The following is a 130,848-nucleotide window of genomic DNA, read 5'->3' on the forward strand; positions in this document are numbered from 1 at the left end:
ATCATTGGTGAGACCGACGTGATCTGGTACACTTAATCGCAACTGTGAGTCTGTTCCTTTTTGGGATTTTTTATATATCATTGCCTTATTTTTTTTATTTTTTTTAAACATTGTGATTTTTTTCGTGTTTCTTCTTGGATATATATATATTTTCCCCTCGTTCACACGTGCACAATTCCTCGCAGTAGTCAAGGCACTACCGCGCGAATTCAACAGGTACGTAACACCTAGTATGTTTACTAGTGATGTTTCCGATCCTTACGAAATCTTAAAACGCTCGATTCTTAAACGAGGAGATCTAACCGATCGACAAAGGTTAGATCAACTCTTCAATAACATCGACCTGCAACACGGTTCTGCGACAGACATGTTGCAACGGATGAGAGAGGTTATAGGCCCAAGAACTTTCGACGAAGGTCTATTCAAACAACTCTTCTTGTCAAAACTTCCCCAACAGGTGCAAGCAGTTCTGGTCTCGTTCCAGAACAACGGCTTAGACGAGCTAGCTGCATCTGCCGACCGCATTTTAGAAATTACGAAACCTTCTACTACCGAGGTATTTTCAGTCAAAGAAAAACCTCACACGACTCAGAATGACATAACCGAGTTATGTCATACACTCACGCGTTGTCTTAATCTTCGTAGCGACCACAAGAGATCGCGCACTCCACGTAGAAGCATTTCTCGTAAGCGATCTGTCTCTAGACCACGAGAGACAGATAACCCCGACTGGTGCTGGTATCATAACCAGTATGGAAAGTTTTCCAGAAATTGCAGAAAACCCTGCAATTTTCCCAACACGAAACCGACTGATTCGAAAAACAATTCGGGAAACTTCCAAGCCGGCATGCGTTAACGGCAACCGTAGCCGGCGAACAAAGCCGTCTGTTATTCGTCACGGATGTGACAACGAGAGTTCGCTACCTCGTCGACACTGGCGCAGAAGTTAGCGTTCTCCCAGCAAATCCTAACGACCGACTCCAGGAATCGACCCTAAACTTACAGGCGGCAAACGGAAAACCGATCGCTACGTATGGCAAAAGGTGCGTTTACCTTAACGTGGGTTTACGCAAACCTATTCACTGGATTTTCGTTGTTGCAGATGTTTCTATACCAATCATTGGTATGGACCTTCTACAACACCACAATCTGATCATCGATACGCGCAAACGGAGGCTAGTAGACGGAAACACTAATTTATCCGTTTGCGTAACTTCTTTTACTGGTTGTAGAGTATCCCCAGTCACAGTTAAACATATGATAGACCCACTCTATCAACCACTACTCGATAAGTACCCTGAGATACAACAAACTCAACCGAAACTACCGTGTGTAACCAGCAACGTTACACATCACATCACGACTACAGGACCACCTGTATTCTCTAAAGCACGACGACTAGCTCCTGAAAAGCTAAGGTTAGCGAAAAACGAATTCGATCACATGAATCATACGACCGTCAAGTAGCCCATATGCATCTCCGTTGCACATGGTCCCTAAAAAGGACAGCAACGATTGGCGTCCAACTGGTGACTATCGGCGATTGAACGCGAAAACCATTCCCGATCGTTACCCGTTGCCTCACATTCACGATTTGACAGCTACCTTGAAAGGTACAACTGTCTTTTCGAAAATCGACTTGGTTAAAGCGTATAACCAAATCCCTATGGCTACTGACAACATACCGAAAACAGCTATCATAACTCCCTTCGGACTCTATGAATTTTTGCGAATGCCTTTCGGTCTAAGAAATGCTGCTCAAACATTCCAAAGATTCATAGACGACGTTTTTCGAGGTCTCAACTTCGTACACGCGTATGTTGATGACTGTCTAATCGCAAGTCCGGACAGAGAAACACATCTCAAGCATCTGGATCTTGTTTTCGAACGACTACAAAAACATGGCATTACTGTAAACGTTCAGTAATGCCAATTCGGAACCGACTCGTTAGACTTTCTGGGACACACTATCGATGCTCAAGGTATCCGACCCCTTAGAACCAAAGTGGCGGCCATTCTGGATTACCCAGAACCGACCACCATTAAGCAATTACGCACGTTTAACGGCCTCGTAAGTTTCTATAGACGTTTCATACCGAAATGCGCATTACTTATGAAACCTCTTGCCGACCAGCTTCGTGGAAATGCGAACTCGATTAATTTGGACGACCCCGCACGAAAAGCATAACTCCGCCTGTAGCTCTTCTAGAGTTACTGCCGGTCCCAAGCCCGGGTAAAGGAGGAGGGTTGGGCATGGGGTTAGCGTCCCCATCCCGTAGAAAACTAACTCGCTAAAAAAACGCTTACCAGAAAAAATAATTCAAACCATTTTAACTCTGCCCTGAGAGTTAGAAGGTCTTCATTTAGAAGAATTATGACGCTTCATGGTGAAAGCCGAATTCCTTCGGAAGCCACGAGGCCGATGCCCCTTCTAACAACCAGAGCAAAAATTTTTATAGGTACATGGAACGTTAGAACAATGTGGGAAACCGGGAAGACCAGCCAAATAGCAACGGAAATGAGGAGATACAACTTGGCAGTACTGGGAATCAGCGAAACCCACTGGACCCAAGCTGGACAGAAAAGGCTAGCTACGGGAGAGATGCTGCTATACTCCGGTCACGAAGAGGAAAATGCTCCACACACACAGGGAGTTGCTCTAATGCTGTCCAAAGTAGCACGAAATGCACTTGTAGGATGGGAATCCCACGGATCCAGAATCATCAAAGCATCATTCAAAACAAAGAAGGAGGGGATCTTAATGAATATTATCCAATGTTATGCACCCACCAATGATAGCAACGACGACATTAAAGATCAATTCTACGAGCGGCTGCAGTCAATCATTGAGAAATGCTCAAGAAAGGACCTCACCATTCTGATGGGAGATCTAAATGCCAAGGTCGGAATAGACAACACTGGATATGAAGATATTATGGGACGACATGGACTGGGAGAGAGGAACGAAAATGGAGAAAGATTTGCAAATTTGTGTGCATTCAACAAATTAGTCATAGGAGGCACAATATTTCCACACAAACGTATACACAAGGCTACATGGATCTCACCGGACCACACTACAGAGAACCAAATAGACCATATTTGCATCAAAAAAAAATTCCGAAGGACAATGGAAGATGTGAGAACCAGGAGAGGAGCTGACGTAGCTTCAGATCACCACCTAGTTGTAGCCAATTTAAAACTGAAGCTAAAAAAGAACTGGACAAGTGGACAAACAGCAATACAAAGGTTCAATACAGCCTTCCTTCGAGATACTGACAAACTCAATGAATTCAAGATAGCTCTCAACAACAGATTCCAAGCCTTTCAAGATCTACTGAAGGAAGAAGAAACTACCATGGAGGACAACTGGAAAGGCATCAAAGAAACATTGACTTCAACGTGTCAAGAGGTTCTGGGCCTAAAGAAACACCATCATAAGGAATGGATCTCTATAGAAACACTGGACAAGATCAAAGAAAGGAAGAACAAGCAGACAACAATTAACAACAGCCGAACACGAGCAGAGAAAGTCCAAGCACAAGCTGAATACATAGAAGCAAACAAGCAAGTGAAGAGGAGCATTAGAGCCGACAGGAAGAAATACGTGGAAGAATTAGCAACGACGGCAGAAAAAGCTGCTAGAGAAGGAAATATGAGACAGCTCTACGATACAACGAAGAAACTATCAGGGAAATACAGTAAACCAGAGAGGCCGGTCAAAGACAAGGAAGGCAAGCCAATCACTGAAATTCAACAACAGCGAAACAGATAGGTAGAATACTTCGAGGAACTCCTGAATAGGCCGGCTCCAATGAATCCACCGAACATCGAAGTAGCACACACAGATCTTCCTATAGATGTCAACCCACCAACGACGGAAGAAATTAGAATGGCCGTCAGACAAATCAAGAACGGGAAAGCAGCAGGACCCGACAACATACCAGCTGAAGCACTGAAATCAGACGTCGAAGTAACCACAAGCATGCTTTACCCTCTATTCAAAAAGATTTGGGAGGAGGAACAAGTGCCAATGGACTGGAAAGAAGGACACCTCATCAAGATTCCAAAGAAAGGAGATCTGAGCAAATGTGAAAACTACAGAGGCATTACACTACTGTCAATACCAGGGAAAGTCTTCAACAGGGTGTTGCTGAACCGGATGAAGGATGCAGTAGATGCCCAACTTCGAGATCAACAAGCTGGATTCCGAAAGGATCGGTCGTGCACAGACCAAATTGCAACACTACGGATCATCGTCGAACAATCAGTTGAGTGGAACTCGTCACTATACATCAACTTCATTGATTATGAAAAGGCATTCGACAGTGTAGATAGGAGGACATTATGGAAACTTCTTCGACACTACGGAGTTCCTGAGAAGATTGTCAATATTATCCGGAACTCATACGACGGACTACAGTGCAAAGTGGTGCATGGAGGACAGCTGACAGATGCATTCCAAGTAAGGACCGGAGTCAGACAAGGCTGTTTACTCTCTCCCTTCCTCTTTCTTCTGGTGGTCGACTGGATTATGAAGACCTCGACATCTGAAGGAAAACACGGCATACAATGGACAGCTCAGAACCAATTAGACGATCTGGACTTCGCAGATGACCTAGCCCTCCTATCACGTACACGTGAACAGATTCAGATAAAGACAGCCAATGTAGCAGCAGTCTCTGCATCAGTAGGCCTCAGCATACACAAAGGGAAAACCAAGGTCCTCAAATTCAAAGCGGAGAACAGCAATCCAATCACCCTTGATGGCGAAACTCTGGAAGATGTAGAATCCTTCACATATCTGGGAAGCATCGTCGATAGACATGGAGGTTCAGATGCAGACGTAAAGGCGAGGATTGGCAAAGCAAGGGCCGCATTCCTACAATTGAAGAACATATGGAACTCAAAACAACTTTCAACCAATATCAAAGTGAGAATCTTCAATACGAACGTCAAGGCAATTCTACTGTATGGAGCTGAAACTTGGAGAACTACAACAACCACAATCAAGAAAGTACAAGTATTTATAAATAGCTGTCTACGCAAGATACTCAACATCCATTGGCCGGATACCATCAGCAATAGCCTTCTGTGGGAGAGAACAAACCAACTTCCAGCTGAAGAGGAAGTTAGGAAAAGACAATGGAAATGGATAGGACATACATTACGCAAATCGTCAAACTGCATCACGAGGCAAGCTCTAACTTGGAATCCTGAAGGGAAGCGGAAAAGAGGAAGGCCAAAGAACACATTGCGTCGGATAATAGAAGCAGATATGAAAAGGATGAATTACAACTGGAAGCAGCTGGAAAGGATTGCCCAGGACAGGGTTGGATGGAGAATGCTGGTGAGCGACCTATGCTCCTTCACGAGGAGTAACAGGTGTAAGTAAGTAAGTAAGTAAGCACGAAAAGCATTCTCCACAGTTAAGGAACTGATCGCTAAAGCAACAATGCTTGCACACCAGGACACCCGAGCACCCATTAGCATCGCAGTAGACGCATCCGACTCGGCAATCGGAGGAGTCTTACAACAATGGGTTAACAACTCCTGGCAACCCTTGGCATTTTTCTCTAGAAGGTTGCTAGACACCGAATCGAGGTACAGCACATTCGGTAGGGAACTCCTAGCTATGTATTGTGCTGTACGGCATTTCCAACACTACATCGAAGGTCGTGAATTCACTCTTTTCACGGACCATAAACCACTCACCTTCTCTCTAAGCTCTCGTTCAGACAAGTACTCTCCATGTGAGTCTCAACAACTGGACTACATTTCGCAGTTTACTTCAGATATTCAACATATTTCTGAAACAAACAATGTAGTTGCAGACGCCTTATCTCGCATAACTTCCTTGAACAGTTTCCAAGGAATCGACCATCTTAAACTCGCCCAGCTTCAAAAAGAAGACACTGATCTTCAGCACGAGTTATCGTCCTTAACCCTTAAATTACGCATCAAACAGATGGGAACAGGTAAGGAAACCTTACTTTGTGACACATCTACAGGTAGGGATCGCCCAATCGTTCCGAAACATTATCGATGCAAAGTCTTCAATACATTGCGCAAACTTTCTCATCCAGGTGTCCGTGCAACCATCAAGCTCATAGCAGAACAGTTTTGCTGGCCCGGTATGAATAAAGACGTGAGGGAGTGGGCACGCTCCTGTGTAAGCTGCCAAAAATCTAAGGTTATCAGACACAATAAATGCCCCTTAGGCTCATTTAAAACTCCCGATGCTCGTTTCGACCATGTTCATCTGGATTTGGTAGGACCCTTACCAGATTCAAATGGATACTCTTATCTCTTAACCTGCGTTGACCGTTTCACTCGATGGCCAGAAGCAGTACCTATCAAGGACATCACTGCTGAAACAGTGGCTCGCACCTTCGTCGAACGATGGGTAGCAAACTTTGGCTGCCCTTCAACCATCACTACAGACCGCGGACGTCAGTTTGAATCCGATCTTTTCCGTCGTCTGGCCACACTTTTAGGAATCACTCGCTTCCGAACGACCGCCTACCATCCACAAGCAAACGGGTTGGTAGAACGTTTTCACCGACAACTAAAAGCTTCACCATCAGCTGCAAACGTTTTACAGTGGACGGACGCTCTTCCACTCGTCCTACTAGGTATCCGCAATGCAGTGAAAGCTGACATTGGATACACTGCGGCTCAACTCGTTTATGGAACGACACTTCGACTTCCGGGAGAATTCGTGGATCCTTCATCCTCTTCAATGAACATGGATCTAACCTCCTACACGAACAGGCTTACAAACGCAATGCGTTCAGTTAAACCTGCTTCCACTCGACCTCGATCAACTGATGTTTTCGTTCAACCTGACTTACGATATAGTACACACGTTCTCGTCCGTCGAGACTCGAATCGACGACCATTCAAATCAGCATACGAAGGACCCTTCAAAGTTCTTCAACGTGAATCTAAGTACTATATAGTCGATAAGAACGAAACAAACGATAGCATCAGCATCGTTCGCTTAAAAGCAGCGTATTTAGAAGGAAATCCTATCTACGTGGATTTTCCTTCGGTACAATCGCACAACACGACTCCTACACTCATAATTCCTCAACCGACAACCAACACTAGCGATGATACACCGAATGTGTCTGAAAATAAACCTAAAACGACGCGTTCTGGAAGAAGAGTAAGATTTCCAGAACATTTAAACGACTACTGCACGTAAGGCACTACTCGACATTTTATATTTTGGTGGAGTTTTGTTCTCTGAGCTGGATGGTTTGGTCGTGGAGCTTTCATCGTTCTTCTGAACGACATCATCAGCACAAACTTCAGATAGAAGTGAAGTGTTCGAATTTCTCCATATGTGTTTCACAGCTTGTTCTGTGCACCCCGATGTTGATTGGTTTTTGTTGACCTTAAATTTATCATTGTTTACTTCTTTGTTTTGGTTATGTCTCCCATTGGTTTCATTTTTGTTCCTATATTTATGCATGATTTTCCTGATTGGTTGATAAATTGGATTGATTTCAATATGTTTGTTGATTGCTGATTGACCTGAGTGCCAAGCTTCTAAAAATTCTCTGGTGTTTTTTTGAGTTTCCTCTGTCTAAGATTTCTACATTTTCCCAATCGAATGAATGTCCGTAGTTATCCACGTGTATTGATATAAGTGAAGAGATATCATGGCGTTTGACTGCTAATTGATGTTCATGTAGGCGTAGGTGGAGGGGGCGTCCGCTTTGTCCGATGTAGTGTTTGTCGCAGTTGGTACAATTTATTTTGTAGATGATGTTTGATTTGTTTTCCTTTGTTATTTCATCTTTTGGTTTGCATAGGATTGATTGTAATGATTTTGTTGGTTTGTGTGCCACACCTATCCCGAAGGTTTTCAGCAGTCTCGTTGTGGTTTCTGATATTCCTTGTATGTACGGTAGGGTGATCCTTTTGTTGATTTTTGTGCTTGATTTGGGTTCTGATGCTGTGTGCCGTTGGTGCTTTTTGATGAAGTTGATTGGGTAGCCGTTCTTTTGAAATATGTCCTTCAGGTATTTCTCTTCATTTTTTCGTGCTGCCAGTGTGCTGCAGTATGTCCTCGCCCTCTTGAACAATGTGTGTACGCAGTTGATTTTGTGAGCTCTTGGGTTGTTGCTGTTGTAATTGAGGATTTGATCTGTATGGGTCGGTTTCTTATATACTTGAGTTTCCAGTTTTCCTGTATCGGTTCTAGTGATCAATATATCCAAGAATGCTAGTTGGTTGTTTGACTCCTGTTCCATTGTAAACTTGATGTCGTTGAAAACGTTGTTGATCAGTTTGTATGTGTTTTCCAGTTCATCCTTTTTGACGATGACAAAGGTGTCGTCTACGTAGCGAATCCAAATTTTTGGCTTGATCACTGGTAATATCGTGGCTTCTAGTCTTTGCATCACTGCTTCTGCGATCAGTCCTGATATTGGTGATCCCATTGGTGTCCCTTTTGTTTGTTCGTAGATTTTGTTGTTGAATTGAAAATATGTTGTTAGGCATAAATCGATGAGTTCCAGTAGACTTTTAATTTGAAGTGTCGTGTATTTGGTGAGATTTGTGTCGGTGTTGAGTAGCAGGGATATAGTTTCTTTTGCTAGCTGTGGTTCAATTGAGGTGAACAGTGCTGTTACGTCGAAGGATATCATGAGTTCGTCGTTGTTGATTTGAATATCCTTAATTTGGTCCAGGAATTGTGTTGGGGATTTGATGGAGCGTTTGGCTGAATCTACTAGATGTCTCAGTATTCGTGAAATTTCTTTTGATAAATTGTATGTTGGCGTTCCGGGGAGTGCTACAATTGGACGTAGTGGAATGTTTGGTTTGTGTATTTTGGGTCTACCGTAGAATCGAGGGAGTACTGGTCCACTGGATTTCATTCTCCATTGGTCTTGTTTTGTTATTTCTCCTGCTTTGACTAGCTTGTTTAAAGTCTTTGAGATTTGATTGTCTAATTTTTTGACGGGATTTGTGTCCATCAGTTTGTATGTGCTCTTATCTTCGAGTAGTTCTTCGGCTTTGTTGATGTATTCTTCTTTGTCCATGATTACTGTGGTGCGTCCCTTGTCCGCTGGTATTATGATAATATCTTTTCTATTTCTGAGTTCTTTCAAGGCCTTTTGTTCTTGTGGAGTCAGTTGGTTGTTTTCTTTCACCTGTTGAGTTATCGGTACTATAGTTTGCCTTATTTCCTGTTGTGTTTCTTCACTGATTCCGGAAGTTTTGAGTGATGACTCTAGTGCTGCGAAGAACTGTAGTTTTGAGGCGTCGCTTGTATTGTAGTTTAATCCTTTTTGGAGTAGGTGTTCTTCCGTATTTGTCAGTGGTTGTTTTGACAGATTGATCACGCAGTTGTTTGTGTTTTCTTCCATGGGTGGTTTTGAGATCTTGATTAGTTTTTTCTTTAAGGTGTTTCTTCTTTGTTCTGAGTAGCAACCCACGGAGTACATGTAAGCCTACCCACAATAACCAGCCCGACGATGTAGATCCTGACTACTCACCCAGACATATACTCCATCCCCCAACTAAGTATGCACAAAGTGACCACCCGGCAGACACTTGCAACAGGTCTGTATGTAACCATATCGACCTTAAAAACTTTGATATAAATTCCAATAATATCACCACTGGTAGATTTAAAAGCAGCCAAACAAAACTTAGCCCCACCCAAACAATCCAAGGCTTATTACCGTACAAATATTTAATCAATGTTCCAGAAAATCCCACTCTTGAAATCATAAAAAACACTGAAAAAGTAATTGACCATATATCATCTGAAGTGCTGAAAAGACATCAGTGTATGCAGAATGTCATTGTATATAATATACCTGATAGAGATTGCTAAAAACACTCTAATACAAGAATGTGGATTGTCGCAATCTTGGTGTGTAACAAGAAGATTACATCAAGCACACACTAAAGCCTCCTGTCACATTCTATTTCAGTTTGGTAGTAACTTTGAAGCTAATCACCTTCTCAATAGTCAGTCATTGCTGAGGCGTATACCAACATTTAAAAAGATTAGAGTCATCCATGACAGGACTGCTATCCAGCGTTCAATCTACAATGGAACACAAAATAATTAACCCAGCAGTTAGTTACAGCGTTTGTCACTGCACAAATCCTAAAACACCATACACTATCCCTCTCAAAAAAACGGAGGCACGTCGGATGCTGCTATTAGTCCTCAGAAGAAGACCCCAAATAAAGCAGCTGCAACCACTTATCCTCAGCCCAAACACTCAGCTAACACAAAATGTCAATCCATTTATGCCCCAACAGTGCCCCAGTATTGCCCTAGCTGCCCCGATATAAAACCTAAAAATGATCCTCCCAGGAATTGCACTGACAGCTACAGACGCTCAGGCACCGCTGTACGAAATAATACTAAACTTTCTGTAAAAACCCATCAGTACTCCAGCACTCTTAAACCAAAACATGCACCTTTTCATGGCATTAGAATGCCCTACAACAAACACAGTGAACTGGCAGTACCCACTCATCCTAATGTGAAACGACACTCGACAAGAACCACACCCATACGTGATGCCCGTAAGTCGCATAGTGTGAATCTTGTATGCTCCATGAATCAGCGCACAACTACACACAGCAGAAACACTTCTCTTGGCAACTATAACAGGCAATCCTTCATTCCTTACCAGAAACATACAACCTCCCCAACTACCCATAATAGGACTAAAATTGCCCACCACACACAAGGAGGCCATAACGTTGGCCTACTTGGGAAACCCACCTACTGATTCTAGATACTATCTAGGTCAAGCCACCTTATGGGACTCTTTAATCCCCCCTAATCCGACATATACACCATCTCATCCTTTTCTATCTCTCCCCCTTTCAACGGCGCTACTGTGGAGTCCCCGAATGTTGAGGGCGACAATCCCACTATTTCGAGACCGTCTATATACTCCGACCTAATGGGGAGTGGCACATCTTTCTCAACGTCGATAACTGTCTCTAGTCTTAAAATCTCCTTAACTGAACCTCCTGATCACTCTCTGAAGACATTACCTAACCATCCAACTTTACCTACCACTCTTAAACATACTTCTTTCACCAAATTAACCTCTAACTACCTTTCTCGCATCAACCCTATTGATAATAAACGAAGCGCTCATCAGTATGGAGTCTACACTACCAATTCTTCCTTTTCGCATGGCAAAACAGACAATCCACTGGCTTTACATCATACCCTTCTACTGGACAAACACTCAACGTACCTGACACTTATGTTAATCAACGCTCGATCTGTACAAAGTAAGATGACTCACCTGCTCACCCTATTACTTTTAAACAACACCTCCTTGTTTTGATAACGGAAAGTCGGCTGTCCTCCGATACCACGGGCACACATCTACGAATAGACATCTATGAGCTCTTCCGCTGCGATCGAGGCACCAAGAAGGGTGGTGGTCGTCTTGCTCATGTATCAAAAAAATTGAGAGCGGAAATCTATAGCGATCACGTCTTCAGCAAACTTCCTGACTCGATATAGCTTACTGCGCACACTCATGAATGTAAAATGATAGTCGGATGCATATATCGAGCTCCTAACACTCCTAGTTCAACTGACACTATTATAAGTGAGTCATTTGTTCAAGCTGCCTCGCTTGACTTCACTTACAAAATTGTATGTGGTGATTTCAACCTTCCCACCATAAACTATCGATAGGAAACGATCGTTTCTATGTTTGTAAACTACAGCATTCGTGAAAAACCTTACACTTCAAGACTGACCAGTTTTCATCTGGTTGGTCACTGTTCTGTAAGTGCATATCAAAAAGGTCCGTTGGACAGAGACAAAGTTCCCTACCAATAATCCAGTGTTTGTCTGCAGTCACAAGCTGTTTCATGCTTGGCGAGTCTATAATGACGTATTGTTTGTTAGAGGGCTTAATATTACATAAGAGGTAATGAAATGGTTTATGGTCATAACTTCAACACAAATGCAAGAAAATACATTCACATAAAAGTATGTAACGATTGAACAATAACTAAATAGTGAACACAAATAATGGCAATACATTTACAGTCAATATCTGCAACCGAAACTCATATGTGTTCGTGACTAACTACGGAGCACTTAAATATTCCTATATTACCAGAAAGGAAGGCATCTTCGAACCAATTGCGTAGGTTTGTGAAAGACCTAAATTTCATTAGTCCATTCTCCCCTACATCAGTGACTAAATCAAGCTTTCCATGTACTACGACAACATTATCCGGCTTAAATGAAGGTATTTTACTATTCATATGCATAATTACTTGTTTATGTGAGTCCGCCTTACCGGTTATTGGATTACTATTGGTCGGAATGCTCACCTGAAGCCTATCCCAGAAAGACATTTTCTCAGCATAGTTCTGAGATGCTTGTTTTGCAACAGCATACCTGCTATTATCTTATGTAAGGAAATACTACCTTTGTGACTGATAATTACTTTTGCAGTATACGCATACTAAGTACGTTATTTCAGTATGTAAAAACGACAGTGATGACCCAACTGTAAAGTATGTTTTCGTCAAATATGTCTGAAATTATGGACTCAAATGCAGCCCGTCAGAATCAGATGCTTGTCTTCAGGATGTAGGTGATGATAGTAATCAGCATTCTTCCGAAGAGCATACTACTTCTAGCTCACCACCGTAACCCAGACAACGAAAACGACGTCGGTCATCTACGTATGCCTTATTTCGAATAAATTTGTCCTTCAGGTCGAAATATTTCCGTTGACAATCTGGTCCGTGCAGTAGATGGTAAACAACCACACAAACAATCGTGTCGAAAGTGCTCATAAAAACTTAAAAGAATGTCTCCGAAAAGATGATTCTCTTATATTGACGTTCTGGAAAATTTAGAGTAGAACAGACACTAACCTACTTTTGCGTCCACATGACGCTGTAAAGGATCTTCAACGTTTTCCAATGCTTGAGGTAGGAAATAAGGATACATTTATCATTAGTTCCAAGTTCCGATGTCATACCAAATACTTCAATTCTAAACATGGTGTACCATATTACTAGATCAAATTCCGGTCTGTCACGATAGATAAGCATTGCCGTACTTAAAAGACTAGTGCGTTATAAATGAAAGCGTTTATTGAAGTTCGAAACAGGCATGTTTTCCTTAATTTTGCACAATTTGTACAATTAATATGATTGGTTGCACAGTTGTTGTTTAAATGAACTTGACCTTGATTCTCCGTTTTTTGTACTCTCAGGGCATGAAACATCAGTTATTGTTCACAAATAAACTCCCACAAACATATCTCGTCCTAATCTATCAGCTGTCATGATGATAGGTCTCTGCTGTGCTTGCTGTCTATATGTATAAACCACACTGATATCATAATTGCGCAGTTAATTTGTATACAGACCTTGGGTTAAATCACTCATATTTTGAATCGCTGACTAGAAGGGGAACTCAAACACGCCTCGTTCCGGAAAGTTAATTAACGCCACGTATTTTTCTTTATGCACAATTAAGATTTCCGTATATCAACAACTAACCAATTTTGTAATACATTTATCATTATATTGAAATAAATATATTGAGTTCATCACGATATTAGCGGTTGCTGAGTAACACTTCAGATTGGAATTTTGAGGATATGTTGACAGCCTATGACAGTCCCGTTCTAGTAAGCTTCAGTAAGTATCTAATCTAAATTTCATTTGCGATGTTTGCTCTATCGGTGTTCTCTAGGTTGTCAGTAATATTTGAATCCAAAGTTGAATCCAACGGAGTACATGTAAGCCTACCTACAATAGCCAGCCCGATGATGTAGGTATTGACTACTCACTCAAACATATATTCCATCCCCCAACTAAGTATGCACAAGGTGGCCAGTGTTGAATCCAAAGTTACACCCAGTGAAGACGATTTACTTTTCGCTGTGTTTTTGCCCTTAAACATGAGAAGTAACTTGGCTAAAGTAATGGTCTTTCCCAGCACTGTACAGTATTTTTTCCACTGTCTTTTATCAAAGGATGCCCTCTTTTCTAATAAGCTTTTCTTCGATACTAGTGTAGTGTCATAGAGCCATAACCACATAATCCTCAGAGCTGAACACGAGACAACTGGGAAAATAGATATTCAACATTTAAAGCGGAAAAAACCCGACAAAGGATAACAGGGGAAAAGCTAATTCAACTCAATTAGTCGGACGACATGGCTCGACCTTGCAATCGTGGTTATTCTCGCTTAACTTATCTCCTTTATTCGTATTAAATATATTGTTCTATCTCCAGCTTAAATGTGTTATCCACAATATATTAGACATGATTACGATAAGACGAGGCAGTGTCGACAATGATGTGACTTCCAATTAATATCTTATAGATTAATTAGTCACATCATGACAAATCTACAATTTCGCGATTAAGTATATTATTAGAGCAATACTTATAACGAATTAAACCACAATTTTACACTAAAACGTTAGATAAAGTCATGGGGTTTTGCCCTATTCATCTTCCATTTTTTTAGCATTATGGGGGATTTGCTTGGTCACTTTATTTTCCAATGCTGATCCATTGCTTTTTGTCGTTAACAAATAATAGGGTATTGGGAAGAGTTGGTAATTTCATTGGTGTATGGAATTGAGTTGTGGCTCCAAATGTCGTGAGTTTGGCTGAACTTGTGTTCGATGAATTTGGTGTACTGACAGAGAGGGATGAAGTTACATTCGATGGGGTCACATGTTAGCATTTTTCTGTTCGGTAGTAAAATTTCTTCTACACAATGCAGAAATGTACGTTAATATTTGTGCTTAACCACACGATCTTCGAAGCTAAACACATAATTACTGAGATTTCCATTCAACATGTAATACTCAGAGAAGTTCAAGAAAAATAGTGAACACGGAAATTTTCGATCGCTATGGCATGTCTCAGGATTTCAAGCATGGCCATTCTTTGTAATTAAATCCTACTTATATTAAGCATATTATTTTATCCTCAGACCCAATGTTTTTCTCAGAAGAGCTAAACATCAAATTACTGACTGTCAAAAAAGAATAAGTCATCATAGACAATGTTGTGACTTCCACGTAGCATCTTGTAAATTATGTAATCACACCATGAAAAATCTACAACTTTTGAATTAGGTCTACTAATATGGTAGTTAAGGTTCATATGTCAATAACTACCTGGACTATAATGCCACACACATGCCAGAACCATTGACCGTGGTGACTACTGCTTAGGTAAGGCTTTATCACTGAGACAGTTTTCTCAAGCACTAGAGAAATTACGTTCAATGGTTTTAAAGAGCAACGAATATGCGGTACAGTTGTCGTGGTTGTTTTGTTTCTGCTTAATGGTTGTCAATAGGAGCAGCTTATAATGCCCCCTTCCATTTTTTCTCGCTTTCTTGTCTTGCCAAGTGCTATGATTCTTGTTATATTCCTTGTACAAGCTTTGGAGAAAAGCAACTTGTTTATTAAAAGTAGTAGTTGCGGAGTGGCGCTTCAGATTTGAGTATTAGGGACAGGTTTGTAACAGCTCAGGTTGGTTGGTTAAGAGTTGACCCCAAACAACCAAGCTTATGCCAAAACAGTATTGTTCAAGTATTCATTCACTTCCTTATTTTTTATAAGCGTTATATTCCCTATTATCTTGAATGTTGAGAGCCTTTGTTTGTCTGAACAGATAATCCCACGCTCCACTGTGACTGCGCGAAGATCGAAATAAAGACCTATTAACTACTTGCCTGGTTTCTTCTATCAATAGCACGAGGGTTACTTCAAGGCCCGAAATTGGTGAGCCCTTTTTGAACACAAATTTAACCTCATTTCTGTTATTAACATTTTTGTTTACTTAATCGTAAAAGTAGACCTGATTATCCGTAAACTAATTTGAGTATATAACTAGTTTATTCCGTATTATCTTAAGTTATTCGTGTTATAGTAACCACTTTTTGTGCTAATTTTATTGCTATATTTGCCACATACCTCATGTCAGACTCAATAGAAACCCATAATCTGGAGGATTTGTCACCAGTGGAGATAGACACTGTTATGACTACGAAATCCCGACTTCCAGAATTTGATCGTAGTGATCCTGAGTTGTGGTTTGCTCAACTAGAGCATTATTTCACGAGACACAATATCAAATCTGAAGGGATTCGCTATAGAAACCTGTGTTCTATCCTTCCTCCTTCAGTCGCCAAAGAAGTCCGTGACTTGATTTTAAGTCCACCATCACCACAACCATACACCATCTTAAGACGAGAGATAATGAACCGTTTATCATTACCAGATAGTCAAAGAATCCAAAGACTTTTTCAAGGTGAAACACTAGGTGATCGGTCGCCGTCACAGTGTTTACGTCACCTCCAAGTCTTAGTGGGTGATAACACAGTGGGTGAAGCAGTCCTAAAACAAGGATGGATACAAGCTCTCCCATGCTACGTCCAACACTGTTTGGATGCACAAGATCCTGAAACCTCATTATCTCATTTAGCGCGTATAGCCGATAGAATAATGGAAAGAGGTCCTCCAACTGGATCAGGCACAATAAATCACACACAAAAAGTAGAATCAGCAAAAGACCCCGTCATAGAAGGACTCATTGCGAGTGTTAAGAGTCTCACTGAGGCTGTCACCAGAATGCAAATGGGTCATAGAAACAGGAGCAGGTCACCACAACGACCACGATCCAAGTCACAAAACAGGTCACAAATGTCCAGACAATCTGGGCAGTTTTGTTGGTACCACTGGAAGTTTGGTGTCAACTCAACCAAGTGCATGCAACCATGCGCCTGGCCTAAGCATAATTCTAAGACAGCGGGAAACGAGTAACCCCTCCCCAGGTCGCGACGACTGAGGAGGGGCGCCTAAACAGTCGCTTGTTTTATGTTAGAGACAGAAACTCTGGCTTGAATTTCTTGGTGGATACTGGCGCTGCTCTTAGCATCATCCCTCAACATAAAACTGAGATTAGTCGAGAAACATCATCGGTTACACTTCAAGCTGCAAATAAAACTAAAATCGCGACATTTGGGCAGAAAACATTAACCCTAGATTTGGGGTTCAGGAGGCAATTCCCTTGGGTTTTCACGGTAGCCGACTTAGATCTGGCAATACTGGGGATGGACTTTCTAGAGAGATACGAATTTCTAGTTGACACCAAGAAACGGCGATTAACACTAAAAGAAACTTCGTATTACACAAAAGGCAAAGGAAGTCACATCAGCTCTCTTAACTTGATTCAAACTCCCCCAGTAACAACAGCAAAATTCCAAGATATACTCGCGGAATTTCCAAACTTAACTAAACCAAACCCACAGCCTTCTAAAGACAAACTAAAAGTGAGTCACACTATCAAAACCGAAGGTGCACCGGTGTTTGCAAAACCCAGGAGACTAGCACCAGATAAGCTCAAAATCGCTAGGGCCGAGTTTGATTATATGCTACAATTGGGTATTATCCGTCCCTCTGATAGTCAATGGGCATCCCCTTTGCATATGGTCCCAAAGAAGAATGAAGGTGACTGGCGACCGTGCGGGGATTACAGAGCCCTAAACCGTCAAACCGTACCTGATAGGTACCCAATACCTCATATCCAAGATTTCACCAACGGTTTACATGGTATGAACATATTCACTAAAATTGACTTAGTCAGGGCATATCACAATATCCCGGTGGCTGATGAAGATATTCCCGAAACAGCTATTACTACACTCTTTGGCTTATTCGAGTTTGTACGCATGCCATTCGGCCTGAGAAATGCGGCACAGACATTTCAAAGATTCATAGATAACCTACTTCGAGATATGCCATTTGCGCAGGGGTATATAGACGACTTGTTAATTGCCAGCCCCGATTTGCAATCACACGAACAGCATGTACAAGCAGTGTTGAAAAGACTGGATGAACATGGAATAAACATACATCAAAGTGTGTTTTCGGTGTCCAAACTTTAGAATTTCTCGGTCACACAATAAGCCCAGAAGGGATTAAACCTATAAAAAAAGAAGTGGATACTATCAAACAATACCCCGTACCTAGTTCTCTAACACAACTGAGAAGTTTTCTAGGTCTAATTAACTTTTATCGCAGATTCATACCAGGTTGTGCACAATTAATGCAACCTTTGACAGATTCACTTAAAGGAAAACCAAAAGAATTCAAACTGTCTTCTGACGCCATCGAAGCTATTAAACAGCTTAAAGATAAACTGGCTCAAGCAACTACGTTGATATATCCGAATTCTCTTTCCCCACTTGCTTTGATGGTGGATGCTTCAGATAAAGCAGTAGGCGGTACCCTTAACCAACTGGTTAAAAACGCCTGGAAACCAATTGCTTTCTTCTCGAAAAGACTCGCTCCAGCCGAAACAAGGTATTCTACCTTCGGGCGAGAACTTCTTGCAATCTACCTGACCATTAAACACTTCCGACACATGTTAGAAGGTAGGGAATTTATAGTCTTTACGGATCACAAACCACTGACGAATGCATTAAAAGCGAGAGCCGATAAATACTCACCTCGAGAAGTCCGACACCTTGACTATATATCACAGTTCACAAGCGATATCCGACATGTCAAAGGTCAGGACAATCAGGCGGCAGATGCTTTATCCAGACTAGAAATGAACGTGCTACAGCAGTCTACAGTAAACTTCGAGACGTTGGGACACGAACAAGAGCAGGACCTAGAATTACAAAACCTACTTAAAACAAACAATTCAAGTCTTAATTTAAAACAATTCCCATCACCTATCGATGGTATTCTAATTTATTGTGACACGACCAAGGCAATGCCGCGACCTTTCGTTCCCAAAAATATGCGAAAGTTGATATATAATAACTTTCATTCTTTGTCTCATCCTGGCGCGAAAGCTTCAACAAAACTAATCAATGCCAGATATATATGGCTGAATTTACAGAAGGATGTACACAAATGGGTTAGAGAGTGTTCAGCATGTCAACAATCAAGGATTAATCGTCACACAAATTCACCCATAGGTGTTTTCTCGCAACCAGATGCACGTTTTGCCCATGTGCATATCGACTTGGTAGGTCCTTTACCTCGTTCAAACGGTTTTAATTATCTGTTTACATGCATAGATCGATTTACCAGATTCCCTATAGCCATCCCGATAGCGGACATCACAGCGGAAACAGTAGCCAAAGTTTTCATGCAGAACTGGGTAACCATTTTTGGTACACCCATAACAATAACGACGGATAGAGGAGCGCAATTCGAATCCGAACTATTTAATAACTTGGCTAAACTTCTAGGCTCCAATAGGATACGCTGCACTGCATATCATCCTCAGGCTAATGGGATGGTAGAACGTTTTCACCGTCAGCTAAAAACCGCCCTTATATCTCACTCAAACCCCAATCAGTGGACAGAATTCCTACCATTAGTTATGTTGGGAATACGAACATCTGTCAAAACTGACGCACAGTGTTCAGCTGCGGAACTGGTTTTCGGAACAACTCTGAGACTACCAGGTGAATTTATTAACCCCAATACTAACAGTCAAAAACTTAATTTAGGAAACTACGTAGATCAACTACGGGACCATATGTCCAAACTTAAGCCAATTAATACTCGCGAACAATCGCGTGCCGTATATGTACCTAAAGACCTAAGCGATTGCACGCACGTCTGGATAAGATGTGACAAAATAAAAGCACCACTCAGTCCTCCATTTGAAGGTCCTTTCAAAGTCGTCTCAAGAAAATCTAAATATTTCGTGATAGAAAAACATGGAAACATCGACACAGTAAGTATTGATAGGCTAAAGCCGGCTTATCTAGATCATGAACCACCATACGTGTTGTTAGATCGTTTAACTGACAAATCCATTACGGAATCGAAATGTAAAGATGACAAGTCTTTACAAATGACTAAAACGGTTCGCTGGGCACATCCGATTAGCCAATCAAGGATGTTGACAGTTTCAGCTGCAGGATAAAATCTAACCACGTAGCTAATCAGACCCTGCATCTACTTAAAAATAACTTTTCTCCTCATTCCGCCTCACCTACAACTCCCCAGACCTTTTGCCTTTGATATATAAGTGTTATGTTAAATATTTTTTTTAAAATACTGGACACATAAGCTAGGTATTCCGAAACGATGGCTGCGGATTTTAATCAAACTCATACAACTAACACTGGCAAATACAACGAATTCAAAAAGCAACCCAGGCGAGTTTTATAATTTCTTTTTCTGGTTAATTAACTATGTTGGCTGTACTTCTTATATATCTATATACATTTTTCACGTAGACTGGCTATACATATATACCATATGAACTAATTCTAAAAGTTTTCGGTCGAAGATGTGTTTAGTAGCTTGATACGCTTAATACTACTATTAATAAGTGGTTTTCTAGACAAAACATTTTGGATTAAACCATGGTCAAATACTTATTAAAGTTCTCATCATTTTTTTTCATGTTTAGGAAACTTACATAATGACTTAACCAGTTTTCCTACAGCATGCTTTTTAGTGTGATCATATAACCCATCTTTATTGGCAATATTCAAATTTTCTTTTTAAATTTCTGACACTTAAGAATCAATAACCGTGAAGATATAGTACAGTGCGTTACTGTAAGGTTACTATGTTAGCCGCATTGATTCCACATACCTAATTTTAAACACAACTTATAAGGGAACTGTTAAGTAATCACAACATTGAACTAATATGAATATCACAGCTATGCTAACGTTAAACCAATTATTATTAGTGGTCCATACAAAATCCTGGAACTTAACACTAGCGTTATAAAAAAAAAACATGTTATGTCAATAACTTATATATATATATATATATATATATATATATATATATACCTTTTCTTTCTCGTTGGTTTAATTATAACGTAAAATGGAAATCTACCACACTTGTAGTTTTTTTCTATAGCATTATTATTAATAAAAACAAAGAACTTGTACTATTCCAATATAGCACTTTGACATATCAATCCGTCCTCCTGTTATCTTTCTCTCATATCTGAGCAACATATGGCCAACAAACATCGTATTTAAGGGGGTTTTGGTGAACGAAAACGCTAGCCCCACACGCACTCGAACCTCTGCCCTCCTGGATGCTAGACCGTGTGCCTAGCCATTAGACCACATCAAACCACGGGCGAATGACTGCAATCTTTCCTTTTACCGATTAATCATATATAATACTAATGAGTAATAGGACTTACACATTTCTAAGGTGCAGACAAATTCGTTACTTGGATGAATTGACGAAATATTGCTTCAATATATCATACATACTTAGATCAAACCAGAAAAGAGTATTTGACACAATTGTACTTAATCCTCATAATCTACACAGTTTTTTCTCCTCCTTAACCGCATATTCTTTTCCGTTTTGTGGAGTACAACTATGCACCCTTGGTTACGTACCTGGTTATAAAAGGCGGTCGTCATAGGCCCAAGGTCATACATTTGATCGGGTTTGACAATGAGTCCAACTTCTAGCAAGTTTACACTTTTACATATATGCATTATAAAAAAGTATTTTTTTGTTTTCATACCTTTTCGTACATAAGATGGCTACACTATGTCTATTTTCTTCCAGAATACCAATCCTTTCTGGAGGCCAATCACTTAAGTGGAACCGAACAATTATAAATTATATTTTTGTATTTCCATTTTGTATCTTATTATTTTTATGCAGGCAGTGGAGCAGTTCTTCAGGTGTGATTGGTTTTCACCATTACCTTTGAAGTAGATTCTTCTTTACTTTTTACTTGAGGGCGACTCAAGAGGCAGGTGAGTAAACACCTGATAGCCGGTCTGAGCATGGAAAAATCGTACCTCACCAACATGGTGTTGGGTAGCCCGCTCGCGGCACTTCCTCAGATATTCTTATTCCACATTCTCACACTCTTTCTCTTGAAAGCACGCAGTAAACCGTCAGCGATAGTTGTAGAATAGATCACATGCTACAAAATAAGATGACAAGCTAGTAAATGAGGAGACATCCATGGACTATCGTTGACAGCGTTAGTCGTCACTGATTGTAAGTCAAATAGTGGGCGAGTTGATAATTTTCCCTTGGGATGAGAAATAGAACTAAGGTGTTTTCGATAGATAGGTTAATCGAACCGACGTTCCTACGGAAGTCGATTCTAGGGGGAAGCTAATGTAACAGCTCAGGTTGGTTGGTTAAGAGTTGGCCCCAAACAACCAAGCTTATGCCAAAACAGTATTGTTCAAGTATTCATTCACTTCCTTATTTTTTATAAGCGTTATATTCCCTATTATCTTGAATGTTGAGAGCCTTTGTTTGTCTGAACAGATAATCCCACGCTCCACTGTGACTGCGCGAAGATCGAAATAAAGACCTATTAACTACTTGCCTGGTTTCTTCTATCAATAGCACAAGGGTTACTTCAAGGCACGAAAGGTTAAAGGCCTGTGTTATTCCTATTCTAGGAAGCTTTTGTAGGTATCTAAGCTCCTTTAAATGAGTGATTGAAGATTCGGACACTTCTTTGTATAGCAGGTTCTAATAATTGATTATTTGGTGTGAGAGAATGTATACCACTGATATTTTTATCGTTCTTGGCTTTTGTAGCCACCTGCCATGTTATTTGATGTATCCTGATTACGTAATAATTAATAGAGAGTATTTTCTTCCTGTAGGTAAACCTCGTCCTATTGATGGAGGAAACCAAACTAGTAGTGAATGAGTCTCTATTTGGATAGCGTGGCGATCACAATGTAGCGTAGAATTACCTGTTCAAATACAAAGACTTTCAACCTTCAATATAATATAATCGGAAATATAATGCCTTTGCAAAATAAGGAAGTGAATGTATAACTGAGCTCTATTGTTTTCACATATACTTCGTTGTTTGGGGTCAACTCTTAACGAATCAACTTAAGCTGTTACCAGTATACATAAAGTCCAGTATCATTTCTTAGTATTCTATACATCGAAGTCAGATCATGTGTTTCCAGTACTATTATACAATTGCATAGTTGATCTTAACCTTTGAAAAGACATTAATAGCTCAAAAAGTATGTGACATAGTGTCTTTTTTAGCTTCATGATAACTCCACTGTTTTTATATGGAATTATGACCTTCAGCACAAACACGTGTATTAGTTTCATGACTTCGTGTTTCTGCGCTTATGCACCTTGTGTGTATTTGTACGTGTTTGTCTATCACTCATTATTTTATCCAATGTCTGTCTCTCTATCATATTATCCAATGTCTATTTTCAGTTACATTTACGCTTGTAACGAGTAGTATAGCAAGTTTACATATTCGCTCTGTCCGGTTCGCTTCTCTGCTTCGATTCACTTATTGTCTGTCTGCAGGAACGAGTGTACGAGATTTACGTAAACGAAATACAGTCTCGTATTAGAATTACTTTTTCCTGGTGTTCTCTTATGCGAATCAGGTCGACATAAACATGTTATATTTTTAAGGACTTGGCGTAGTGCCTCAAATCCTTTTTAAATAAACGGAATATACCCACTGAGACATAAAATAAGATTGCTTCAGCGAAGTGTCCTCTCATCTGCGACCTTATTTTCAAAGCTGTACAATTGCAAACATATATACCTATTTTTCCAGGTTCATAAATAATTGCAATGGTAGTGATAATAAAATTGTGTTAAACATGGTAACATTGAGGTATAATAAACAAAATTATTGATCAGTAATTTTTTTATTATTTAGCGCTTAAGTATTCTTCATGAAGGTAAATAGGAAAATAATAACTAGGAATGAGTTGCTCTGCATGACAAGATAAAATGTTGAAAATGCGGTGAGATGTAATCAGGAGCATCTTAGAGAGAGAGAGAGAAATGAACCAATTGGGGTAGAAGGTCTATGGAGAAGATGGAAGGAGAAGCAGATGGCAGTAAAGGAGAAAAAGAGTGACGAAGAAAGAATATTCCGAGACAATAAGACCATGATAGAAAAAGGGAATTTGCACATTTCTTCCGGACACACAATTCTGGTTTCCCCAGATGTATAGCTATTACCTCGGCATTGTTGATATTGTGCAATGTAACTGCTTTTGGCAGCTTTCTGCTTACTTTGTAGATGATATACAGCGCGGAGTCTTCTTTGGTCGAGTGAACTGTGTTCGCAATGTTTTCGAGCATTCTGTTTCTTATTGAGCCATTTTCGCCTCCTTTTAGGCACGTCGGGTGCTGTTCTTAAATTCTTTTGTGTAAAGGAGGCATCAGACGACCTATATACCCGGCTACATATAAGCAGGTTAATTAACACGTACATATAGTTGTTCAGATGAAATAATTTATTCTTAAAATTATTGGTCAACAAAACTCGACTGAAGAACACTAGTCACAACGTTAATGAGAAGAAAGATCTCTGAAAAGAGGGAAATTCTCATCTTCAGGTTGTTTGAAGCTCTATCATCCGTTCAATTGGTGTTCATTTAAGACATTTCCTTTTCAACTAAGGTTATGAATGCTTTAGGCAGTTTTCGCTTTTTATTATTGTCAACAAATATAGAAAAATACTACAAAAAGACTACAAATCCTTTGTATTCACTTAAGAAATGATATTTTTAGGCTTTGCTCTAAAAGGAACGCTCTTCGGAGCGACGTTACGAACAGTGTTCTTCAGCCGATCTTTGTTCATCAGTAATCTTCAGAACAAATTGTCTCATCTGACATATCAGGAATTAGAACGAAATGGCCGAAGCCGTTTGGAATAGGTGTAACACACAAACTAACGAAGCCACTTTATACAGTCACACGCAAACCGAAGGACGAAATAAAATAAAAAATTCATAATCGCTTAAGCGAACATCAAGTAGCGGTTAAACGCCATGACGTATATCCGCTTTTATATCAATCCATAAAGAAAACTATGGACACATTGTACTGGGAAAATGTTAAGATCTCGAATAGAGGGAGTTCTAAAAGCATTAGGGGATTTTAAGATGCTTGGTGCTCAGATCATTCAGCAATCAACAATCACATTGAAATCGATTTAGTCTGTCAATCAATCAGACAAATCATGGACAGATGTAGGACCACAAATAAAATCAACGGGAGATACAGTGAAAATGAAGAAGTAAACAATGGTAGGTTAAAGGTTAACGATAACCAATCAACATCGAGGTCTACAGGACAAGTTGTGAGCCATATGTGGAAAAATTCGAACACTTCACTTCAACCTGAAGTTTGTGATGATTATGTCGTTCAGAATAAAGATGGAAGCTCCGCGACCGGATCACCTAGTCCATAGAACAAAACTCCACTAAACTCATCGACCTGAGCTACAAATCTTCACCAACTGTTTCCTATCTTTTTCAGATACCTTGGTCCCTGTTCAAAAGCATCGGTATTCCATTGCTAATAAACACAGAAGTTCGTCACGTTTAAACCTGTTTAGTTCTATTCATAATCACTTACACTATTTGTTCTAGGTGTACAACCGATCCCTTGGGTTAGTCTTGTATAACCAACCTGCTGACTGCGATGGACAGATGGACAATCATCCTCGATCGCAAGGGGAATTTCGATATCATTTACCTTGATTTCTCAAAAGCTTTTGATTAGGTTAACCATATATGTCTTATCAATAAGCTCAAAAGGTCGGGTATCAGACCACCTCCAATTGATTGGCTCATTTCATATATGAAAAATCGACATTTTAAGGTCAGGGTTAACTTCAATTTATCTCAGGCTACGGAATGTCCTAGTGGGGTCCCTCAGGGCTCAGTACTGGGACCTCTTCTCTTCTTGATTTATATAAATAATCTTCCTCAACAGGTAACTTCGGGCCTATTAGTTTTTGCAGATGACGTAAAACTTTGGAGAGAGGTACGAAACCAGGACGATATACAGGCAGTTCAGGAGGATCTAACTCGACTTCAAAGTCGGGCAGACGATAACAGACTTATTTTTAACACTTCAAAGTGTAAAGTAGTCCATCTGCGACATGTTGCAGACGACAGTTACAACTTAGGAAACTCCTCTCTAGTAGTATCCCGAGTCGAAAATGATTTAGGAGTCCTGGTGCCCTACGATTTGAAGTCTTACGCTTACTGTGACCAAAATGCCTTTCGAGCAATCTTTGCATTGCTAACATTGAAGCGCGTTTTTGGCCAGTTTGACGGAAGAACTTTCCGTATAATCTTCAACAGTTTCGTTCGTCCTCATTTAGAGTACGGAAATATAGTATTTCCTCCCTCACTCCAAAAGGATAAGGACACTGGAGCGTATCCAACAGCAACCCACGAAATCAGTTCGTGGATTCAAGTTCAAACCTTACGAAGAGCACCTCCAACCACTTAACTTTTACCCATTAGAGTATAGACGTCTTAGAGGTGACCTTCTGATGGCTTACAGTATCCTTAACACTTCCGGACATCCTCTTAAACACCTACTTAAGCTTAGTTCCAATACCAACCTAAGGGGTAACACCCAGAAATTGGAGACACAACATGGCAGAATGGACTGTAGACACAACTTCTACTCCTTAAGAGTTGTCAAATGCTGGAATTCGCTGCTGACTGAACTGGTCCAAGCGACTTCTCGGGAGTCCTTTAAGTGGCAACTTGATATGTTCTTAAGGTCCAAGGATAGAATCATACTATGATTTACCAATTTCTTTTCCTATTTTATTGTTAGCATACCTAGGTTCCTACCTGGAGGTTTTGGTGATCCTCTGCTACTAGACACGGAAGCCTGTTAAGCGAAAGCTTCTTCCATTCCGTCCACAACAATTTGAACCTTTGTACATTTTGGCGCACACACCCCATAGCGCTACATTCCGCAATCTGGTAGCTCATACTTTTAGGCCTGTTATTTTCACAAGTGATTCTATGTGCTTTTAATCCCTATTTTATCTGCTTGGACATAGGAATTAGTCATTTGTGATGTTTGGTGGGATTGGGTAATTGTTGTTGAAAAATAGTCCACAACCATTTGAACCATTTGAACGTGCTGTTTAATCAGTACGTTGCTTTATGTTTTATTATCTACCATATTCAGTAGGATACTTTGTTACTATCCCAATAACAAAGCCATTTTGTCCCACAACTCAATACATGCACTGGATGATTATTTGCGAAACGTAACTGACAGCAATAGTGGATTATTACACGCTTCTATTGGTTGGTTGCGGAGTATCAGGTTGGATTTAATCTACAATTATAATTGTAGATTAAATAATTATAATTATTTGTCGTAACATACTGGAAATGTGAACCCCTCAATTTTCATCCTATAACTTGATTAGTATTCTACCTTCTAATGTCCACTGATCGACTTAGAATACGCAGATGACATAGTCCTGCTTGGTGAAGACGCTGACAAAATGCAGAGTCTTTTGGTAGCACTAAGCAACAATGCCAGAATGTTTGGAATGCGCTTCTCTCCCTCGAAATGCAAGTTATTGCTTCAGGACTGGTCTGCGTCAACACCTGAACTAAGGATAGGGAGTGAAGTAGTCGAACGCGTCGACAACTTCACTTATCTTGGAAGTCTGATCAACCCTAATGGGCTGGTATCGGACGAAATCTCATCACGGATTCGAAAAGCTCGTTTGGCTTTTGCCAACTTACGTCACCTTTGGCGAAGGCGAGATATCCGTCTATCAATAAAAGGACGAGTATACTGCGCGGCAGTCCGTTCTGTTTTACTTTACGGCAGCGAAACATGACCTTTAAGAGTAGAAGACACTCGTAAGCTACTAGTATTTGACCACAGATGCCTTAGAAATATTGCTGGCGTCTGTTGGGATCACCGGGTAAGTAATAGTGAGGTTAGACGCAGGGTATTAGGAATGATGGTAAATCAGTTGATGAGGTTGTGAATCTTCATCAACTGAGATGGTTGGGTCACGTGTTACGTATGCCCGAACGCAAATTACCACGACGTGCAATGCTAACCGGTGTTCGGGATGGTTGGGAGAAAGTTAAGGGCGGCCAATTCAAAACGTGGTATCAGTGCTTGAAGTCACTAACTTCTGGTCTGAGCCATGTTGGTAGATGCAGACTACTTAGTTGGGGTCCACGTAACTATCGTAACCAATGATTGGAGACTCTAGGTGGCATGGCTCAGAATCGATCAGAATGGCGTCGGTGTATACACTCTCTGTCTTCCATTAAACTAAGAGATTAAAATCGCTTCATACCTTTCTTTCTACGAACCAATTCTTTCTTCTTGTACTATATCTCTATATGCAATCTTTCTCTTATATATTACTACTTTTGACATAACCACTGCTATGAATCCGGTGTTCATCTTGTTGTGTTAATGAGGTATGGCAACTTGGACCGATACATATATGTGCCTGGTCCTACGTTGTAGCTGACTAACTTATAAAAAGTTAGACTGTTAATAAAATTAGTAATTTCACTTCAGAGAATTTATTTTCAAGAAGGCCTCAAACAGCAAAACATACCTATCGGAATACATATATATTCCTTTACAAGTTAACATTTATAGGTAGAGATTGAAATAGTGACACCTCTTAGTATAACTGTAAAGTGTCTACCGATGTTTGCACCGTATCTCAGGAACCTTTATTCAAAAATTGAAGTTGGCGTTGTGGATTCATTCCCAGTATGTTTATTCGAAATTTTTGTTTTATGTCCTCATACCTGGAGAGCATGTGACATTGCGTTCCATCCTCGCACTAAGTATTGGAGCGTAAAAAAGTTGAAATTAATCCCTTCCTTACATTTTAGGTGCTTTCAATTTGCAAGGTTTAAACAGATATTGAAGTGCTAGCTATGGACTTAGCTGCTCAACCACTGATATTGTCGAATTTATCGTCAAAAGCAGCGACTTTCATCCAGTATATTTTTTAAGAAGACAATGATTTATCCATTATTGATTCTGTAGAAACTGAGAATTTTAATACCTATCAAAATGCTGACAGTTTGTAACCAAATAATCATTCCTTAAAAATTCGTGCTCATCAATTATTAATAAACAGTGTCTAACCAGCAAAAATGACCTTTATCTGATAAGCTACCCACTTTTACACACGAATTATTCGACTTTTAGACGCATAATACTAGTTTTACTACCAAAATAGATGATGATCACTCATCCATCAGTTAACTAACTTCTCCTCTTAAGACCTATTCCTGGTCCATTTATCTGATGCAAAATTAACGTACATTTAAGTGTATTTGCTAAGTTTATGTACGACTATTTTTTCCTAAGTTTTCAGATCACGGTTACTAAATGGCGTGAAAAGAACTATGGACGCCATTGTTGTTTTGTGTCATTTCTGTGAACAACATGGCCCATCAGTAATAATGTGTACCCAGTCATTTAAACAATCACAATCAAATTTATCTGTAAATAATGTACCCGATGTTACTACTGCCAACGCTAATAATAGTAACAAAGATGTAAACACATATCAAAGAAAATTATCTAATCATGCTCTACAAAGTAGCGATGATGCAATTCTTACTGGGATAGATGTTTCGCCTATCCCTTTACCATCTTCATGTATGTAGTTTTGTTGCTTATGTGTTTTTGTTTTTTTCTGCCTGTAATGGGAGGTTTTAAACCTGATATAATTAGTTTGTCACTTCAGGTTGAAGAGTATTAATAAATTTAAATACAATTTTTGATATGATTACTTGTTTATTTACTAGTGGTTTACTATTTTAGTCTATCTCGTCAGTCATGTGTTACGCGTGTCTAATCACCGACTACCTGGACATTCAATGCTGGTTGAGATAGGAATAAGTCCAACGAGAAGTAGGAGTGGGCGAACTAAGACGTAGTAACAATCCATGAATTCATTGGCTGCTGAACTGTACTTTATAAGTACATCCAGACTATCCGGTTGAGGTCTGCACGATGTGGTTTCAGATATTACATGATGTGTATGAAAAGCGGTTACAGTAAGGAAGATGCATCTGTTCTTTCTCTGCCCTTAATTCTCGAGCTTCAATATTAGTCCGTATTTTTTATTCTTTGAATTTTCCCCTTTCTGAACTTGACGAGTTCTCGTTTGGTTGATGTTCTAACACTTCACGTCAGTACATTGATGGATTACAAGCAAAGCGAGAAACATAGGATGGGACTTATTGTCAACGACTGTTCGAATGTAAACGTGAAAAGCACATTTCGAAAGAGACCAATGTCATGGAATGAGGGAAAGTAGAAAATTATACCTAAGTCAATTATGGAAACTAAATGCAACTGCGCCACTGACCAGTTCCGAGTCATATCGCAACGTTGGTGGTTATGATTGTGTAAAACATATTCTTATAACTTTGGTCGTTAAATGTTTATAGTCATCAGCGAAATTGCTCTTTCTACCGAGCAACTTATTGTGGTATACCTCGGGATTACTCACTGATGGTCCAGATGTTAGAACAGTGCATCGAAGGTGCCTGTGATCAAATACTTACAGCTTGTGTCTTCTACTTTCATAGGTCATGTTTCATACCCATACAGTAAGACAGTGGTAGTTATTTGTCGTCTAAAGTATTTTTATTCTTCTTGATAACCATATCCCCTTAGTTGACTGTCTTCGTGTGCGTCGTTTACACCCAATGTGCAATCGTATCCAACACTACATTGGATTAGAAATGTTTTGGAGGCTGTTGAGCGATGTATTGCCAAACTATGAAGTCACTGACTTTCATATTAACTTGTGTCGGTGGGTGCAGACGTTCTGGTTGAGGTCCGCACAATAATCATAATCAAAGGGTAGTTACCTTAGGTAATGGCATGGCTGAAAACCTTGTTAAATTAGCCTTGATCAATCTTTAGTTTTAATGTTACTTCACTTTTTATGTTCGGTTGTCTACTAATGCTTTCATTTTGACTGATCACCTAGCTGATATCAGTTCGTGTTGCAAATCACTTTCGAACTACCCAACTATTTGTTACATATTATTTTATTTTCTGAACAATAGCATCGAGATTCTCAGTGATGTCATCAAACATTACTCAACAGCAACAACAATCACATCCAGCTTGTAAAGCATGCTCATCTATCTTGTTACGTGATGAACTAGGAATAATTAGCTATGATCATTCTGCCAATCTTTCATATATTTCTACGCAGTTTCCAAAAGACACGGATTTAAGTACACATGTTCGAAATGCATGCTTGCGAAGTCTTTCTAGTGAGGTATTCAATCTGTGATTATCTTAATATGATTCTTTTTATGATATTTTATTGTTAATTACTTATTTTTTGTATATTGGAACTGACACCACTTATTAGCTTTAATATTTAAACGATCTGTTCGTATGTTTTCATTATTTTCTTCTTTACGGTAAAAATGCACATGGAATTAAGTAGTCATATAAATTTCTGTATACTAGGTTATAGGTACACACATGTGATTGTGCATTATACTTCTCTCTAGTTCAAAACTGATTTTTATAATCAATTTTTCAAATGATTAAATTACAACAATACAGTATTCACTAGCATAGAGCAACAAAATTTGTCATAATGTCTTTGGCCTATGTAGTTCATCAAACATTCTGAGTAACTGGATATCGGTTTAACCAATGAAATAAATATTAACACGGAAAATGAAACGGATCTAAAATAAAGGTGATAAGTATTAATCAAGATATGAGAATTAATTTTTCTTTCGTTGTCTTCTAGATATAAGACATCCTTTAGTTTGCAGGGTTTTATCATTAAGCTTTCGTTGTCTGTTTAGACTGCATCTTCACTGCAAATGTCGAAACAGTGGTTTGTGAGAATTTCAAGTAAGAAAATTTGTATATTTCATTCTAGATCCTAAGGACACGCTTTTATGTGTGGGAAAATTCATATAGCCTATCGTTTTTGCGGATTGTCCTAGTCATGTTGCTTACAAAGTTATTGAAAGGTTTATGATTAGGCTACTCCTACGGGGCGCTATGATGAGACGTCCACGTAATAAATAATTTAGGACTTTAACTGCCTAAACTATCAAGAACACACCATAAGTATGATCAAATATGTTTTACTCAATACCACAGACTTACAGGAAACGCAGAATGATTATGACTCTAACAAAATGCAATTGCATTATAATACCTCTTACATACGTGGTAAGGATGTTAAGCATACAGATTAATGTAAATATAATCTGACCAATGAGAGTCTATCTGAGCCGCCGTTTATCACTAAAAATTTTCCACTTACTACAAGTCTACCAACACCAAAAATATTCATAAATATCGTCCAACTTTACTTCGGACGTTTTTACTAGTGGAGTAGTAGATTGATCCAACCATGATCGTATCCCTAGATTCACAAGTAAACGCACATAAATTACAATTCATTTCTAGGTTATAGACACTCCTTAGTTAAGAGTACGCTGTGATTTCCCTGTCGCTTAGTTCGTAAACTGAATAACTTTTTTTGGGGGGGGGTAAATATTGATTGCCACTAAAATCCGAAGTATAGTTTTACAATTATTACCCGGCAGCCGGTCTGACCTAAAAACGCTCAACAATAGGTAGTTGAAAAAGCGGTGAGATTGTTTTTTTTTATGGACTTTTGTCCTCGTAGCCAAATGGTTTGGCTGTGGAGCTTTCGTCGTTATTCTGAACGCCATCGTCCGCACAAACTTCAGATTGAAATGAAGTGTTCGAATTTCTCTACACATGGCTCACAACTTGTCCCGTAGACCTCGATGTTGATTGGTTCCTGTTAACTCTTAACCTATCATTGTCTACTTCGTTTTGACTGTATCTTCTATTGATTTAATATTTGATCCTATATTTGTCCATACTTTATCAACCAATCAGAAAAAAATCATGGACAAATATAGGACCACAAATAAAATCAACGGGAGATACAGTGAAAATGAAGAAGTAAACAATGGTAGGGTAAAGGTTAACAATAACCAATCAACATAGAGGTCTACGGGACAAGTTGTGAGCCATATGTGGAGAAATTCGAACGCTTCACTTCAACCTGAAGTTTGTGATGATTATGTAGTTCAGAATAAAGATGGAAGCTCCGCGACCGGATCACCTAGTCCATAGAACAAAACTCCACTAAACTCATCCACCTGAGCTTCAAATCTCCACTTGTTTTCTTTCCAAGCCATAAATTTTGGTATTGTAGGACACCCAAAAACAGTAGAGAAGATGGTTGTCTAATCAATAAATACATAAACTAAGATGTATGTTGTAGGCCATAAATTAGTTAAGCACACAACCAAGATACTTATATGGGAAACACTATAAATTGCAATGAAGTCTCCTTTGTCTTAGGTTCCGAATCATCTGAAAACTCGAACTTTTAGGTTATATAATCTAAAAGACCCCAACAAAGCAGTCATCATGGACTGGCAGATTCGTCTTTACATAGCTATCCTTCATCCCTCGATACTTTTTCATAATCCGACCACCTTTTTTCACACAGTCCCAGCTTTAGCAGATAATTTTCACCCTAGGAGCCATTGATAACAATTGTAAAGTGTATTCAGGCTGCTAAAGCTGAGGTTTGAAGTTGGTGACACTAGTTGAATGTGTTCACCATGGATTCCATCGATTAGCAAAAAGATCATAAACAGGATAGTATGCAGTTCTGCATTTAAAGTCATCTTACTGATCTCACTGGTCAAATGTATGGCACTTTCAAATGTGTTATAAAGAAGTTTTGTTGGGTTTATATTTAAAAACGCCACAATTTTTACGTTTTATCATTACCTACAGTCGAACATCGTAGTAAAATCTAAACTCCCATTGTTCCATAATCAATGAACCTATCTGTTCAGTATCCGTTCTTAATAATTTTGGATATGTGAAACATTTTCGTCTTGAACTTATAGTACTATTAATATCAAACTGTATAATAATGTAATTTTTTGTAGGTTTGCCCAGGTCAAGTCGGTGCATTTTACTTTGGTGATGAAATAAATGGTCATGTTTTAAGTTATAATTTCCCTTTGAATGATTCACGTGCGCGTGGTAATCAAAGTCGTTTCAGTATTTTGGTGTTATCATGGGATAAGATATACCTACTAAATATATGGTCATTTTTGGTAAGCCCGATAGTTATTTTGTTTCTCAATGAATTTCCTCTTTCTAATTATCAAATTGTAACATTTAATAAGGTTGGATAGTGACTAGCATTAGAATCGAGAACATGCCTTTCTCTCTATTTGCTACTCGTCATATGGATATACCTGAATCCCAATGTTATTCATAGTGAGACTTGAACTCAGTACATTTCGCCTCAAACGTCAATGCGTTTCCCACTGAGCTACTTACTAAGTCATTCATGTAATTATGATTGGCTAGTTAATTTGATTTTCTGACTTTTGATACTATCAAATATCTTAATTGATATTTTTCAGAGTCAAACTTAATAGTGCTGCATTTTGCTGGACAACTTATATTATTAATGGAAAAAGATTTAAATTATCATATGACAAATTATATCAAGGCTATCTTCATAGGATGCAAATATGGCGATTACGACTGATAAAAATTAAACCGTTTATATCAATAACTGGATAGACTGTGAGGCGGCCAAACCAAAACATGTCACAAGTCCATGAAGTCACTGACAAGTGGACTGAGTCATGTTGGTAGGTGTAGACTACCTGGTTGGGGACCACGAGATGATAGCAACCAATGGTTAGAGACCCTGAATGACATGGCTCAAAATCGTTTGCAATGGCGCAGGTGCATCCACTCTTTGTGTTCTCCCAAATTCTAATCTTCTGAATTCTTCATGTCCCTTTTTTCCTCTTTCCAAATTTATTTCACTGGATTATACTCTTTAAATAACATCTCCAAACCCTAAATTTCCCGATTACTGCTTATACTCTTGCTACCTCTACCACTACGGGATTTGAATCGACAACTGCATCTCTGTGCTAATGTGGTGTGGCAACTCGAACTGATGTACGTACGTACGAAGTTCTACGTTGTTACTGACTGACTGACTGACTGACTGACTGGATATTCCACATGTTCCACATGTTTATCTTCCCTATACAATTGATGTGACTTCCCTACCTTAACTAACCATCGCGATAATTTCTTTCCCTAGTGTTGTAATGTGAGTTGTTGAAACTTGGTTTATGATGTACATTTGTTCCAGGTTCTCACTGTCTACAACTAACCTACTAAGATTCACAGCTCTGTTGACTGACTTGCTTTTATTCCCTAAAGTTCTACTTATAATTTCAACGTATCCGGTCCTGTATCTCAATGATTATTATTGATTAGTACTTGTAATCCACCACCAGCAATCATGTCTCATAGATACAGTATTTTACTTACCATTCGAACACATATTTCCGTGTGAAGTGACTCATTCAACAAACAAATTATTTTTGAAGAGAGAACAAAAAACGAAGATTGATGTAAAGTAATGATCATGATCTCAATCAAAAACTTAATAATCTCCACAACCCCTATACTAGTAATGTGAATTTATTTTATTTCTCTCGGTTCTCATCATCTGCTCACAGCCTCTAAAATTTTAAGATCAAAGTTATCACAGAAATTGACATACAGATGAATGTGTATCATGATGTAACGAAGATTCCGATTGAGTTAATAAGATCTTAAAAATATTTTTGTTTCAGGGACAAAAGGAATTTTTGTTTTTTCTTTCTTTAAGATAATAGACGCTCCCGAATGCCTTGGTACGGCTGAGAGCGGGGAGAATCAGCTCTCCCTCTCGAAATGTTTTCACATGACCACGTGCATACAACCACTGCCAGGGAAATCCTACTCACTGCCTTCTCGCGACGCGGGTGTTACCTACGAAGTTGAGAGGACGAAAAGCGAATGTCCGTCGCCTTTACCGGGTTGATGGACACGGAGAGTTCACTTAAGCGAGTCGAAAAATCCTGATTCCAAACCATTTCTTCATATGGGCTCCGGGATCCTGAGAGGAAAAATGCCGTATGAACCTATTATTGGTCATCGGCTACCATTGGACTGCATCTTCTTACGTCGTTCCATTGCCTTGTGGATCAGACCTTTAGGTCAAAGGCTTGGGTTGTGACCTTCTAAGAAAACCACCTGTTTCAGTTTGGGCACACGAGCAGTATCCTAGCCCTCACACAAATCGAATTATTTATGTGGCGCATATATATCTGGTGCCTTCTTGTACTTATGTTAATGTGCTTAGATAAATAAAATAAGATAATAAACAGAACTATGTAGGAAATAAATTTCTTTCTTGAGTTCATTTTCAACAGTGTACAAGTGCATATATATATGATAAATTATGGGTAAATGAATACTTATACACATTGATCAAAAGGAATATACGAAAATCATTTAAAAGTCTCTTCTTCACAGTCATCTAACTCTCATCTCCAGATCACTTTAACATCAGGCTCTAAACATCATAGGTACAATGCAATCATTTATGAATGAACTGAAACATTCCACGAAGATCTCATGCCATTTTTAGGTGTCTCTATCGATTTGAAAATGTATTTCAAAGAGTATATCCTTAATATGATTAAATCTAGGTCTCAAAATGATATGATTAAACTTAAATATATTCTACAATCAGCTATCATTCAGAGAAAATTTCCAGGTAAACCTTAAAAGTATATGTACAATCGTTCATCGCTACAACTCACACCCATATAAACTCAAACGCTGTTTTCAGGTCCAAAATATTCTAATTATTCTGACAAGCATAGTCAAATTTGGAAATCTTATCAATTAAACAGATGATCTTGTTCCAACTTCTTTGGAATCACAACATTTTAACTCAACAATACTTAACTGTCCCTATCAGTTCATGAAAGCATGACCAACAAATCAATGCTATTTAATTAAGTGACATATTCAATAGATAGAACTTAGTAAAGAGAACCGAGATATTTTATTAGTCCGTCCAGTTTGGGGAACGTGTATGGTTCTACTCGATCGGCATAAATGCACAAATAAAATGGAAGATTTGTTATTTGATTTTAGTAACTTTTCGAAGCCAGGTAAAAAAAGATAAAGCAGAAATGATCAAAAAGCATATTACAGCGAAGTAACAGTGTTTGTTAATTGCTAATCATTTTTAAATACCTTCTTTAATTCCACATTGTCTCTGCTATCCATTAAATGTATAGTGATCGGAATTGTGAATACTTTATTCCTTTTTGATGGAACTTTCTCTGAACTGAATGGGTTGATCATGGAGACTTCATCGTTATTCTGAACGATATCATCAGCACAAACAATCCATTTCTACCTGAATTTTGTGTTGATGATGTCGTCCAGAATAACGACGAAAGATCCACGACCAAACCATCCAGCTCAGAGAACGAAACTCCATCAAAATCCTAAACTTTCTCGAGTAACTTTACTATCAAGTTTTTTTTTTGTGTTTTATTTTGATTGGTTGGATCACAGATATCGAATATATCACGTATGGTTTCTCGTCTACGTCTAGCAGCCAATCGTGTATACAATGATGAGACTTCAGATAATACAACTGCTGCTGTTGTCAATACAATGACTCATTCAAATCCACAGAAGCCGATAGCTCCATTGAGAAGATGTGCTACACCTCCAGCTTCGTTAGCTCCTAATCTTTACAAACAGGCTATTGCAGCAGGTAATGCTGTTACGGCAGGATACGGTTTATACAGTAATGCAACATTAGGAAGAGAAACAAAACAGAAAAGAGCTACCGACTCAGATATGCGTTCACTGGCTGATTTAACAAAAGATGATCAAGTGTGTGTGTACATATATGTCATGTTTAAGTTTTTTTAATGTCATGGTGGTTGCACAGCTTTATTAGTTACAAATAGAAAAACGAAAGAGAAATGGTCTTCATCATGAACTACCCAAAAATTGTTGGGTCCCTGTCTGAAAAAAATAATATTTTAGAAGTTTTAGTGATTTCCATGGCAATAGATTGGAGATGTCAGATGTTATTACTGAGAATCGGCCGTAAAGGCGCAGATGTATTTACTTCCTATCTGTACTTGAACCTTGAGCTTCAAAATGATCTTATACTTTTTATTTCGCGCATGCATTCATTCTTCTCAAATAATATTCCCCATGAGTAATGCTTTTTTTAGTTACCACTACCACTGATATTACTATTTATGGTAATTTATTATTCACGTTGATAATTTCTTGTTTGTGTTGATGTCGCATGATAACTCGATCTGATATACATATTTTTCAAGTTCTATGCTCCTTACTCTTGAGGAGATCCAGAACATTCCTCGAAAAAAGCCCAGAGGGGTCCTGAAATGCTCGGAAACATTTCACCTTATCAGTATTGAATAGAAGTTTCTCAGAAACATCTAGACAGTGAAGAGCCGCGCGTTACATTTCTGACCCTGCTACTGCGTTTAGTAGAGTTCCAGCATCTTCCAGAAGCCGAATGCCGTCTGTTCATACACTCACCTTCGAGTAAAGCGTCCTTTTCATATTTTGCGTCTTTTCTATCGTGTAGAATTAACCTGGTGTTGTTAGAAGAGCTTAGGAAAACGATTCAGGCGTTCAATCATATTTGTCTTAATTACGTCTGTTACTCCTCTTGGAGGAGCATAGACCGCCCACCAGCACTCTCCATCCAACCCTGACAACTTAACCAACCGTATATTCCTGTATTGCTTATTATTATTATTTTCCAAAATTAAGTTGAATCATACAAACAAAAGTTCCGTTGTCTATGTTAATAATAGTTCTGGCACACAAAATGACTAACTTTCAGGGTTGAGGTACATGAATCTGAAATCAGTTACTATTGTACTGATTAGTTACCTTCATTAATACTGAATGTGAAAATCTGAAGATTTTTCAAAATGTTGTAAAGTGCTACTTAATACAGTCTATTCTCAGAACAAAATACATGTATGTACATTTACGTATCTTCGTTTGTGTAACAACTAAATTTAATCAAATTCATTCGTAGATATTCTATCGTCTGCATGCTTGGTTCACATGGTTACTTCGTGCCGGTGGTCGTCGATGGAGTATAGTTCCTCCTGCTATTGCGCCTCCAGTTGATGAAGATTCAATTGTATCTCAGGAAGAATATGAAGCTTATATTTCAGCTGGTCTTGAATGTTTAACAACATCTAGTTCAAGAAATGCTGCTGCCGCTGCCAATGCTAACACTTTTAATTTGCCTGGTCATAAACTTGGTCATAGTATGAGTTGTATTAGTCAATCAAGTGGTTCTACAATATTATCAAAATCAATAAATCATTCAACAACCAATGGTACAAGAGATTCGATTGAAACAGATAATAAAAAATTATCGCTATATTTAAACAATATGTCAGTAGAAATGGCGAATTCCACGTGAGCATTCTCACTTTCTTGATATTTGTAAAAACACGTACTCCAGTAACAGTTTGTACATATAGCGACGTTGAGCGAAAATTGCAGTTTTGTGGTTAAAGTAGAGAGAAAGAGACAGAGGGAGTGGGCTAGTGATGAATATACCACCAAGTAGTCATCGATTCTTTTACTTGCCTTCAAGCCACACTTTTTCATTATATTGGTATATTTGTTGCCCAAACCGGAATAGATGAAACAGGGCTTTATATTTAGAATTCGGTAGCTTTGTGATTAGAGTTGTAATTGCGTATATACAAATTTGTCAGTTTACCGTTCTGTTAACTGAGCAACAATTTATAAACTGATTAGTAATATGGTGTTAGTTTTGTTGTGATCATAAATTGCTCACTTCTGAATTCGCTTTATTCTCCCGTTCAGATTTTGTTGACCTAGTGTAGATCGATGAGAATAACAAGGTTGTCTATAGTAATTACATATTGATCGACTACCTTTGATTCGATTTTTTAACATCGTAGTTTATTATGCCCTCCTTTTTTAATAGCTTAGTAACAATTAACCAAGATAACGGTCGTTCTATATCTCGAATAGACTGAAGTAGTAGATGTGAACTATTAAATTTGAACTCTGGGTAAAAAGCAATGTGCTTACTGTGAAACGTGTACTTGATATTTAACCCGTGTGTTGTGACTTTAAACCCACCTAATTATCACGTGATTTATTCGCCAATCGAAATACAACTTATACAATTTAAGCACTATGCCAAACCAATGACGTTCGACCGGTATGAACACCCGTGTCTTTATCGATCCTTCTCGTCTAGCAATGCCTGTTGAGTCTAGAACACCAATAACAGCTTCTACTATACAAATCATTTATTTCAAACATACTCGGTTTATATACCAGCCAAAAAGACCATATCATACCATAAATAATATAATAACAATTGTACAAGATCAAGCCAAAAAGTGGCTGTGGTTGTGAGAGACTTTAATTGATAACCTGGGTATAAATCAAGAATAGTAGATCGTATAACAATAGTCGATAGGTCAAAATAAAGCTTATAATAAGAGAAATATGAATATATACATTAGTTCATTAATAGCCCTCATAAATTACCCATAATTTAATCTTCCGAATACTTCATATCCCTTTTTTTTCTCCAAATTTATTTCACCCTAATCTTTTCGATTACTGCTTATACTTTTACTACCTCCACTACTATGGGATTTGAATCGACAATTGTATCTGTGTGCTAATGTGGTATGACAACTTGAACTGATGTACGTACGTACATACGAAGTTCTACGTTGTTACTGACTGGCATAATTTAATCTTCGCTAGGATATAACCGTGATTGTAGGTGGACACTACTAAAGAGCCCGGAACAGGATGAAAGAGCTGTTTAATGCTCGGTCTTTTTCAATGGTTTCTTAATTGATATTAATTCTTAATGAAAGCTAACTTCACATTGAACTAATCCGCGTAGTTTACTCACTTAAATCCTTGAGTTTGACCCATATGCTTTTTGAGAACTTATAATGAAGGAAATTTGATGTCGACTAATTGAAATTATACTATCTAATGCTTTATTAATATTCGTTACTCAAAATCTGACTTACAACCTAATCAGTGTAATGAAGTAAACTGTGCTAACACATTAGTTGCAAATAACCGATACTGGGGTCAGTATGTGCACATGTGTTTAGATGAGAATTACATTGGGTTGTTCTGGAAAAATGAAAGCCTGAAAGCGTTATATGCGGACGAAACATAAATTAATAATAACCTCTAAAATCTATTTATGGACTAATATTATACATATTATTCTTATTGTATAACTATTGAGTAACTAGAATATGTATATTCATATTTCTCTTATTATAAGCTTTATTTTGACCTATCGACTATTGTTATACGATCTACTATTCTTGATTTATACCCAGGTTATCAATTAAAGTCTCTCACAACCACAGCCACTTTTTGGCTTGATCTTGTACAATTGTTATTATATTATTTATGGTATGATATGGTCTTTTTGGCTGGTATATAAACCGAGTATGTTTGAAATAAATGATTTGTATAGTAGAAGCTGTTATTGGTGTTCTAGACTCAACAGGCATTGCTAGACGAGAAGGATCGATAAAGACACGGGTGTTCATACCGGTCGAACGTCATTGGTTTGGCATAGTGCTTAAATTGTATAAGGCGTGTTCTGATTGGCGATCTTACTACGTGATATTTAATAGGCTACAAGACACGTCAATTAGCGACGGGGATTTTGCGAAAAAAAGAAAAAGTCATGACAAATAGTATCCATCTGAACTGTAGATTTTATCCTTCATATTGACATCATTTAGTTGAAAAACGGAAACACGAAATATCCATCAACAAATATTTATTTATTCCAGTAGTTATGGGGTTGGATTATTCTTGATTTCGTAACCTGTCTAAAAGATATAGTATATTACTAAGAGTTGCATCCGTATTTGTGCACTTAAATATTGACTTCTATACTTACACATTTCTTCTTCTCGTTTTCGACACTAGGTCTTTCATGATCTTGTCCAGACTATTTACTGTACTTGGTGTCAACCCATTTAGTCGATTAGTTCAGCATATAGCTGTTGGGAATCAATTGGTTGTACAATCATTAACCGAAGATATGCACTCTACACTGACATTGTCTGCATTAGCTAAACTATTACCTAAAGGATGTATCAGACAGGTTTGTTCTGTGTATAGTCTGTTTTTGTTTTGTATGCGTTTCTATTCAATTTCGCATAAGGATATAATGTAACTCACCTACCAACCAAGTATATGTTTATGTATGCGGAACCTTGAACCAAGGTGGTGTGTGTGTTGTTAACATGCATTACATTTGCCTAACCACGGCAAGGTTGAAACCTGAAACTCATTTTATAAAAAGTGTTTCAACCATTCAACCATTGTATTCACATTCTGATATTTATTAATAGGTTGGATGATTAGTTAAAGAATATCCATTAGTGGACCGAGAATTCAAAACAAAACTTCACATAACAATTGAAATACTTTCCCATTTTATCTCTGTAGTGTAATTATTAACTCAATATGTATGTTTATGTGAAGTGGAGTGAATGAGTCCAACTTTGCATTATACAGTGAAGTTCACTCTTGAAAGGGAAATAAATCTTCTAAACTCCTAACTAACTAAACTTGAACGTATTCTGAGTACCAGACATCGGTTTAACAACTGTCAATAAAAATACAGCAAAACAGACAAAAGTCGTTTTTTACTATACTTGACAGCTGTACTATCTATTTTACTGCATATTTTAGTATCCAGTAGACATCGGTGTCTCTATAATAGTATTGATTACTATTTTCAATATACATGTTGCGTTCTATAGTTGAACATCGTCTATGAGATTGAATCAATAAATCAAAGTTTGAATTATCAGTTCCTTACTAAGTATTCCGTTAAAATTCAAGATATTATCCATCTCATGTCTATGTTCAACTGACATTTTCAGTCTCCCCAAATGCCCTGGTCTAACCGATAGTGGGGAGAGTTAGCTCTCCCTTTCGAAATGCTCTCACATGGCCACGCGTATATAGCCATGGTCAGGAAAGTCTTACTCACTGCCTTCTAGCGGCATTACTGTTGTTTACGAAATTGAGAGGACAAAAACAGAATATCCGGCGCTTTAACCGGGTTGGTAGACACGGAGAGTTCTCCTTGGGGATTTGGAAAACCCTGATTCCAAACTAATGGTGCACATGGACTCCAGTATTCTGAGGGAACAAATGGCATAGGGATCCACTGTTGGTCACCGGCTACCATGTTACTGCATCTCCTTACGATGCTCCACTGCATTGCGGATCAGATCTTTAGGTCAAAGGCTCAGGTTGTGGCCCTTTAAGAAAACCACCTACTCCGGTCTGGGCACCCAGGCAGTATCACAGCCCACATACAAATCAAGTAACTTGTGTGGCACATTTGTGTTCGATGCGCCTTTGTACCAATATTTATGTGCTTAAATAAATAAATAAATAAATAAATAAATTTTCAGTATCTTTTCAACTGTCATTCGTATGTATTTATTTCTGGAAGTTTAACATAAATAAGTGTATTTATTAGCTACGTGAGGATAACAGGTTATGTCACTTTTATTATCTGAAACTTTTACACTTGCTACATCCGCGTATGATGCATGAATGAAATAAACGGATTCTAAAACGAAAGTGATCACTGAATAAAATAGTAACCTGTTCACTTCTTTCAATCTTTATTCTTTTAGAAAAGAATATCAATGGTGGGTCAGGCGTCAATATAAAGTTTCACGGACTAACTGGGCCGTTGTTTTATCCTTGTTTAAATGGTTATAGGAGCTTTGTACACGCAACTTTACCAGTGCTCTTACCTATGACTTTCAAGCCTCTTGATGATTTATAATGTTTTTAAACCTTTCTGAATTATAACGGAATAATTCATACTTTCAACTACATTCTATTAATTCATGATTTATCATCACAATGATCTGATGCCATAGATGTTGTTATCCGTGTCATTCTAGATATGATAATGTGCTAATCGGGTATGGCAAATAGGATCAACTCATGTCTGTGCTAGTATCTCTATATTGACGTTTGTCTTTCTCTCTGTCTGTTTGAACCTCTCTTCAGTCATAAAACAACTAACCAGTGCTCCTTAGTTTTCAATTATTCTCCAGGTTTTTGCCAGTTTAGCGGTAATATCTCACTTTAGAAAATTTAATAAAAGGTTGAAATTCTCATTTTCACTCGTCAATGATAATAATAGTAATGATTTTAATTGTAATAGTAATACTTCTCTTTTAAATGTTTTCTTTACTTTTCAAGGTAATAGCAAGTCATGAATATGTGGCACCATTTCGTTGTAATCTTTTAAGTTTAACAAGTAATTTATTAATGTTAGAAGATGTAAATATGGCTAAAGATGTTCTTTATTTAGCTGTTTATCGTTGTGAATGTAAATCATCATCGTCATCATCATCATCTTCATTAAATGAAACAACAATAATCTCTAATGAAAGTAGTGAAGTATCTTTTCTACAATCATATGTCAATTCTGTAAGTATTCCTATCTTGAACATGCATGCTTGAAATTAACCAAATGTTAAAGGGTTTTTTTGTTACTCAACTTTTAGCCACACTCTTCATATGAAATGAAATATTTCTTCGCCTTACTTGCTTTTACATGTATCAAAGTGTGTATGTGCATGTGTGTGTGTGAGAGAGAGAGAGTTAATAAGATAATTACCTAGCTACCTAAACAGTACCAGATAGAGTTGTATTCGAACTGAAGACTACTTGTTGGTTAAAAACCGAGTAATTTAACCACTAAACCATTACTTATTAAGCGTAGGTATAAATAAAAAACTTTTTTTCTATATTCGTATTAAACAGTCTAAACATAAATATGATATTCCCCTATTCATGACTAACCCATCGTGCTGCATTATATGTATGTATGTATGACAGTAAGCTTAATTGTAGTTGAGTTGGTAAGCTTTCCTCAATATATAAGGCTACAATGTGTCAATGAATATTAAAACTGTTTATTATTGACTTCTATCATAATGTGGGACTTCAATAGAAGTAAATATATATAACTCAGTAACTATGTAAAGTTTCATTTAATTAATTTCAATATGTTTTCAATATACTGACGTTGATGTTATAAACGCCTAGCTGAACAATCTACAAGAAGTTAAATGAATGATATTGAGATGATTGAGAAGATTTATAGCTCAGATGGATGATTTTGATGGAGTTTTGTTCTCTGAGCTAGATGGTTTGGTCGTAGAGCTTTCATCGTTATTGCGAACGACATCATTAACACAAACTTCATGTTGAAGTGAAGAGTTCGAATTTCTCCAATATATGACTCACATCTTATCCTGTAGACCTTGATGTTAATTGGTTCTTGTTAACTCAACCTATCTTCTTTTACTTCTTTATTTTTGATCCTATATTTGTCCATAATTTTTCTGATTGGCTTTTAAATTGGATCGATTTTAAATGTACTTGTTAATTGCTGATTGACCTTAGTATCAAGCTTCTGAAAATTCCTAGAATTCCCTCTATCCAAGATGTCAACATTTTTCCAGTTGAATATGTGTCCACAGTGGATGGTATTTAAAAATTACCATATTTAACTTGGTTACACTGAACCTAGTTACGGCTGTTACTTCCAATGGAGCATAGGCTGCCGAACAACATTCTCCAACTCACTCTGTCCTGAACCTTCCTATCTACTTCTATCCAATTGCTGTTCATTCCTCTCATGTCCGTCTCCATTTCTTGGCGTAATGTGCTCTTTGATCCCCCTCTCCTCCTTTGGCCCTGAGGATTCCAAATAAGGGCTTTCCTCAATGTGTGTCCTATCCACTTCTAGCGCTTTCTCCAGATTTCTACTTCCGCTGGGATTTGGTTTGTTCTCCCCCACAGTAGGTTGTTTCTGATAGTGTCTGGCCAACCGATTTTGCGTAGACAACTGTTAATAAACACTTGTATCTTTTTGATGATGGCTTTCGTAGTTCTCCAGGTTTCCGCCCCATACAGTAGAATTGTCTTGACATTTGTATTGAAAATTCTGACTTTGGTGTTGGTTGACAGTTGTTTTGAGTTCCAGATGTTCTTTAATTTTTAGATATATTGCTCTTATTTTACCGATCCGCTCCTTCACGTCCTCTGCCAAGATCCCCTCTGGGCTACTGCCAATCCCAAGCTTGGATAAAGGAGTAGGGTTGGGCATGGGGTTAGTGATCCCATCCCGTAGAAAACTAACTCTCTAAAAAAACACTAACGGTTACACTGAAACGACGCATTAATTCTTTTTTATAAGATAATTGAATGTGAGAAAATGATTATTAATATTATTATTATTATTATTATTACTATTATTGGAAACTCTATTATTTTACTTACCTAATTAGTAATTCCATAAATATTTAGGTAAATAAACGGTTTTTCTAACGTTTAATAGATATGAATATATCATGTAGTAAATATTTGATAAATCTTGCAGATTGAACGCTATATTCGTTTCCTAAGTTATTCTGTAACCCCCAACCTAGAACTATACAGCGACCTGAACACGAGAGAGAAAACGCAAAGTATGCGAGAAATACTTTACTCCAAGGTTCATTTTTGTACAGAAAATCACGGGTATTTATAGATGTTAACATTTGTTAAATCAACATCATATTTTGGCCAATCCGCTAAAAAAATATTATGCTACTGACCAATAGTAGCACGCCACGTTGACATTCCAGAAAGCTTCATCATGCTCTGACTGGCTAGGACTCTTCAGCTCCTTTAAGGCCTCTGGAGGATCCGTTGCAGTTCTCGGAAAGCCGACTCAACAATATTGATCTCTTATTTAAAGGAAAGTGTTATCTAGTAACCAATTATAAGTTTATTTTATAAGTTGATAAGCTTTAAGTTGATATATTTTGTGTAAAGCGTTAATATTATTATTATGTAACTAGTTACATCGATTTAAGTAAATTAGTGCAATGTAATCCTTGTCCATTGTTTGAATTATTATATAACGTTTTATGTTTACAACAAGTGTAGTATATGTACAACTTTAATTTTTTAATTATATTTAACCTCCCCTCCACACTTATTTTCGTCACAGAACAACATATTAATTAGAAAGTTTCAATTAAGACTAGGTAATAATAGTATCAAACTGGATAATTGTACCGTAGTAGATTTGTGGACTGGTCAACAATGAACACCAAATACTGATATTTCAATATTGAATGAGTCAGAAAATCAATCAACATACTAGAATTCAGAATTCATGAAATGATCTTAGTTAGACGACTTGGAAAAACTGGGAAACATTGTATAGTTGTGTTATAAATGCTCTCGTATGGTTGAGGGTAAGGAGACCTCCTCCCGCGTAGAAAGTCATATGGCTGCTACCAGGAGTATTGTTAATGAGAGTAAGAGGATGGAAGGCGGATTTCTGGTGCCTAAGCCGGGTCGTAGTTTGCAGAGGATCTACTCAGGGGAGTTAGAAAGCCCTGACATCAAACTAATGGTGGGCGTCTTCCTAAGTCCTAAAGGTTACCTGTTACCAAGGGATTATATTTCCTGACTCTGCTCTAACGCCTTATGGATTAGACCCTTTGGTGAAAGGTTCGTGGAATGGCTCTTTAAAATAATCACTTCATGGAAGTAAACGTTCCTGCTACTTCTTTCTATTGATGAAGACAATATTCACAATTATTTTATCACAGCCACCTATTATACATTGTATCACTTATCTGTTCGTTCTAGTATAGACTGCTTTTTTGTAGTGCACGTCTACGACTCTACAACTATGAGTGAAACTCAAAACAATCAAATCTCACCGTAATGTTCTCCAATTGAAATGATTCAGAATAATCAATCAATTCATTCATTAATTATCGTCACAGAATGGTACTGTATCTGTGTTAGTTTTTTATTTCAATTCTATATCCTTTTTTTTTAATTCGTTTAATTTATTATTGTTTGTTTTACTGTTTTGTTTTTATTTTCATTTGAATTAAAGTTAAATTTTAAATTCTGTTCAACAATTCCATCATTTGATTCAGAATTAATTTTATATAAAAAATCATTACCTTGTCGTTATTTGTCTACTACTACTACTACTACTACTACTACTACTACTACTACTACTACTACTACTACTACTACTACTACTACTACTACTACTAATCATCATCCATCTATTACTACAATTCCTCGTCAATTTTTAACTAATAATAATGGACGTATTACAATATCAAATTATGTACAACAAATTATTAAATTATTTCATATGAATCCACCATTATCAATGGATGTTTATACAATTGCTTTATCTACAATACAACATGAATGGATACATCGTGCACGTTTATTATATTCATTTAAACGTTGTCAAGTAAGTTGATTCCGTTTTGATGATCAATGAAATCTAGGTTTTACCCTAATTGATTAAATTTGTTCAAATAAAATACATGTACTAAGATTATTGAAACTCTATTTTATCATGTTTATTGGTGGTGGTGGTGGTGGTTGTGGTTGTGGGGCGGACTTACTTACTTACGCCTGTTGCTTCTCGTAAAGGAGCATAGGCCGCTCACTACTAGCATTCTCCATCCAACCCTATCTTGAGCAATCCTTTCCAGTTCCTTCCAGTTGTTATTCATCCTTTTCATATCTGATTCTATCTACCGACGTAATGTGTTCTTTGACCTTCCTCTTTTCCACTTCCCTTCAGGATTCCAAGTTAGGGCTTGCCTCGTGATGTAGTTTGACGATTTGCGTAATGTAAGTTCTATCCATTTCCATCGTCTTTTCTTAATTTCCTCTTCAGCTGGAAGCTGGTTTGTTCTCTCCCACAGAAAGCTGTTGCTGATGGTATCTGGCGGAAGGTCTCCATTTTTCTTCCGTTTAAAATGAATCCTCTTTATTTATACGAATGTATTTGTTTTTTTCTTCGTTTTTTTTTCTTTATTATTCAAAATTGCCTTAACGATTGTTAGTAGTTAGTGTTGATAGTTGCATCGTCGTTTTACTTCTCTGTTGCTAGAATCAAATACATAGACAGTTTTCTTAAGTCTACCTTAACAGTAGTCATTCCGATAATGGATCGATGATTCCTGAGTAACGAAAGCGCTGGACATATATGCGATAATATGCTCAGTAAATTAACATATTCATTATCATGAATATCCTGTTATAGGATGTTCAATGATAATAATTCTGTGTTTATATCGAATCTAGTCTTGTTACTTGATATTATAATGTACTTGTTCATTGCTAGATTCATGTTTATGTATGATCAATTAACTATGTAAAGTCCATAATCATTTAACTATTTAAGTCATGAATATAAAACCAAACATTTTTGTGTAGGTTTAGTTGTCGTTTCTAAGACTGTTATTATCTCGGATTATTTTTACTGGTCTACACTTGCCATCGCTTCTTGGCCCCCAAATGCTATGGTTCGGCCGAGAGTCAGGAGAGTCCGCTCACCCTCTCGGAATGTTCTCACATGGCCGCGCGTATATAGCCTCTGACAAGGAAGTCTTACTCACTGCCTTCTCGTGGTGGGGGTGTTGTTGAGGACGGAAAGCGAATGTCCAGTGCTTTGACCGGGTTGGTGGACATGGAGAGTTCACCTAGGGGAGTTGGAAAACCCTGGTTCCAAACCAATGGTGTACATGGGCTTCAGGATCCTGAGGGAGCAAATGGCGTATGAACTAATCGTTGGTCACCGGCTACCATGTTACTGTATCTTCTTACGATGCTCCACTGCATTGTGGATCAGACCTTCAGGTCGAAGGCTCCGGGTGCGGCCTCATAAGAAACCACCTACTTCGGTTTGGGCACCCGGGCAGTATCACAGCTCTCGCACAAACCAAATGAGATCTGTGTGGCGCATATATATTTGATGCCTTCTTGTACCAATATCTATGTGTTCGAATAATAATAGTGCCTCCCCTTTCCATCAATAAAGTGAATCACATTGTTCAATTTCGTCTTTCTAAATTAAAAAATATTGTATTGTTTGGACGAATGATGACTACAGAACCATATTGTAGGTACCGATTCAATCATGGTATTGTAACCAGCATGTTAGTAGTTTATGGTTTTTATGGAGCTTGTCAAATTTCATAAATCACATCAACAATTTCCCCGAGTCGTTTTATATTAACAAGTCATGCACTCTTTAGTGGCTAATTCCGAGAAGTAACTCCCGGGGTTCTTATGAGAAACTTGAACCGGTGAATTTCAATTATATCGAGTGTAAGTAAGATTGTTGCATAGTATAGCAAATCGAATAAATTTGAAAATGTGAATCACTGGATGTAGACTCAGTAATCCAAATGTTAAATGTTTACTGTAAAACCTAAAGGTCCTAGGTTAGACCTTCGGTGAATTTGCGAATGTACATTTTTGAGGAGTTCTTGTCTTTAGTTTACTGGTTTTCCCTGATTGTCTAATTCAGGTCAGTTCGTGGTTTAATGTATTAACGTTTTGGTGCTCATGTTGTTGTTACCTTACTTTTCCATTAAATAACCATCTCTTCCTCCTTTCAATCTTAACTACAGGGATCATCTTTGAGTGGTGAGGAAGCAACTCGTCGTTGGACTAATGTACTCGCTTCAATCAATTGTCAATCAGCGGAAAATGCAGCTGTGGCAAGATTTTGGCAAGGTGCTTTAAGTCAATACTCTCGTAATAATATATGTCACTTACGTAAATGTCCAACCGCTACCAATTCAACGAATACATCAAGACGTGGTTCATTTAGCTCGAGTAATGCCGATTTAAATGCTGCTGTTTTAGCAGCTGCGACAAATTATCAATCGGTTCCATTAAATGATTAATTATCTGTATTGTTTTCATTTTTCTTTCATTTTTTTCTTATCTTTGTTCTTTTATATTTTGTAAATTTTTGTCTACTTGTGTTTTTGTTTCTTTTGTTGTGATTGTTAATTCGTCTCACTTTCTCTCCGATATCATCATAATTCAAACGTGAAATTGTAGGTCAGATTCTCTTGTTCCTTTACATCATCACCATCATCATCACAATTATTACGCTGTAAATAAGTTATCTATCTAGTTTTCTTACTCCGGTATAATCCATAATAATAATAGTCATGATGATGATGGTGCTGTTGCTTATTCGCTTAATGAGATCAAATGTTTATTTACTGTTGCTTCACTGAACCAACTAATTGTACCGGTGTATATATATCTTTATATATCGCGCTTTAAGAAGTGAAAATATCAATCTGTCATTGTACTAAAAATATTCCCCATATAACTTACATATGATCAATCTGACTAATAGTGATCGCTTATATTTGTCTTATCAATATTACTGTATATAATTCACTATGTTATTGATTGATCAGTTGTGATCATCATTTTGATGATCATTATAAAAAGCAAATGTTACACTTAATCTTGTTTTATTTGGCTTCATATATATATATATATATATATATATATATGAGTTATTATTGATTCATGTATTTTTGTTTGATAACAACAACCTTACGAGTGTATATTTCATTCTTCTATAGGTACCATGATGAGATAGATGTGTGATTTCAATATATTTCAATATATAAAACATCATCATTTTTATCTTATTTTAGAAGCCTTCAAATATAATTTCAAGATTATGCGGTTTTGATTGTTCGTCAGATTTGAATCATTATTACTATATGTACCTTATTTTTCTATCGATAAACTTGGAACGTTTTATTAAATTGAATGTTTGCCATATTTATCACACTTACACCTAGATAATTGCTACTCTAATCTAGATATTATGTTGTATAATAACAGTAGATTGAAAAAATGTATGCAGTCGACAAGACTAGAAAAATTCATAATCTCATTTTAGGCCGGGTGATTTAGAGGACCTAATTTAGTTTGCGAGATCTTGCTATTAGAGGTATGAGGGCGGTTGACCACATCGTGGAAGGGTTCTTCTAGAGGTACCTGAAAAAGAAATAGGGTTAGAGGTGGTCTTAGTAACCTGAGAGCGTGACTGCAGTGCTCAAGGAACAGCTGCTTGAGGTCGGTCACACATGACCTTTTTATGAGTAATTTTTGTGTTAGCTTGTCGAGACCTTACCGCCATTGGCGGATGTCCGTGGGATAAGGTGAGGTGTGCATTTTTAGGGCCGACTTTTTCTAACCCCACTCTTTTGTGGGAAGGCAGCATCGCTGTTATGCTAGTTGTCTGAAGGAAACACCTTCCTGCTGTCACACCTCTGTACAGTCAGCAGTACAACTTCGCCCTCGAACCTTGGGTTTGCTACTTCTAGCCTTACCGCTCTTCAACCGACCTGTATGTCATGGCAGTACCATGAGCAACGATTGTTCCAGCCAGTATAGCTCGATTGGTTTTTAAGCTATTCTCGTAACCCCCAAGCTAGAACTACACAGCGACCTGAACACGAGAGAAAAGGCGCAAAATATGCGAGAAGCACTTTATTCCAAAGGTTCGTTTTAGCACAGAAAATATAGGGTTTTCATAGTATTTTAGATGTCCTTGAGTTTACCGAAAATTCTGGAATGCTACTAAACATAGTAGCAGTATAGTAATCAGCCAATCAGAAACTGTATATGTGAATTTTCACTTTCCTAACGTTTCTGGCTAAACTTCAAGTGGAGGCTGATTGAATAAAATGCTTCTTAGTGTTTCTTGAACCTTTCTTGTCTTTTGCGAGAAGTTTTCTGGATTACCCCAACAGCAAGCTCGACCACTGTGTCAAGGTAGCAGCAACGATCAGGCGTTTGAGTGATAGTTGTATTGATGATTAGCTCAGGAGACAACAAAAGTAATGTTCAATTGAATGTTTAAGGTCAAGTTCAATTGAGAGGCGATATTTTTCCCTCCACGTAGGCTGTAACATACAACAAACTAGAATTTGATTGATTTACTTGCTCTAGTTGACCAATTTCAACTTGTCAACACTACTAGGAACTGGTTTAAACGTAACTAACGTGACATCATTAGCAGGTCTAAGAATTTGTTTAGTCATCAATGTAAGTGATTAGTTATATAATTAAGTTGAAGTCACGGTATTTATTAAATAACTTTATTTTCTGGATAAACATACAGAATCGTATTATATAACATGATCATAATCAAGGTCGAGAGAATATCATGTGATTAGTCTAAGTATTGATGAAGCTGTAAATCCATGTGATTAATTTTCGAAAGAGATATTTTTTAGATTAGTGTTAAGGAAGATGCTAATGAGTTCAAGTTCGTAAAATTCGATTCAAACGTAACAGTTGGATTGACTCCGATCATTTTCTCAAATCTACGACAATTAATGAACTTATTTTGAATTCTCATGGTTTAATATGTTGATCCTGTAATTGTCCATTCCAGTTTTACAGTGGTAGCTTAATACATCCAGTTTTCTATCAATAGATCACTGTTTCCAAACTTAGTTCACCAGTTCGAGCATGTGTTGCGAGGTAGTAACACTTATCTTCACATTTACAGTGCCTCATACCTCAGTATATAAATCCCTGGTTTGGTAAGTAATGGTTCTTCTTTTACAGAGCCGACTTGCTCTTGTCACATTATGTGGGACAAGGTCTCTAACACACTCAGTCCTGGGCCCTCCTCTTCAGTTGTTCCTAAGCGCTTTTCATTCTTTTGATATCAACTTCGAATTACTGGCGCAATGTATCCTTCGGTCTTTCTCTCTTCCTTTCACCATTACGGAATTAATCATGTCCGAACACCTCGATTCCATTATCACTGGCCAAGTAGAACGCTGCAGCGAATTTTGCAATCATTTTTAAACTCCATTTATTTATTCCTTATGGTGATACATATTCACTTCTAACCAAATTCATCATTGTTGAATTGTATCCAATTAGTATCGTTGGTCCATATTATTAAGAAGTCTCAAATTACTGTGAATATATTTGCACTTCTTCATGTAGTTTTATGGTTCCCTGATTGGCGTCAGTTTCTAAGGAAATCCTCACAATCTATCCACGTAACTGCAAAAGTTCCTTCTCACTAGTAACCATCCTTATGTTGATTATCTCAAAGCTTCAGTAGAAATACCAGATCTGTCGTGTAAACCAAATAGGTATCAAAACATTTGGTGAGAGTCACGCTATACCATGGAATTATTGCTAATGAAATGAGTAATACGGTATTCTTACTCAATGATTTGAAGACTTTTGTTTGATATGAGATTTAAAGATCGTGAGCTATATACTGTATAGGGTTGTAAGTGTACACCACTGCTAAAACAAACTAGGACAGGATGACTCCCCAATGCTCTATGACAGGTATCAAGGAAGCTATCACCATGCAAACTATTTATTTACATTCACCACATATTGTAATTGGTCTTTTTTTAGGAGTTAGTATTAAAAAAGTGTTTGAGGAAATAAAAATCAAACGCTCGACAGTTTATTTTTTGATGAGTTCGAGTAGTTCCGAGTCCGAATCCCGGTCGAATTGGAGGCTTCGCTGAATTTCTTCCGATGACACATTACATTACCTTAGATACTTTGATTTATTTTATATAGCTTATTATCCCCTTGCATTTTGTGTTTTTGTAATTGCCCTAGTTTTTTTTATAATTTTAACTTATACAAGTGATTCAAGGTATCTGGATAGTCTTTCCGGTGTTCTGATTGCTAATTTGATGTATGAATTCCACATATATAATCAATTATTGCTGCAAACATTAATTACGTCAGTAAATTCATCATCATTCGCGTAGGCAGTTTCACAATAGACAAACAAACAAAAAATATATTCTTTAAAAGTTGTATGTCCATTAACTAGGATTAATGAGACTGAGCCAAGTAAGTAGTTCTTTACAAAATTCAATTGACTAATTCATTATCATACTGTGTAGTATATAATTTCATTCATTCATCATTTACATAGACTATATATATATATTAATCATATTTCGATTACTTTCGTCGCGGATGCCAATTTATAAATGGATAATGTCATTATAATCTCAACCAATCAGATTCCAAGAAAATTTTTACTGATTTATGATTGGTTAAATGTGTTGTGATTTGATTGGTTAATATAATAATATATTAAGAATAAATTTGAATGAAATTCAAACTTTAAAAAGTAAAATGAATTATTCATCATATCAAATATGTTTATGCTCATTTCATATAATAAATATTTTAATGGAATATTTTATAAAATATAAATTTAAAATTGAATGTATCATTCATGATATTACTGATTATAAACAACATATTTATTCTATTGATAGTGAATTACATGAAAGGTAAACGAAATATCGATTTTATATTGATTTAATGATTATTGATAAGAGTAATCAAATTTCAGAAGGCTTTTTTTGTGTAGATATTATAGCCATTTCAATAGTTGAGGTCATGAGTCGAATGAAGTTAGACCACCATGGAAAATCTGGAACTACTGGATGGCTGTTTCGTCCTAGTATGCGACTATTCAGCAGTGTACATCCATGATCCCGCGCTCGCAAGATCTGAACCCAGGACCTATCGGTCTCACGCGCAGATACTTAACCTCTAGACCACTAAGGTATGCAACGGTGTTAATGTCTAACTTCAACCAATCCACAAAATTGAGCGACACATCCAACATTGTCATCAGTGAGTTACTATCTCACAACAGACCTGGTTGAACTTCACTGATCATTGCTTCTCACTAGAACTCCAGGAAATAACTATTGAAGTCATTCACTAGTAAACACATGATGATTATTATCAGAAGGGGGGTTTTGTGGAGATCTTAGTAATTTTGTAGTGGAATTCATGAGTCAATTGATTTTAGATCACCATGGAAAACCTGGAAGCACTGGACTACCGATTCGTCCTAGTATGGCACTATTCAGCAGTGCATATCCACGACCCCTCACACGGAACTTAGATCTAGGATCTACCGGTCAGTGGTGCAGTTTCGTGGATTGTTTGAATCTAGATATTAACACCGTTGGATGCCGAATTACTGGTCTAGATATTTAGCGCGAGCCTGATAGGTCCTGGGAGTGGTGATGGGTGAGTGCTGCTGCGGAGTCCCGTACTAGGACGAAAGGGCCGTCCAGTGCTTCCAGGTTTTCCATGGTGGTTTAGCTTTAATTGACTCATGAATTCGACTATAAAGTTACAAACACGTCAATTCAGGCATCCAGCTAGTAAACAGCGCTTTGTAGTCTCGAAAACTAGTTCATCATGAATAATAATGTTTCTCTTACAGTATGTTCTTCAGTGCTTAGGCTATGGTGTGAAATAAAAATTAAAAAAGGAGTTTCTGCGACATGTTTTTCTTTATGATTTTGTTTCCGTTGGTTTTAAGGAAAGTTTCCTGATGAACACTTTAATTTGTTTATTCGGTTGTTGATTAAATCTGTTGAGATTCAGTTTATTTCGTCAGATCAACTCTATGAATATCTGCTAGGTGAATTCTATTCTGTTATAGCCTTACAATACTTGAAATGAATGGGTAATCATCGTGGTTTTTATTTGATCCCCTCCTTTGAGTAGCCAGGTTTTCAAGAAATTTTTAATAAGCATTGGATTCTAAACGGATTTACTTGTTAAGCAATCACTTTTATATGCATGTACGAAATTATTAAACCAATGAAGACAGTTTATGAATAATGTGATGACAGGTGTACTAGTTGCGATAAAGAAAACTAATAGGAACACGTTAAATAACATTAAGTGACTTATTTCTGTTTACTATATGACCGCTATCGATCAATATGAAAGACCCGAGCTTCGTATTGTCTTGACAGTACCTTTTCCTAACCACGAAGGGAGGTGTTCACTAACTTTTTGGATCAGTTGTCTGGTAGTGCGCCCAACATAGCTTTCTCCACAGGACCAGTTCAATTCGTAAATAAACATAGAAGTGGCATAACCAGGTAATTTATCCTTTAGTTAGGAAATCACCATAGATCGTGTCGAGTACGATAGACCGAGGTTTGCTGCATTAAACGTCCTCTTCACTGCTCTAGCCAATCTGTCACGTAGTACATCACCAGCTATATCTCTATTGAATTATAGCTTCATGAAGAGAGGTTTCTTACTAGCAGTTAATGTCACTATTTTCTTGTTTGTTACCCTCAACTGTTACTTGAAGAAACCATGTGGATAACCGAATTCAATCAACATATTGTGTATGAACTCTAATTCCTTATCAATTGTATCGACTGAACATATCTTAATAGCTCTATTTATCAGACATTTGACTAAGTTTCTCTTATAATGAAGAGGTACGAAGCTTGAGAAATGTGTATATTGTCTTGATGAACAACGTTTTCTATATTACTGTATATTAGAGTAAAGGTTGATGAGGATCTAATCGAAAACAATATTGTTCGCTTATATCTATGTTGTTCTATATTCATAACTGTATCGTTATATAATGAATTATTCATTCACATCAGCGAATAATGTAATTCATGTATTACATTGATTTCCTCTTTGATAAATATAAATAGAGACGGACTAATAAATGTATGACAATAACGCTAAATTCATCAAATGAATTTTCTTATTCTGATGTGTTTATTCTTCTACCTTTTTTCTGAATGATTTGATTACATACATCAACAGATCAAGTAACCAGGTAATACAAATGAACGTCAATGAAAAGTTCATAGACAACTGACATGATATTTTAAAACAAAGATGGATAGTGGCTAGCAGTGGAATCCAGGATGTGGCTTTAGTCCTATATGCAACTCGTCAGCTGGATGTACCTGCATCACAGAGTTGATGTTCACTTTGGGGCTCGAACCGACCACCGTTCACTTCAAATGCCATAGCGTTATTCATCTAGCTACTGAGTCCTGATAGCCACCTGCTTGTGGGAAAATACAAGTAAAATGACACCAAATGAATTTGATATGATATTTGTTGCAGAGTGAAATTTTTTTTATTTGAGGTGGTTTTGTGTGTGTGGGGGTGCGACTATTAAGTAGGTGTTAGTTATCATAAACTGGTTATATTTAGGGTGCCATTAAAAATTATGACACTCTGGACTACTGTTTCATGATGTAATCCATGATGTTCTTAAACTTCAATTGAATAATCTTAAAGTACAAATGTACTGGGATTAAAATATCTGTTATTATTAGTTTTGATCATCATTCTGTTTGTCGAATTCATTCAAGTTGAAGTTGTATCAATAGATACATGCTCAATATTACTAAAGATTAAACATTTTCTACGAAACCTGAAGACCCTGAGTTCAATTTCTGATGGTGTTGAAGATGAACATTGCCGAGGGATCCAATGTTAGGATAAAAAACCTTTGACCTGGTTACCTTCATGTCGGTACAAAACTACAATGAATTAACCGTACAACACTTACCTCTGTCTCTCTTGTAATGATTTATCAGATAAAATTGCTTATCTCATATTGTAAAATACCTCGTCTAAGTAATCCTTTATTATTATTATTATTATTTATGGTAGACTTCATATATTATGGTTGGGATATTTTTATGAATTATATGTACAACCAGATTCTTTATATGGAATAATGTGGATATTTAGTCCATTGAATGATAATTCACAAATTATAAAAACTAATCTTATATGGTCAAAGAAAATTCCAGCAAAATTTCGATTTCATTGTTCTGTAAGTTATTTTATACTCATACTACTTATATTATGCTTATGTAAGAGGATAATGATATTACGTAATGATCAATGAATGATGGGACTATAATTTATGGACGACCTTTGAGTGACGCTAAAGTGACCTTGAGGGTGTTCACCTAGTAACTAGAACTAAATGAAGGTTATAAAACAGTGTGAGGAATAAGAATCATGATTCATAGTTGATGATTAAGGTTAGAAATTAGATTTCGGGTTTTTATCACAAACTGACATTAGCCATAATACCAAAACTCTATTTAGCCAAATGGATGAGTGAATCTTGAGCCAAAATCTGAGATCTGTTATCTTATACAAGATTGATTCGTCCATAAATTATAGTCTCGCCCAATTACTTGTGAATATATCTCAGTATTTTAACAGGTTCATTGAGGTCAGAATATCTCAATGTTAACAACTTAGACTATGAAGGTGATTGAGACAGGTTTGAATTGGATTCCACACAACGATGTAATTATACCTCACTAATAAATACTAACTAATGAAATCTCAGTCTTGGGTTTCTTTTGCCGACAACCACAAACTACTTAAAATCTCGGACTATTGAGAATATACATTGGATAGATCTAGATAATTTTGCATTGACATCACCGTAATCTAATTAGCTGATTCTTATACATCTCATTACATAATAGATTAGGGAGACATTTTATAAGAACTATGTTGTATTTATGGGCAAAACATTGTAAATTAAACATTGACAAAATATTACATTTACGCTGAATACTGTATCATAGTAACTAATTGTTCTAAACATTATCGAAATCGAAAATCGTCTTATTTCGAAATATTTCTTTATATATAACATAGACATAGTCATATTGCAGTGAACGAGAACACACAAATGAGATCAACCGGATGTATGTGAATATAAAGTTATAGGAAGTCAGTCGCGTCGCGCATAGCTCAGTGTTAACGTCTTTGACTGTGAAGCTGTGTGACACGGATTTGAATTTGTCTGGAAGCATCAGTTCCCTCATGATTACAGATACAACTTACTGATGAGTGCCTAGTAGCACGAAATCTAGGTCCAGGATTACCCGTTGGCTAGCTCCAACCACTATCTTGTCTCAACATAGTACACGCAGTGTTGACTCGCTTAGACTACTGGTCACATTAAAATTTGGTCGATAGGATCTGACCTACATTACATTGATCACCACCCGGTGATTAATCAGTTATAAATTACAAAATCCCTTGGTAAAATCTGATAACTATACAGTGAATACTTCATTTGCAAAATGTCAATCAATTGTCTCAAACGTGACTGCTCCTTTATTTACACACTAACCAATCTCTCTATCTTCGTTCTCTCTCTCTCTCTCTCTTCCGATCTTCTTAACCTTCTGCCGCCAGACATATCACTTTTAATTGATGATACATACTACTAATATCTATCGATATCAATAGCACATATCACAACAATATTAATATCTAAATGAATAATGCCAAATTTTCATTATAAAAACATCATTTATCATTTATAAAGTACATTATTAGATAAGATTGTTTAAGTAATCTATACTGATACCTTAGTGATTTTAATTCTTTTCATTAAAATAGTACATTATTATTATTATTATTATTATTATTATTCAATGTACTGTTAAATAAGATTCATATTGAATACTTTTACATTCAATGAATCATAATTATTAAGTTATTAGTCTATTTAGAAGAAAATGTGATCCTCATTTTTGTGATAAGGAAGTGATAATTGATGTACTTTTAACAAGAATGAGTCTCAGAAGAAGAAGAAGAGGAAGAAAAGGGGGAGAAAAGAAGAAGAGGAAGAGGAAGAAGAGGAGGAGGAAGAAGAAAAAGAAAAGGAAAAGAAGATAATGAGGATTAAATTATAGCTACAAGATTTAAAATTATACAAAATCAATAACACTATTTATAGTAATCAGTAGTTTGTTACTCAATGTAATGGAATTCAGCTAATGAGTAAATTTTGAGTGAGTAGATGATAGCTTAATGTCATGATAGTGATAACTCTCTTATAATCAATGTTGATTATAATTAAGCTCTTTTATTAACTTACTTAACAGACAATGGTATTCGAACAGTAGCAGGTCGTCTATTACTATGTGCTATTATGATCACACTATCATAATTGTATAAACGTGTATGCTTGATTAGTTGTGATGTCCTACGCACATATCTCTCTCTAGCTTAAATGTTAATCGCTTAATTATTGCTTCATGAATCATTATCTTTCCCATGTATATTATATGTATTCCTATCCTATTATTAGATTTCACCTAGCTGCCTAGCTGCATCTTATTCGATCTGACTATTAATTTGCCTTTGTATTTACTCACGTACACATACACAGACATTCGCCTACCTGCTTCAAATTCGCTTGATGTATTTGTAGCTTTGTGATACGTGCTATCCGTTAATAAACTGTATTCGCCGCTTGTTAATGCATTCTAATTTCAAATTTATATAATAACGGTTATCAAAGGTGGTTGATTGACGAAGTTAAGCCACTATATCTTATCATAACAGATCAACAGTAGGATATATGTGTATTAAACTAATACGTTCTAAGTAAAATGCAATATGCATTCCACTTTCTACTCCTCATCATCATAGGGAAGATCTGTTTATGTAAATTTAAAGTGACATAAAATCCATACATTACTAAACAATGTTAAACAATTATTATGGTCTATACACTGATGGATTTCTTAAAAACATCTCAACATTGTAATTATTAGTAATTGAGATATTCATAAACCAGTCGACCATCCGAAGAAAGAAAAAGGGGAGAGAAAGCAGTCTTCTCTGTCTCCGGTCCTCATTTGGAATACAGCTGTCCATGCACGACCTTTCAGTTTAGTCCGTCATATGAATTCGGTACGATGTTGACGATTTTCTCGGCTACTCACTTCATAGTGTTGAATAAGTTCCCACAATGTTCTCTTATCCACACTGTCAAATGGTTTCTCATAATCAAGGAAGTTAATGTTTAATGAGGATTTCGATTGTTCAACGATGATCCGCAGTGTCACGATTTGATCTGTGCACAACTGAACCTTATAGAATACAACCTGGTGATCACGAAGTTGAGCATCTACTGAGTCTTTCATCTGGTTCATCATCACTGTTGAAAACTTTTCCTGTTACTTATAGTAGTGTGATTTCTCTATAATTTTCACATTCTCTCAGATCTCCTTTCTTTGCTATCTTGATGAAGTTTGCCTGTGGCACTTAACCCTCCTTCCAAATCTTCCCGAATAAAACGTGGCGTATCTTTGCAATTACTTCTACGTGTGACTTCATTACTTCACCTGGTATGTTATCAAGTCCTACTGCCTTCCCACTCTTGATTTGTCTAATGTCCATCCTGATTTCTTTGGTTCTTATCAGAGTGACATCCACAGGATGATCTGTAAGTGCTGCTTCAGTGTGCAGTGGATTCAGTATAGTTGGTCTATTCAAGAGTTCCTCGAAGCATACTACCCATTTTTCCTTGAATCTCAATGATTGACTTGGCTTCTTTCTTTTCCTTGATCGGTTCCTCTGGTTTAATATATTTCCCTACCAGTTTCTTCATTATATCGTACAGTTGTCTGATAAATATCCATTCAACTGATCGCCGCTCGCTGAATAGAATAGCTTATGAAACTAAAAGGAGCATAGATTATCCAAATACAAAGTTTAAAAAATGAAGTATACTTCAAACATTATACACGTAATTCAAGTGAATAACAACTAACATTTCAGTCTACTAAAATGTTCGGGAGATATAGGTTAGCAGTTTCCTTATTACTTACTTATTTACTTAATTTCTTACTTGCTTACGCCTGTTACTCCTCATGAAGGAGCATAGGTCACTCACCATCATTCTTCAACCAACCCTGTTCTGGGTAATCCTTCCCAGCTCTTTCCAGTTGTTATTCATCCTCTTCATATCTGCTTCCGATTGCCGACGTTATGTGTTCTTTGGCCTTCCTCTCTCCCGCTTCCCTTCAGGATTCCAAGTTATGGTTTACCCCGTGATGTGGTTTGATGATTTGCGTAATGTATGTTCTATCCATTTCCATTGTCTTTTGCTAATTTCTTCTTCAGTTGGAAGCTGGTTTGTTCTCTCCCACAGAAGGCTATTGCTGATGGTATCCGGCCAATGGATGTTGAGTATCTTGCGTAGACAGCTATTTATAAATACTTGTACCTTCTTGATGATGGTTGTTGTAGTTCTCCAAGTTTCAGCTCCGTACAGTAAAACTGCCTTGACATTCGTATTGAAGATTGTGGCTTTGATATTGATTGAAAGTTGTTTTAAGTTCCATTTGTTCTTCAATTGTAGGAAGTTTCCTTATTAACACAAACTGTTTATCATAATTTGTATTACAAGTTTTTATCTTTTCGTTACTCCATCTATTCTATTTCTTCTTTGTTCTTACCTTATTACGTATTTAATAATGTGAATTATCTTTAAATCGCCCATCAAATTCACTTGGTATTGTTTACTTGTATCTTCCTGTTGTTGTCTAGGATTGTAATTGATCAGTCTCTTGTTGACATATGTGAATTCCATACAGACTGTATCGTTATTGCCTTCAGTCACTTACATCTTGGAAATCTCTTGTTTCATCTGTTTATAAAGTTTTACAGTTAATCTATAAGTGCAATGATCTACTTTTTGTTTTTTTAATTAAATAATTTATACTACTTAAATTCTGTTTTAGTATTGCAATCATATATGGACATCGAAAAAAGGATATATTAATATATTTATTGGTCATCGTCCATTAAACAGAATAATTGATCAATCCGGTTATATAATTAATATTTATGAATTTCTATTCTCTTTAGATCAACAGAAATGTACTCAATGTAATTCGAATAAATTAATTTCAGGATCAACATATCCACATGAAGTGATAAAAGTAAGTGAAATAATATGGAAATAACTTTTATGATTTCTATGATTATAAAATGTTAATAAAACGTTCTATGGAAATTGTTGAATATGAAGTACCACATCAAAGACTAATGTCACTTAGAACAAATGTTGAAAACCAAGAGGAACTGAGTAACCATTCCATCCTAGTATGGAGCCCCTTACCAGTGGACAACCACGACCCTGGTGAGGACTTTCAGCAATCATTGTGGACACTTAACTTATTGACCACCAAGTTGTCATCTGATGGTTCACATTTCCAAATTAAGTTGTTTTGCAATATTTCATGATGATTACCTATTAACACCAGTAATATTTATCTCAAATCCAACATGACTGAACCCCACTGTACACTGCGTCTTACTATAACACTTGGAATTTATTGAGTCAATCGTTAACATACACAAGGTAATTGTTATCGTAGGGTGTTTTGAAGACTGATGATATTGAAGTTTCACGACAAGGACTGACGTTATTACACACACATCAATGAAAGCATGTTATATGAAAAGACTGTTTCAAGGAAGAAAATTTTTAAAGTGTAATTTACTTATCTCACTTCATTAATTAATGATCAACCAGTATTTGTGTTATATCCGAGCCAAGATTAAATCACGAGTATTAATTGACTAATATTATCTATACATTCTTATAGTGTTGGTGTTCTGGACTCAAGTGGACGGGCTAGGCGTATTGGGACCAATAAGGACGCTAGGCTGCCCATACCGGTCGAAAGTCACTGGTTTGGCACAGTGCTAAGATTGTATAAGTCATATTTTGATTGATAGATAAATCACGTAAGAAAAAGCCGGACATAAAGTCACAACAGTTTGCTCATACTTCTCCCAAATTAGAATTATTCAGTAGGTAATTTTTTAAGTAGAGTTTCTTTCTGTTCAAAATGAGTTTTTCAACGGTTAAGGATTAACTAGTTGGAGACCTGCTTGATAATATCGATTTCAATTAGAGTTTTTACAATGTATTCTACTAATGCAAAACTTGAAATTCAAAATTGTTTTCGTTATATGAAACAGTCTTAATCCTTGTAGTCTTTATTGGTCAACTTTTAGTAGTTGAAGGTGATTAACAAGAAGTTCTGAATACCTTAAGTTTTTTACTCTTGAAAGATTTTCAGCAAGAAAGAAACTAGTGCATTCTGTCTCGTTTCATTGAAACAGTTAGAACTGTATCACGTATGGTTATTCAGAACGCATGTTAGTACAGTGTGCAACTGTTTCATTGATCATTGATGACCAAGAACTATACAATCAACGTTTAATATCCATAACTTAAATGTACGTACGGTGGGACTATAATTTATGTACGACATTTGAGTGACGATAAAGTGACCTTGATAATGTTCACCTGCTAACTAGGACCAAATGAGGGTTATAAATCAGTGTGAGAAATTAGAGTTATGATTTACAGCTGATGGTCAAGGTTAGGGATTAGATATAAAGTTTTAATCACGAACTGACATGAGCTAAAATCGTAAAACGCTCTATAATCAAATGGATGAATGAATTTCGTGCCAAAATCGAAGACATGTTATTTTATACCTTATTAGTTCGTTCATAAATTTTTGTTAAAACTTGATCACAATATCGTTGAAGTTGCAAATGTAAATCATCGGATACCAACTCAGTGGTCTAAGATTTATTATCGTTTACCACGAGGATTGAAGGTTCTGAGTTTTATCCTTGGTGAGTTCATGTGTCTGAGAACTGTAGAAATGTCTCGTGATAAGATGGAACAGATGTCCAGTGCATCTTACTTTGCAATCGTCGTCTAACTAAAGTCAGCTAGTAACATAAAATCACACTATTCTCATCAAACTGGAAGATCAGTTGATATACTTTGAGACATTCACATGTAAACCACTTCCTTACAACTTATGATTTCATTGCTAAAACAATTCTTTTTCAAATATACACCCGTTTTTTAGGTTTTAGCATACATTCGAAATTATATTACTATTAAACCGATATATTTCAGTACAACTCAATATGGATTCCAAATTGAATTTTTTAAAAATTCATTTACTTTTAATCAACAAAAGTCCATAAACAAAGAAACTATTAATTCTCAGATCGTATCCAATAGTAACGGTGAGACATTCAAAGAAATCTGCTCAACGAAAAACGATCAATCCTTTGATTCTTTGAAAAAGTCCAGTGAAATTTCAAAGTTCATTAAAAATTCAAAAAATTACCCATTCAATGAAGAAAGTATCAAATGTAATCATCGTACTTTATCTATTACTGAAGGGAAATCAACAGTACAATTACTAAAAGACAACAATCGAGAAGTTATTATGACTAAAAATAAATTAAATAACATCAATAAGAATGATACAGATCTTTATTTAAACAAAGAACCGGTCAGTTTGAAGTGCATTCCTAAACCTACCGAACTTGAATCTACAACAGTTGATGATTTAAAACAAACTGGAAATCAGATCAATAAGATGTCAATTCGCGGATCGTGTTATGTTTGATATGAATTCACTGACTGTTAATATTTTACATTCTCAGTATATTCTTTTTTGTTGACCATTTATCATATTCCCATATGAAGTTCTTTTACTTTAAGCGCCATTCAAATATGGGATCAAAATTATTTTAAAGTGTAATAATTAGACATAAAGAAGAATTGATAAACTTTTAGTCAAATGTTCTCATTTCTCTAGTCATTGTCTATGTAGATAATAGTGTTATATCCTAGTGAAGATTACATTACGAGTAACCTCTGAGACCTAGTAGTGAACTAATATTATCTATACATTCTTATGGTATAAATATTCAATAATTAGATCATGTATATTTATATTCCTCTTGTTATAAGCTTCATTTTGACCTATAATTTATTATTGTACGCTTTACGGTTCTTAAGCTATGTTCAGTTTATTGACTACTGCCTCCCACGTTCACAGTCACTTTTTGGCTTTATTGTGTACAAATGTTATTTCCTATTTTATGGTGCGTTGCGGTTTGTTTGTTTGTTTGATATATAAACCCAGTATGTCTGAAATAAATGATTCGATTCGATTCATATTACAGAAGCTGCTATTGTGTTCTGGACTCAAGTGGACGGGCTAGGCGGACATAGGACCAATAAGGACGCTAGGCTGCTCATGCCGCTCGAACGTCATTGGTTTGGCACTGTGTGAAGGTTGTATAAGTCATATTTTGATCAGTGAATAAATCACGTGATAAAAGCCGGACATAAAATCATAACGAAGAGATGGTTAATTATTATCATATTCTGTTTTACTAATAGTTATGTTTCTCATAATGAACTGTTGATTGATCTTGTATTTCTTCTGTTATATTACTGCTTAATTTCAATTGAATCTTTACACTTTAAATTTTTCGTTTGCTTTACTGATTTCTCACAGGTTAAATGTTAAATGATGACTTTTTATGATTAACATTATTTGGTATCTGGTTTACATAGTTGCGGAAAGTATCAGTCAGTAATAGATATCAGCTTTCGAAACGCTGAAATCTATTTTTGTGTCTTGAAAATTGAAATAAAGCATAAAAGTACTTGTGAAGATGCCACAGGTATTCGGAGTTTGACAACGCTTTAACCGGTAACACCTGATATGAATCGTACCCACCAAGTGAAATCAAAAGACAGAAGCGAAGTGGTCCGAAGATATATTTGATAGGCTATCGATATGTCAAGGATTGTCTGATGTAATCTGGCTAGCGATTGCATGGGTTGTTGAGCACGGCGTTACAACTCGTGATTTGGTGCGGATGCATGACCGAGCGCCTTCAGCTAGGTGAGTCCATTAAAACTAATGTGGTCAGCATCCAATGTTGAAGACTTTCAGAGCTATTTATTTTGGGGATTAATTTACCGCTACATTTGAGCTACATGTTCCTATCATCTGGATATTTTCAACAAGTTATCTGTTTTCTTATTTGTTTTAACACATCGTTATGATCATTAGTCGCCTAACCTATAGAGGAGCGTTTGTGAAACGTTTAAGACATTTTGTTGCATAAGTTACAGAAAGGCGAATCAGGGATATCGCGATTGCAGCAATATGCATAGAAAACAATGTATATTATTCAAATGACAATTCCTGAAATGCTAACATTTAGTTGGCGATCACTCAATATTTATCGTCAGTGTAGATCAAGAAATAAGGAAAGGAAACTTGTTGAAATACTTTGTGCTGAGAATTCTGCATTATACCAAAAATGTATTGAATAAAGACAATAATAATATTTAATGCATGAACTAGTTTACTTCATGGGTTTTTTAATCACTTCAACGTTGAATGTAATTGTACCCTTCCATAATATTCTTAAGTTGTTGACCTTTTACAATTTCATTACATTTATTAAGACTCTTGGCCAAATATATATTAGCGAAACATTCTCGCCTGTAGCTTCAATATATAACCGTTTATTTATTGAGGAATACCACAAACTAGATCGTAAAACTTGGGCAAGTAGTTTTCATTTCTTATATTTTGAAGATATCACGAATATTCAGTACTTGATATCGTTTTTGTTATTAACACTGGTTATCGATGATCCTAAAGCCAATCAAACTAGAGCTCAGCAATAAAATGTTTTGGAGCTATATTCTGAGGATGGTCGATGTGTCGAGAAGTATATGACCTGAACTGTAACTCCTGAGAATGCACTGTCAAAGCATATGTAATAATTTATATATATATATATATATATATATATATATATATATATATCTGTGTAGTTGCAGTCATATAAATTGTCACGTACTGTCCTCCAGGTTGCCATACTGAATTCTTCATCCATAATCAAATTTCTGATAAACTCAACTGAAGTGAGTTTCAGTATTTCGCCAGTCAAAGCATATGTGTATTCCCAGGTGTTTCGGATACTTCGCCTGTTTCCTTCTTTAAACTGCACCTCGATCCTTCCTTAGTAGAAAATACCTTTCGTTTGACAAGTGACCGGTCCATGCTTTTGACGACTGGACAACTTTGTATATTACGGGTCTTTTGTATAAACTGTTATGAGAGTTAACGAATGTGCCTGTTGGAGACACTACTTAACTCTTTTTATACATACATTTAATTCTTTGGCAAAACTTTTGTACGCCTCTATATCATGTTCGTATTTTTAATTTTTTACCACTTACTACCATATCATGCAGTAAGACCGAAAAAACAGTAAACTTTGGAGCCAGCAAGATATGACTACTGAAATTCGTAAAATCCTTGGTTGCACGGCAAGTTCTAAATCGATGGTGGTATATTTGCTTTATTAAAAAGTTTGCTATGTTGTCAACGATGCTCGTTAGGTTTTTAAAATACGACACTTTGGGCAATGACTTTTTCTTGTTGACAGAGATGAAATGATTCTATCAATTAACTTAATTCGGTACTCCTTCCTTGTGTATACTCATCGATTTAAATCATGTTAGTGAATGACGCAACTTAATAAGTCATAAATGAGAATGGATGTTTGAAAACATAGATTTTGTACACGCAATGATCTGGACAGACAGTCAGAGGAATGAAGCGAAGAGAAGAAAGCAAAGTGAAATAACATGCGAAGGAGTAGGCTCGTGAGCCACCTGATTTAATCAAGAGTTAGTCATTATTTACAGTCAGGTTATAGACATGTGATTAATGGGATAAGAGGTGAACACACATGCGCTCAAATATAAACAGTCAGGGTAGACAAGTGAATGATTAACAAGTTCAAAATGTGAATCAAGAATGAACAAACTGTCTTTTCTATAAGCTGGAATAAGCTATGTGGGCTTCACATAGCAACCGACACTGGAGTTAATATAGAACCAAAGTCAACTTGGTCACTTTTAAAATTACTTAGTGATTAATTGACATCTGATATGCCCTCACTTTTCTCGTCCTCAAAAGCACAGAATTTACGAAGACACTATAAAAGTATTTGCAAACACAGAACGAATTACTTGTTAGCTGACTATCGAATTTCCCACATTCACCAATAAATGAAACTCATTGCATCGACACGTCATTGAAGCTCCATCTATCAACGTTTTCAAAAAGAAGCTGAATCAATTGAGTAACTATAACTTCCAGTGTTAAAACAGGACACTGGACCTCCAGTCTGCTCCAAAAGAAACTTCAAATGGTTCAAATGTTTGTGGACGGAATAGAAGAAGCTTTCGCTTAACAGGTCTCCGTGTCTAGTAGCGGAGATCACGAATAACTCCAGGCAGGAACCGACGTATGTTAACGATAAAAGAGGAAAAAGAAACAGTTAGATCAAAGTAATATGCTATCCGTAATCCTTAAGAATAGATCAAGTTGCACCTTAGAGAAATCCTGGGAAATCGCTTGGACTAGCTCGGCCGGCAGTGAATTCCAGCATTTGACAACTCTTAAGGAGTAGAGGTTGTGTCTACAGTCCATTCTGCTATGTTGTGTCTCCAGTTTTTGGGTGTTATCCCTTAGGTTGGTGTTAGGATCAAGCTTAAGTAGGTGTTTAAGGGGATGTCTAGAAGTGTTAATGATACTGTAAGCCATCAGAAGGTCACCTCTAAGACGCCTATAATCTAATGGGTATAGGTTAAGTGATTGGAGGTGCTCTTCATAAGGTTTGAATTTGAGCCCTCGAACTGATTTCGTGGCTCGCTGTTGGATACGATCCAGAGTGCACTTATCCTTTTAGAGTGAGGGAGAAAATACTATATTTCCGTACTCTAAATGAGGACGGATAAAACTGTTGAAGATTATATGGAAAGTTCTTCCGTCAAACTGGCCAAAAATGCGCTTCAATGTTACCAGTGCAAGGTTTGCTCCCCATCCGATCAGCGATGGTTGTCCATTTGTCCACTGCAGTCAGCAGGTCGGTCACATAAGATTTACTCTTCCTGAAACCATGCTGTTTGGGTGAGAAGAAATGTAAGGAAAGTAAATAGTCATGCGTACCATCGCATATCAGGGACTCCATGAGTTTTGAAGGCATCGAGAGAAGAGCCACCGGCCGGTAACTTGAAGTTCCATTGCGTCGACCTCCTTTGAATGTTGGTATGATGTGAGCCAGCTTCCAATTTTCCGGCACTTTTCCTCGACTTAGTGAGTGTGAGAACATCACGCTAAGCGGCATTGCCAGGATTGACGCTGCCTCCCTCAGTATAGCAGAATGGACTATATCTCGGCCAGGAAACGTGTCTTTTCTTAGGTGATGCAGCATCCGGAACACCAAGTCCGTGCTCAGGTTCACTACGGAAAGTCCTTTGGAGTTGCAGATGAAGCTGTCATCAGTATAGTTGATGTGGGTGGGTTGAAATGTCCGAGAGTACCGTTCAGCCAAAAGGTTAGCAGCGTCGCCGTCGTTAGGACCTAGCAGTTGAGAAAATCCAGTTTTGGCTTAACGAAGAGAGGCTGCATAACGGAATAAACTTTTCGGATTAGAGACAAATTTATCCATAAGTTTTGTCTGATACTGAAGCCTGTCTTCTCTTATAGCCTTCGTGCGTATGTTCCTTACGTGTCTGTATTGCATGTACGCTCCGTTGTTGTCAGTTCGTTTGTGTTCTGTCCAACAGTGCCTATTGCGGCTTAGCATGCGAAGACTGCGGTTCTTGATTATTGTAGGTTCCTTGTAGCTTTTGGGGAGCGTGTGAGGAACTGACTGCATTGTAGCACATGAGCAGTTAAAAAATCCAATGAGTATCCACATGTACTGTATTTGATAAAAGAATTACGAATAACGGAAACTCGATATAAATAATTCAACGTGAAACGTCTTATGACAATTATCTTGTGACATTAAGGTTTTTTTACTGTATTAGCTTAATCAATTTATCTTGTTTTGTTACATCAAATCTTTCTGCTTTGGTCATTGTTAAGAAGTACTTCTGTTTTCGCAAATATGAACTTTGACCTTATTGGGAATTCCCTTACAAAAGGATATAAATACTTTTGTGTTTAGTGAGTACCATTATGTTACACATGATCTTTTTGAAATTTTATAAAAATATGTACATTCTAAACGTAAATGAAAACAATACATGTTTGTTTAAAATTTCATACATCTAAAGCTATATATATACGCATATGCTTATAAACAAGTTTTATCATCTACTTCCAGGTATATTTGTCACAGAATACCAAGGATATATGTTATTCATCAATATATTTTTATTTTAAAATTGCTAACTATCTCTATTAACTGAGGGAAGCTGTATGCAATGCTACCAACTTTTAGTATTCATGGTAGTTTATAAGAATAGCCAGCCCAGCGATTTCATTTTTGTGGGAGTAAAGTTTCAGCTTTTTACTCAGAGCCGGGCACGTCATTAGCTTGATAATCCAATTTTGATTATAGAGCCTTATCAACCCTACTGAGTTAGCAGCCGGTAAAATGTGGGTATGTGCCCTTCTATTTAACTGACTGGAGGTTCAGATGCTCTTTTACTTGAAATAGAACGGGTATGTCACTCAAATGCTTGTTTAACATTGCCTTTTGCCCGTAGAACATTGCTTATAGAAGCAAAAACTAGGAATGCGTTGATAGTATTACGTTACATATTTTTTTGAATTAGTTTCTTTTCCAAAATATAAGCCTAAGCATAATGTTGTCGGTCTAGATGTTTATGCGTGAACCAGGATCAGAAACTTATATTTTAGAAAACTACAGCGTCGACTACTCATATATGTTTAAGAAGACAGAAGATAACACTTCAAAAAGTTTTTATTCGTAAAGGAAAGACGGCGATGTTTTCACAAATTCAGTACAAAATAACTAGTAGAATAGGTTCGAATTAAATGTCTAAATGTCCGTGTCAACATCTGCGATTTTGATTGTAATAGTCATATGAGTGAAACATCAACAGTAGTGGGAAGTAGTATTATAATGATAACAGCCATCATAGAAACACTTTGTAAAAACATTTAGGACAGTGAAACCAAGGCGTGAGGAAATTCGAAGAATTAAAGGATTATTGCTCCGAGACAATTCAGGAATTGTAGACTTCTTAATTGAAATTTATTGACTGACTAATCGTAATCTACATATTAATAGTTGGGTTATGCGATTCTAAAGTGGTCAGAATAACCAAATTGAAACCGTTGTTTCAATATGTTCTTAAATTTAATGCAATGCATTATATTTAATTTGCCACTTATCGACTTTATTCGCTATACCTGAACCATATATCTGCAGATCACTATCCTTAACTGATCTGTGTCAAACTATTGAGGGCCTAATCAAGTTAGACGGGAATGGTGTAACGAACAAACTAACTTCGAAGTCAAGGAGTGTAAATTCAGGGTCACCTCTTTCTAACTCTGCTCTTCTTTTTAGAAGGCAGCATCAATGTTATCTTGGTTGTCTGAGCGGAACATCTTACTGCCTTCATACCTCTATACAGTCAGCAGCACGATATTACCCTTAGATCTTAAGTTGCTGCTTTTATTTTTACCGTTCTCCAACCGATCTACTTGGAATGTTAGGACCTCGAGGAAATATTGTTCCAGCCAGTATACCGCGACTGGTTCATCACAGTAGGTAAGCCCGACCACCACATCACGGTAGCAGCAACGGTCTGGGTTTAGGCTTTGAATAACAAACTTATTTTGGACAGCTCTTTGATGCGATTGTCTTTAGGTTAATATAATCTGGTACATTTTGGTGTTCTCACTAGCGTTATCTACAATTACCAGTAGTATCTAGTTCCTGATTCTTGTTTTTTTAAACTAGTGCAGATATCTCTGAATAAACTTCAAGATGAATATACACTTTTGTAAATGATAAACACTTGACTATTTTTTCTGAAAAAACTAACCAATAGTACATAATACACAAGTTTTCTTTTCAGAGGTTTCTTTTAAAAAATCAAGTGATGGAAATAGAACGTAAAAATCATGATCAAACTAATTTCACTTCTGATCTACGTCTACTAGACTATCAGTAAGTAATTAAAATTATTAACCCTACTGTATATTTTTTCTTTTTGATTCTTTTAAAGATCAAAAAAGTTCTATAAAAATTCTTTCCAATTGTTGAGCAAATTATCTTTACATCATAAAGAAATTAAATCTATTTTAGAATATTCTCAAGATTTAAAATCAGTTCTCCTGACTGATGGTATGTGGTTTGATTGAGCTTCTGTTAAGTAACAAATATATATGATCTCTTTACGTATGTTTAGGCAAAAAATATCATCAAAAACTGTTCAAATTTCGTACATTGGTCGAATTGTTCAGTTCAAAAAAATCACAAATTGTAAATAAACAATTAAATCATGGGAATTGTACGTGACATTAAAATATGTTGTGATACTCTTTATAGGCGTAAAAGAGTTACAAAATCTACTGAAAAGTATTGAGGAAATTCTAACAGAATACAAAACAGAGGAGAGAATGATGTAAGTCACTTGACTTTGCGTGTTTTTTTAGTCTTTTATGAGGCTCAGTATTTTGATTATGGTATGGAATCCACAAATCTAAACACGGTTCATTAATTTAAAAATTAAAACTTAAACAAAAGTATATTGAGCAAATTAAGAATTGTGTTTTTTGTCCGAAAACACCAAACATCTATTGTCTACCTTGCAGCGCTGAATAAAATATGCTTTGATAGCTATTTTTGTATACTAATCTTAAGTAGGTTTTACTTTATTGCCAGTTCGTACACTGAACAGATTATTCTACAGGTTTCACTCATTATTTCTTAGACAGCTGGTATTTAGAAGCTATTTGTTGAACATTTCGTGCATGTTATCTAGTTTTGCAACAAATAATTACTAACAAGTGGATGAACTCCATGATAATGCTTTTACACACTACGGTGATTGATTTTAGCATACAGTTTGGATAAAGTATAGGTTCTTGAAATATCTCGAATTAGTTTGACTGAAATGTTAAAGGAAACATAAACCGACGTTGAAATTTTGCAGTTTTATTCATGCATTGCATAACAATATCATATCGATATTATACATTGATAAACATCTTGAACTCGTTATAACTTTTATGAACATTTAAAAAATGTTCTTAAACGGTTGCTTTTTGTATTTTTAAAAAAATCTTTTCCTAATTATTAGTGCTGAAGCATTACTTCAACAAGAAGTTGAATTATGGCAAGACTGTTTAAATATGGAGCATCGAATAAGTGTTTGGGAGAATGATTCAAAATGGCCAGATAAAATTAATTCAAAAATTCAAAATAGAGAACATTCAATTAATTCGTTGACACGTTTAAGTATTGGAAGTAAAAACTTACCAGCTGAAGTAAACGAATTTCAAGTAAGTATATTTCAGCAAATTGAAAATAAAAAATATACCGTTCCACATCGTCAGCTGTAAAGAGAATAAAACATTTTGACGGCACTCATTCTTCTATCATACATTAAATCCAGCCTAGCTGGTAATCCTGTATCATATGTTTTTGTAGTTTAAAAAAAACCAATAATCCGTGATGTATGTGTTGTCACTGTTCTGCATCATAATACAGTGTACAGTTTGGATAAGGGTGGGAAGTACTTTTGATGAGCATTTCAAAATTATACTTCTACATTGAACTCTATTCCAAGACAGCTACTACTTAAAAAGTTAATCAGCGTCTAGACAGACAGTTGGGTAACTAACTACCTATGTTCTTACTTTTCTGGAAGAGAATAGTACATTGTGTTTGGAGGAAAGTGTACAACGTCTCTACCGATTCAAGAAGATGTGTCACAAAGAGTTGTTCTTTCCCCTTTTCCGCTATCTTTTTTCTTGTATGTTCTGTCATTTTTCACAGAAAACACTTGTTAAATATGAGAATTATCTCACTTCTTACTTCCTTATATATCCCTTTAAAATGAATCATTTTGGTGTCTTTTTGAACGATGGTTTGCTGTTAAATTTCTCATAATGGGTTTTTTTGTGGAGATTTTTAGAAATTTCACAAGTTGAAATCATGAGCCAATTGAAGTTAGACATTAACACCGTTGGATGCCGGCTCAGTGGTCTAGTGGTTAAGTGCTCGCGCGCGAAGCCAGTAGGTCCCGGGTTCGATCCCCGCGGGGGGCGGGTTCGTGGATGCGCACTGCTGAGGAGTCCCGCACTAGGACGAAACGGCCGCCCAGTGCTTCCAGGTTTTCTATGGTGGTCTAGCTTCGATTGGCCCATGATTTCAACTTGTGAAATTTCTCATACTCAACCTTTCAAAATTTCAATTACAGCCCGAGACATGAATTACACTTAAACACTTTTTTGGAACCCCATAAAGTTTGTACTACTGAAGATTCTGCAATAAAAACAGTGTCTAAGGTCATTTATCTCGGTATAGGTGTGTCCTCTGGTCTCTTTTGGTCTTCTCATTGTTCTATTATTATCGAGGGAAGTTTTTCATCCGACTTTTGATACAAAGAAGCTGCATGCTTTCGGCATTACTCGACATTCAATGTTGTGATTTGTTAATTCTTTCATATTACTTACCATTAGTTATTGTTCTCCATTATGCTCATTCGAGCTATTGAGAAAAGATCTTGCTGTTTCTTAGAGAGTTTTGAAAGAAGTCTGTAAGTTGTGTGGTGAATCTTTTGAGGTCATTAATAATGTGGCTATAGATAGACATCTTAAATCTTACGAACTCCTGACAAGTGTTATCTAATCCTACACTAACCATCTACTTCGTTTATATCGCTAGTTTTGCAAATCTTCTGGTAGAACGAGACGTCAATACATTAGAATTCATACACACAAACAAAAATATAAAGGGCTATAATACTTTATCTTGTGAATATATACCATGTGTTGAATAGGTTGTTAGAAGTGATCTAATCAATAACTTGTATTCTTAAACATGTTCCGTATTAAAAGTTGTATAGATTCCAATCTTATTAAAAGCATTTCATTTAACTTCAGGTAGTTTATTAGCTTCATTTGTATATGTATGTATGTAGTTTCATTTTTTTAATTTTTGTTTTGTAAAAGAAGCTTGTTGAAGTACTTTGTACTGATAATTCTATATTGTACTAAACACATAGCATCGAATAAAATCATGACCACCATTGAAAACCTGTAAGCACTGGACGGCCGTTTCGTCCTATTATGAGACTCCTTAGCAGTGCGCATTCACAATCCCGCCCCTGGGATTCTAACAGAGGGCGTTCAGTCTCGTGCGCGAACGCTTAACCTATAGGCCACTGAAATGACCGGCATTCAACGGTGTCATTGGCTCACCTGCTGAATAAAGCCATTGATAATAATGATTATAGTAATAATAATGATAATGATGATAATAACTTGTGATAATGCAGTTTGGCATTTTATAATATGGTTGCATTTTGAGATGACAATATTACCTCTTCTATTAAATAAATGTAAAAAGAATATGAGTCATTGGATTTTTGTACAGCAAAATACTCACTCTTAGTACATTACGAAATCGATGGTACATACTGTTAAATACTTCATTCTTGAGACAGTACAATGATACTAATACACATAAGCTTTTAACTGATGCTCGATTAAAGTTTACCCATCACAGAAAAATCGTTTCCTGATAATTTTGTTCTTTTGACCATATTAATGATTTAGCTTGTATATAATACGAAAATAGTTTATCCTCTCATACTTAGCCAGTACTGTCGTACGATTACAGGAGGCATTTAAAACTTCACTCATCCAGGAAAATATATATAAGTTCGTCAAATAAAAAAAGTATAATATCACGCAATCGAAACTTTATTCAAATGCTTAACCCATCTGAATAGTTCTTCAGTTTATGCTTATATCAAATGTATAGAGGACTTACTCACTTACTTACTTACGTCTGTTACTCTTCATGGAGGAGTATAGGCTGAGCACCAGCACTCTCCATTCAACCCTGTCCTAAGCAATCCTTTCCAATTCTTTCTAGTTGTTATTCATCCTTTTCATATGTATAGAGTCATTCACATTACATGACAGTTCCTCTGATTCTTTTTTTGTTTCCATTCTTATGATTAAAAAGTATTCAGTAATCATTTAAAACATCAATAGATGTCAATTTATGTAGTAAAACATTTGGATATTACATTTCTTTTTGAATTATAGAACTTTTTAGATAATCATGGTGGACGAACTGGTGGTTGGACTGAAGATGAACATTTAAAATTTTTAAAATATTACAAAATTAAGAAATTCAAATATAAAAATGACTGTAAAGATCCTGAAAATGAAGAGTCCAATAATCCTGATCATGATCATCCTCATGAAGAAGAAGAAGAAAACGAATTGTCTACTTTGACAATAGATCATCATGAACAACAAACAATAAAAGATGAAAATTTAGATAAAATAAATAAAGATAATACTAATGTGAATATGAATGTATTACATGATGAACTTGCAAATATAATCATGACTAAAACACCAAAAGAAATAGCTGAACATGAAAAATGGTGGAAAGAATTTCAAAAATTTGAAAATGCAAAACGTAAAGCGATTAAAATATGGAGTGAAAATAGGGTATGATTTATAAAAATGTCATTATATTTATTGATTTATTATATATATATATATATATCAGAAGAGGTTTTGTAGCGATTGTAGTAATTTCAACAGTTCAGATCATGAGATCTGATACTAATTAACATATGCTCACTAGTGACTGGCTTCAAGAAGTATATCCTGAAGTTCTAGTGAGAAGCAGTGACCAGTGGAGTTCGACCAGGTCTGTTATACGATAGTAACTCACTGATGACAATGGTGAATGTGTCGCTCAATTTTGTGGACTAGTTGAAGTTAGACATTAACGCCATTGGATGCCAGCTCAGTGGTCTAATTGGTTAAGCGCGAGACTGATGGATCCTGGGTTCGAATCTCGCGAGGCGGAGTTGTGGATGCGTACTGCTGAGAAGCCCCACAATAGGACGAAACGGCCGTCCAGTGCTTCCAGATTTTCCATGGTGGTTTAGCTTCAATTGACTCATGATTTCAACTGTTGAAATATATATATATATATATATATATATATATATATATATATATATATATATATATATATACCATACAAAGTTAACTAATCATACTTCTATTCTATCAATCTAACTATTTTGGCAGATACATGTGAATGCTATAGCATGTTACACACATTCATTTCCAATCACTTTCGTATTTAGTAGTATGTCCATACCTGTGATAACTTTAATTTTAAAATATAATAAGCTCTAAGCAATTGATATGAACCTAACGAAAGAAAATGGAACCATTTATATATTCTATACTAATCATTGTTTTTACTCTATTCGAATTGGAATTTTTATTAGAATGAATTGGTTCATGACTTGAAATTTTTTGAAAGAAAAGATTTATAAACTCTTGCGAAATATCTAAACATTAGGCTACAGCATTCATGTACATATCCTAGAGCAAAAGTTGAAACCATAGTAATTGGAGATGAATATTAATCACTAAGTCGAAGTAAACACGATCCGATTACTGCTTATAGTCTTACTGCCTCTACCACTACGGGATTTGAATCGACAACAGCATCTCTGTGCTAATGTGGTGTGGAAACTCGAACTGATGTACGTACGTACGAAGTTCTACGTTGTTACTGACTGACTTTAAGTTCAAAATATAACCATTCTTAAGACCTTGATAAAGAGATGAACTTTACACACAATACTGTGTACACAAATGATGTTCTAAATTTAAGGATGGTGTAAATATTTGAAGTGTAAGTTAGTTTTAGGCGTATAACGTTTTGACAGGACTTTGTAAACTACATCTTAATACTCAGAATACACTATATGGTACCGATTAGGTAAATTAATCGTCTATGAATGTTATTCGAAAAAAAGGTAATTTTTTTCAGGAAAAAGACTCAGTCCTTCTTTGAGTTTTGATGACATATCTTTCTCAAACTTCAAAGGTTGCTTAATGACAAAGATTTTACTATTCGAAGTATGGTTTATTTTTTATTGTCGGGACAGTACACCAAATCGAAACAATTAGTAGTACCATTTTATGTTACTTAGTGACAGTAAGTATTTTCAGCAGATATGAAATCAAATCTATTCGGGAATCATTAGCTGGATGTACCTGCATCTGAGTTAATGTTCACTCTGGGACTCGAACCCGGTACCGTCCGCTTTAAACTACATCGGGTTATCCACTCAGATACTGAGTCCTCATAGAACGGAACGTACTTCCTGGATTCCATTGTTATCCACTATCCATATTTGCAATATCGAAGTAATACACGCAGGATACACATATGCCAACAAGTGACTGATCAACTGCAGTCCTAAATATCAATCCGAAAATTCAAACAATACCAAGTGAATTTAATTAGTAGTAATATTTTATATTACTTATAAATAGTAAGTAGTTTCAACACGTATAAAATTGAATCGTGATATCAGTTCGAAAAATGTTAAAAAATCCAAGTTCATTCATGTGATTTGCTTATGATTTAAGAATAATCGGGCATAATTAAATCTTGACCTTCTTAGCTAATCACCATCCAAATCTTATATTTGACTATATTTCAAATTATGTATTCCATTTACTCAACAATTTATTCAATACCTTAATTACATCATAACTCATGAAATTATCTTTTCATTGAAATTTTTAAAAAACTATGATATCAGGCATTTCTATAGCACTAACAAACGTATATCAAACTCTTTACATTGAGAAAAATAGTCAGCCAGTCAGCTATAATTTACGAACAGGCACATATATGCATCGGTCCAAGTTGTCATACCTCATTAACACAACATGATGAACACCAAATTCATAGGAGCATTTACTTCAACGGCAGTATTATATGTAAAAGAGTGTATATAAGCATCTAATACAGGGAGAAAGAATTAGTTCAAAGGAAGAAGGGTACAAAGTAATTTTAACTTCACAGTTTAAAGCAAGACAGCGAGTGTATACACCAACACCAGTCTGATCAGCCCTGATGAATTGGTGTCTGACGAAATCTCAGCACGGATTCGAAAAGCTCGTTTGGCTTTTGCCAACTTACGTCACCTATGGCGAAGGCGAGATATCCGTCTATCAATAAAAGGACGAGTATACTGCGCGGCAGTCCGTTCTGTTTTAATTTACGGCAGCAAAACATGGCCATTAAGAGTAGAAAACACTCGTAAGCTACTAGTATTTGACCACAGATGCCTTAGAAATATTGCTGGCGTCTGTTGGGATCACCGGGTAAGTAATAGTGAGGTTAGACGCAAGGTATTAGGGAATGATGGTAAATCAATTGATGAGGTTGTGAATCTTCATCGACTGAGATGGTTGGGTCACGTGTTACGTATGCCCGAACACCGATTACCACGACGTGCAATGTTAACCGGTGTTGGAGATGGTTGGAAGAGAATTAGGGGCGGCCAAACCAAAACGTGGCATCAGTGCTTGAAGTCACTAACTTCTAGTCTGAGCCATGTTGGTAGATGCAGACTACTTAGTTGGGGTCCACGTGACTATCGTAACCGATGGTTGGAGACTCTTGGTGACATGACTCGGAATCGATCACAATGGCGTCGGTGTATACACTCCTTGTCTTCCCTTAAACTAATAGATTAAAATCGCTTCATATCTTCCTTTCTACGTACTAATTCTTTCTTCCTGTACTGTATCCTTATATGCAATCTTTCCTTTATATATTACCACCATTGAGTTAACTACTTCTATGAATCTGGTGTTCGTATTGTTGTTGTTAATGAGGTATGGCAACTTGGACCGATGTATATATGTGCCTGGTCCTACGTTGTAGCTGACTGACTGACTGACACCTACACCATTGTGATTGATTCTGAGTCATGTCACACAGAGTCCTCTAACCAATGGTTACGACAGTCACGCAGACCCCAACCAAGTAGTCTGCATCTATCAACATGGCTCAGACCAGAAGGTAGTGACTTTGTGGACTGATGCCATGTTTTGGCTTGACCACCCCTAATTTTCTTCCATCTGTCTCCAACACTAGTCAACATTGCGCGTCGCGATAATCGATGTTCAGGTATACGGAATACGCTGAGAAAAAAAAACAAAAGTTAACTAACTTATCATAGATAACTATTTCATTTATTCAATAACCAACTAACTAACCAACTATCAACAAAATTCCATTGACAATCAATCAATAATTGAACATAAAACAAAAGGAGTAACAATGTAACGTTTTAATGAACACTGTCATATAATCATTGCTCGCTTTTCTTTTTTCGAGTCTTATCGATTTATTTTTAAGAAAAGCAAAAGTTGAATAAAGAAGTTTTTCTGTTGCCTAGATGATTGAAACAAAAAGTGTGATAAAGTATCACTTCACTGATTTTTTGCATGTAAACTATTGAAAAAACAAAATTGAACAAAGAATATTTAAATATGCATTTGAGTAGTATATGATAAAGGAACCGAGCTATACTGGCTGGAACAATAGTTCCCCAAGGTCCTACCATGTCAGACAGGTCTATTGTAGAGCGGTAAGACTAAAAGCAACAAACCCAAGGTCTGATGGTGAAGTAGTACTGCTGACTGTACAGAGGTGTGAAGGCAGTAAAGTGTTTCCTCCAGACAACCAGCATAGCATCGATGCTCCTTCCCACAAGGAGGGGTGGAGTTAGAAAAGGTCGACCCTAAAAATGCACACCTCACCTTACCTCACGGATATCCGTCTCCGGCGGTAAGGTCCCAAAAAGTACGGAGCTAACACAAAAATTACTCATAAAAAGGTCGTGTGTGACCGACCTCAAGCAGTTGTCCGTTGGGCACTGCGGTCACGCTCCCAGGTCACTAAGACCACCTCTAATCCAATTTCCTTTTCAGGTACCTCCAGAAGAACCCTTCCACGGTGTGGGCAACCGAGAAGTGATAACCGCCCTCATACCTTTAACAGCACTCAAGACCACTGTATTCATAACTAATATATGATTAAGTCATTACAGTTAGATAAGATATACTTCTGCCTATTATGGAGTGAGTGCCTTACTAGTCTGATACTGTTCAAGTATGTAGAACTTTTCACCTCTTCCAGAACTTCTCCATCAAAATGTGATTTTATTGCTACTTGGTGTGTGTTGTATTTCTGAATGTAGTAACATAGGAAAAATTAACAGAAGCACAGAAATGGTGTTCTTTTTTAAGAAACTGAAAATGCACTTATTGAGAACTGGAATTTTTATCGAGAAGATGTTTTGCGTGATCTGATAAGTTATATTGTTGAAATAGAGGTGACATTTACTTCGAAAGAAGTCAAGTAAATGATCAACAAAGAAGGAGTCAAAATAAAAGTATAACTGAAAAATTGAAGGTTCAGATCATGGTAGAAGTTAAATGGCTTTACTTTACATACGTAGTTCTGACTTATCTAAACATATGGGAAAAGCTTCGGCAATTAGAATCTCACCATCTCTGGTAATTTTCTACTTACCTTTTGGATGACTTTAAAAGTTGTATCTGTTTTGATTGGATGACCCTTGTTCACGAGCTGACAGAACTAACTTCAATTAATTAATGATAAGACGCGAATATATTTGCAAAGCATCAATGACTCCTTTCATACGGATGATTTTCATTGAAAGTCAGAAATCCATTTCAGTACGGATATCTAGTGAAAAGAACGATTAATTTTTGTCCGTGTACGCTTTTGGTGATTGTTCAATTTTATTGAAATCATTTACTGATCAATATTAGTCCACCACTGAAAACCTGGAAGTATTGGTCAGCCGATTCGTCCTAGTATGAAACCTCTCAGCAGTGCACATCCACGATCCCACACTCGAGACTCGAACCCGGGACCTATGAGTGCTTAATCGCTAGATTAATTAGCTAACATTGATTAACTTTAATGTCTTACTGCGTGGTCATCTTTTATTGTCTTCGGTGGATAACTGACTTACACCTGATACGGTTGAATTCAACTGGTCGCAGCTTCTCACTAGAACTCCATAAATCTCCTCTCGGGCACGTGATGATTATCAGTACTGTGCTCACTAGTGAATAGTTTCGAGAGGGAATTCTCTCTATGTCACGATCATCGTTCTAGTGAAAAGCCTCAATCCGTAGATTTCAGTCGTGTCAGATGTAGTTTTATAAGAATCATTCAATATCAATCAAATTACATACTTGAATAATTTAAAAACTTTTTTCAGCGTTTAAATATGCAAAATAGAAAACAATGTAAAGAGAAAAATGATGATAATGATAGTGATGATGACGCAATGGGAAAGAATCATCAATCTCATATCAAACAACATTTATCAATCAGTCAATTAGAAGCTAGAAAAGCTGAATTAGAACAATGGCGTAATCAAAGAGAAGAAATAAAGAAACAAGAAGAATTATTAAAGAAAAAAATTGAAAATCAATCAAAACAAGCTGAATTAGAATTGAAACGAAAAAGACAGGTATAGTTTTTTCATGACTAAATGGTTCAGCAGATAACCCAGTCTATTGCTTTTAAGTTATTTTACTAGCTTTAATGGACTTTAATGGATGATAACAGAAGGAACATGGGTATTATTTCTTTAGTGTATATCAATGGGAAGTGATACTCAAAAACTGAGGTATTTCTAAGTAAAGATGAATAGTAGAATCCAGGACGCGTGTTTCGTCCTATTTGGGGACTCGTCAGCTGGATGTACCTGCATCCTAGAGTTGATGTTCACCCTTGGAATCAAACACAGTACCGTTCGCTTCAAACTCCGTCACATCATTCATTTAGCTCCTGAGTCCTGATAGCCATCTGCTTTTGCAATAGGGTGAAGTTATATTCACATGGTGTTGTTTAATTATATCTTTCCACTATCCATCTTTGCTTATAAAACTTGTAACTCCGGGCAATATCGAAGCAGTCCGCACAGGATGCACATATGTCAAAAAGAGACTGATCAATTGCAGTCCATCTGAGTGTTGTAAGAGGTATTTAGGAACGTGTCATTTCCAAATAAGTCATACTGTATAACAATTAAGTGTAGGCTATGATAACCTGCGAATATTACATCATAATGTGAAATAAAACTGTTTATTGATGAACAGAGGAGTTTTTGATCCATTGACTTTGTAATTTTCCAGTATTGCTGAAAGCACTGGAAATCCGCTATTTCCATGCCAGAGATTTCCTAACCACCTACTTTCGTTTTATAAAAGTTATCATTGCTACATATGCTGGTGTTTTCTTTGTTGTTGTTAAAGGAAACGGCTTACTGAAATCACAATTCAATGGAATAGGGAGTACATCTGTGATATCTGACTTAAATTTCCATATTTTTCAACTTACTGGTACCTTATTGATTAGGCTGTCATCTTAAAACTTCAAAGAGTAACAGTTCTACTCAACTTAATTAAATCGAGTTTAGAAAAAAAGATCAACCATACCACTATCCATAGATTGTGAAATATCAAATCAGTATACTTAACAGTCAACATTGTAGAGTCAGTTAATTAAAACAAATTTTAATTCATAATTGGAAAACAAAAAGTTTAAGGTTCGAAACTGTCAACCAATAATCGATACAATCAAGAACGAGTCAAGTTGTATTGATTTGTTATATCCTCAATGCAAACCGATCAATACTTTTTTTATCATGTTCATTTACATACATTCAACGTTGAAGTTCAATTCTAGTGACAGTGTTGTCGTGTTTTTTCCTATTGTATTCCAAACATTATGCATACCTACTTACTTATGCCTGTTACTCTCAATAGGGTATAGGCCGCCCACCAGTATTCTCCAACCCTATCTGTCCTGGGCCTTCCTTTCTAGGTCTATCAAATTTTCTTTCATTTTTCTCATGTCTGTCTCCATTTCTTGGCGTAATGTATTCTTTGATCTTCCTCCTCCTGAAGCTCCTCTGGAGCTACTGCCGGCCCCAGACCCGGATAAAGAAGGAGGGTTGGGTATGGGGTTACCGAACTCATCCCGTAGAAAACTAGCTCGCTAAGAAAACACTAACATATATTTTGTGTATTTGTTATTATTCAAGGCGAAAATTCAACATAAAATCTCTTTGTATAAACAAGAGAAAATGGCCAAGAAATTAACTACCCTCCATCAATTGAAGATTCAAACAGAAATGGAACAACTAAGCCGTCAACAAAAAATTAATGAAGCCGCTAGTCGAATTGAACAGAGAGTAAACTGGGTTTTTTTAAATTCTTTTTGTATTTGTGACTTACTAATGATTCTATACTGTTTTGTATTTCCTAATAATGGCACCATAATGAAAATCTTCATGTCAGCATTCTATTATCTTAAGAATAATATTGTCACAAAAAATATATATATCAGAAGGGGCCTTGTGGGGATTTTAGTAATTTTAATAGTTGAGATTATGAATCAATTGAAGATAGACCACCATGGAAAACTCCAAAGCACCAGATGGCTTGTTGTGGGATTTCTCAGCAGTGTGAATTCATGATCTCGCCTCGCCATATAAGAGTCCAATACCTATCAGTCTGGCACGCAAGCGTCTAACCACTAGATCACTGAGCCGGCATCCAACGGTGTTAATGCCTAAATCCAACCAATCCACGAAACTGAGCAGCACATCCACCGTTGTCATCAGTAAGTAACTATCTCACAACAGACCCGATTGAACTCTACTGGTCACTGCTTCTCACTAGCTGAGTACTGAAGAAGTTTTTCTGAAACCACGTGCACCATTCAAACTGGCTGCCGTCAACGCTCGCACACTTATGCAGGTTGGACAACAGAAAGGGCTGGCTATGTCTTTGGAAAGTCTTAATATCGATGTTTGCTGTCTATCTGAGACCCGTATTCAAGACTCTGGTGAAGTACAACAAATTCGCTCACCAACTGTCGCTTCGAAAGCTTGTTTTACGTGCGTTTGTCCGGGGACCCTGTGGCATCTTCGTCTGGTCTACTGGCGTTGGTGTCGCACTAAGCGCTAGAGCTGAGGCAGCACTAGTCGATTGGATCCCCATTAACAGTCGGTTATGTGCTGTTAGATTAGAGTTCCATCAAAGTGAGAAGAAATCGGCGTGAGAAACGATGTCTTTTCGTCATCTCCGCCTATGCCCCGACAGATTGCAGCCCGGATGCAATCAAGGATGAGTTTTACCACCAGTTATCTGTTCTTCTCCAGAAAGTGCGCTCGACAGATATTGTAGTACTAGCCGGAGACTTTGTAGTGTTAGTCATTAATTTTAGCCCATAATATATCTTATTCTAGTTTCCGGACATTCCATTCTATTCATTCTACTTGAGTCATGTTTTGACCTTGTTAATTATTCGCTTGTCAGTTTTGACTGTTTTTATATGAGCGTATATGTGTGTGCCCATCTTATCGCATTAATCACATGTCTGTAGTTTATTTTGTCTGACTATAAATATTGAGTAACGCTTAATTAAAATGGAGTTGGCTTCCCAGCCATCTTCCATACGTGTCATTTTTGCTTTGCTATGCTTCATTCGCTTCGTGTACGAAATATATGTATTCTTAAGTCAATTCTCGTAATTCGACTTATTTAATATCGTTATTGGATAACGCGATTTACGTCGACGATGAAACACGAGAATAAGGTGATAGCAAACATTCGTACACTCTAAATTGGAGTCAGATCCACGGGCCATTACAACTTGAATGCTCAGGTAGGGAGTCTAGGCACAGAAGAGAGTCGTTTAGGTGGCACAGTCATCGCCGATGTGCCACCTGGCGTCCTCCCTCTGCATCTCAAGCCTGGACTCAGATTGATCACATCGCGATCATCTACCGCTGGTGTGGTTGTGTACAAGATTGCCGTTCCTTTTGGAGTACGTATCTGGACTCTGACCATGCCTTGGTCTGCGCCAATCTTACCTTACTTTTCAGTGGACAACGAAGTGACCGTCACCAACGGATTGATGTTGGCAAGCTGGTTGCAACTTCTGTTGCAAGTAAGTATCGAACCGAGCTAGCTTCTAGGCTAGCTACCATTCCACCGAAAAGCATAGATGAGCATTGGTTGCAATAGCATGACGCCATGAAAATGGCGGGTACAATCAGTTGTGGGTTTGCGAAACGTCCCGCTTATAAGCACTGGGTTTCTACAGGTTCCTTACAACTCGTTGAAGCCCGTCGGTCTACTCCGGGTGACCGTCAGTTTGACCAAAAACGAAGGATGTTACGTAATGGAATTGGGCAAAGCTTGCTTAAGAACCAAGAAGCCTGGCGGTCGGAGCGTGTTAATGAGCTGGAAGCAGCAGCTGCATCTGGTAATTACCGGAAGCTCTTCCAACTCATCCGAGCCACTGGCAGCAAGAAGTCTGGTGTGAGCGAAACAATCTGCGAGGATGACGGAATGCCAATCACTAAGATCAATCGACGTCTTGGACGATGGGCAGAATTTTTCGAAGGGCAGTTCAGCTGGCCTGCTGCTCCGGCAACATCGGTCAGACTGTCCTGCCCTCCATGGCCGGTGGCGACTGATCCACCAAATGAGGTGGAAGTCCGCAAGGAACTCCAACTCTTGAAGCGTTACAAATCACCTGGCCCAGATGACTTACCTCCGGCTCTTTTTAAAGATGGTGGTGACTTTTTGACTAAGGAATTGACGACGTTGTTTACAAAGGTTTGGGAACTAGAGAGTGTACCAACGGCATGGAATGAGTCAATAGTTGTCCCTATCTTTAAAAAGGGTTCACGTCCTTCCTGTAACAACTATCGGGGGATAAGTCTACTTCCGATTGCGTCCAAGCTATTGGCTTCCATCATACTTCGTAGGTTGTTCAAAACCCGAGAAAGATTGACTGGCGAGGAGCAGGCTGGGTTTCGTTCTCACGATTCCTCTTCAACTTCGCCATCGACGACATTCTGGAGACAGCTCTGATGAATGTAAGTAATGGTGGTGTGGATCTGTTGCCTGGAGAAAGACTTCTCGACCTTGAGTATGCGGACGATATTGTCTTACTGTGCGATAATGCCCAAGGCATGCAATCCGCACTTAATCAGTCGGCAATCAATGTCCGTATGTACGGTATGTGCTTTGCACCTTCGAAGTGCAAAGTACTTCTACAAGACTGGCAGGATTCTGATGCTGTACTCACTTTGGGTGGTGAGCAAATAGAAGTAGTCGAGAAGTTCGTGTATCTGGGTAGCTGCATAAGTGCTGGTGGGGGTGTGAGTGATGAGATCAATGCACGTATAGTGAAAGCCCGAGCGGCTTATGCCAATCTGGACCACCTTTGGCGCCTTCGTGATGTTAGTCTGGCTGTAAAACGTCGGATCTACAACGCGTCGGTGAGAGCAGTTTTGCTCTATGCTTGCGAAACCTGGCCTCTCCGAGTTGAGGACGTAAGACGACTCTCTGTGTTCGATCATCTTTGTCTCCGAAGGATTGCTGGCATCCAGTGACAACACCATGTTAGTAATGCAGAGGTTCGGCATCGTGTGTTCGGGCACAGAGACGATGATGCAATTGGCGTCACCATCTTGAAACACCGACATCGGTGGCTTGGACATGTTCTACGAATGTCATCCCAGAGAATTCCACGTCGTGCATTATTTGCCGACTGTGGGACTGATTAGAAAAATCGGGGAGGTGGTCAGTATATGACATGGTGTCGTGGCATGAAAGAAAGCTGTAAGGGACTGGCTTCTGTTGGTCCTTCACGACTCCCTGGCTGGGGTCCGAGAGATGGTGCTACACAGTGGTTAGAGACGTCATCAGATATGGCTTAGAATAGAAGCCAGTGGCGATCCTGCTGTAACCTTTTACTTTCCTCATAAAAGGTGGTTGTATCTCCCTTAACTGAAGGATTTCTTCTGATTGTACCTTCCCGTTCCCCCATTTTTACGATTATTATAACACCACCTTACATCAATCTCTTCGTTATCATTCTCTCTTTTTTTCCTTCCCCTTAAATTCTCATTGTTTTGTGTGGCGCATATATATTTGGTGCCCCTTTTGTACCAATATTTATGTGTTCAAATAAATAAATAATAATAAGCTTCAATTGACTCATGATCTCAACTATTAAAATTACATATGAAATTATTAGTTATTTTGTTAACTACATAAATCATGATGAAAAACAAATTTATTACCAACACACGTCAATATATCGAGTCCCGAGTACGGTGTCGTGGATACGCACTGCTGAGAGATCTTTTACTAGAACAGAAGTGGTTATCCAATGCTTCCAGGTATTCAATGATTGTCTAACATTAATCAGCTTATGATTTCCACAAAAATTCAATATGTCTAGCTAAAAATAATCAATCAATTATGCTTCCTAATAAAGCGAATTGATAATGATATATATATATCATATTGGAATTGAAATGTCTAGCTGTCATATCAGATTATACATATATATTCCCTAGTTTGAAATGAACCGTATTTATTCCTATTGAGATACATATTTAGCATAGTTCCAATATAAACACAAAACATTTGGCTCGGATACGAGTACCAGGAAAATGTGATTAACTATAGGATGGTATCACATATTACTATTGATGATTGTTAATTACAACAATAATCATAATCATAAATAAACTAAACAAAAATGTTTTTGTAAATCTTGTCAATTATTTCCTTACGCATGTTACTCCTCGTGAAGGAGTATAGACCGCTCACCAGCATTGTAATAGTTTTAGTAGTTCTCCAAGTTTCAGCTCCGTACAGTAGAACTGTGTTGACGTTCGTATTGAAGATTATAACTTTGATATTGGTTGAAATTTGTCAACTACTGTTTGTTTTCTTTTCTTTCCTAGACAATTAATCAACTAAACCAATTATCTGCTCGCAAAAAAGCTAAAGAACAGTCAGAAATTCCTCGACAAGAATTATTAGAACGAATTCCAATACAGGTTAGTGACTAGTTGGTTACTCAATCTGATAAAACAGATCACAATCATACTTACTTACGCCTGTTACTCTTTGTAGAGGAGTATAGGCCGCTCACCAGCATTCCTCATCCAACCCTGTTCTGGGTAATCCTTCCCAGCTCTTTCCAGTTGTTATTCATCCTCTTCATATCCGCTTCCGATTGCCGACGTTATGTGTTCTTTGGCCTTCCTCTCTCCCGCTTCCCTTCAGGATTCCAAGTTGGGGCTTGCCTCGTGATGCAGTTTGGTGATTTGCGTAATGTATGTCCTATCCATTTCCATCGTCTTTTCCTAATTTCTTCTTCAGCTGGAAGTTGGTTTGTTCTCTCCCACAGAAGGCTATTGCTGATGGTATCCGGCCAATGGATGTTGAGTATCTTGCGTAGACAGCTATTTATAAATACTTGTACCTTCTTGATGATGGTTGTTGTAGTTCTCCAAGTTTCAGCTCTGTACAATAGAACTGTTATGACGTTCGTATTGAAGATTGTGACTTTGATATTGGTTGAAAGTTGTTTTGAGTTGCATATTGTTATATCCGAGTTGAGATTAAGTTACAGGTAACTTCCGAGGACTATTCATGGACTAATATTCTTATTGTATAACTACTCAACAATTACACTATGTATATTTATATTCCTCTTATTATAAGCTTTATTTTGACCTATAACTTATTATTGTACGATTTACGGTTCTTAAGTTATGTTCAGCTCATTAACTACTGCCTCCCACATTCACAGCCACTTTTTGGGCTTATTTGTGTACAAATATTATTTCCTATTTTATGGTACGTTGCGGTCTGTGTGATTGATATATAAACTAAGTATGCTTGAAATAAACGATCTGCTCTGATTCTGGTCTGATCTGCTCTGATTCGGAAGCTGGTATCTTGTTCTGGACTCAAGTGGAAGGGCTCGTAGGACATAGGACCAATAAGGACACTAAACTGCCCACACTGGTTAAACGTCATTGGTTGGCCTAGTGTGAAGATTCGTATAAGTCGTATCCGGATTGGTAGATAAGTCGTGTGATCGAAAAGTCAGACATCCAAGGTCATAACAATTGGCGACGGGGTTTTTGGCAAAAACAAAATAATTGGGAGACGCAAGGTCATAACAACTGACGACGGGGATTTTGGTGGCAACAAAGAAATAATAATAATACAAGTGGTGACTCAGATTTTGGAAATAAATTAGCTGTATAATTGCCGGTGATTTTTGGAGCTAATATTATTGGCAACAAAAAAAAAAAAATGTCGATTTCTTTCGAACAGTTGCGGTTAATATTACAGCACCAGCAGAAGATGTTTGCCTTGCAACAAGAGCTATTTATAACAGTTTTGGGCAGACTTTGCATTCAAGCAGAAAATAAGAAATCTATATATCATGCAGATAATGGTGCAGCAATGGACAATTCAGAAGCATATCCTGTGGAGGATTCACATCCCCTTATACCTGAATCAGAACGTAATATTTGTAACGTATCCGGCTCACAGCAAGAAAATACTGTTCTAAATGCTCATGAAGTTGTGACAATACCAGATGATCAAGAACCAGATCCTGTAGATGAAGCCCAGAGTCCAGAATTGAATGAAACGCTACTGGTTCTGTCTAGCTCTGAAAATAAACTCCAGCTCGAACAAAATTGTGATCCACGTGCTATTAGTCGAGAAAGCTGTGGGGACTCGTATTCAGAAAATAACTGGAGCAACACGATGAACCCAATTGTACCAGATGTTACTCGAAGTCACCGGAAGACAGAAATTGATATTGAGTCGACTTATCCGATTTCTAATGACAATGTACCAAATATTGGTTCTCAGAATAATACATATAATTTTAATGAAACTTCTTATAACAATGAAGAAAATATGTCGGCTGTTTCAAATGATGGTCAAAAATCTAATTTAATTTTGTTAGGCGTTGACTTTCTTAATGACTCATTATCTACTAACGAGATTCATAATGAATTTGGAAGTAATGACCTCAAGTCGATGGTCGTTCATCATCATCTAGTCATTTTTAGTGGATTCTCCAGTCAATACAAGAAACATGGTTTAAATAAAGTCCTACTAGTTGTAATTTGGAGCCATAAGGACCCAACATTATTTCGAGGAGGAGGAGAATGTCGAGGAATTTAAAGTCACATAATTCTTTTTTTTAATCAGAATCTAAAGTTGGAATTTTCAAAAAAAAAAAAGGGGGAGGTGTTATATCCGAGTTGAGATTAAGTTACAGGTAACTTCCGAGGACTATTCATGGACTAATATTCTTATTGTATAACTACTCAACAATTACACTATGTATATTTATATTCCTCTTATTATAAGCTTTATTTTGACCTATAACTTATTATTGTACGATTTACGGTTCTTAAGTTATGTTCAGCTCATTAACTACTGCCTCCCACATTCACAGCCACTTTTTGGGCTTATTTGTGTACAAATATTATTTCCTATTTTATGGTACGTTGCGGTCTGTGTGATTGATATATAAACTAAGTATGCTTGAAATAAACGATCTGCTCTGATTCTGGTCTGATCTGCTCTGATTCGGAAGCTGGTATCTTGTTCTGGACTCAAGTGGAAGGGCTCGTAGGACATAGGACCAATAAGGACACTAAACTGCCCACACTGGTTAAACGTCATTGGTTGGCCTAGTGTGAAGATTCGTATAAGTCGTATCCGGATTGGTAGATAAGTCGTGTGATCGAAAAGTCAGACATCCAAGGTCATAACACATATGTTGTTCAATTGTAGGAATGCGGCCCTTGCTTTGCCAACACCTGTATCTTCTGGATGATGGCTTTCGTAGTTCTCCAGATTTCCGCCCCATACAGTAGAACTGTCTTGACATTTGTATTGAAAATCCTGACCTTTATGTTATTTGACAGCTTTTTTTATTTCCAGATGTTCCTCAGTTGTAAATATGCTGCTCTTGCTTTACCGATCCGCGCCTTCACATCTGCATCAGACCCACCATGTTCATCTATGATGCTGCCCAAATATGTAAAGGTTTTTACATCTTCCAAATCTTCTTCGTCAATTGTGATTTGATTGTTGTATGCTGTGTTGTATTTCAACATACACAAAGGGAAAACTAAGGTCCTCAAATTCAAAGCGGAGAACAGCAATCCAATCACTCTTCATGGCGAAACTCTGGAAGATGTAGAGTCCTTCACATACCTGGGAAGCATCATCGATGATCAAGGAGGATCCGATGCAGACGTAAAGGCGAGGATCGGCAAAGCAAGGGCCGCATTCCTACAATTGAACAACATATGCAACTCAAAACAACTTTCAACCAATATCAAAGTCACAATCTTCAATACGAACGTCATAACAGTTCTATTGTACAGAGCTGAAACTTGGAGAACTACAACAACCATCATCAAGAAGGTACAAGTATTTATAAATAGCTGTCTACGCAAGATACTCAACATCCATTGGCCGGATACCATCAGCAATAGCCTTCTGTGGGAGAGAACAAACCAACTTCCAGCTGAAGAAGAAATTAGGAAAAGACGATGGAAATGGATAGGACATACATTACGCAAATCACCAAACTGCATCACGAGGCAAGCCCCAACTTGGAATCCTGAAGGGAAGTGGGAGAGAAAACATTGCTTCGGATAATAGAAGCACATATGAAAACGATGAATTACAACTGGACGGAGCTAGAATGGATTGCCCAGGACAGGGTTGGATGGAGAATGCTGGTGAGCGGCTTATGCTCCTTCACGAGGAGTAACAGACGTAAGTAAGTAGGTAATGCTGTGTTGTATTGGAGAATCTTGCTTTCCCCTTTGTGTATATTGAGACCTACTGCTGCTACACTAGTCGTCTTCTTCTGCATTTGTTGTAGAGATGGCGATAGAGGAGCAAGATCATCTGTGAAGTCTAGGTCGTCCAGCTGAATCCTAGCTACCCACTGTATCCCGTGCTTCCCATCAAATGTTGACGTCTTCATGACTCAGTCGATCACCAGGAGAAAGAGAAAGGGTGAGAGTAAGCAACTTTGCCTGACACCGGTCTTTACCTCGAACGAGTCTGTCAATTGTCCTCCATGCACAATTTTGCAGTTTAATCCATCATAGGAATTCCGTATGATATTGACTATCTTCTGAGGCACGCCGTAGTGTCGAAGGAGCTTCCATAGTGTTGTTCTGTCTCCTAAGCTTCTAGGTAAACCTAATAAAAAATAATTTCTTATTCCAGTATTCCATATTTCCTCAAATCAGATCTTGTATGAATAATCTTTTATTTCAACAATAATACTAATATTAGGTCAACAATTCTAGGACTTGCATTGACAAGTATGGTATGAAAAACTAGACCGATGAACCTATGTGCCAGGTTTTAATTTGCATATAACCAACTGATCACTCCTCTTAATATGATTGATTTCTGTAGCTAGTGAACATCAAACTTCACTGTAGATTTCATATATTTTGTGCTTTGATTAGAATTGGTTTACGAACTACATTTCTGGCTTTAAGACACATTAATTTGTATGAAGACCAGTTATACTACACTTAATGCCTAAACTGTTACGTCATTGATCTTTCTACTCACTTTTGTGAAGAGGATAATTTGTCTAATCCAGATTAAGACCTTGATGTGATAGACTGACTGGCTTAACCTTTAGGTTAGTATGCGTGAGTTCAAAGTGAGAACAATTGCTTGTGGTAGGGAGATGAAAACTATTTTATCACCTGATTGACTGACAAGAACGCCAGTGAGAGAGAAGACTAGTCAACTGGAACACTAGTCGATTTATTCTCAATTCTGATCTGGTTACTGATTTCCAGATCAGTGTAAAGTGAGAAACATGAATAAATAGATGACTAACCTGACCACAACGTACAATAATTAGGAAAATACAATTATGTCCAAAACTGGAGATTAACATAGGAAATAGAGTACAAAATAATACGTTTAGATTACAATAGCTTTGGAACAAAGAGGGCTATGGCAATGAATCCTACATCAAACGAAAGCTTATGGTTTGTAGAATAGACTAGGGGCAAAAATAAATGTTACTGTTTTACAAACTTTAAATGAAATGAAATAACGTCCCCCCCTCCAACAGTAGCTTCCGTACTTTGTCAAGGTTTCTTGTTTCTCTCTTCAACATCATAAATCGAAGTAAACAGAACAACATTGAAACCCATAATCTACTGGTTGAAAGTAGATTACTTGAACTACAATACTCTACATTTAGTTCTTATAACTGTAAAGTTTATCGTCACTTTCGTAATCCTTTTTTTCACTACTTCTCATTATTATTATTATTAAATAGACTAATATACAAGTTACACGTGATCCACAACGTTTATGTCAATTAACAAAAGGATGGGAAATTCGTTTAACTCAACCAAAAACACAAACTATTATTCATCAAGGTCTTAATTTAAGTGTAAATACTGGTAGAATGATACCACAATGGAGAAGAAATTTATGAATTTAATAGATTTTATTGCTCATGGTAACTATTTCTTTCTTTGTCTTTTGCTAAAAAACAAAACTGTTTTATTGATTTAAACAAAGAATTCATATCATCATTATTCGTCTTGATTTTTTCTTGTTTGGTTGATACTACTTATTTGATGGTACATATTACAATGAATTTGTGTAGTTACTATGTATATATACTGCCGAGAATGTATATAAACATAAGTAGCTAAGTGGAGAATGCGGTGGGATTTGAAGCGGATGATACTGGGTTCAAGTCCTGGAGTGAACATTAACTCTGAGATACAGGTACATCCAGCAAATGAGTCCTCAATAAGATGAGACGGGCGTCCTGCATTCCACCGCTAACCATTATCCATCTTTGCTTAAAAAACATTGTGACTTAAAGCTGTATCGAGGTAATCCGCACATATGCCAACATGTGACTGATCAATTGCAGTCCTAAATAACAATAGGAAGATACAAGTACAACAACACCTAGTGAATTTAAACTTCACCTCATTGCACAAGCAGATGGCTATCAGGACTCAGTAGCTAAGTGAATAATGCGATGGCGTTTGAAGCGAACGGTACTGTGTTTGATTGACAGAGTGAACATCAACTCTAGGATGCAGGTACATCCAGTTGACGAGTCCCCAATAGGACGAAACGCGCATCCTGGATTTCACTGCTAACCGTAATACATCTTTACCTAATAAACATGTTTTTTTTAAACGAGAATAGTTTAAATACTGAATGTAAAGCAACAGACATTTTTCCTGATATTCAAGATAATCTATTGTTGAACTATGATAAACTTTGAATAATTATCACTTTAACTAACCTTATCACACGTTTGAATTTCATCAATAAAAAGTATAATTATTAACCACTGTGCAATAATTTAATAGTTGAATTCATGATTCAATTGAAGCTAGACCATCATGGACAACATGGAAGCATTGGACGGTTGTTTTGTCCTAGTATGAGATTCCTCAGAAGTGTGCATCCATGATCCTTCACTGTGAGATTCGAACCCAGGACCTATAGGTTTCGCGCGCGAACGTTTTACCTCTAGCTTTAATTGACTCATGAATTCAACTGTTACATTACTATAATATCCAAGAAAACCCTCGTTCGTTATACAATAGTTGTTATCAACATATCTAGAGAAGGATTGGTCAGATTTCTGACTAATCTGTTAGTGCAAAACTGAATTGGAACCACTAGGATGGTTGATACACTTTCAGCTTAATTTTTAAAAAAAGATAAGTAATTACATCGACATCGAATGTATCTTACATTTTAAAGAAATTCATCAGAGACTAACTGTTTGTAAGTGTTCATTTGTGAAGGTAAATGATAACTAATCACTGTCCCTATCTAAATGGATACACGTCAAGTCGCATAAATCCAATATACTAATAGTAATTATATCGATATTATATCTTGTATTATTACTACTCATGTTAATTTCTTCCCAGTTAATCCTGAAAAGTATGACACTAATTTATCTTCCATCGTATTATCTGCTAATGGAAAGAAACCACTCTCTCTATCGGTTTTAATTTCTCGGTCCCTATAACGCAAATGTCAGAATTGGAAATAAATACCCAATTTGAAAATCTATATGATCAACTGAATACTCTAACCCCTACGTCTTTAAATAATCAAAGCTGGTGTAAAACAAAACCGGTGGATATAGCACACCAATTTCATAATGTTGAACCAAAGCAGAGAAACATATTAACTTCTCAGCATTTTAAATCATTAAAAGAACTACGAACAAACCCTGATATTGTCTTGTTTAAAACCTGATAAAGGATCATGCGTAGTTATCATGAATAAATGTGAATATAAAAGTAAGACGTGATCCATCCTCAGTGATGAAAGTAAATTTATGCCTGATGTTGAATTTGGAGGTATCAGCAAACTAGAAGGAAGAGTAAATTCAGACCTAGAAAAATTGTTACGCATGAATATTATTAATAAATAGGAATTTAATTTTCTAAAACCTATGGGTTCCGAGTTCCCTCATTTATATGGACTACCTAAAATTCACAAACCCAATGTTCCTTTACGTCCAATTCTATCAATGTGCAGATCACCTACATATAACCTGGCTAAATGGTTAGCAAAGTTGTTGGACCCTATTCGAAGACATCTATGTAAGTATTTTCTAAAGGATTCTTTTGAACTGGTCGATCATTTAAGTGATATTAATATCAAGGAAAAGACAATATGTTCATTTGATGTAAATTCCTTGTTTATAAATGTACCTTTGAAAAAAACCATTGATATATTATGTGATTACGTATCTGCAAACAATTTTCAATTATGTGTACCTGTAAAACTTCTTAAAGATTTACTATTACTATGTACTGACAAAGTTCAGTTCACTTTTGAAGGTGAATACATTCGTCAGATTGATGGAGTTGCTATCGGTAGTCCGCTAGGATCATTATTAGCAGATATGTTCATAGCACATGTTGGAAATCTGGCTGATGGCCTAATCGAAAACATGTCACTTTACAAGAGATATGTGGACGATATCTTAGTTGTTTGTGAAAGAAAAGAAGATATGTACTGTTTATTGAATAAATTTAACTCTCCAAAACCATATCAGTCTCTCGTGTGAAGAGAAGAAGAACGATCAGCTCCCCTTCCTAGATATACTTCTGAGTAGACGAGAAGATGGTTAAGTCAAGCGATCTATTTTAAGAAAACCAACATGGACAGGTCAATACGTTAGTTATTATAGTTATTGCCCTGTGCAATACAAACGTGATTTGATAAGGTGCCTTTTCAACAGACTTGATCGTACTTGTACAAATGACGCCATTGATGATGATGTTAAGTTGCTAAATAAAACATTAATAAAAAATGGCTATCCTCTGAAATTCATAAATAGATGGAAAGTCCATGGTACAGTGAGACCTACTGTAGCCTTGTCAGAAAAAAGCCTGTCTACATCACATTGCCGTTCAGAGGTGATTAAACTAGCCTTTTATTCAAACAAAGACTTAAATCAGTCATCAATAAAACCTATTGCGCAGCAAAGCTCACTATCAAAGAAAGAACAAGGTGCATGCTTCATCCAAAACTTAAAAGACATGAAAACGATTGTGTCACATCCCACCGTGTTTACCAATTTAAATGTGTGTGTGGTCACACATACATAGGGAGGAGTAATCGTGATCTCAACATTTAGGGTGAGTGAACATGTACCAAAATGACTTCAGAAACAAATACAATCAAGTGACCCAATAAGAGTAGAGGGTAAACATCCATCATCCTCTATTGCTAAACATATAATTGAAACAGGCCATAAGATTGATCTAAACCCGGCCTTTGTGGTGTTGTATAAAAGTGTAAAAGGGCGTATATTAAGGTTTATTAAAGTCTTAGCCATACGAAAATTCAAACCCCCTTTGTGTGTTCAAAAACAGTTTGTTCCTACCTTAAACCTACCCTGATAATATTGACTTATTATCCAGAGTGATTAGGTTTCGAATTGTGTTCACATTATTATTGCTCTTATTATTATCCTTATCTCCTCTTACCCCATTTCCAGTCTAGTTGACCTTTTATTTTTATATATATACATGCTCTTAACAAGTATATGTATGATCAGATCGTTCACTAATATATCACATAATTCTGATAATCTTCGTCTTCTTATTACATTATCGAGATTAGAAAATAGTTGCGCAATATCACTAATTGATTGTAAACTACTGCCTGCTGCTTTAGTAGTCTAAATTTAACTGCTAGCAGCGAGATCTAGAGCCTGAGCCTGATTGCCACCAGGTTATGGATGACCAACAATGAGAATATTAGTACAAGGACAAAAAACATCGATCCATTGCTTCCTATTTTTCAATAGTTATCTGACTAAAGTTAGTCTGTAATGCAACCTATAAAACTATCTCCAATCTATTATCATAACACACTGTATTGAGAGACAGCTTCATGACCATAATAAAACAAATGATAAACCGCCTGATCAAGTTTAAAATTTCTCTTTCAAATAAATTATCATCTGATATAGCAACGGAATTAGCTCACTATGTTATTTACATGTGCATTACATTCCAAACAACATGATCACTCGTTTACTCATCAAAACATCCTACATAAGAATGGGAATAGGTTAAATAAATGAAGTGTTTACCGCAAATATGGAAAAGATAATAAATTTCCACATTATCATAAAAGTGGATTATGATCCGTAAGGCAAGTTTGGAATTAGAAAAATTTGCTTCGAAACTCGAAATAGGTTAATATATATAATGGGTGACTAGGATTTACATTGGCCTCCGAAAATATTTCTGATAATTTCTACATGGAAATTTATAAACTGCTCTAACATCAGTTGTACGATGTATTTACTGATGGAAGAGCATGCTTGTCTACCAGTAACACTAATTCAAAATAAGCCTAATACCCAAATGAAATCCCCATAGACAGAAGTGAAGAAGTAAGAACAAGGTAGCATGGCATTTCTCACTGCAAAGAAAACGGTAAGAGATTGAAAACATTTTAACACATGTTGCACCACTTGTCCCAGTATAAATATACAAAGTAACTAAACTTCATCATTACGTTATCAATGATACATAATTGATTATTCAGATCCTTGTCTTCTACTAAAAATACTGGATTAAAATTATTCGTATACATATACCTTATCAGGTTCCACTTTATTTTGTAAAACCCTAATATTCCAGAAGTTTTAGATACTCAACAAATTCTGATGTCACCTATACAACTACACGTCATTTGAAGTAAAGAAAAATAAAATATATGGAAAGTCAATTAGATTTCATGCACCGCCTTACTGGCTAGCCAACTTATGAAACAGACATACATCGTTCTCAATCAATTTGATGCTATAAAGACTATAGAGAAGGATTTTACGAGAAACTGTTTGTATTAGGAACCACGATGAATATAACTCCGCAGTACTTTAAGAATGTCCAAAGATCAAGAGATGGCGAAGTACTAAAACCAGAGTAATCATGAGATGAGACATTGCAAGTCCATGATATTAATGAATACCGATCGCAGACAACGACGAACTGATTGGTCTCTAATCCAATTAAAGATGATCCACAACGATGCCGACTTAAATAATTACATCATAAAGCTATTTTAATAGAACGAATATTGTACAAGTCGGAACTTATCGAAATTTTTGTTGTAAAATTATCAAGTACTCGAATTACTGTGTCTACATATTCCGTTTCTAATGAGCTTCCATTTAACCCATTAAGTACTGTTCTTAATTTTTTACCAGTCTATCGTTTATATGTAATTGTGATTTTTCATTTTGTGGTGCGAGGTGATGTTTGTATAAAAACCAACGTGTTTGAATAATAATAATAATAATAATAATAATAATAATAATAGCTGGCTATTTAATTCTGTTTGAAATCAAAAGTGTTAGAGGATTCATAAATAGTGAGGAAATAGGAGCTCAGCTTGAGTCGGCTGAAGGTTAAGTGTGCAGGTCAATAGTCAAATCGGTCAAGTAAATAACGTTAAACTAAAAACGGAATAGCAAACACGGGATAAAGAATATTAGAATTCCAGTCGATTTTAATATATGGTGTCGCTCGGTATCAAGAAATATACAAAAGCAGATTAAATTCCAGAGTGATGATATCTAGGATTACCCACTATCTCCAAGCAATCTGAATGGCTAAATGATGGTGGTCCAGCCTTAGCAGTTAGATTAACTGAAATCTTAGACGGTTGAAACTAACCAGATGTGATAGCGTCCAGTTCCCATATTTTAGCTAATTCTAAAAAAACGTATCGCGAAAACCACAGAGGAACCAGTTTAACTAACACCGCGTTTGAAATATGAGCCTCAATAATTCTTTGAAGTTTAACTAAAGCTCATGAACAGTGAATCACAGAAAACCATCTAACCTTATTTGCAACCAAGTATTTCGTTCAACCTAATATTAATCTCCCTATTCTCATATGATAAATGGAAGTACAAGTTTTCCAATGATTTCCGAAATAATTACAGAGGGGGGGGCATGACAGAGAAAATCACCCGGAATAATTCCTCACCCAATTTCACCTAATGATGTAATCCCTGCTGAATCAATTTTCGAAAGAAACGGAATCTATCTGACGCGATGTATCCACAAAAAAAGTGACAGCCATACATCAAAACCAAGAAAATCTTGTTTCATTCAACGTTTTCAGTTAAACCCAAAGATTCCGGCTTATTTTTCAGGTGTTAGCGGAATATAGATTGCATTAAAACATGTTCAGTGAAGAATTGTGTTGGGGCACGTTGATTGAATTTTTTTAACCGATCCGAGATAACGGATACATAGAGAAGATTCTACAATCTTCTGACGCGAAATTTACAAACATAATAACGTTTTCCTAATTATGATATCTACCCACTACCAATCAACCTTGTTTATTTGGAATAGAACTACGTTCCTGTGTATCCGTGTTCTGATTCGTAGACGTGTCGAGTGAAGTAGTGTTCCCAAGTACTAAGCAATAGGAAGAGCTGTACCGTGATAGGAGAGATCATAACGGAAGTGAAAGGTGATACAGTGAGTCAATCCGAAGTAGCTAAAAGAGAATTACTTGATGACAATCAGAAGTCACCTGAAGGACAAACGCATATTATAGGTCGAGAAATGGATTGATTTCCTACGTGGAAAGATATATGAGTATTTATGCATATTATTCGGTAGTTCAATAGACTTACTTCTCCACTCTCGTCATCTTGCTCAAGTAGCCAGTTTTGGAAGATAGCGCGTAGCGCACTGAGTATCAGTATCAGATCTCGGATGCCATTCATCACAACCTTACTAACAAAAATAAAATGTATCCAAAAAAACGAAATCAGAAGTCACATGATAGAGAATCGCTTCAATATTATCGAAATTTCACTAATTCTATTATCATTAGTAAGTAGAATAACCTGCACAAGGAGAGAGTTACGTAAAAATGTGCAAGAGAAAAGGGAAACACAATGAAACACACAAACATGAGTAGGGAGCAAGATAGTACAATCTGTCCAATTATTTTGAACAATCCATGCTTTTTATTGATCAACAATCATTGAAATAATGAGCATGAAATAGTTTTTCAGAAAAAGAGATCATATATATATATATATATAAATGAAAATAAAAGCAACCGAGTTTAATGATGATAATGAATAGAGTATGTAGTACGTATTCACCTTGAAATTAATCAGCATATGAAACATATCAGGATTCAAACTACAAGTCTCTAGCTTAGATAATAAAGACAAGTGTATCTATGTAAAACGAATATAACACAATGCATAAATAAAAGTAAATCTAACTAATTTATGTAAGCAAATTAGAAGAGAAATGATAAAATGCCAAAAACAAAATAAAATGGATCGAATGAAAAAAAAAACACATTAATTACCACTAATAAATTGAAATGGTCAGCAATACTATCAAGTCTTTGAAGACTACGAAAATGTTCAAGTAGGCATGCAGATCAAAATTATGTATAAATATACGTTTTCTACATTGAACAAACAATAAAACGGAATGAGAAAACATACATACATAAACAGTAGATGGGGAAAAATAGAATATCAACCGAACATTAATGTCATAATACGAAAACAAAAAAGTTATGCAGTTTAACACTGGAGAAAAGAGTGAGAAAAAACAAACGAAAATTACAAATGGTTGAGTGTTTATGAAGAGAATATAATCGAAATTAATCAATTATTTATGTAGCTGTTACATAAATTTTGCATATGGCATCTGCTCCAGCACTAGCTGCTAAAGGAAGTTGTGGATGTAAAGCTACTGAATGAACTGATTCATTGTATTTGAATCCATGATTAGTCATTTCTTGTATGCATGTACGACTTTCAACATCCCAAACACGGATAGAGGCATCATGACCTAAGGTAGAATACAAAGGATAAAATCAGTGTGATAATAACCATTGAATAGAGATGAATATGGTGTACGAATCGGACATTAAAATTATGACTGAAAAATCTCTTAATCGATCCTGACGATAAATATTGAATGATCGCCATTTAGATGTTGGCAGTTCAGGAATCGACATGTGAATAATGCTCATGCTTTTCAATGCATATTGCTAGCCGCCACGATGTCGCTGACTGTACTTTTTTGTAACTTGTACAGTGAAAGGTTGCAAACGTTTCAGAAATGTTCTTGTTGAAATATCTAGATGGCAGGAACAAGAAACCCAAGTATTCAAGTAGGCTGCCAGTTATCAAATACATGTTTGTGGATACGAATGGTGAATACACTGGGCTGTTTCATTAATGACTTGGTTACTAAATCCCTCCAATAGAAGCTAAACTGTTCAACTGATAGAGTCAAGATATATACCCTACTTTAAAATGAGCGTTTTATTCATAAAAACACACAATCAATCATCAATAGGCAGAATACTAGGTGTTTTACCGTAATGAAAAAATAAAGTTTACAAAAATTAATGTATAAACTTACTTCCAGTCAATAAATACAGACCGTGAGGATCGACTGCAAGGCTTGTAACAGCGTTCAAATGTGTAACCATAGCGTCTACACATGCCGAATTTGTAACTGATGAACGGTCGGACATGCGGTTGATATCATAGAACCGAATACAACGATCTTCATGGGCTCCAATAACGAGAGATAATGTTTGGTGTGAACCCAGAGCATTAAGTGAGCGTTCTGTCCAACCAGAAGGTAAACTACATTCGCCTGCTATCGGTATGTTTGCTAATAAGTGTTATTTCAAATGACAATAATTAGATAAGATCCGTTAATGATAAAATATTTAAGCGTGTATTTATTTTACATAACTAATGGATTGTTCGATGTGAAATAAATGTATGAATACATAACCCAATCATGACGAGTGCTAACTACCATGTATAGGGAGGATATCTTACAAAAAACTTATTTGAATTACCCACTAAACGCAGAGCAATTAAGTGCATCAAAAATTGCTAGACCAATGTGATAAGTAAATAAGAACAACATCATTACATATGCATTTGCAGGAATGATGCAATGATTTTCCTTGGAACTACTATCGGGAATACTCAACAATATCAAATACGTTATGACATAAGCAAACAGGATCGCAGTTTGTAGTAATAAGATAAGATGAAAATTCAGCTATGATGGGTCACAAATATAATCAGTAATACAGCATTTGGTTATAGCTATAGGTACCTTGATTTCCCACCTAGTTAGAACCATTGAATTAAAAACTATCTGAATGAGAATCAGTCCTAAATTACCAGTTAATTTGTTGAAAGAGTAAATACAGTTTTGATTACATCGATTTTATCAGTCCTAGTCATACATCCAGAAAATGTCAATTTCACAAAGTACACAACCTTTAGAGATATGCTTATTTAGGAATTTAGGTACATTTTAAAATGAAACAATTTATTGACATACCCATATTCAGTGGCTGCTCATCGCGACTAGGATCGGTCAGAGGAGGTGCTGGTGGTATTTGATTGATTAACTGACCAGTCTGAACGTCTAATAGCGCTAACCATCCCGTGCTAGTTCCAACAACACATTGAGAGGCGGTTAATGAATCCGGACGGCTGACCAAAAAATGAAGACAAGTTGGACGTCCGAACGGGGGTTCATTAGCACCTAAAATCAATAAATACACATGTTGTGTTTATATGTGACTAATTCAAATAGTAATAAATATTTTTATTTAAGTATTTACTGATAATACAAAATTGAGAAACTGTGACATGTATTTCCACTAAAACTATCGTTATGAGTATCAAGGTCGATGTACTATTGAAATGAATGCTTTGAATATTTTGTAATCAAGCATACATTTTTTTGACAAAATACCGAAATATCGAATTACAACACTAACCTTTACACACACACACAACGTGTGTGTCAAAGGCAAAAACAGTATTTTGTCAATGAATTCCATCAGGTTACAAATTTGATGACAATATGTAAATCATATACACTGAAAGTTTTTCGAGTCTAAAAATAATGCTGTGGTTAGTTTATATAATCAGTTTAGATTTGTTTATTTAAACACACAAACATCGGTACAGGTAGGCATCAGATAGACATGTGCCACTTAAATCATTAGATTTGTGTGAAGGCTAGGATGCGGCCCGGGAGCCCAAACCGAAGCAGGAGTTTAGATTTATACAATTGAAATAGTAACGTTTGAAATTCTATGTTTGATTAATATGAACATACGTCAAAACTAGCGGTTACGCGTTCAAATCGAAAGTCGAACAATACAAATATTCACTAAAATTAAGGTAAATATTTTTCTCAACGGTACAGACAGACCCACTAACTTCTTGAGAATAAATAAACAGATAAAGCTAAATACACATTTATATTGTTCGGTCATCTGAATTTGCTGTATACACAGTTTATCTTAGAACTGACAACAACACAATTGATTAGACGCTATAAAATGACATACCTAAAGGTTTAATTAGGCGATCCATATGAACAGATAGGACTGGAGAAATTGGTGAATCACTTTCAAGCTTTTCTACAGTAGACCAAAAATCGATAGAACCATTTGCATGAGCAGCAAGTAACAGAGGACTAGATGGGTGTACAGCGATTGACCAAACAGGTGATGATGAATCTAAAGGAAAAAATAAAAATTTGATAAATATCACAGTAAATTTTCCAAAATGAATAACGAATTTCTTAAAAATTGTTGAAATACAACACAAGGCACTTCCACACTGCAAAAGCCAATCGTCATGCTTTGCTCATAAATGCCCTGGTACGGCCGAGAGTAGGGATAATCAGCTCTCCCTCTCCAAACGCTCTCACATGGCCACGTGCATACAACCACCGCCAAGGAAGTCCTACTCACTGCCGTCTCGCGCCATTACTGTTGTTTACGAAATTGAGAGGAAGAAAAGCGAATGTCCGGCGCTTTAACCGGGTTGGTGAATATAGAGGATCCACTTAGGGGAGTTGGAAAACCCTAATTCCAAACCAACGGTGCACATAGGCTCCAGGATCTTGAGGGAACAAATGGAGTATGAACCAATTATTGTTCACCGGCTACCATGCTAATGCATCTCCTGACGTTGCTCCATTGCCTTGTAGATTAGACCTTTAAGTCAAATGCTCGATGTGTGACCGCCTAAGAAAGCCAATTGTTTCGTTTTGGGTGCCCGGACAGTATCCCAGCACTCATACAAATCGAATGATTTATATCTATTTGGTGCCTACTTGTACCATAGTTTATGTGTTTTTATTTTATTTGAACACATAAATATTGTTACAAGGGGGCACCAAATATATATGAGCCACACAAAACAATGAGGATGGGGAAAGAAAAAAGGTGCGTGTAAGGAATAAAAAAAAAAATAATAACGACCACAGATTAGTGTAAGGTAGTGTAATAATAATAATAATAATGGGGGAAACGTAAAGGTACAATCAGAAGTATTTTTTCAGTTAAGGAAGATACAACCACTTTTTATGAAGTAAAATAAGGTTACAGCAGGATTACCATTGGCTTATATTTTGAGCCATATGTGATAGCGTCTTTAGTCACTGTGTTGCACCATCTCTCGGACCACAGCCAGGGAGTCGTGAAGGACCAACAGAAGCCATCCTTTTGTAGCTTTCTTCCATACCACGACACCATGTCATACAATGACCAACTCTCCGCTTTTTCTAACCACTACCAGCATCGGCAAATAACGCACGACGTGGAATTCTCTGGGACGGCATTCGTGGAACATTTCCAAGCCACCGAAGTCGATGTTTTAAGATAGTGACACCAATTGCATTATCGTCTCTGCGCACGAACACACGATGCTGAACCTCTGCAATAATAACATGATGTTGTCACTGGATGCCAGCAATCCTTCGGAGACAAAGATGATCGAACACAGAGAGTCGTCTAACGTCCTCAACTCGGAGAGGCCAGGTTTCACAAGCATAGAGCAGAACTGCCCTGACCGACACGTTGTAGGTCCGACCTTTTACAGCCAGACTAACATCACGAAGGCGCCAAAGGTGGCCCAGATTGGCATAAGCCGCTCGGGCTTTCACTATACGTGCATTGATCTCATCACTCACACCCCCACCAGCACTTATGCAGCTACCCAGATACACGAATTTCTCGACTACTTCTATTTGCTCACCATCCAGGGTGAGTACAGGATTAGAATCCCGCCAGTCTTGTAGAAGTACTTTGCACTTCGAAGGTGCAAGCACATACCGTACATACGGACATTGATTGCCGACTGATTAAGTGCGGATTGCATGACTTGGGTACCATCCGCATACTCAAGGTCGAGAAGTCTTTCTCCAGGCAACAGATCCACATCGCAATTACTTACCCATATGAATTCACCACGTATTAACGGATACTGATCCAACATTTCTATAACTTATTTCATGTTATTTAATGAATTATTAATTTATCCAGAGTACGTGCGGTGTATTTTATGGTATTTCTGATTGTCACAAAATTTGAGTAACTTGTACAGATAGCCTATTGTTTCTCCAAATAACTTAAATGGTACACAAATCTATAAATTATTTTTTACAAGAGATACATATTTACTAATGAATAACTCACTTGCAAAAACTGGACCAGTCACAGTTTCTAGTTCTTGAGGTGCATATATGTCAATCAGACCTAGACCATTAGAGGCAGATGGTAAACGCCATGATCGAACTGTTCCATCAAGACCACCAGAATACACAGCAGTACTCATAGTTGAGGAAAGCAGAGGGCTTGGCGTAGTGACACACAAAACAGGGCCTTTATGGCCACAGTAAACATGTACAGGTGACAATTCGTCCACTGGACCTGAATTGAGACCTGCTCTTCCTGAGGTAATAGCCTATAAAATAGATGAATACAACCTAAATCGATGACTAGCCTTTTTAAAGTAATGATCAAGTAGCATTGATATAATATTTTAAAACTTAGAACTACGGGTAGAGAGTTAATTATTGATAACTAATTTTATAGTAAACCCTATGGAAGGGATATACAGTTTAACGCAGCACGGAAATAATTCTAACCAAAGTTGAACTTCTCTCTATCCGATCACATCCAACATCCTCTGTAATATAAACTGTGGGCTTTACAAAGATTTTTTGGATAAACAAATATCAGGAATTCACTGTATGTACTCAAAACAATACTAAGTATTTTGTATATTATAAAATACAGTTGCAAATGATGTATGTTGTAAGTACGGCCTGAATGCTTTTACATAATAGTTGTAATTTTGGGCTTTAAGATATCATTTGACTCAACTAACTGAGGTTTCGAGTTTCATTAAAAGACGTTTTATACATTCTGGTCCCTTAATAAATAAAGCGAGAACAAGATTTGCAGAATAACATGAATGAATTATATTTCAAGGCTTCTCCTTTACTGCAAACGTCTTACTAATATTACTAATCTAAAATTAGGCCATTTGCAGTGGATGGGAAACTTTGAAATATGCATTTGTGTATACTAAAAATCTTGTTGTTTCCCGTTGATTACAAAACGTACTGAAAAGTACCACTGGTCAAGACATAGCTTGTGGTAGAATGTCACTAGAATTATAAATACCTAGTAGTACTCATTAAGTTCTTCCACTCAGTTTTTGATTTTGCTAGACATAACTCTCTACAGATAACATTTTGTTCATCAAACATGCAAGGATCGATCTCCAACCTGGGGATTCATTAGTCAACTTGGAGTTCGAAAATACAATAGTCCTGTTGTTAAGGTCGCCCATAAAATTTAGTCATCTGAGAACCTTGAGTAACAATCGAAGTATGTTTCAGTTATGTTTCCATCCCTCTAAATAGAAAATGTTCCTTCAGTATTGGTCTGTATTAATCCGTAAAAGTGATAGTTAGACCATGATGGATCGGTGTCTAATAAAGTCGCGACACCGGTTCAGAAAGCTCCCTTGGCTTTTCTAAACTTGTATCAACTGTGGCGTGGACGAAATGACTGTCTGTAAAGTAAGGGGAAAGTATACTGTGCAGCAGTCTAATCTGTACTGCTTCATGAATGTGAAACATGGTCTATGAAGACAGAACATAAATGTAGGCTGTAGGATTTTGATCAAACGTACCTTCGGAGCATGGAACAGCCGAGTACATCAGTTGTTATGCCAAAGATGGTAAACGGGTTGATGATTACGAATCTTCGTATGTCGATGTGGAAGGAACATGTCACGTATCTCTGAATACAATCTACATCAACGAGCAATCCTGATTGATCATCTAATTAACTTCATCTCTCTGTACTGACTTAGTAAACCGGGTTAATAGAAATCAATATCATGCTGTAGGTTGAATGTGAACTGTACACAAAGGTGAGTTGGTTTTCTAGATACTCTATACTTTTTTGGGGGCATAGTTATAAGAACTGCAACATGTAAAATCGAGTAAAGAATGTGATGTGGTCAACTAGATACATAGGTAATGAAGAATTACGTCACAAATTAGTGAATTCAACATACTTTATCACAATCTTAATAAGATTCTTAAGATAAAAAAACAAATTTGGAATTAATTGTAATCGACAGGACACTGTACAGTTCACTATAGCATACAAAACATGACCCAATATAGATGGGGCTGAAAAAGAGGCGATAAGCACACACATATAATTATACTAATTATTACAATAGAGAAAAAGCATACCGATCCCGGAGGCCCAGTTTTTAACAAATTCCAAAGCATTACACATCCATCTTCACCAGCAGTATAAACAGCTCGTTCGGTGGGATGAAATGCAACGCTTCTGATACCGTCGAAGTGACCGCGAAGTGTATATCTCGGGGCCCACGGTCGACGACCAGTTGAGTAGGTTGATGAAATATTTGCCGCACTGTCTACTTGAGCATTACTACTGACAGAGCCACCTAACACTGATGATTCATAATTGCTTCCAGGTAAATTTGAGTCACAAACATCACCATCTGAGAAAAAAATGATGTCAAGAAAATTACCTTATATGAGCGAATTAACACTGAAAACAGAAAGAATCTTCAGTCAGTCAGTCAGTAACAATGTAGAACTTCGTACGTACGTACATCAGTTCGAGTTGCCACACCACATTAGCACAGAGATGCAGTGGTCGATTCAAATCCCGTAGTGGTAGAGGTAATAAGAGTATAAGCAGTATCAGGAAAATTAGTGTTTGGAGATGTTATACTCTTTAAATAACACTCTTTAGAAAGAATCTTAAATGAAGTGAGAGTTAAAAACATGTGTTAGCGGAATATAGATTGGAGTAAAACACGTTCTGTGAAGAATTAAGTTGGGGCACGTTGATTGAATATTTCCTTACCGATCAGAGATAACGGATACATAGAGAAGACTACAATCTTCTGAATCGAAAATTGCGAACATATGAACGCTTTCCTCATTATGATACCTACCTACTACCATTCAATCCTGCTTATTTGGAACATAATTACGTTCTTGTTCAACCATGTTCTGATTTGAGACGCGTCGAGTGAAGCAGTATTCACGAATACTAAGCAATAAGAGTAGCTGTACCGTGATGATGAAACGAATAATGAAGTTAATAGTGATGTTAATTAAGATAAAGCGTATTCTCCTATCAGTTTGTTCTAACATCTAAAACGATTTTTTAGATTGAAATTCAAAAATCACATAAAATCCCAGTAAATAACTGTGGCTAATGGGTATGATTATTGTTATTATCAAGAAGCAACTAATTTAAACAATGACAACTTTCTACTTTTTCATAAAATTTACACTGACAGTCAAATAAGTTGAATTTATTCTGCCCACAATCTAAAGACCAAGTTACACAGGAATTAAACGCAAACCGCAGGAATTTGACTGTAACATCATTAATTTATAGTGACTAATCGCAGTTCAGTCAGTCAGCTATAATGAAGGAACAGGCACATATATGCATCGGGCCAAGTTGCCATACCTCATTAACACAACAAGATGAACACCAAATTCATAGAAGCAGTTACTTCAACGGCAGTATTATATGTAAAAGAGTGTATATCAGCATCTGATACAGGGGGAAAAATTAGTTCGAAGAAAGAAAGGTACAAAGTAATTTTAATTTCACAGTTTAAAGGAAGATAACGAGTGTATACAACTACACCATTGTGATTGATTCTGAGTCATGTCACACAGAGTCTCCAACCATTGGTTGGGATAGTCACGCAAACCCCAACCAATTAGTCTGCATCTACCAACATGGCTCAGACCAGAAGTTAGCGACTTTGTGGACTGATGCTATGTTTTGGTTTGACCGCCCCTAAATTTCTTCCATTCACCTCCAACACCAGTCAGCATTGCGTGTCGTGGTAATCAGTGATCGGGCATGAGTAAAACGCAATTAAATCTAAACCATTTAGTTTGATGACATCTGAATTCAGTTTTCACGAGATTCATCAGAAATCATGTTCAGAAGTGATAAAACAAGAATAGAAACATTATTTGTACTTTGGCTACGAAAATGCTTTAAATCATACTAATCACTTAGTTCATAATGAACAAATTATAGTTAGAACGGATAGAAAAAGCAGAGAAACTTGTATGACCACAGAGTGTCTTTAGAAATATCGATCCAAAGAACGAAGAACCAAACCACACCGTAATTATAATGATTGGAAAAAAAGTATCAAGTCTCAAAAACCATCTGCAATGTGAAAAACATGTTATTCAGCTGGAATGGTTATGTGCTGTATGTGTGGATAAGCTATTCTGTGATAAAATATAAACCTTCAAGATAAAAACAATTTTGTTAAACCAGGTAAACATAATAGCATCAGATTATAAGGTATGTTTTTTATACATTGTTATAACAGAGGACAGATTGTTCAAACTAATATGTCATATGAACATTATTTACGAAATCTCAGGTGAACGGGTATTACGATACAGAATAAGTCAACAAAAACTTATTTTCTCTTATTTGAACGTTAAATTTAAATACAAAATATTAAACAAGATAAACAAGTCACTTAGAATATGAGAGACTGTGGGATACCAGTTTTGTAGAGGTTACAATCATTAACGAATAAACTTAAGGCCGAATTATTATTATTATGGCCATAAATTCTCGTGCTCTTAAATAGTCTTAATTCCGGAAAAAAAAATTAATAGCACTTACTTAAACCTGAATCAGCTTCGTTAGCTACAGTTAAACTAGCCAGATCACCTAGCCCAAGAGGATCTGTCGGATTAGATTCTTTCACAGACTCCAGACGACCTTTTACACCAACCTGACCAGTAGAATCTACAACACTGGGATCTGATAAGTCCGATCCCCATAAATTTGTTCCATTATTTGGTGAACTCGATTTATTGTTTGGTGAGACAGAATTCGGAGTTTGACCACTACTAGGATATACTGCGGCGGTTGAATTAATATCAGATACAGCGTTTGATAAAAAATCATCATTATTATCAACTTTTTCCGACAATGTGTTGATTAAATCCTAGGAGAAATAGAGAATAAACTGAAACATAAAAACGAACCAAACAGAGTAACTTAGTGAATCATTTCTTTGTGGTATTTTCAAAGTCGGGTAAAAATGTTGTAGACAACGAATATCTTCAGAGCAGTACGCGAAGCTATATTGAATGTCATTTGCAGAAAATTAACGAATGGTTCTGTTGAACTTTAAGCTAGTATTCCATACACGACTAATCAATGTTTCAGTATGAAATCAACTTTTTTATTCATTATTTGGAAAGATAAGATGCTTACAAACGAATCACACAAAACAAAACGATAACATTGTACAGAAGAAGGGGAGAAATCATAAAAAGGAGGGATGGATACATGGGAAAATATAGTTCTAATAAGAACACAACCATAAAGCATTTCGTCCAGTTAGTGTTCCATCGTTTACTGTGAATGCTAGGGAAGATTGAAGCAGAGTTTACACTGACATTTTTTTAGTAATGTTTGATATCTAAAGCCACTGAGTTGCAATCGTGGACTAGAACTAGGTGCAATCATTATTTACTACAAGGAGTCACATATCAGCAACCGCTTAACTTTTTCCAACCAATCACAGAATCGGTAAAGAACACGTGGTAACTAGGACAACTTGTGTAAAAAATAAACAAGTCACCGGGACTTGTGTTTCAAGACGGAAAAGTCCACTGAAAAGTTATTTCTACGACCTTTAAACACAAGATGATGTAAATTTTCAGAAGTCGGTTTGCTGTTCACGATCTAAAACACTGTGGCTAGTCAAGTTTTATCTTACCACTCACGCGACACATGTAGAACATAACATACAGTGATCTTAAACGACACAATTACTTGAGGATTAAAACTCGTCCGCTACATTGCTGAACACAAAAGGAAGTGGTGTTGTGAAAACAACTGTATAGAGTAACAACCTTGAACGAGCGAAAAATGAAATCGCATATTAACCAATGAGTTATGGTCAGAACAATCAAGTTGAGGGAAACTTCAGGTAAAGAATGGTAAGAGACATGTCAAAAAAAATCCAAAACTATGTGAACAATAAAACTCTCACCAAAATATTTGTATCGGCTGCATGTTTACGACCGAATCGCTTCGATTGTCCTGCACTTCCAATTTCCCCAAAACTGTTCAGAAACGAGGATACTGTGGTACTAGAAGTTATATTCTTGGAATACTACCACATTAGTGAAAGAGGAGAGATGAAATAATAATGTAAACAGAAATCGGGGATAAATGATGGTAATGAATTGTATTAATACTTTTCTATTTTTCATCCTTTTAAAGTCTTAATACAAACAAAACTGATAACTATACACACCACAATATTGCTCCAGTCGACCATCCAGTTAGTGTTTATAACATAGTAGACCGTAAGTATATGTCTTATAACCATGGTTTGCTGAAAGTCACGGTATTTTTAAGGATTATCAATGCTGGGGATTCGGATAGAAAGACCACTTTTAGGTCTAGGATACGTATTACAAACACCTGGAGATTATTTTAGACTGGTCACTAAAAGATAAGACTACTACCTCGATGAATTGTCATATGGCAAATATACATCTTGGTTATTACAATTTATTTACACCTCAACTGCAGATTGTTAGAGCTGTATAGTCTTCTAGAAAACATTCCCTTTGTTTACCTTCCCAGAGACTAGTTCTCAGGAGGGTTACCTTGAGCCAAACAATACCGAGAACATTTTACCATTCGGTGAAGACTAACAAGATGTTACCTATCCTAATCCGACTACCTCAATGTATAATGTTGCCCAGAGTTGGAATAGGCTGAAATCCGTGACCGTTGAATTAACACATGTTGGTAGACGCCGACTATCTAGTTGGGGTTTCAATATTGATTCGTAGTGCTCCTTCAAATTCATCCTCTCCATCTGGACCGTATTCTCTAATATTTAATCTTCCTCACTACGACTAATACTACCTTTTTGACCTTTTTCTTATTTCTCTTGTTAATTTCATCTCGTCGCGCTGATGTGGTGCGGGAACTTGGGCTAACGCATACTTATTTTAGGCCCTATGTAACTGACTGATTAACTGTTTATTTACATAATTCGACTCACCGAAATACATTTAAATCGCTAAAAACCACTTTTTCAGTAATAACACGTTTATGACGAAACGCCAAATACTTACCTCATTTCGTTGCGAGTAATTTGTTTGACCCTGCGATTTGCGTTTATTCACATCACTTGTTCGACGAAATCTGTTCACCCAACTTGCGTTATCAAATGATTCAGAATTGTCAGTACCAGAATTCCCTGTTGTATCCGGTTCGGTAGATTGATCATTTAACTCACTACCAAATCCAGAACCCAAATCATCAGACGTGAGAAAATCTGAGCCTGAGCGCACAACCTGATTTATTTTTGCTATAGCGTCCTCCGCAAGTTCATCTTGAAGGCTGGCATCATAACTATGGTGGTAGTAAAATGTACAATGAAAACGAACAAACATTAAGAACTTCTTTACTCCATGAACGCTAGTAAATCTCATCAACTGAATAATAAATATGTTAAGTTTCAAGAAACCAAGTTTAAAACTAATGGGTTGGAGGTTTGAACATTCCGTCACCTCACCTCACCTTTGAAGTGTTTCTTCAAATGTTTGGATTCCCACACCACTTGATATGATTTCACATTGTCTGTTATCCTATGAATAGATTTGTTGTTGCTGAATTGATGTGATGCGCAGCAGCTCGGAACAATGCACACTAATGCTAGATCCCACGTTGACTGACAGACAAATGATTTCCCAAATCACGTGACATTTATTTACTAGTCCATATTACAGCACATGACGATTGAAAAATCAAACTACACTTTCAGGTTTCGCATCATCAAATTGTTTTGCCAAACAATTATAACCCTAATGGTTATTTGGCAGTCACCTACGATAAACTCATCCACTGAATACCCATACACTCCAGTGTTTGGACATTGCCAATGACTCAAACAGAACATGGATTAATTTTAAAAACTTTACTATCTCGTAAGATAATAAGTTGCAATAAAATATTTGTTTACAGTGCATACTTATTTCAAGTTGTCGGTACTACACCATTTAACAGCTGCTGATATGAGCATACCTAAGAAAAATAAATCACTAAAAATTTTGATTACTATAACCATGAAATCGATCACTCACCCAGCATTATCATTGAGTTTTGATTTGGGCTTATCACATTCCCAAAGATAGTGTTTATTCTTCGGATCTGCAGTCGTGAGAGAAGAATCAGGTTCATTAGGCCACCCTGCAGCTGACAACAATAAATGGCGTACACGTGCTTCGCGTACACTGAGGACAGCATCTGCATAACCAACTTCCTGAAGAAACCTAGGTATTTTGGAAGTGAACATAAACTACCCGTAAGCCAGTGTGAACATAGACAATATATTTTTCAAAGATTATAGACCATAAAATACGTCGACATGGTGAGAAAGTATACTTATAAGCATCATTGATTTTATTCAAAAACGAACATTGATACTAGGAGGCACTAAATATACACTCTGAGCCATGTTGGTAGATGCAGACTAATTGGTTGGGGTTTGCGTGACTATCCCAACCAATGGTTGGAGACTCTGTGTGACATGACTCAGAATCAATCACAATGGTGTAGTTGTATACACTCGTTATCTTCCTTTAAACTGTGAAATTAAAATTACTTTGTACCTTTCTTTCTTCGAACTAATTTTTCCCCCTGTATCAGATGCTGATATACACTCTTTTACATATAATACTGCCGTTGAAGTAACTGCTTCTATGAATTTGGTGTTCATCTTGTTGTGTTAATGAGGTATGGCAACTTGGCCCGATGCATATATGTAGCTGGTTAACTGACTGACTGACAGTGGCTGCATATGCGTGATCATGTGAACATTTCGTGAGAGTGAGCTGGCTCGCCCCAACTTCAGCCGTACGTGTAATAAGAAAAACGTTTGTCTGTTCATATATCTTTACTTTATTCTAGCTGGACTATGGATGAAAAATGTATTAGTTAAATTACGATGCGTAGGGACTGAAAACTGTAGAGTGGAATAGTAATTGGCTCTCATATCTACAGTGTACTTACGCGAAACTGGTATATTAGGGAACTGTAGATGAGTTTTGACATAATCGTGTGGCGTCGTCAACAATAGTGAAAACAGTTGAAGGCCGAACATTTAATGAACATTATTATACTACTGTAATAAATAGCTCGGAAACGATATTGCATTGGGTAAGAAAACATTGATTTTAAATATTAGAAGACTTACTGTTTGAGACGTAATCGACTCTCTCGCCACTTCACATTACTTTCGAGAGTCTGCTCAGTACACTCAGCTAGTTTTTCAGCTGGTTTCAGCACAGGCTTTGCGGTGGTTGACTCATTTCTGGTACTAGATTCTTGATCAGTTTGTTTAAGGGAAGTAGGTGGGTTGCCAGCAGAAATTGAAGCTTTGTATAGATGAAATTTGACACGCTCCTGTTTCAAACCGTACTCTAACATTTTAATTCGTCGAACTAAGTCCTGCTTTAGATTTTCCTGACCACGACGCTCCCCTTGAAGGAATGCTATTCGTGCCTACAGATAAAGTGAAGATTGAACTGATGCTAAAACACGAAATTCTTGAAATATCAATCAGTCATAAATGACGAAAGTGTGTGCTTAAACCATCACAGCTATCATCAACACAAGAGGAAAGTGATAATATGGGATATGAAGGAATGAATAGTAGATTAATAGTAAGAAAACACTTTAAAAGGACTGAATAAAATCTCGGGATACAAGTTACTAACTGATACTATGACTAGGATCCAAAGAATGTTAGAGAACGAATTCCTTCGTGTTATCAAAAAGTCCCATATGGAGGAGCATACAAACACGGAAAGACATCAGGATTAAATCCTATTTACGAAGTATTTGATAGCCAAAGAAAGAACACTAGAACAGCACCAGACTAGATTTCCCTTAGCTCTTTAGACCCAACTGTAAAACAGTGCCACATTACTATTTTTAAGCACGTTAACAGTCCGCGAGCAAAGAGAAAGCAGGAAGACTCTAGAGATTTCATAGGTTTAACAGTACTTACAAAACTGGTGACGTAAGCACAAACATTGTCTACCCCTGCAACCAAGTTCCAAATCGACCAAGTCAAAACTGAGACGACCTCCAAGTGTTAGATACGTTGGGGGATGGAGTGATTAATGGATTAGCTTGCAACTACATAAAAGTAAAGTCACTCCCAGACAAATAGAAATATGACAGAGCTCTCAATGTACTGAAATGGTATTAGTAAATCAGTAGGATACGAAATACGAACTATCACGGACTTACAGAAACATTTTCTATTTCATACAGTCTACATGAAAAATGACGTTACGTTCACTACTGGGATATCTATACAACGAATACTTTGTGTTTTCACTTTGATAAAAAAGCATTAAGTGACTTTAGCTATAAACGGCCGATATTTAACTACCAGAACTTAAAAGATTCGACATCCGGGCCAGATAAAAAATAATATAAACGATTAGATAATCGGCCGTATTTACTTGCAATTCAGCTCGCTCGACTTCCCATTGGGAGCGTTGCATTTCCAGACGATTCCACTCAGTTTGCAGGAAATGTAATACCCCTTGAATTGTATAATGTGGAGCATTTTCTTTAGTGTCTGTCGCACTAGTTTCTTCACCAGGTCGTCCATACGACTCGGTTCCAACACGTTCAAAAATATCCGTATTATCTAATCTCACTCCAGACATAACATTCAAAGACGCGCTAACTTGTGGTTTGAGAAACTTAAACAAACACTCTAGACAGTTTTTACCCACAGATAAAAGTAGAATGTCAAGTGATCTATTCTAATTCATGCAACTATTACAACTATAAAAATTCAGTCTAACCGTGAATGTTACTGCATAAGGTGTTAATACTAAATATTGATAGTTAACTTCAGTCATCCAAGACTATGCGAGAAACGGAATTCTACAGCAGAAAGCTTATTCTCAATCGCTAAACTTTGTGAAAACTGCCTCTTATATGATCTATAAACAGTAGAAGTAATTATCGGAATCGTTGTTCCAGATGCGCCAAATTGTAATCCATAAACTTGATAATTTTTGTAGTCACATAGAAACATCATATATTTCCTTGCTTGTTTGACGTTTTGTATGTTAAAATTCCTTTGTTCAGTTTGTATTCTCCACTTTCACCGTTGAAAAATAAGTTTTACTTGTCAATTAGTTGATTCTTACGTTCCATTTGCTTTTAATTTTAGATAGTTATTAATAGTAAATTTCCAGCCCATATTTTCCTATGAACTCTGATCTTTCTTTCTCTTGACCTGGTCTTCAACCATCAAATTCTTAATTCTCTTTTTCATTGACTGAAGCTTAATTAGTGTCCTAGGTTTTGTTAAAATTATCCGTGTCTCTTCTTGACACCTTGGATTAGTACTTTGAGGATTTCTCAATTGCAATCACGTCCATTTTTGTCCTAATCTATCGTTATCGGTAAAGGGCTATCGTAACATTCAACAGTCAACTTGAATTTTTGTAAACGTAGTCAAGGAAGTTGATTCATATTCTCAAGTGATTCGTGACAAAATTCGCTAGTTCCTTTAATAATATAGGATGTATTCCATTGGGCCCCCTGAATTGTTTATGTCAAGCTTATTTAGCAGGCCGAGGACATAGAGTTCTTTAATGATCACAGTGTGTGTACGGGGTTGTATGAACTGAGGAGAAGGGTATGTCTACAGCAAATACATTGCTAAAGTAATTTTAGAATACATTGCATATATTACAATCGTCCCCCATTATTGACGCGGTTCTACTGTCCCCTAATAATGCTAGGATGTTACGTCTTCTCTTGTCCCCTTAATTTATGCACGAAAATGTGCGCCTACTACAGTCTGAATGTATCCCAACTCGTTTCATTGAGAAACTCTGGCTCTATTGTGCAATCTGCTGGGAATGATGAGTGCATACTACTGTATATTTGCTTTACAGACGCTTGGTCTGGCATGGAGTGACAAATTCTCGCTACTGACAACTGTGTGGAAATCAAAGATCATAACTGTATGATCCCTTTTACCTAGAGGTGGCATATAAGTGGGTTCAGTGACGTAATCCTCGTAATGGGCCAATGTGAGATCCTCAGTAGCTTTGTGTATGCGTTTGTGGGAGAATATTGTCCCACCCATAAACATTTTGTTGGATGCACATGAATTTGGAAATCGTACCATTTCACATCCTCTCGTTCCAGTTAGTCCATGTCGTTCCATTATATCTTCGTATCCGGTGTTGTCCATTTTGAATTCGACGTTTAGGTCTCCCATCAGAATGGTCAGGTCGTTTTCTGGGCACTTCTATATGATCGATTGCAGCTACTCATCGTCGTCATTGTTATCATTTGGTTGGTGCATAACTCTGGACAACATTCATTATGAATCCCTCCTCCTTTGTTTTGAGGGTGCTTTGATGATTCTGGGTGCATGGATTCCCATCCTATGAGTGTTATATGTGCTCATTTTGACAACATCATAGCAACTGTGTAAGCGTGTGGAGCATTTTGTTGTTCGTGACCGGAGTAGAACAGCATCTCTCCTGAACCAATCCTTTTCTGTCCGGCTTGGTTCCAGTGGGCTTGACTGATTCCGAACGCAGCCAGGTAGCATTGGAACAGCTTAAGTTGGTTAGTTAAGAGTTCACCTCAAACAACTAAGCATATGTCGAAACAGTATAGTTCAAGTATTCATCCATTTCCTCATTTTGTATAGGCGTTATATTTCCTATCATCTTATATTGAATGTTGAGAGGCTTTGTTTGTCTGAACAAACAACCCCACTATCCACTGTGACTGTGTGAAGATCTAAACAAAGACCTATTCACTAATTGTCTGGTTTCTTCTACCAATAGCACGAGGGTTACCTAGAGGCATGAAACTGGTGAGCTCTATTGAACACAAATTTAACCTCATTTTTCTTGTTAATATTATCTGATCGCAGTGATTCTGAGTTGCGGTTTGCTCAACTAGAGCATTATTCCGCGAGACACAATATCAAATATGAAGGAATACGCTATAGAGTCTTGTGTTCTATCTTTTCTCCTCCAGTTGCCAAAGAAGTTCGTGACTTGAATTTAATTGCACCATCACCACAACCATACATTATCTTAAGATAGAGATAATGAACCGTTTATGATTATCAGAGAGCCAAAGAATCCAAAGGCTTAACCAAGAAGAAACACTAGGTGATAAGTCGCCGTCACCGTTTTTACTTCACCTTCAAGTATTAGTGAGTGATAATACAGTTCGTGAAGCAGTCCTAAGACAAGAATGGATACAAGCTCTCCCATGCTACGTCCAACACTGTTTGGATGCACAAGGTCCTGAAACCTCATTATCTCATTTAGCGCGTATAGCAGACAGAATAATGGAAAGAGGTCCTACATCTGGATCACGCACGATGAATCACACACAAAAAGTAGAATCAGCAAAAGACCCCGTCATAGAAGGACTCATTGCGAGTGTTAAGAGTCTCACTGAGGCTGTCACCAGAATGCAAATAGGTCAAAGAAACAGGAGCAGGTCACCACAACGACTAAGACCGAAGTCACAAAACAGGTCACAAATGTCCAGACAATCTGGGCAGTTTTGTTGGTACCACTGGAAGTTTGGTGTCGACTCAACCAAGTGCATGCAAACATGCGCCTGGCCTTAGCGAAATTCCAAGAAGGCAGGAAACGAGTAACCCATCCACAGGTCGCGACGACTGGAGAGGGGCGCCTAAACAGTCGTTTTTTATGTTAGAGACATGAACTCTGGCTTGCACTTCTCGTAGATACTGGCGCTGCTCTTAGTATCATCCCTCAAAATAAAACTAGGCTGAATCAAGAAGCATGCTCAATTACACTTCAAGCAGCAAATAAAACTAACATCGCGACTTTGTGGGTTCAGAAGGCATTTCCCCTGGGTTTCCACTGTAGCCGATTTAGATCTGGCAATACTGGGGATGGACTTTCTAGAGAGATACGAATTTCTAGTTGACACCAAGAAACGGCGCTTAACACTGAAATAAACTTGGAATTACACAAAACGCAAAGAAAATTACATCACATCTCATAACTTGATCCAAACTACTCCAGTAACAACAGCGAAATTCCAAGATATACTCGCGGAATTTCCAAACTTAACTAAACCAAACCCACAGCCTTCTAAAGACAAACTAAAAGTAAGTCACACTATCAAAACCGAAGGTGCACCGGTGTTTGCAAAACCCAGTAGACTAGCACTAGATAAGCTCAAAATCGCCAGGGCCGAATTTGACTCTATGCTACAATTGGGTATTAGCCGTTCCTTTGATGGTCAATAGGCATCCCCTTTGCATATAGCCCCAAAGAAGGATGAAGGCGATTGGCCAACGTGCGTGGGTTACAGAGCCCTAAACCGTCAAACCGTACCAGATAGGTACCCAATACCTCATATCCAAGATTTCACAAACGGTTTACAAGGTGTGAACATATTTACTAAAATTGACTTAGTCAGGGCATATCACAATATCCCGGTGGCTGATGAAGATATTCCCGAAACAGCTATTACTACACCTTTTGGCTTATTCGAGTTTGTACGCATGCCATTCGGCCTGAGAAATGCGGCACAGACATTTCAAAGATTCATAGATAACCTACTTCGAGATATGCCATTTGCGCAGGGGTATATAGACGACTTGTTAATTGCCAGCCCCGATTTGCAATCACACGAACAGCATGTACAAGCAGTGTTGAAAAGACTGGATGAACATGGAATAAACATACATCAAAGTAAGTGTGTTTTCGGTGTTCAAACTCTAGAATTTCTTGGTCACACAATAAGCCCAGAAGGGATTAAACCTGTAAAAAAAGAAGTGGATACTATCAAACAATACCCCGTACCTAGTTCTCTAACACAACTGAGAAGTTTTCTAGGCCTAATTAACTTTTATCGCAGATTCATACCAGGTTGTGCACAATTAATGCAATCTTTGACAGATTCACTTAAAGGAAAACCAAAAGAATTCAAACAGTCTTCTGACGCCATCGAAGCTATTAAACAGCTTAAAGATAAACTGGCTCAAGCAACTACGTTGATATATCCGAATTCTCTTTCCCCACTTGCTTTGATGGTGGATGCTTCAGATAAAGCAGTAGGCGGTACCCTTAACCAACTGGTTAAAAACGCCTGGAAACCAATTGCTTTCTTCTCGAAAAGACTCGCTCCAGCCGAAACAAGGTATTCTACCTTCGGGCGAGAACTTCTTGCAATCTACCTGACCATTAAACACTTCCGACACATGTTAGAAGGTAGGGAATTTATAGTCTTTACGGATCATAAACCACTGACGAATGCATTAAAAGCGAGAGCCGATAAATACTCACCTCGAGAAGTCCGACACCTTGACTATATATCACAGTTCACAAGCGATATCCGACATGTCAAAGGTCAGGACAATCAGGCGGCAGATGCTTTATCTAGACTAGAAATGAACGTGCTGCAGCAGTCTACAGTAAACTTCGAGACGTTGGGACACGAACAAGAGCAGGATCTAGAATTACAAAGGCTATTTAAAACAAACAATTCAAGTCTTAATTTAGAACAATTCCCATCACCTATCGATGGTATTCTAATTTATTGTGACACGACCAAGGCAATGCCGCGACCTTTCGTTCCCAAAAATATGCGAAAGTTGATATATAATAACTTTCATTCTTTGTCTCATCCTGGCGCGAAAGCTTCAACAAAACTAATCAATGCCAGATATATATGGCCGAATTTACAGAAGGATGTACACAAATGGGTTAGAGAGTGTTCAGCATGCCAACAATCAAAGATTAATCGTCACACAAATTCACCCATAGGTGTTTTCTCGCAACCAGATGCACGTTTTGCCCATGTGCATATCGACTTGGTAGGTCCTTTACCTCGTTCAAACGGTTTTAATTATCTTTTTACATGCATAGATCGATTTACCAGATTCCCTATAGCCATCCCGATAGCGGACATCACAGTGGAAACAGTAGCCAAGGTTTTCATGCAGAATTGGGTAACCATTTTTGGTACACCCATAACAATAACGACGGATAGAGGAGCGCAATTTGAATCCGAACTATTTAATAACTTGGCTAAACTTCTAGGCTCCAATAGGATACGCTGCACTGCATATCATCCTCAGGCTAATGGGATGGTAGAACGTTTTCACCGTCAGCTAAACACCGCCCTTATATCTCACTCAAACCTCAATCAGCTGACAGATTTCTTACTGTTAGTTATGTCGGGAATGCGAGCATCTGTCAGAACTGACGCACAGTGTTCAGCTGCGGAACTGATTTTTGGAACAACTCTGAGACTACCAGGCGAATTTATTAACTCTAGTACTAACAGTCAAACTTAAGCCAATTAATACTCGTGAACAATCGCGCGCCATATATATACCTGGAGATCTAAGCAATTGCACTCACTTCTGGATAAGATGTGAAAAAATAAAAGCACCGCTTAACCCTCCATTTGAAGGTCTTTTCAAAGTCATCTCAAGAAAATCTAAATATTTCATGATAGAAAGATATAGAAACATCGAGTCCGTAAGTACTGATAGGTTAAAACCGGCTTATTTCGATCATGAACCACCATACGTGTTGCTAGATCGTTTAACTGACAAAACAATTACGGAATCGACGTGTAAAAACGATAAATCTTTACAAGTGACTAAAACGGTTAGCTGATCACATCCGATTTATTATTCAAGGATATTAACAGTTTTGGCTGCTGAATGAAATCTAACCACGTATCCAACAAGGTCCTGCGTTTATTTAAAAATATTTTTTTCCACATACTGTCTCACCTAGTTTATTTAATTAACAAAAACACTCCCAAAAAGTAGTTTGCGATTTTATACTACCCACAACTCCCCAGATCTTTTACTTTTGATATATAAGTGTTATGCTAACTTTTTTTCATACTGGATACATAAGCTAGGTATTCCTTAAAAATTGCTGAGTGATATTAATCAAAAACATAAAAAGGGTAGACAAGTAAAAAGAAGTTGGAGGGAAACATTAAACAAATTCCCCGTGAGGATGTACTATGAACCCATACAACTAACCTTGGCAATAACGGCGAATTCAAAAAGCTACCCAGAATACCAATCCGTTCTGGAGGCCAATCACTTACGTGGAACCGAACAATTATCAGTTATATTTATATATTTCCATTTTGTATCTTACTATTCTATGCAGACAGTGGAGCATTTCTTCAAGTTTGATTGGTTTTCACCATTACCTGTGAAGTAGATTCTTCCCTACTTTTTACTTGAGGGCTACTCGAGAGGAAGGTGGGTAAACACCTGATGGCCGGTCTGAGAATGGAAAAACCTTGCCTCATCAACATGGTGTTGGGTAACCCGCCCGCGGTACTTCCTCAAATATTCTTGTTCCACATTATCACACTCTCTTGCGAGCACGTAGCAACCGTCAGCGATAGTTGTAGAAGAAATCACGTGCTACAAAATAAGATGACGAGCTAGCAAATGAAGAGACATCCATGGACTATCGGCGATTGCCGACGGAGTTAGTCGTCATTGATTAGAAGCCAAACAGTGAGCGAGTTGATAATTTTCCCTTGGGCTGAGAAAACATAACTTAGGTGTTTTTGATAGATAGGTTAAGCGAACCGACGTTCTTACGGAAGTCGATTCTACGGGGAAGCTAATGTAACACCTTATGTTGGTTGGTTAAGAGTTCACCTCAAACAACTAAGCATATGTCGAAACAGTATAGTTCAAGTATTCATCCATTTCCTCATTTTGTATAGGCGTTATATTTCCTATCATCTTATATTGAATGTTGAGAGGCTTTGTTTGTCTGAACAAACAACCCCACTATCCACTGTGACTGTGTGAAGATCTAAACAAAGACCTATTCACTAATTGTCTGGTTTCTTCTACCAATAGCACGAGGGTTACCTAGAGGCACGAAAGTATCTACTCATTTCCGTAACTATCTACCTAAACTTCCCGATCTCTCATATTGTCCGAATATTCGATGTACCTATATTAATTGTCGCTCTGGTTATTAGCATAAAGTGTACTCTCAAATTTCTGGACAGAAACTTGTTTAGAATCCCAGATAATCATACACACAGATATCTAATATGAAGAGAATATCAAGTAGAAAATGGGCAGACTGACAATAATTGGGCATAGGGATCTTTTGCACACTGTGAATGTTGGTAATAGCATCTGTCCAAAGTTATGAACAGGCTCATCAGGAACTCGAAAGTCCTTCTTAATCATGTGACTTCGACCAGAATATGAACGTTCAAACAATAAAATATCGTTATGCCAATGCGTCTCGCTGTCCATTATGCACAAGATTTCGTACCACAACTATCTCACTAGTGATTTCTTGGACACAAGCACCTGTTCGATCAGAAATTCTGGTGAGAGAGTAGTGTAGTGGCATTGGACAATAGCCATTCTTTATAGTTCATATAATCTTCACCCAAATTTTCATTTCAAGCGTTTTAAGCATGAAGGCAGATATTTTAAAATTATTACATGTATTTCCCGACCAGATGCTGCCGCCTTCTTTTTGATTTATCTTTCAGCTTATCATCACATACCGGAGGATTCTTATTATCCTTGGTAACCTCCGGCGCACGACGATCCCATCCAATTCGGTATCGAACCAACATCACGTCGATTCTGGTGGGAGAGTAGTGTAGTGGCATTGGACAATAACCGCACAATCCACAAAGCTCAACACGAGACTACTCAGAAAATAGATATTCAATATTTAACACGGAGAAATACCTAGCAATGGAGAAGGCGCGAAGAATGAATTGAATGAATTGGAGTTGATCAGATGGCATGGCTCGACCATGCAGGCGTGGTCCATCTGAATGTTACTTTATATCTTCTATTCATATTAAATATATTGTTCCTTCTCTAGCCTAACCTTGTTCTACATCATGTATTGGTAATTGATACGATACAGTGAGTTGGTGTAGTCGATGATGTGACTTCCACGTAAGATCTTATAGATTAGGCAGTTATATCATGACAAATCTACAAATTTAGGATTAGGTCTATTATAAGAGCAGTACTAATATCATAGTAGACCATAATTCTACAATCTCATGAACCACGGATCATCAAAGCCTCCTTCAAAACAAAGAAAGAGGGCATTACAATGAACGTCATCCAATGCTATTCGCCTACCAACGACTACACTCAAGACGCTAAATATCAATTCTCTGATAGGCTGCAGTCAATCATCGAGAAGTGTCCAATAGAAGAATTGACCATTCTGGTGGGAAACCTGAATGGAAAAATTTGGAATGGACAACACTGAATATGAAGAAACCATTGGACGACACGGACTGGGAGAAAGGATCGAAAATGGTGAGAGATTTGCAAACTTATGTGCCTTCAATAAACTGGTCATAGGCCGCACTATATTCCCACATAAACGCATTCACAGAACCACATGAACTTCACTGGATCACATTACGCAGAACCAAATCGACCATATCTACATCAACCAAAAGGACAGGAGGACGATGAAGGATGTGAGAATAAAGACAGGAGCTGATATAGCATCAGATCATCACTTGCTGTTCGTCAAGGTGAAATTGAAACTCAAGAAGTACTGGACAACGGGGCGGATAACATCACTAAAATTTAATACAGCTTATCTTCGGGATACTGACAAATTCAATATAGTCCTCAGCAATAAATTCCAGGTCTTTCATGATCTACTCAATGGAGAAGGAACTACTATGGAGAGCAACCGGTAAGTGTTAAAGGAGGCAGTCACTTCAACATGTCGTGAGGTTCTGGGTCACAAGGAATGGATCTGTTGGGATACTCAGAAGAATATCCTAAAAACAATTATCCGGTTAAGTCTAACGCTACCCTTGAATGTTAAATGGTGTCATTTTCCTATTGGTCGTTCCCTACTGATCAATATTTATTTCGCGTGTCATTTTCCTATCGGTCAATATTATTTAACGTGTCATCTTTCTGTTGGTCAATATTCATAGTAATCCTAACTGTATAAATATGCATTTGTTTCTAAATCATTATTCTGCTGCTCCTGACCCCATAAACGATTTTTCATCTACGGTTCGTGTTCTGATAAATTGGAGATTGGGAACAGTATTGGGGTCGAACTGGGATATCTGAAGCTTGTCAATCGGTAGAATTTAGAGTAGCCAACTCGCGATTCACAATAAATTTGGCGACGGAGATTTAGCAACAAGTTGGTGATTAACTATGGATCCAGCCAAATTAGAAAAATTGTTCGAACAGCAGCTGAAGCTGATGGAGATGCTTACTCAGACGCACATATCTTCTCGAGTCCCAACTGCACCGACAATTCCTGAATCAGTTGATGGTATTACCAGTGGTATTTCAGAATTTCTTTATGATCCTGATGCCAACATTACATTTGATACCTGGTTCAGACGTTATGAAGACCTTCTCAAAGTTGACTTTGCTGACAGATGATTCGTGGAAGGTGCGTCTCCTTCTTCGTAAACTTGGTCCATCCGAGCTGGATAAGTATTGCAACTTCATTCTGCCGCAGAACCCACGCGACCGTTCATTCGACGCCACTATTCAGTCCCTTAGCCAACCTTTTGGTGATCATCATTCACTCTTCAGTACTCGATATCGCTGCTTAAAACTGGCCATGAATGAGTCTGATGACTTCCTGACCCACGTCGGCGTTGTTAACCGTGGGTGCGAACGGTTCAAGCTCAGATCCCTCACTGAAGACCAATTCAAGTCCCTAGTACTCAAATGCAGTCTTCAGTCACCCAAATTCTCCGACATCAGAACTCGGTTGCTCAACCGCCTTGAACAAGATCCAACACTGACACTTAATGCGATCATAGACGAATACCGGCGTATCATCATTCTGCAGCGTGACACCACTTTGGTTCAATTTGGGGGCCAGGGTGGTTCCGAAGTTCATGCTGTTCAGCACCAGAAAAAATCTTCGAGATCGACAAACTCGAGTCCTTCGAACGACAGCGCTGTTTCTATCTCTAATCACTCTAAACCGGCTCAGAAGAAGCCCCCTCGCCATGTTGGCACTGTGGAGCCTGGCATTATGTGAAGTTCTGTCCATTCAAACAGCATATGTGCGATCGCTGTCAGAAAGTTGGTCACAAAAGCGGCTTTTGCAAATCCAACCGATCCAATAACCGTCGAAATGCACAGACGCAGCGTCGTTTTCACAAAAAGCCGATTACCTCATCAAGGAGTTTAGCAGCAGTCTTCCATAATCATTCCGCGACTCGACGCAAATTTCTGATCCTCTCAATCAATGGTCAGTCAGTTCGTTTGCAGTTGGACACTGCATCAGATATCACCATCCTGTCGAAAAAGACTTGGCGAACCTTGGGTCAACCTCCCATCAAACCATCCCCCCAAACAGCCGTCAGTGCCTGTGGGGGTCATCTCCGCCTTCATGGTGAACTCTGTAACAGCTCAGGTTGGTTGGTTAAGAGTTGGCCTCAAACAACCAAGCTTATGCCAAAACAGTATTGTTCAAGTATTCATTCACTTCCTTATTTTTTATAAGCGTTATATTCCCTATTATCTTGAATGTTGAGAGCCTTTGTTTGTCTGAACAGATAATCCCACGCTCCACTGTGACTGCGCGAAGATCGAAATAAAGACCTATTCACTACTTGTCTGGTTTCTTCTATCAATAGCACGAGGGTTACCTCAAGGCACGAAATTGGTGAGCCCTTTTGAACACAAATTTAACCTCATTTCTGTTATTTATTTTTTTTTACTTAATCGTAAAAGTAGACCTGATTATCCGTAAACTAATTTGAGTATATAACTAGTTTATTCCGTATTATCTTAAGTTATTCGTGTTATAGTAACCACTTTTTGTGCTAACTTTATTGCTATATTTGTCACATACCTCATGTCAGACTCAATAGAAACCCATAATCTGGAGGATTTGTCACCAGTGGAGATAGACACTGTTATGACTACGAAATCCCGACTTCCAGAATTTGATCGTAGTGATCCTGAGTTGTGGTTTGCTCAACTAGAGCATTATTTCACGAGACACAATATCAAATCTGAAGGGATTCGCTATAGAGACCATCATCACAACCATACACCATCTTAAGACGAGAGATAATGAACCATTTATCATTATCAGATAGTCAAAGAATTCAAAGACTTTTTCAAGGTGAAACACTAGGTGATCGGTCGCCGTCACAGTTTTTACGTCACCTCCAAGTCTTAGTGGGTGATAACACAGTGGGTGAAGCAGTCCTAAAACAAGGATGGATACAAGCTCTCCCATGCTACGTCCAACACTGTTTGGATGCACAAGATCCTGAAACCTCATTATCTCATTTAGCGCGTATAGCCGACAGAATAATGGAAAGAGGTCCTCCAACTGGATCAGGCACAATAAATCACACACAAAAAGTAGAATCAGCAAAAGACCCCGTAATAGAAGGACTCATTGCGAGTGTTAAGAGTCTCACTGAGGCTGTCACCAGAATGCAAATGGGTCATAGAAACAGGAGCAGGTCACCACAACGACCACGATCCAAGTCACAAAACAGGTCACAAATGTCCAGACAATCTGGGCAGTTTTGTTGGTACCACTGGAAGTTTGGTGTCAACTCAACCAAGTGCATGCAACCATGCGCCTGGCCTAAGCATAATTCTAAGGCAGCGG

General features: G+C 37.1%; 4 protein-coding genes across 4 annotated transcripts; 3 read left to right on the plus strand and 1 right to left on the minus strand.

Moving 5' to 3' along the window:
• Window positions 1-26,743: 26,743 nt before the first annotated feature.
• On the plus strand, window positions 26,744-54,812 carry MS3_00004622 (uncharacterized protein). The gene is made up of 10 exons (XM_051212559.1): window positions 26,744-26,794; window positions 29,190-29,483; window positions 30,908-31,125; window positions 33,824-33,994; window positions 37,335-37,661; window positions 38,857-39,248; window positions 41,796-41,973; window positions 44,109-44,339; window positions 47,821-48,195; window positions 50,372-54,812. Exons 2-10 carry the CDS (start codon window positions 29,228-29,230, stop codon window positions 50,648-50,650), a joined length of 2,427 nt encoding a protein of 808 aa, XP_051072748.1. The 5' UTR covers window positions 26,744-26,794; window positions 29,190-29,227; the 3' UTR covers window positions 50,651-54,812.
• A 3,517-nt stretch (window positions 54,813-58,329) lies between these two features.
• On the plus strand, window positions 58,330-67,159 carry MS3_00004623 (uncharacterized protein; the record flags this gene model as incomplete). The annotated part of the gene is made up of 3 exons (XM_012944072.3): window positions 58,330-58,428; window positions 63,167-63,367; window positions 65,327-67,159. The coding sequence occupies 3 exons, from the start codon at window positions 58,330-58,332 to the stop codon at window positions 65,876-65,878; spliced, it is 852 nt and encodes a 283-aa protein (XP_012799526.1). The 3' UTR covers window positions 65,879-67,159.
• Window positions 67,160-71,237: 4,078 nt separating this feature from the next.
• On the plus strand, window positions 71,238-95,709 carry MS3_00004624 (uncharacterized protein). The gene is made up of 11 exons (XM_051212560.1): window positions 71,238-71,311; window positions 73,189-73,292; window positions 73,351-73,469; window positions 73,534-73,635; window positions 73,674-73,749; window positions 74,428-74,629; window positions 77,408-77,821; window positions 83,464-83,718; window positions 85,297-85,446; window positions 90,031-90,126; window positions 95,445-95,709. The coding sequence occupies exons 2-11, from the start codon at window positions 73,225-73,227 to the stop codon at window positions 95,604-95,606; spliced, it is 1,644 nt and encodes a 547-aa protein (XP_051072749.1). The 5' UTR covers window positions 71,238-71,311; window positions 73,189-73,224; the 3' UTR covers window positions 95,607-95,709.
• Window positions 95,710-95,829: 120 nt separating this feature from the next.
• STRN3_1 (Striatin-3) lies at window positions 95,830-119,175 on the minus strand. Its single transcript, XM_051208756.1, has 13 exons — window positions 118,651-119,175; window positions 117,372-117,679; window positions 116,260-116,448; window positions 115,249-115,528; window positions 114,147-114,269; window positions 112,763-113,090; window positions 110,299-110,576; window positions 108,218-108,485; window positions 106,082-106,252; window positions 105,058-105,264; window positions 104,110-104,367; window positions 102,342-103,530; window positions 95,830-96,058 (listed from the first exon to the last, which is right to left on the minus strand). The coding sequence occupies exons 1-12, from the start codon at window positions 118,858-118,860 to the stop codon at window positions 103,352-103,354; spliced, it is 2,799 nt and encodes a 932-aa protein (XP_051072750.1). The 5' UTR covers window positions 118,861-119,175; the 3' UTR covers window positions 95,830-96,058; window positions 102,342-103,351.
• Window positions 119,176-130,848: the final 11,673 nt, after the last annotated feature.

This window comes from Schistosoma haematobium, chromosome ZW, assembly GCF_000699445.3.
Source record: "Schistosoma haematobium chromosome ZW, whole genome shotgun sequence".
Lineage (NCBI taxonomy): Eukaryota > Metazoa > Platyhelminthes > Trematoda > Strigeidida > Schistosomatidae > Schistosoma > Schistosoma haematobium.

Coding starts and splice junctions, on each gene's coding strand:
- MS3_00004624 (XM_051212560.1), top strand. CDS start 73,225: ATGGAAATAGAACGTAAAAATCATGATCAAACTAATTTCACTTCTGAT. Junction 73,470..73,533: donor ATCAGTTCTCCTGACTGATG/GTATGTGGTTTG, acceptor ACGTATGTTTAG/GCAAAAAATATCATCAAAAA. Junction 73,636..73,673: donor ACAATTAAATCATGGGAATT/GTACGTGACATT, acceptor TACTCTTTATAG/GCGTAAAAGAGTTACAAAAT.
- STRN3_1 (XM_051208756.1), bottom strand. CDS start 118,860: ATGTCTGGAGTGAGATTAGATAATACGGATATTTTTGAACGTGTTGGA. Junction 106,253..108,217: donor GACTGGTCCAGTTTTTGCAA/GTGAGTTATTCA, acceptor TTTTTCCTTTAG/ATTCATCATCACCTGTTTGG. Junction 105,265..106,081: donor TCGCCTAATTAAACCTTTAG/GTATGTCATTTT, acceptor TATTGATTTTAG/GTGCTAATGAACCCCCGTTC.
- MS3_00004622 (XM_051212559.1), top strand. CDS start 29,228: ATGGACGCCATTGTTGTTTTGTGTCATTTCTGTGAACAACATGGCCCA. Junction 33,995..37,334: donor TAAATATATGGTCATTTTTG/GTAAGCCCGATA, acceptor GTTGGATCACAG/ATATCGAATATATCACGTAT. Junction 44,340..47,820: donor TACAATCATATGTCAATTCT/GTAAGTATTCCT, acceptor TTTGAATTAAAG/TTAAATTTTAAATTCTGTTC.